At 46.1% G+C, this 111,473-nt stretch overlaps 3 protein-coding genes across 4 annotated transcripts; 2 read left to right on the top strand and 1 right to left on the bottom strand.

Annotated features, from left to right (window-relative positions):
• The first annotated feature begins 20,605 nt into the window (after positions 1-20,605).
• On the top strand, positions 20,606-47,324 carry FAM20B (FAM20B glycosaminoglycan xylosylkinase). Of its 2 annotated transcripts, none has more exons than XM_077181989.1 (8): positions 20,606-20,671; positions 27,162-27,591; positions 30,900-30,986; positions 32,876-32,985; positions 35,049-35,220; positions 39,241-39,432; positions 41,767-41,826; positions 43,878-47,324. In XM_077181989.1, the coding sequence occupies exons 2-8, from the start codon at positions 27,215-27,217 to the stop codon at positions 44,107-44,109; spliced, it is 1,230 nt and encodes a 409-aa protein (XP_077038104.1). In that variant the 5' UTR covers positions 20,606-20,671; positions 27,162-27,214; the 3' UTR covers positions 44,110-47,324. The 2 variants fall into 2 exon arrangements, with proteins under 2 accessions (XP_077038104.1, XP_054494439.1); XM_054638464.2 differs by having other exon boundaries at positions 20,607-20,671; positions 27,061-27,591.
• A 2,256-nt stretch (positions 47,325-49,580) lies between these two features.
• Positions 49,581-57,743, top strand: TOR3A (torsin family 3 member A). Its single transcript, XM_077181990.1, has 7 exons — positions 49,581-51,087; positions 51,412-51,525; positions 52,162-52,427; positions 52,974-53,143; positions 55,041-55,165; positions 55,615-57,229; positions 57,272-57,743. The coding sequence occupies exons 1-6, from the start codon at positions 50,787-50,789 to the stop codon at positions 55,863-55,865; spliced, it is 1,227 nt and encodes a 408-aa protein (XP_077038105.1). The 5' UTR covers positions 49,581-50,786; the 3' UTR covers positions 55,866-57,229; positions 57,272-57,743.
• Positions 57,744-57,874: 131 nt separating this feature from the next.
• ABL2 (ABL proto-oncogene 2, non-receptor tyrosine kinase) lies at positions 57,875-107,552 on the bottom strand. The gene is made up of 11 exons (XM_054638238.2): positions 107,142-107,552; positions 73,284-73,454; positions 72,291-72,586; positions 70,758-71,030; positions 69,953-70,037; positions 68,181-68,358; positions 67,400-67,584; positions 66,958-67,110; positions 66,052-66,141; positions 64,697-64,870; positions 57,875-64,179 (listed from the first exon to the last, which is right to left on the bottom strand). The coding sequence occupies exons 1-11, from the start codon at positions 107,314-107,316 to the stop codon at positions 62,483-62,485; spliced, it is 3,477 nt and encodes a 1,158-aa protein (XP_054494213.2). The 5' UTR covers positions 107,317-107,552; the 3' UTR covers positions 57,875-62,482.
• Positions 107,553-111,473: the final 3,921 nt, after the last annotated feature.

Raw genomic sequence — 111,473 nt, 5'->3', positions numbered from 1 at the left:
TGCCAAGCAAGAACTTCCAAGGGAGGCTTTTGGGATGCATCAGACTGGTTCACCTTGAGCCCATCCAGTGCTTTAGTTAAGCAAGAGTTCTTTAATATATTGTTTTGCCTGTCACTTCTAGTTAGATGATGACATCGAATGCTCTGATAATATCAACCCAGCATTTTTTCCTTCAGTGTCAAGGATATGCAATGGAAATGTAATAGGCAGTAAGATTAAAGTAAAAATCTGCTGCTGGCAAGGAAATAACAAATTGGATTAGGTCAATGCTGTTTTGAATGTTGGTAACTAGATGAATTTTAATTTCTTATGGTTCTTTAAAAGAGCAGTTTAGGCAAACACAACACTTCATATTTTAAGGTTATGTTACTGTTTTAAATCTACTTCCTAATTCACTTTAGTGTTTCAAAAATGTATTATTCCCACATTGTGAAACTCGAAGCTGCTCCTTACGCATATCCTGGAACACAAGAATGGAAAAGAAACATCTAAAATAAGAGAATATTGTCACATGAGCAGCAAATCTGTATAATCTGGCTATAGATTAAAAATAGGTTTCACACCAGCAAGGAGGGCAAGTTTCTGTTACAGCTCCTCAAAGGAGCAGTGGGGAGCAAACCCATGAGTGTGGGGGTTTTTGTGGGGTTTAATCAGGTCATGAGAGAAATGCCACTCTTGGTGAGGTGTCTGCAGTGCCACGAGGCACAGCTTGGCAATGTGAGAAGGCTGCTCTGGGCTCTGGGTTCTTATGAACAGTCTCAGACTGTTAAATATCAAAAGCAAAACCAATCTTCTAAAAGTTCTTTTTAAAATAATTTATTAGTGCAAAATACTGAGTGCAATTGTACTGCAGGGCCAAAATGGTGCGACTCTGAAACCTGCCATTTAGTGAGAGTAGCCCAGAGTTTCCTTTGGTTACACCTTCTATCAAAATCTGAGTTTGCAAGATAAGAATTCAGATTAGAATATCTGAACATGAAAGAATCTGAGATTTCAAATACCTCTGAGCCTTTGTTTATCCTAATTTAAATCATGGGGGTCTCAGCTGTGCTGAAAATAAATTTTAACTGATACAGTTTCTCCAAAGCTGGACTCCAGTTCCTTTGTTGGTATTAAAGATTAATCAGAACAGATTATTAAAGATTATATTGAAGATGAATGGAAAACAGATATTTTGTACTATTAACTTTGTATAATTACTTACAAGCCACAGAAAAATGGTCTTTTAATTTCCCCTAAAAGATCAGGCTGAAGATTTGAAGTCATGACACATTTCTTGTGGTAGCTCAAATTGAAGTCATGTGAATCGAGAACTGTAAGGGTTCCATTAGCACACATGGAAAGTGGGATTGGATCTGGAAAAGTATTGACAGAATGTCCTGTTCCTGTATTATTTTTTAAATTAAAAATTAAACAAAGCTTTCAAGTGGTTTACAGTAAGTTGACAGTGCCAACACACTTTAATTTCCATTAAACTGGAGCTGCCACGCTCTTCATTTAAATGGAAATAGTATTTTGCTGGTGTGACTGGTGAGCTTTTTTTCCTTCTGCCACTAAAATATGTTTGTCTTAGAGTGATTTTTGAAAGGAAATCCCTGTGAATATGTTTGTCCTGGTAATCTGCTGCTGCTTTAGATGAAAATTGCTATAGCAGTCAACTTGTGGGAGGATAAAACTTCTTTATTTCTGTCAACTTAAATCCAATGTATGCTGCTAGATATTGGAATAAACGTGGTTAGTTTCTGCTGGGAAGCCTGGTTTAGGAAGAGGTGTCTCATCCCAATGCACAAAGGCTGTTTCTCATTTTATTGTGGTTTTTTTTAAGGCAATGTCTGTCTTTTCTGCTGAAAAGTGTCCAATAATAGATGTGCATAAACAAATTTGGGAAATTCTCACTAGTACCTCAGACTTGTGCTTCTCTCTCTCTTTCCCCAGCCCTCAAGGAAGTGCCTGGCTGTACCAGGCTTCCCTCAGGGCTGCTTTTGGGGATCCTTCTGCTCCTTGTCTTCCAGCCTGCTTCAAAACCTGCCCTTTCCATCTGCTCCATAGCAGCTTTTTAGGCAGAACCTGTCCAAGCAGCCAGGGAACAGAATAAACACCAGAGTTAACAGTTTCATCAGCCTGCAGCAGGCCTCAGTAGGACCATTGTTACCTGTGTTTTCCAGCATTGTAAGAAATGTTACTGGTCCTAAAAGAAAAAACAAAATCAAGTTTAGCACTTGGTTGATCTTAGCACTCTCAGACTCCTGAGTCTGGTACTTGAGTACAGAATGATTTTTTTTTTTTCCTTGATACAGCTTTCATCCAGAAGAGATTCCCAAATGCTTTCTGGATCACACAGAAAAAGAGAAATTGTTTCTGGCACCTACTGGATCAGCCAACAATAAGCAACCTGTTTACCCAACTCATAAATTGCAGAACCTTATTTTCTTAGGACAACATCAACAAAAAACCCTATCCAGTTCCACCTGCTGCTTACCAAGTTTGCTTCTCTTCTACAAAAATGGCAGGTGGGTTTTTAGTTCTTTCAGTGGGCATGACTGAATCATTTGTGCTTCTAGTGGAAGGTGGTGGTGCCTGGGGTGTGTTTCCACACTCACTCTGTGTCAGTGATTTAGGAGGCACCTCACTTAGCAAAGTGTTTGGAGAAGCAGGACATCTGTGAGAAAGGAAGGGCTGGAAAGAACAGACTCCAGAAATGCATTTTCATGAAAGCCACTTGGGGTGTGTGTCTAAATTGGTGTAGGATTAAAACTCACACACACTCTTTTTCTAGAGCTGTGCTTCTGTGGCAGATGGCAAAATTACCTCCTTTCCTTTTAATTGGAACCCTAGGAAAAAGCAGTGACGTACTTCCAAGTGGGGCTGGTGCCAGTGAGGCACAGCTTCTGTGGGATGTGCTAGCTCTTCTCCAGGGAGGGTTTTCTCTTTGCCTCCTGTTTGAGCACCATTTCTGTCCCCCTGGGAGTCCCTGGTGCCCGAGCACAATTTGCCACATGTGGGGGTGCAGCTGGGGCAGGGCAGTTGCACAGGGTGGGCTGTGATAGTGAGGAGTCTGAAAGCCCAGCCCAAGCACACTTCTGTTTTGTTATCTTTTCCTAGCTTCCTTCCCGCTCTTTTCCTTCTCGTCTTTTTTTTTTCTTTTTTTGTTTTTTTGAGGCTGGTCTAATGTTGTAATCATTTCAGATTGACACAATTAAGCAAAATTCCACTTCAGATTGCTGGTGATCCCCCCTCTGTTTTATATTAACACTGAGAATTTGTCTGGTTGAGAGACTTTTTGGGTTTTTTCCTCCCTCCCCTGCCTGAGATTGTTGAAGAAATGTTGAACAGAGTGCTTAATGATTTCCAGGGCTTTCTCTTGACGTTTCAGTTTTGGAGAATGAGCGATGCCTCCACTGGGGACTTCCCTGGCAGATCCATGTCTGAACAGCCAGGGCTGGCTTCCAAGAACATTAAATTCCAGCTGCTTTTCCATCCAAGGCAAGGTTAGTTTAGTATCCCCCTTCCTCCTGTGTCTTTACAGCGGGAGATATTCTAGCCAACGTATTCGTCATGTTTCTGAGCCTCCCTGCTGCTTGATTTATGCAGAGAGGGCTGAGGAGAGAGATTCCAGAGCTGTGGGCTGAGTGTGGAGTCCCTGCAGGTGTGTGGTGGGCTGGGATGGCCTGGCCTGGGCTGCTCCATCCCACACAGACACAGAGCTGGGCTTGTGCCCTGCACGCTCAGACACAGCAAACACGGCCCTGCCCGTGCCATCCCACATGGGGGGAATGCCGTGGGATCCAGGAGGCCTGGAGAGGCTGAGATGGGGTGAGAGGTGCTGAGACAGGGTTGGGTCTCCAATCTGGGGTCATTCTCCTCGTTTATGAACAGCAGTGTAGGGAGGTACTGAGTTACAGGTAGATAACAGGATGTAAAGCTTTAAGAAAATTCACATGTTCAGTTCTGTAATGAGTTCTTTAGGTCTCTCTTGTCAGCTGGGAGTTTGAGTATGTGGCACATTTGGAATTTCGGCCCATGCTGACCTAACAATTGACAAAGCTGAAATCCCAACTGCTCAGTTGTTGTTTACACCTGAGATTTGTGCTTGCCTGTGTCGCACCTGAGCAGGGTAAGGTGTGTGATCTCTCAGAGCTGCTTTTACACGTGCAGCTGTCTGATAAAAGGCACTGCAGCAAACCCCAAATGCAGCCAGTCTCCAGCTGGTAAAATTGTCATCATCCACAGCCTAATTGAGCTGGAAATTTACCCAAGTGGAGGATCAGGTCCAGTGTACACAGCTGGGAACCAAGCTGAGCTCAATAACTATCTGTGCTCAGTCCTCAGCCCAAGCCAACTGGGCTGCACACAGATATTTCTCCTAGGCAGCAGCACATGGATCAATGTCCTCTTGTTTGCTTGTATCCTTGTTGTCCCCTGCTCTCCTTACCCTTCTAACTCAGCAGTCCTCACACCAAAAGGAAAAGGCATTGTTGGTGAAAACTGATCACCTTTTCCTGATGATTCAGAGGAAAACTTTACTGCCTTTACACATTAACTTCTCCAACAGTGCTCATCATTTGCTGCAGACCTTTTCACAGAATCCCAGAAAGGTTTGTGTTGGAAGGGACCTTAGAGCTCATCTCCTTCCAACCCCCTGCTATGGGCAGAGACACCTTCTACTATCCCAGCTTGCTCCAAGCCCCATCCAACATTTCCAGGGATGGGGCAGCCACAGCTTCTCTGGACAACCTGTGGCAGGGTCTCCCCACCCTCACAGAGAAGAATTTCTTCCCAATATCCCATGTAACCCTGCTCTCTGTCAGTGTGGAGCATTCCCCCTTGTCCTGTCACTCTGTGCTCTTGTAAACAGTCCCTCTTTTCCTTGTTTCAGAAAGAAGTGTGAGTTAAGCTTGATGTGAGTTGGGGAGAGAACAACAGCAGTAGATATTCAGGGGGGGTTATTCATCATTGCTTCATAGACAGCACCATTACAGGCCAGAAAACTTTAGAGAAGGTTTTGCTTAGTTCTGTTTTTTCTCTGTGACTTTATGGTCGTAATTTTTCCCCGCACTTCTCTGCAGATCTGTATTAGGACCCAGACCACTAAAATGCTTTCATTTTGGTCCTTTTCTCCCCCTGTGTATTCAGGTAGTATGGCAAAATGTTTTGTTTTTCTTTTTTTTTTTTTTCCAGAGTCTATGAGATCATTCAAGTATGGAGACTTGGCAGCTTCTCCATATGTACAAAGACGGCTGTTTGAATGTCTGAGTGTCTTTCTGGCTAAGGATGAATTATTTGGTGTGTTAAATTAGGATTTGTTGCTTTATCTGGCATGAATAAGGTTCGTTTATTATCAGTGTTTCATCATGATTTACGCTGGACTGCATCTTTGGGGTTTTGCTTTTTCACATTTTATTACATAAAAACATAGGTATTTCTTTTAAACAATTTGCTCATAGAAAGGACTGCAGGAGCAAGTTAATGTGGTTGTAAGGCCAAGAAAAGGCATTGCAAGACAGCAGATAAACAAGAGTAAATGCAAAAGTAGTGGTGGGATTGGAAAAACAAGGTGGATGTTTACCCAGGCTTAACTGGTCATTTACATAGTGGTCTGTGTAGAATTTAATTGTCACTATAAACAGTGTAATCCATGGAAAAGATGTATGGGCAGTTTTGTAAACATGAAGAATTCTTGGTGGAGGTACAATTCACAAAGAGAAGAAAAAAAGAAGAAAAATTGTTAACACTTAAAAGATTCCATTCTGGTTCCCAAAATGCCTTGTATAACTCTCTGTTGAGAGGAAAAAAATGTATTTGGTTCAAAAAATATATACCTTACTGTACATCTTTTGTACACTGGTGTACAAAAGTACTTGTGGCTGTTGTCAGCTTAGAAATTGGGTGCATTTTACACCCACCAGTGACTCTTGGTCTGGAAGGCTCAGTCTTGGCTGCAGGAGCCATTTGCAGGGAGCCACTGCTGGAACTGTGTTCCCTTGCCAGAGTCAAGTATGCCATGTGAAGTCCTTGCTCAGGGTGGGTGCTCTGCCCTGCTGAACTGCTTGGAATGCTGAAGGGATGGAAAAAATGCTTTTTTTGAAAATATCTTCAATAAGCATTACAGCTTGATTTACACCATCTGGGTTTAACTTGAAATAGTGTTACAAAAAGTAAAACATCTGTACTTACAAGCTAGAAAAGATTAATAGGGCTTTATTTGCTTCTAAATCCTCCAGTATAGATTAACAGCATAGACCACTCTCTCTCCCCATTTTTGTTTAAGTTACACAGGCAGCCAGTCCATCTCTACTGATGCTGCAGCACATAACTGCCCTGGCCTGGGCCTCTTTATTTTCACCCAGGGCAAACAAGTGTCAGTCAATATTCGCTTACATTTCTTCATCTTTTGTCTCCCACAGTGATTGTACAAGTGTCAATCACAGTACAAGTCTGAACTTCTATTTTGGGCAGTATTTGAAAACTGCTAAAAGCAGAAGGATATGGTAAATATACACAGTTTCCAACACTGTTTGGTCTTCGTGTCAGAAGAATCAAGAAACTCAGACATTACTGTTAATCACAAGGTGGGGCATGTCATTAAAGCCCTGTGCTTACCAAAGGAAAATCATCCATGTTCATCCTTTGGCCATGTTTCAAACCAGAAAATAGGAATGTCAAAATCTGTGCAAAAAAGCTCTTCTTAAAAAAGCCTTTACTGGTTACTCATTTAAAAGAACTCAAGAACTTGTCTTCTGTTTGCACAACCAGTGTTGTGATAAAGTGCTGGAGTAGCATCCTGGCCTCTGTGTGTCTCTAATTTATCCTGTCCTCTGTGTGTGTCAGGTACTTGACCTGCTGCCTTTATTCTTTTCTATTTTTCTTTTTTAGCAGCTGAACTTCTTTAGCATTTGTGCAGATTAATTTCCAACGTGAAATTGAGTTAATATTGGAGACTGGAAGATGAAAGATAAGTGAGTGGGAGGGGGAAAGAAAAATAGAGCAATAGTATAGAGGGTTGCCAATAAGAACTAAAGGAGTAACACCAAACAGTTGGCAAAGTAGCCTGTGGCTTCTTTGATAGTCCCTCATCACAAGTAATAAAACACCTTTGGAGTTGTTCTTTACCTACTGGTTGTAAATCCTGGTGTAAAGCTGCCTGTGTTTCCAGGAGTCCTGGGGACCTCACAAAAGCTTCTGCTCTCCCGCAGTCCGGCCTGCCCTGCACATGGAGAAGCAGAAATATCAAGGTGGGGAAGGTGGGAATCACTGAATTTCTCACTCTCTCCTTCAGGTTTTGGTGTTGCAGAGATCTCTCTGAATGTGAAGGCCATATTTTAAAACAAAACACTAGCACATTCAACTTTCCTTACTTTTGCTGCGAGTCACTGCAGCTGTGGTATGTATGAAGCTGGTACTGTCCTGTCCTTTTTAATGTGTTTTAAAATGTGCCTGGAGGCTTGGGGAATTTCTCATTTCTTTTATTTGTATTTTTTTAATTCCGGCTGAAATGCTCTGCTGTTTATATTTAAGCAAAACCTCCAGCAGGAATGAATAAAATCAAAGAGCATCATAATGTTGAAAGGCAGGTCAGAGGCTGACAGATAGGTCTGCCTGAAGGGGCCTTTTCACGAGGGATGGGGCAGGCAGTGGGCTGGGAACAAGGCAGCCCCTTTCCCCTCCTATCTCTCTCCGTGCTCTTTTTCCCTGTCATCTCTCCTGCCCCACATCTATCTCCTCTGCCTGAAGCTCCTGTCAAAGCCAGGGTTTCACCAACAGTGAAAGTCTCAGCAGCATGCAGAGAAGTGAGTCTTGTTCAGCAGGGCCTGCCCAGCCCCTTGGCTCTGGCTGCCTCGGGCGCTCCAAGAGCAGCAGCGCTGCCTCGTGCCTGGAGAAGCTGCTCCTTCTGTTTTCCACTGGAACATCTGATGAGATTTCAGTTTCCACACCACAATGCCCTTTAATTCCAGTGTGGTTTTTAGCAGCCTGTTTTCAGCCAAGAGCAGGAGTAAACTCAGAGGGCTTTTTCCCTTTGTTAAGCTCCCTGTGTCAAGTGACCTGGTGTCACATCCTTGGCTAGGGGAACCTTCTGGCCACAAACACTGGGGTTTGCTAGGAACTCCTGCCTTTATCCAGGAAAGAATCCAACAAAGCAAGGCTCACTTTTCACTGTGCCTTCTCTTATGCCACTTGCTTCCAAAAAAAATGCAATCCAAGCTGGGCAACAGTGCTGCAGCAGGCCAGTCTCACAGCACATCTGTGATGGAAACATGACAGGAAGTTTCATTGCAAGGAAAAGCAGCTGGCAAAGGGGAAATAATGAATTTGTGTTTCATTTTGCTTTCCATGTTGTGCACTGAATACCCATGAGAATTTTGCAGAGAGTAGAATAAAGGAAATTATAAGGGCTTTTTTTACCATATAAGATGCCAGGCTTCCTTGCCTTTTTAATCCTGGAGAACTAGACCCTTAGCTGCCCAAGGGAATTTTGGAAAACTTTCCAGCCCATGTTACCCCAGGTTAGGTACCAGCAGCAGCAGGGAGTCTGTGCTTAGATGAGACCATCAGTTTCTGGCATGTATTTACCATCTTGGCAAGTAGTTTTAACTGATTGTAGAAAAACCTCTTGGGAGCTGCTGGGGCCTTGTGTAAGGTCATCTGCTGGTGCTGTCCACCAAGTGATTTTTTTCAATAGGTATTTTCTCAAATTAGGTCTGGTAAATGAGACCTGTGGTGATTTAATAACCTAGTATATAATTCAGGGACTGGAAAGATGCTCCTTCACTTTCTCAATTGCAAAACAAAAAATAAAAAAAAGAGCCTTGCAAGGTTGCAAGGACAGTGGAGGAGGAAAGAAGTGTTGATAATCCTGTGCCATGGGTATGGATAGGGAGATGGGAAAATGCAGCATGAGGAAAGGGAACACTGTTTCTACCATCAGCCTGCCTGTGGTCTCTGCTCCTGTCCCTGGCCAAGCTAAAAGTATCCATCTGAAATCCCTCCTGGTGGAGATTTTCATCCATGCCTCTTTTGGCCCAAGATGAAGGTGTTTCCCAAAAGCCTCTGTTGCAGGCATGGCTTAGTGCTGGCTTTAGGCAGGTGTACAGACAGCAGACACTGCTGATTTACACCATCATTGTGCCATGCCCACAAAACAGTGTTCAGCTGCATTTGGAACATCTCTTGCTGCCAGGAGATGACCACAGTTGCAGTTGGATCTTTGAGTCTTCTCCATGGTCTTTACCTCTGATAATTTCAGCTGATGTAGTGCTAATTATAAACTGCTGAGGGTCTGTACAGAAATACATCCCCACCTGCAGAGCTGCCTCCAGCCCTGGGGAAGGACAAGGACCTGATGGAGTATCCAGAGGAGGCACCAGGATGATCAGGGGGATGGGGCAGCTCTGCTGTGAGGAAAGGCTGAGGGAATTGGGATTGTTCAGCCTGGAAAAGAGGTTTTGGGGTGACCTCATGGTGGCCTTTCTGTGCCTGAAGGAAACCTGCAGGAAAGATGGGGAGACTATTTACAAGGGTGTGGAGTGTCAGGGTAATGGGAAATGGTTTCAAACTAACAGAGTAGATTTTAACTGGATGTTAGGAAGAAATTCTTCCCTGTGAGAGTGGGGAGGTCCTGGCACAGGGTGCCCAGAGAAGCAGTGGATGCCCCATCCCTGGAAGGGTCCAAGGCCAGGCTGGACAGGGCTTGGACCAACCTGGTCTAGTGGAAGGTGCCCACTAGGATTGGGATGGCTTAGATTAGATCTTTAAGGTACCTTCCAACCCAAACCATTCCATGATTCTATGTCAGAATGCCTTTTCTCTAAGTGCTCTTTGCTCTGGCCATTAGATTAAGCAAGATGTGTCCATTATGCCTCTAGTTTTTTCATTGATTTTGAAGTTTAAGTATTTCTATGAACAGCTGGTTTTATTGGCCTGGAGTTCTAAGCCACTGAGGAGCTTTTCTACTGATTTTAACTCTTGCAAGCATTAGTTATTTCATATATTAGTTACTAAATATTTAGTATTTATTAATACTAACCATAGTTATTTATGGTTGGGCTTCTTGGCTTTTTTCAGATAAGAAAAAAAAAAAAAGGAAAAAGCCTCCAAAACTGTGGGCCTGCCTTATCCCTTCTTGCTCAAGCAGTAATGGAAATGTGTGGGTTATTTCTGAACTCCACTGATGTGGCCCTCCTCCATGAAAGCAGCAGGAAGATGTCACATTCAGCAGTTCAGGAGAGGATCAGTGCATGCTGCATCCAGCTCAGCACACCCCAGAGGTAACACCATGGGCTGATGCCCCAGAATAAGGCAAAGAGCTACCTGCTGTTTGCTTTTTTTTTTGTATTTAAAAATGTATGTATGTGTTTGGGGAACTGCCTTTACAGGCTCTGAGAAGAAGAGGATTTTTGAAAGGAGTTTTGGTTCCTTGGGAATTTCTTTTTTAATCTTTAACGAATTTTTCCTTCATGTTTTGCTGCAGAAGGTGAGGCTTTGGCCACAGGCTTGTTCAGAAGCTTCATACTTTGCTTTACTTGGTATTTCCACTGTTTCAGTAGATGAAAAAAACAAAAAAGGCCAAAACTAATATTTGACCTTTTAAATCTGGTAATGTCTTTTTTTGTTGTTGTTTTTCCTTCATGGTGAAGAAATAGTGTAAAAAGTTCAACATTTGTTTCCAGGTGATCTGTTCTTTTTCATCCCTCTCCTTCTCTCCCTGGAGATGGAGGCCCCTGCCATCCTTTGAGATGTCAGGAGTTTTAGGAGATGATTTATGCAGCAGCATAAAATGGCATTGGACCATGTAGTGAGGGTCAGACATATGGTAGCAATGATCATATCCAATATATACATGCCCAGTAAAGCAGCTTCCCTGCCTGTATTTGAACATGTTATGATATCCTTTCCTGGGCAGCAAAATGCTTACAATTTCATTGTGTATTCTGATCTTATTCAGGTTTGTACCATGCAAAACAGGAGCGGGAACAAACAAATAACTGTTTTCCTTGAGCAAAATAAATTATGTACATTTTGGTGTGAAAATGAGATTACAGTCCTTATTTTCTTTTTGACTTGACTGGAGCTGTTGAGAATAGCAGCCCCTCAGGTCTCTGGTAATGTAGTCTTCAGCTCAAATAGGGATTTTAAAATATTTAAGCATCTCTCTCATGAGGCTTCTTGTTTCCTATTTGTTTTGTGTTGCTAAGCAATGCATTTAAACCCCCAAAGTTAAAATTTACAACTCTCAAATTGTCCCTCAGCCTTATTCTCCAAACCTCACATCTGTAATGGGTTTTCCATCTGCCAGTTTTCCCAGGTCGCCCCATCCATCCTCAAGTCTGCAGAGGAAAAAGCCTTGTGGTGGTGGGGAGGGGTGGGAGGGGGTTCCCCTTTTTTTTTATTTAGCCTCCATCTGTAATTAATTTCTTGCAAAGCCACATCTGTCCATTTGGGGCAGGGGAAGTGGGGAAGGGGAGGTAAAGAGTGAAGTCACTCTCTCCCAGTAAAATGCAGGTTTGGCATGTGTGACTGTAGTTCCTCAGGGCATTTTAGCCTCTCCCTTCCACCCTGCAGCCCTGCCACCCCCAGCTCCAGTGCATGCCTTGCAGAGGGCAGAGTGCTGGAACTTCTCCTGCCTCTGTGGAGCTTGCTTGTGCTGCTGCCCACATCTGACACCGCAGTGTTTCGACTGCTGGGGTTCCTGCAAAAGCTGCTGGCATCCTTTGGAAAACTTCCTTCTGTCAATATTTGAATTTTCAAAAGCCATGCTAAATAGCTGCCATGATGTTTCGTTTTTAAAGACTTAAGAAACAGCCGCAGCGGTCCCAGTCAATATTCCTTCTCTGCCATCATCCAGGGCAGCTGTTCCAAAATATTTTTATGTTCTGCAGACCACCAGGTAGCTTTGAGCAGGAGCTGGGCTTGCTGTGAGGCTGGTCCCCTGCCTGGTGCCCTGCTCTCTGTGGTGGGGGAAAGCAAAAAGAAGCAGCTGTCTTAGAGTCATGGAATTGCTAAGGTTGGAAAAGACCTCTAAGATCATCAAGTCCAACTGTTCCCCCAACACCACCACAGTGCTCACCTCTGAACTGTGTCCTCAAGTGCCACATGCAGGGTTTTTGAACAGTTTTTGAACAGTTTCAGGGATGGTGATTCTGCCACTCCCCTGGGCAGCCTGGCCCATGGCTTGACAACAGTTTCCATGAGGAAATATTTCCTAATAGCCAATGGAAACCTCCCCTAGTGCAACATTTCCTCTTGTCCCATCACTTGTTAACCTGGGAGAAGAGTCTGACCCCCACATGGCTATAACTGCCTATCAGGGGGTTGTAGAGAGTACCAGGGTGTCCCCTGAGCCTCCTTTTCTCCAGACATAACAGCCCCAGCTCCCTCATGCTCCAGCTCCTTCCCCAGCTCTGTTCCCCTCCTCTGAACATGGTGCTGTTTGTTGCCCTTCTTTACTTATGGAGGACATAAACACAAAAAATGTTAGAACAAGAAAATCCTGAAATCTGGGAAGAAATTATTCCCTGTGAGGGTGGGGAGGCCCTGGCACAGGGTGCCCAGAGCAGCTGTGGCTGCCCCATCCCTGGAAGTGTCCAAGGCCAGGCTGGATGGGGCTTGGTGCAGCCTGGGACAGTGGAAGGTATCTCTGCCCATGTCAGGGGGATGGAATGAGAGGGTCTTTAAGGTCCCTTCCAACCCAAACCATTTTGTAGTCTATGGAAAGTTGAATTTTTAGGCATTTTTGGAGATCTGGGGGGTCATCTCTTTGTTACTTTAAGGCAAGTCAGACTCCAGGGGTATAAATTGCACTGCTCTGATTTAAAGGTCCAGCACCTCCTTCCCACCCAGTGCTCCTCCCAAACTTGGTCCTGGTGGCACAACGACTGGGCAGTTGATGAATTGGATGGGATCATTAACCTGGGTTAAAAATATATACTGATTTTGATGCCAGATTATTTTTAATTTAGGTCAGTTCTGCAATTCAACTTATTGCCCATCCTCACAGGCCATGGTTGAAAGGCTGGCAGAGGGTTGGGAGGATAAATGGCAAGGAGTGTGGCAGGAGCAGCTAAAATTGATGTTCCTGCTGAAAAACACCCCTGTTTGTCCAACTGCTGCCTGATATCTGAGGCAGAACATGTTCTGTGCAGGGCTAACACAATGTGCTGCCTGTTTGCTGCCTCTTACAGGCACCTTCCTGAGCATTGCTTTCAGGAGAAGTTCTTTGGGATGATGTCCCTTACACTGATAAGAAATGGCAAATTTTAGAAAAATATGATAAAGAACTGAAATGCTGAGTAGAAAATAGTTGTAGAAACTTCCTGATTTGGGCTTCATCCCTGTTGGACATCCAGCAGTGCTTCCAGTAACTCTCATAATTCCAGATTAGAAGAGGAGCAGTTATAGGAATGTTGTAGAAAGCTGGGCCACTGGAAGATGAAGAAAGCTGCTGGGAAGAGGAGAGTTGGATCAGAACCAAGGATCAGTGAGAGCCCAGGGTGTCCCAGCAGAGCCCTGCAGAGGCACTGGAGCTGGCTGTGCTGTCACTCGGGGCACCCACGGCAGTGGGGGACACTGTGTGTCACAGACACAGCTGCCACAGCTGCCAGAGCACAGTGGGACCTTGTTCCAGCACAGCCATGGTAGTAACATGTCTGGAAAATAATTTTTGGCAAGGGTCAACTTAAACAGCTTTGTTCTGCCTCAGAGTCAGCTCTCAAACAGCTCTCAAACGCTGAATGAGTCGTGGCAGGCTCTTGTGGTGGTCATGTCAGTAAAAGGACATGGAATCCTGGGCTGGTGCCTCTGGAAGGGCTCTGGATCAGCTGCTGGAAGTTCCTTGCCCAGCAGCAATTGAGAATCCCACCAGCAAACTGGGAGCAGATTTACAATGGTAATCCCATTGCAGATCCTTCTGAAATCTCCTGTTGTCCCCAGACCACGATGAGTGTGTGTTTCCATCTCCCTGTTTTAAGACGTTTTGTTTTAATTAAATGAATTTAATTTAAATAGAATGAAAAACATGGGCAAAATTCTGTGCTGGCAGCTGCTCTCTGAGGAACAGGCTCATAAAAATAATGTGGTGAGAAATTAGTGTGATTCCAGCATAAAATGACCCAAATTTGAAATAACACTGACACCCTGTGGAGATGTTTGGAGGGACCTTCTCTAGGTCTTGCTGATTTTTGTTTCTGATACTATAGGGCAGTGATTAGATTCATTCATGTCATCTTTTAGAGAAACTTTTATTTTTTCCAGTGGAGGTTTTGTTGTCTACAAAGTCAGATTAAAAAGTGAAAATCCTTTGTATCTTTTCTATTAGAAATATTTCTTTAGTCCTGTGGCTAAACCACAAAAGCTCATTTACCAAAAAGAGAATGATGAGGAATATTCTAACAAGATCTGAAGAATGTGCCTGCAGTGGGTTGAGTTTCCTGAAGGACTTTCTTCTGCACAGCTGGAAGCATTGGAGGGAGCTCTTCATGGCAAGGTGAAGTCAGGGTGGTAATCATTTCCTTTCCAGTCTGGACTCTTGTTTAAAAATGCAAGAGCTGCAAAGTTTGATGGTAAATGTGCACTGTGAATATGCAGAGCAGCAGCTTTGTGTTTGTTCTTGCTGCAGGTCACTCACAGGATGGTCTGGCTCTTTGGAACATGTCCTGGATGCCTTCTGTGCTTGTGTTCTGGACTGACTCTGGGCAGAGAGCATCCCAGTTAGAAAGGGGTGAGTTTCCCTTCTCACTGCAGATTGAGCACAGGATTAAAGGTCAGGAAGAGGAGGGGGGTGTTTGAGGAGGCTCCTGGTGATGTGAGAGCAGCCAGCACTGCAGGGGAAGGCATGGCAGCCTGGGAGCTGTCCCATTCCTCACCTGCTGTCTGGAGCACCTGAGTGCTGCAAGTGCCCTCTTCACCTTGAGAGTTGCCCGGTCTAATTGGTTTCCTCCAAGGGTGATAGGATGTTTAATTCCCAGATATGTACATTGTCTGCAGAAGGGGAAACTGAAACAAACTGGGCTGAGCAGAGCCAGAATGTGCAGTAGAAATGGGTTGTCACATAAACTCAGTTTGCTGGAGCTGGAGCTGTTGATCTTTGTGGGTGAGCAAGGTTGGATATCATTAGTCTTACACTTCAGGAACCATTTCCCCACTGAAGGAATGGTGCTGGTTGATCAGTCTCAGTTCTAGACCCTCACTCCATCCTAGAGGAAGTTCAAGCTCCAGTGTATCAATGACTATAAAGATACCATCTCCCATCTCAAAATCACAGCAGTTTCAGACTGTGGTACGGTTTTCCTTCACCTCCAGCCATATCACTCCTCCCTGAGCTCTGTGCTCTCATCCTGCTGAGATCAGTGAGCAGAGCTGCAGCCCTGGGAGCAGTATCCCCTGTAGATCCCATCCCAGTGAACAAGGAAGGGATTTCTGCACAGAGCCAGTGTGTCCATCCAGAAAAACCTTTGAGATTAAAAGTATAGACACTGAAAAAATTCTTACTGAAAGATCCAGCTTCCAAGACATGGAAATAGAATTAGACTTGACATGTGAATAGCTTAGCTCTAAAAAGGCTGGGCTTGCCTCTCTCCTTGTCCTTACCCCACTGAAAGCTCTCCTGGTTGTGCTCCAGATGCAATATCCACAGCTGTGCATGGGGGTCACACAGGCTGCCCCTCTCACAAACCACCTTTGGTCCTGAGGACTGCTGTTCACAGAGGAGCATTTCCTTCCTGTTGTCTCTGGAATTTGCTGCCACTGAACAACACCACAACCTTCTGAACAAAAGGGAAATTCACCCTGCATTCAGCAGCAGTTGCCTACAGCCCTGAAGGGAAACCATCAAGGGGGTTATCTGCAAGGAAGTGTCAGCTGGGTAGCCATGGAGGACACTCAGCATCAATTACTCCTTTAGTAAGGTTGGGTAAATTTGAGTGATGTCTTGAATCACCAGGAGAGGAATTAGAAGCCTTTTTCATGAAAGCAGTTCTCATTCTGTAGCTGTTGTATTAGCAGCCAAGTTGGGGTCCAGGTTAAATGACTTAGAAGTTCTCCAGGTCAGTTCTCAAGGCTGTGTTCAGGATCCTGGCTGTGACCCCTCTCTTTCACGAGGCTCACAAGAAGAAGGAAGGACTTTCATACCAGGAATCTGATAAAGGCCATACATTAAAAATAAATCCCCATGTTCTGGTGACAGCCTGAGAAAGTGACAGGAAGAACCATCAGAGTCTCTGCATAGCTTACTTGGTTTGCTCTGAAGTCAGCTAGTTGTGATTTAAATATCTTGAGTTATTTTGGGCTAATACCCACGTACAAGAGGAGATGCACAACAGCCTGGCTGGCATGTTGTCACAGCACAGTGACTTGTTTCAACCCCCCAGCTAGATTTGTTGTGAGAAGCTTGAGAATTGCTTTAATCCAGTATCTCCAACACTTCTCTAGAGAGAAAGAAAGGTAAAATCTTGGTTCTATGGGTACTGCCCTTTTTCCTTGGCAGCATCTGTCTCTGGAGTTTGGTTTCCAAGCAAGGCAGTCTCTCTTCTCCCTTTCTTTACCCAGGCTTTGCTGAACCCTAATATTTTAGAGAAGGCTCAGAACAACTGCCCACTGCTTTTAGAATCATAGAATCCCAGAATGGTTTTAGTTGGAAAAGGACTTAAAGGATCCTCTAGTTCCAACTCCTTGCTATGGGCAGGGATTCTACTTTCCAAAAGTTGATTTTGGGCACTGATGCTTCATGAAATTGCCAAACTAGTCTTGCATTTTAGCTTAAAATTAGTCTGAATTCTAAAAAGAGATTTTTAAATTTATTTATTATTTAATCCAATTTCAGTCAATTTGAAATGGCCACTCCAGTGCCCTTGTCAGGTTTGCAGTATGTGCAGCTGTGATGAGATGTTAATAATCCCCAAATTCTCTGTCTTCTCCTGGCACAGTCTCTGGTGAAAGGATGCAGAGGGGAGTTAGTTGTCCTCCAGGGGACCCCAACAAACATCTGGGCTTTGTTTAACTGCTCTTGGTTTTCTTCTCCCAAAGGACCAGGACTCTTCCTCCTCTCTATGAGGAGACTTGCTCTGTAGTGAGCTGGTGGCTGCTCCTCCAGTGAATCAAACTGGGATTATCAGCTCCCATGCAGGAGAACAGGCACAGGGCCATCAAAGGTACACAGAGGTGCTGATGAGGAGGGAGGGAGAATAAAATCAGTTTTGTGCAATGCAAATGTGCATTGCTGTTCCCTTAAAGCCTTTGTGCTCAGGTGGAGAGGTGATGTCTTGTGGTGCTGTCAATTAAACTGAGAATAAACACTGTTTAATTTGTGGTGACATTTAAAAGCAATTAAGGAAGTTTAAATGTTAAATGTGTGTTTTTGTCTTTCCAGTTAAACACAGTTTTGGAGGGACAAAACCTCCCAAATATTTAATTACACACTTACAACTATGTAAATAAGCCTGACAGTTTTAAAAAGATTTTTAATGCCTCACATAACTGCTTTAACTTCACGTTCAGGGTGTGGTGCTCTGTTAAAATACTGACACATGTAGTTTCTTATTGTAACTCCTGTATCCAGCATTGTCTGGGAGCAACTGGGGTGTGCATTTCCTAATCTGCTCCAGGCAAAATCACCCAGGTGGCTCAAAGCACCTATGCAAACAGACCCAGATTTTTCCCTGAAACAGATTAAGGAGTCATGAGGCAGAAATGCTGAGCAGCAGACATTTGGTGCTAGGGCCTTCATCTGCTCACTGATGAAGTGATGGAGCTCCAGCAGCTGGATCTGCAGAGGGAAGTCTCTTGCTGTCCTTCTCTCTGGTCAGGTCCAGGAGAGAGGAGCCAGCCCAAGGTGCCCTGTCTGCTCCTCAGGTGCAGGCAGAGCTGCTCTCAGCCGATTTTGAGGTCACCTGGACTCAGACAGCACAGCCACACTTGGGGTTTTGTGCTTGGGGCACTCCTGAGGGTTTACACATTGTCCAAACCTGGTTCCATCCATCTAACCCCAGTGATAAGGATCTGGCCTTTTTGGCAATGCGCTCAGGGACCTCTTTGCCACTCTGTAGTCCCAGTGAAAGTTTTCCTGTGGCACCTTTCCACTGAGCAATGTCCTTGTGGCCCTTCCTTCTCCCCACAGGTCACACTGCAGGGAAGGCAGGGGAAGGTGGGCACTGAGTTGGGTTCTGAGCTGAGTGAACTTCTCACACTGGTGTGAGAAGTCTTGGTGCACATTAAATGCTCCTCAGCTCACCTGCCCTGTCCTTCCCTGCTGTCTGTCTCATGTCTCTTATGCTCTTTCCCATTTCACAGGACCCAAGGACTCCTCCTCCTGGGTGAGTCAAGGCAGTGACTCCTGTTTGTCTCTCCACTACCTGGCAGGAGCAGAGAGTTGGAGGTGGCACCATTTCAGCTGAAGATTTTCCATCCAAGAGTCAGTGCTTGATACCTGACCTCAGAGGCACTCTGCCTCAAATTATTTCTGTGCCTTCAGCTTATTGACACGTGGCTTTATTTTGTACAGGTATCTTCTGCAAAGCCACGCTTAACATGCTTTGCTAGGTCTAAGTGCCACCCTTGACTCAGGAATTTCTTTTGTATTCCATTAATCTGATTTCAGCCTGCTGCCAGGATCACACAGCTCTTTGAACAGGAAGATCTGTGCAGTATCTGGTGAGAGTGTATGTTGATTTAAAGCTTTCTTCTTTTGAGCATGGAGAGGTTTTCCTGGAGCAGATAGAATTATTTCACAGCCTCTATGGCTTCCTTCCCACACCAGCCCCAGCTTTTGAGATGGCCCTTTGGCTGCTGTTCTTCCCCAGCCTGACCTTGTTCTCCAGCCTGAGACAGTCCTTATTGCCTTATTCCAGCTCTTTCTCCTGATCTTCCTGGGCTCTGCTCTTGGCAAGGGATAACAAAGCTCTTCTGCCTGTCACCTTTGGAAGATGATGGCCCTTCATGACCACCCTGTGTCCTGCTGGTCCCCTGGCCATCCAACACCTCAGCCCCTTGCCTTGTCTGCAACCTGATACACTTGGCCACTGCTTAGCCCTTAATGTTTCTATAGCTGTAGACAATTGCTCGGCACTTAAATATTAATGTGCTAATTAATAATGAAAGCTGAGATTGTAGTTAGGTTTAAAACTTTAATTGGGTGAGGAGCTGGCAGAGGAGCAGTCTGTAACAATGAAACTATGTTTTTATATATATATATATAGATAGATATATAGATATAGATATATAAATATTATATCTATATATATCTATGTATACCTATAGATCTATATATCTATATCTATATGTTTCAATATCTTTCCTTCTAGCAATAGCATTGCACAAGAGAAGTAGCCTGAGTGTGGATGTCTGCAAAGATGTTTCCTTGAGGCACTTGGAACCTTGCAGCAGGAAGTCATAAAGCACTAGGTATGATTTTTATTTTTTTTTTCAAAGGGGTTTTTAAAAGTCCTATTAAAAGTTTTCGTTCCCAGTCCTAAAAATGGAGGAGGGAAAGGGAAAATTCCTGGAAAGAAATACATTTATTTTCCACTTCAGGCCAGTCTGCAAGTGTGCTATTTGTTGCAGTGTTAAAGTAGCCGAAGATACTGCGTTGGATGCAATGATCTGAGAGCTCTTTTCCAAACTAAATGATTCTGTGGGGACCAAAAAAGGATGAGGAACAGCAAGTGGAGCAGAAACAATTGAGAAAACGTCCTGGACAGTAAGGAGCTGTGGAGGAAGGGGATGCAGGGGCTGTAGCTGTGGTGGGATGTGCAGGACTGGAATATCCGTGAGCCCTGCTCGGCTCTGCCGTCCTTGCCCTGAGTTTCTGCGAGCACATTTCGGTGCTGCTGGGTGGTGGCTCCTGCTGAGCCAGGCTGGCATTGCACCAGCGGCGCCTTCCCAGCCAAACTTCCAGCGCTGCGTGCCAGATGGAATTGACACTGGAGCGTTATTTCATATTGGGAGTGTGTGAGCGTAGAGGGGAAATTTAAATTAATATGTTATTTGTAGTTGAACGGGGGAAATTTTAAAATTAATATGTTATTTGTAGTTGAACGGGGAGAGATAAAATTCTATGGATGTTATGGTTGAATAGCATCCAATTTATTGGTGCTAGATTATAAAAGGAGGTGTATTGCTCAGGACTGCACATAGTCATAATGTGTAGTATAATAGGGCTATATAGTATAATAATACTGTTTAAGAGGGCTGTAATTCTAAACTATAATTCTGTAATTCCAAAGTCCGAGGAGCCGAGCGCCTCTGAGGGCGGCGCGCGTTGTTACAGGACCCGTTGCCACAGCATCCTGCTCCTGCTGCGCGCAGCCCCGGCTCAGTATTTTCCATATGCACTAGACAAAAGTGTGTGACAAAAGTGTGTGACAAACGTGTATTCGCTGGCTTTCCCCCTAAAGCCGGGGATCCTCCCCGCAGCCGAGCACCGGCACCGGCCGAACCGGGGTTAACCCCGCCGCCGCTGCCGCCGCCCCATTGGCGGGCGCCCCCCCCGCCGTTCCCATTGGAGGCGCCCGGCCGCGTCTCCCCGGCCAGGGCAGCGCTGGCGGCTGATTGGCGGGCGGGCGGCGCGCGGCGGGCGGGGCGGGCGCCCATTGGCTGGGGGGCGGGAGCGGGGCGCTGGGCGGCACCATGTTGTGGGGCTGGCGGGGGCCGGCGGTGGCCGGGCCATGGCGGGCGGGCGGCGGGCGCGGTGAGTGCGGCGGGCGCGGGTGGTGGGGCCGGGCCGGCGGCGCCTGAGGGACGGGAGCGAGACGGGACGCGACGCGACGCGGCGCTGCTGCGGCCCGGGGCGGGTACAGCAGGGGCTCCCGGGCCTGGCGGCGGGAGGGAGGGGGCGGAGGGGCGGCTGCGCCCCGCGGAGCGCCGGAGGGGCCCCTGCGGCCGGAGCGGCGGTGGGAGAATCGCAGGATCCGGGAGTCAGTGAGGCTGGAAAAGATCTCCGAGATCGTCGAGCCCAGGCGGTGACCCAGCAGCACCTTGTCAAGCAGCCCATGGCACCAAGTGCCACGTCCAGGCTTTCCTTACCCACCTCCGGGGACGGTGACTCCGCCGCCTCCCTGGGCAGCCCATTCCAATGTCTAATCGCCCTTACCGTGAAAAAATTCCTCCCTGTGTCCAACCCGAACCTCCTCTGGCGCAGCTTGAGGCTCCGTGCTCTTGTTCTGTCGCTTTTTACCTGAGGGTAGAACCCACCCTCACCTGGCCGCATCCTCCTGTCAGGGAGTTGAGGAGAGCAGTAAGGTCCCCTGAGCCTCCTTTTCTCCAGGCTGTGCCCCCCCAGCTCCCTCAGCACCAGAGTGGTGCTCCAGAGCCTTCCCCAGCTCTGTTCCCTTCTCTGGACTCGCTCCAGCCCCTCCACGTCCTTCCTGACAGGTCCGGCCTGAGCCGCGGCTCCGGACACCCCCGGTCGGCGGGGGCTGCACGGACGCGGCTTTCGCAGATGGGATTTGTATCTGCACTCCTGAGGTTCATTCCTCTTCTGGATGCTCGCTTTGAGCTGGGGACGGAGCCCCGTCCAGCTGTGAAGCCTCTCTGGCCATCTGCTAACCCTTGGGAACAGCCGTCTGCACCATGGGCTCTCACCCAGTGCCAGTCGCAGCTTAGCGAAGGTCATTGTCCACTGGTGGAAAAATACAATGTGTGTGTCCACAGAAGAGTGCTGACTGTGGTTGTCAAAGGCATGGGTTTAACCCTTTTTTTAAGGATGTCTCTCTTTGGATCTTTTCTGGATACAGATGTGCATAAGCACTGCAGCTGTTTCATTGTACCTTCTGAGGCCCTACAACATCCATAGTGCTTTAGGGGCTGAGCAAACAGAGTAAACTGTAAAATGTAGATCCTAGGTTTGCAGTGGATTCATTGTGAGTGGATCCCACCTTGTATTTATTACAGGACAGATGTTCTTGTATCTTGTTTTAATTTGCAAATGACTCCACGCACCCGTCGTGTCCTTAAGTCTGACCTACATAGTCACTACAAGATTTGCCTCCATTTGAGGTAAAAAGTTTATTTCGCTTCATGGTACAAAGTTGTCAGCTTGGTTCTGACACCAGAATCCCACTGCCTCTCCTCAGGAGTGGAGGAGGCTGATTGGCACCATCCTACAGCAGAGACAGGCTCAGCACTGCTAAAATCCAGATGGGTACATGGACCCTCGCTAAATTTTTAATGTCAGTCATATGTAGGAGATGAATAAACATGTGAAGTGGAGAAGGGAAACTGCAGAATTTTCTTACTGCCTTGGCTTCATTTCCAAGTGGAACAAGGCTCCCTAAAGCATTTCCAGCTGGCTTTATTGACCTGTAGTGGTCAGGGGGAATGTCAGTAACGGGGATGGGAACAAGGGAGGGTTGTTCCGGCCGTCTTCGGACCAGGTCCCAGCACCCTCTGTATCAGTGCCTTTGGCTCCAGCCCCTGTCTGTTGCATTCCCCATTTCAGTGTTCCCAATCCCTCCCTGCCCACGTGGCATTCCCAGCTCCCTGCCCCTGGGTTGCCCACATGGCCAAGGCAAGCAGACAACTGTTGAGCCAACGCTGGGGCCCTTCCTGCAGCACCCCTGGCTGCCAGCTTCCAGTAAACACATAAACCCTGTCTTCAAAACATCTACTGTCCTCTCAGATGCGTTTGGAATTAGCTGGTGGATCTAAGTGAAAAGTGTGATTATATAAACTTTGTTTCCATAGGAAACGGTGCTTGGTGGAAAGTCATTCTGCAAGGAGGATTCATGCAGCCTGGTTTCCTGAGGAGTTGTTTGCCACATCCTACCCCAGCAGCTCCTGCCTGGCTCCCAGGGGGCTCAGTGCCTGGTGGCTTCCCCTTCCCCAGGGCTGCACCCAGGAGCTGCCTGGATCCCAACCCACCCTGTCCTTATTTGTGCAGCCAGCTGAGTCAGGTGTTCCTGTTTGCTGTGCCGGCAGCTGGGAAAGATTCAGGATATTTACCCAGTTGTCCTTGGCTTCTCAAGGCTTCTGTCCTCTATCTGGCCTGTGGTTTTTGTAAAGCTCATGCAAATAGTCCTCTGACAAATTTGGCAGAAACGCAGGTGACAGATTCTTAAGTTACTAAGGATTATAACAGGCCAAGGTGGGCAGACAGATGGACAAAATGATTTTGTTTCTTTCCAAAGCTGTGTGAGAATATTTCAGGCGGTTACTGATTGTTGCAGCTGCAGGCAGAGATGTTGCAGTGGTTAAAGTGCTCGTGGTCTTTCACATTTATCAGTATTGTAGCTCTCAACCAGGGGTGCAGTTGTGTTTGTGGAAAGTTTGAGTGTAGACTGTCACAGATTTTGCCTGTAGATAACGAAGGTTTTAAGAGGAAAGGAGATGGAGAAACAGCAGAGAAGTAAATACGTGGGAAGCCTTGAGCACTAGATGACTAAACTTGTACACAAGGCAGGCAGCACGCAGAGAGTGGAAGTGACAGAATGAGTCTGAGAAATCCAAGGAAAGGTCTGTGGGAGCCTGCCTGTGGAAACTGGAATAACAAGGCTCACACAGAGAAGGGAGGCATGAGCCACCAAGGAGCTGGCCAGGGAGGGGGGAGGATGGGAAGGAAGATTGATCTGGTGAGACTGAGGGATGTTTTGGGAAGAGGAAAATGTCACTACTGTGTACGATGTTTCTTCAAGGCATTTTCCAGGATTTACTGGAGAACTTCTAAAGGCCTTTTGATAGGTGATCCCAAAAGGTATAGTGTATATAAGAAAAACCCCTTGCATTAAACAGGAATTAGACTCTACTTTCACCATATCCATTTCAGATCAGTGTCTGTTTGAGCTATGATTTTTTGTGTACTTATGCTGCCAAACTAAACCTTTGCCTGCCCCCGGACCTGATTTGTGACTTGGAGCATAATGAAATCCTGGCAAATTGTACACACAAGTATTTTTGACATAGCAGCTAAAAAGCTTTATGATATCAAAATAAGATTGTGATATGAGACACGCCATTGATTTTGTGACTTCAATAAAAAATGTCCTGTGGGATTTTTCTGGTAACTTTGCAGCCTGCTTATCGTAGCTGTAATTTTTGTAACAGGCAAATTGCATGTTGTTTTTTGAACTGGGAGTGAAGTGGTCTGATGTTGGTATTTAATGCCAGCAGATATGATTTAATTCGTGTGTTTGTGTGCACAGTGACCCCACCATGATACTGAGGAGATGCTGTTATTTGTATATTGAGTTAGGGGACTCATACTTGCTGAGAATACAGAGCTGGTTGTAATAAGAGAAGGAATTGATCAGGAAATTTCCCAAAGAGGTAGTGAAAAACAAGAAACATTTCTTATGCAAACCTTTCAGTTGACTACAGCATTAAAAAGCTGCTGGGGCTGTTTATTTCTGGCTGTTTTCTCTTTTTGGCTGGGTTTACTTTTGTCATTGTCCAAGACCCTTTTGCTGTTCATTCCAGAGTTCTGCTCACGCTCACCTTATTTTTTCCCTTTTAAAATTTTGATGGTGTATTGTTATTTCAATTTTCTCATCTCTGACCTCATTCCAGGGCCAGCTTGACACTTCTGGAGTTCTCATAATCTTCCTTTCCAATCCAAGACTTTGCCAAAGACATGTCTTTTTCAAATTACTTTCTTCCAAAACGGCATAAATATTTTCTTACATTGCCTTGACGCTGTCACCCTTGCCATCTTCAATTTAGAACAGTAAACTCAAGTTCTTGCTGTCCGTGGTAAACTTGTTCATAAAAGGATTCAATTCCCTTGGCTTGCAGAGCAGAGAGTGTAATGTTGGCACCAAGGAGCAAAGTGCAGGCTGTGCTTGGAGCACTGGGAAATTGATTACATGGCAACCTCGGGGGTGCTTTGGTGTTTCTTGGAGGAAAGCAGCCAATGACTCATGTCCTCAGATGTCACTAAAAAGTGAGAGCCAACTCACCAGCAAATAGTTAAATATTGAATTTTATTTATTTTTGTAAATTCTGTTTACCTCATTGGAGGGTTTCAGCCAAAATTAGTTTCAAAGCCATCACAAAAGATTAACTAAATAAATTACCTTTCATTTAAGTGACTGTAGTTGTATTCTCCCTCCAATGTCCCAGGAAGAATATCCCTAGAGAAACTCAGCATTCCTGGAAATCAATGTAGAAAAGTGAGTGCTCACCTTGAGCTCCAGAGGTGTGGAACATCCTGCCCTGAGCTTTAGTGCTTTAGTCAGGCAGCACTGCACTGTGAGGCTTTCTTTAAATGTGAGTGTACACATACACATATCCCACAGCCAGCAGTAACTGTTCTGAAATGACCTCTGTTCTTCTGCCTAACTCCTTACAAACGCTAATGGATTTTAAAAATGAATTTAAGCAGTGCTCAAAGTGATTCAGAATTAGTAGTTTTAAAGAGGTGAATTATGGAGTTAAAATGAGAGGGTGCAGGTGCAGCCAATCCGCTTTGCTTGTCTGCTTAAATTTAAGAATAATGTGATTATTATTTAAGGATCTCTTCCTGGGTGAGTGTATCTGCAGGAGTGAGAGCTTTTGGGTCAGGTGCATCTTCCTTGTCTGTGCTTCACATTCTTGTGCTTGCAGTGGGTAATGTGCAGGTGGCAGTGCTGTCTGGAGAAGAACAGCCTGCCAAAACAAAACTAGATGAAGAATAATAATATGCTCTAATTTCCATATAAACATGTGATTTGTTCTCTTTCAGTATGAGCACAAGCACTTATTTTCCAGCAGATTAAAATCAGTATTACACAGTTAACAGCAGACTGTGGCTCTAGTTTGAAGCATCCCAGAGGCTTCTACTCCCTGCCCTTGGTGGGGTCTCTGTCCTGCTGTGAGTGCTAACAGGGAGAGCCATGGATGGCTCTGCTCTAGACCTCATGTAAATTTGTTCTGGGTGCTGTGGAGTCCTCTGTGCCTTTGCATCTCCTTTTATACTCTTATACTATACTCTTACACCATGCCAGCCTGATTCTGCACTGAGAGCTGTGACCTGTGTGTGCCTCACCAGGCATGGCCTGGCTGTCCTGTGGTGGCTGCTGGTGAAGGAGCCTGTGGCAGCTCATTTTTTCCAGAGCCATGATTATTTATGGCTGATTTATACTCTTACTGTTAAATTGCATGAGAAGGCTTTCTGTGTCAGTCCTCCCCCAGCTCTGGGTGCTCTTTGGGGTTTACATGATCAGTGTGCCTGGTGAAGAGAAATTCCTGCTGGCTCCAGTGCCCCTCAGAGGTGTGCCTCATGTCCCCTTTCTCTTTGGCATTTGACTGCATTCAGCTAATACTAGGAAGGTAATTCTGTCTTTATAACCCAATACAGTTGATGGTGCATTCTCTGATCCTTACATGCAAACACTGCCCTTGCCAAGGCTTCTTGAGGGGCCAGATGTGTCTTGGAGCCCACTGTAAATATAGAAACAGATGTGGTTTTAACTGCTGTAGGTGAGGATGTGAGAACAGGCACGTGTTCTAGGGTATTTTTTCTAGTTAATTTGGTTGAGATTGCAGACACTTTGTATATTTTCTGTGGTTATGGGTTTCACAGTTGAGCGCAGAAGGAACTTGGTTAGCTGTGAGGAAGTAAAGATGTCATCCCCCCCCCCCCAGCTCATATTTTTTTAAGAATGGAAAAAAAGCTGAGTAAATTATAATGGCAGCAAATGAAAGGCAATAAACAATTGAGTCTATTCTGTCCTTATGTCTTGTACCTTCAAGAAAGAAGGCTGAGCAGCTGTTCTCACTGTTGTGAGCTGTCTTAAAACCTACCTGGGAGCTTTTCTGAGGGATAGCTCTTTAGGACACCAGCAATCATGGGATCTTGCACTAATGGAAGAGTGCATGTGAAATTGCAGCAATCATATTAAACTACAGTTCCCTGCAAAAGTCTTGCCTGTGGTGGTTGCAGCTGCTATGATTTCAGCTGTGCAGAGATGCTATCTGGCAATTTCCCCTTCTGTGCAGATCACAGACAGGCTGCAGGAAGGCAGCAAAGCCAGTGTGTTTTAACAGAAGTGTTCAGGCTTTAGGATACAGGTTTCCCTGAGTCCAGGCTTATGCTCCAAGCATAAACTTGGTTTTGAGGTTGGTGGGATCTGCGGGATTGTAAGTTTGTGTTTTGTTTATTTTTAGGGGTACCAGGAGACGCTTCAGTGCTGAGACATCTTTTACAATGCAAGTTAGGCATGAAATTCATCAACTAACACCCCCTTCCTCACCCTGATCTCCAACAGACTTCCCGTAGCGCTCGGAAGAAAGAGTCAGGGGAGAAGGGCTGAAAGGCACCATGAAGCTGAAGCAGCGAGTCGTGCTCTTGGCCATCCTCCTCGTCATCTTCATCTTCACCAAGGTTTTCCTCATCGACAACCTGGACACGTCGGCCGCCCACCGCGAGGACCAGCGCGCGTTCCAGCGGATGCTGTCGGGGCTGCGCGTGGCGCTGGAGCCGCGCCTGGAGCACACGCTGCAGTCGCCCTGGGAGATCGCTGCGCAGTGGGTGGTGCCCCGCGAGGTGTACCCCGAGGACACCCCCGAGCTGGGCGCCGTCATGCACGCCATGAGCACCAAGAAGATCATCAAAGCTGATGTGGGCTACAAAGGGACGCAGCTGAAAGCTTTGCTGATACTTGAAGGAGGACAGAAGGTTGTCTTCAAGCCCAAGAGGTAAGTGCTGCTTTCAATGTCTGCGTTAACAACTGCTTCATTTACATATACTATTTTTCTCCATGCTGTCACGTTAGTGTTGAAGTTAGGAATTTTGAAAGACCATCCTGTTATTTTTGAGACAGAATAGTGTCACTCATGTGCCGGGGTCGGGGCAGGAACAGGCGAGAGGCAGGATCGTAGCAAAGGCAAAGAAGGCTTTATCCAAAAGAACTGTGTGGTTTTTATACAGTGGTATGATAGATTCTATTCTATTGGCTGACTAACTGAAACATCTTTCTCATGCACTGTCCTTGAGAGGAACAGAAAAATAAAGTAGAAAAACAGCACCTGCAAATTCTTTATAGTCAACAGGTTATCACATCTTTCCAACTCCCTAAAATTCCTCACAAGCCACTGTGAGAAACGCTTGCCATTTCTCTCTCTCTGTCCCATGGCATCCACAGAATAGAACCTTGCTGGTGCTCTAGCAGCATTGTACAGCCTTGATACAGCCTGTCTTTAGATTAAAAGAATAATCGCTGTGTTCAGTCCTGAGAGAGGATGTTGGTTACACTTGGTGTTTCTGAGCAGTATCTTCCTGACTCTGGAAGTGCAGCTTCTGGCAGTTTGGAGACAAGCTTTGACTCCTTGTTGTGTCAGACTGTCAGGAGAGGGTGCAGTTCAGGAGCAGGGAACGAAGGAACCTTGGCAGTGGTCTCAAAAGTACATCTCTTTGTCTGGTGTACTTGAATGTAGACTGTAAAATGGTTTGGGTAGGTCAGAGTGAGAGCCACTGAGCCTCCTGTCTGCCAGCAGTGAGTACTGGGGAATGGAGGGTGATGGAAGTGATACTTCCTTGGTATAGCCTCAGTGTACAGTGATCCTCAGAAAAAACTGATATGGTTGAATTTTCTGAAGAGTCTTGGCTGTAAAGCTTTTTGAACTGTGTGTCCTTGGGGAAAAAGAGAAGAAAGATGTTAAAAAGTAGCGCCAGCTGTGTTTTAGGAGATTTCACTGGAAATGAGAGGTGTAATCACAGAAAAAGATTTTAGGCTAAGCAGGCATTAAAGTTTCCTGTCCTGTTAATGAGCGAGTGCAGAGGCCACAAAGATGCTCTGAGGGTGGGAGCACCTCTGCTTGGAATCAGGCTGAGAGAGCTAGAGCTGTTCACCTGGAAAACAGAAGACTCCAGGGAGACTTTAGAGCCCCTTCCTGTGCCTGAAGGGGCTCAAGGGAGCTGGAGAGGGACTTGGGACAGGGGCCTGCAGTGACAAGACCAAGGGGAATGGCTTCACACTGACAGAGGGCAGGGATAGATAGGATAGTGGGAAGAAATTCTTCCCTCTGAGGGTGGTAAGGCCCTGGCACAGGTTGTCCAGAAGAAGATCCCTGGAAGTGTCCAAAGGCCAGGTTGGACAGGGCTTGGAACAGCCTGGTCTAGTGGAAGGTGTCCCTGCCCATGGCAGCAGGATTGGAATGAAATGTTTTTCCAGCCCAAACCAGTCTGTGATTGTATGATTAGAAAATGAGAAAAAAGTCTCTGTACAGCCAATTCCTGCCCTGGGTGGAGCTCCCCTGCAGGCCTAGGCAGTGTCAGCCTTGCACAAAAACTCCTGGTGGTACAAGAGGGATCTCCTCCAGTGAAAGAACTGGGGATTCACAGCATTCCCATAGGGCTTTCTGTGTCAGGGAGTGCAGTCAAGCATTAACTGAGAGTTAAACTGCATTCTGTAATGCCCTGTCTGTGCAGGCAGACACAGGCACTGAGCTCCAGCAAGGACATATGCAGCTGGGAATGTTTATAGGAGCACTGGAGAGGGTGGCCTTGGCCATCTTGGTAGACCCATGTTTTGTTTGTGACTGCTGAATAGCCAGGCTGGTGAGCACGGTCCTGTTCTGGCACTGCAAGAGAGTCTATTTAACCAGCTTTGGACCTGAAAGCTCTGCCAAAGTTACTGCTAAAAACTGTTCTGAGCAAACTTACCAGCAGGAGAAGAAGGAATTCCATGATTACTTTTGCTCTGGAATGGACTGGATGCCTACTGTGCATGGAAACAAAGAGTTTGGTCAGGATTTCCTAATAAATTTTAGCTCTGCAGCTTTCAAAATGTGACCCTGTTGCCAAAAGCCAGCTGTAAGTACCTACCAAAGACCTGCCTTGAAGGACATGTTCTGAGGATTAGCTCACTTCAAATTTATTTGAAATCCAGCCTAATTTACTAACAAATAATACTTGCTGTCATCACATCTGGTGGTATATGGGGCAGAAGATGCTGGTTTGGTGAAAGCTCCCATTTGGCAGGAATCCTGCACTGGTGAATTCTCTTTTAAGCTGCCTTGCAGAGAAGCTGGAGCATTGCTCAGGCTGGGGAAGTGGGCTGTCTTCTCACCCCACTTCCTCCCTGAGCAGGGCTAAAACATTGAGGTCCAGCTCTTGTGCCTCCTCTTACACTGCTGTTGCTACTGCTTGAACACAAATTCTGCTGGAAATAATCCAGTTTACACAATTTGATACGTAGATGGAAGTAAGAAAATAGATTACCTAATTTGGCCTTATTTTATTTGAAAACATGTTGCATTTCACCAGTTTGCTCGGTAGTGATTGTGGTGTTTCACACTCAGCTGCAGTGTGGTGTTAGAGCAATATCTACACTGATCCAAATGGCAGGCAGCTGAGAAATTGGTGTTTGCCTTGACTGAGTACCATCTACTAAAAGATAAAAAGGGGAGCAAAAAGCCTTGCACTCACCAAAATACACCATTGTTGTTGCAATGAGTGTGTAATTTCTGTTTTTTGCTGTTCATGATATCTTTTCTCTGCCAGATTAAAGGCTCTCTCTGTTTATACCCATTATTGTCCTCAGGTTCACACTTGCTGATTTTCTTTCTATTAAAGATTGCATTTGACATCTCTTCCACAATATAAGATTGTATTTGAGAATTGTTAATGTACAATTCTTTGTAACCCCAAAATCATCTGTGGAATTGCAGCTTTCCAGGATAAATAGCCCCCTGTTCCATAGCAGGGTCTGTGCTCTTTGTTCTAAGATGTGATTTGGCATATGGTTGGATTAAAATTTATTAGTTGGGATGTGAGCTGCTTCACAGGCTCTGGACACCACTGTACATCACTGACCTTTCCTCCTTATTTACCACTTCAACAGTCTGGACACTTTAATATCATTGATGTTTTTCCACTCTCCCATTGGCAGTCACTTGCAAAGTGACCCAGAGACTCTTTAACTATTATTAAATTGTTCCTCTGAACAGCAGAATTGACAGGGATTCTACATAGACTCACTTCATGTGACTTATTTCAATTCCAGATATGCCAGGGATTATATAGTGGAAGGAGAGCCCTACGCTGGCTACGACCGACACAACGCAGAAGTGGCAGCCTTTCACTTGGATAGGTATGGAATTACTGCTTTCTCTGGTTTTATTGTCTTTGTAAAGCACCAGAAAAATGGGGTTCTTTGAAGAATGCACCTCAGATGGGAGCTACCTCTAACCTGCCAATTTACCACATTGAAGCCAAAATAAGAATCAGCTTATTCTGTGAAACTTCGTTTTTAAGATCTGGTCAAGAGTGTAACATTTTAGATACTTGTAAAAAGTTTGGGAAGGAGAATGAGCCCTGCAACCACTCTAGTTAATATTACAGGGGAGAAAGATCTTAGCTAAATGCTGTGGAAGAGTCTGAAATACTAAATGTGTGTGCTAAGTTCATGTCCAGTTCAGTAAAAAGTCAAGAGTGATGTCTAGACTAACAATTTAGTCTAGAGTAAATATGAATCAGTGCATCCTAGAGGAAATCCAGTTATTCATATCCTAATTGTGCTTGGGGTACCCAGGTGGTTTTGTGGACCTGTGCTGGAGGTGCAATTACAGGAAAAAATGAAAATTATAGGATGTTCAAAGAATGGGACAGAAAACACCAGACACTGAATGTCAATAGTTATGAAATGCTGTTAGAGCTGCAATTTCACATAACATAGATGAGCACAGTCTCTGTTTCCTCATAGGAAGATTTGGAGGTGAAAACACATAAAATCTTGAGAAAAGGAATAAGGAGGGACAAATATAACAAAGGATAGAAAAACTGAAACTGAGGTTTCTCAGTACATAGATAAGAGCCTTATCACTGTGACTAAAGTCATAGGTGGTGACAGTGATGTCTGTTAGTCCTGATTCACCTGTGGAACTCATTGCACAGGCAGTAGAAATCAGTAATTCTAGGAAGAATTAGAAAATCTAGGATGGTAACTAGTTGAGTAACACCCATTGCTGCTACAGCCAGCTTGTGCTGGTGGACCAAAATCAGAGTATATTAAGAAGATAAAAAGATAATGGAGCCAGATGTCAGTCCATTAGTGCTTTCAAGGAGCATACAGGCTTCAGGTTCCCTGAAAAAGTAATGATTGAACATTCAATCAGAGCCTCTTTCAAGTGTCCAAATCTCACTTAACTCTTCTTTGCTGTCCATTTGGTCATGATTTTGTGCTTCTTTTCTCTGGTCTTTGTCTATGGCTCTGCACCTCTTTATTCTTCAGGAATACCTTTTCAGAATCTTTTTCTGAGATGCAAAGACTATCCAGAGGGTGTCAAAAGTGCATTAAGAGAGTTGGGGCTGACACTCCTTTGATGTTTGTACTTTAAGCACTTTTGAAATTCCATTACAAACACCCAAGTCATTTGTGGTCACAGAGCAAAGGCTGTGGCAGGCATGGGAGTGGAACCTGGATCTTGTAACTGCAAGTTTTATGGTTGTTCTTCCCACCTCTGCTTTTCCAGGCCCTTCTCAGGCATTCACTTTTGTTCTACCATTCTCTCTTCCCTTCTCCTTCTTTGTGCCAAACAAAACAACTCTTGGATTGGTTGCTTTCAAGTGTAATTGAATTTGGCTTAAGCATAACATTTTAATAGTGGTTCCCACAAATTAGAAATGATCTTTCCAGATGACCAGTTACTGCTTCAGCCTGCTTCAGACACATGATGGATATTTCTGGTGTGAGGTCTGAGTTCTGAGAGTTGGAGCATGGTGCATCCTCTGTTGCTCTGCTGCAAATGCTTTAATAAAGGAGTGTCACTGATGGCCTATAAAGTAAGTTTCACATCCAGGCACATAAGAAAAATGAGTTTCCTTACTTTGCCTCAGAGAAGAGAGGAGGTTGCTGCAGGGCTTCAGCTTTACTCTTTGGTCTCTATCATCTCTGACAGAGACTGTGAGGATGTTTTGGTTTACTTTTGAACTGCTGCCTACGTTGCAGATTCTCAGGCTGTGCTTTTTCACCCCAATCAGAATCCTGGGTTTCCGCCGGGCCCCGCTGGTGGTCGGCAGGTTCGTGAATCTGCGCACCGAGATCAAACCCGTGGCCACGGAGCAGCTCCTGGGCACCTTCATGACTGTGGGTAAGTGCATTCCATGGGCTGTGCTGCCCAGGGAAGGGAAAATCCTTCATGGCAGAAAGGAGCTGTGGGAGCCTGACACAGCTACAGAGCAGTTAACCATGATACAGGAAGCTCTTTCTGTGCCAGGAGAGCTCTTGGATAACCCAAGGAGGACTTGGTTTTCTTCAAATAGTGTTCCCTCATGCTGCTGCTACAGATGGGATTTTTATTTTTTGGGTAAGAGTTTTCTCTCTGCTGTCAAAAATGGTTAGAAAAGTCTGTGATTAGACCTGAAAAGAAAAGAATAAAGTTGTATTTAATGTGAAGAGAGTGGTGATTTGGGATAATTTATAGAGCTGACACACTGGTTGGTATTAGATGTTGTTTGTGCTGCATCAGAGCCTGCAGAGCATTTACAACCAATGGCAGAACTTCCCTGTGTTGTTTACAGTAATAATGCTGTGAAGGACACATAATGGAAGCTATTAATGTGAACTCCTACCAGGTGGTCATTAAGTACCAAGAAATTACTTATGCTGCAGCCTTAACTCCCTGAGGCTTCCATAAACCATCCAATTATTACTCTTTTGTTTGTTTGTTTCATTTCCTAATCAGAAGGCTCCAGAGATGATTGTTCCTTGCTGCTGGTAATGTTCCTATTAGCAGTACTGCTGGCAGTCTCAACTGCTGCCTGACACTGCCACTTACAAGGTACAACTTCCAGATGAGTTTCAGCTCAGCCTCATCAGCCTCTCCTGGCATTCACATGGGCTTCCTGCCTCAGGCAGGCTTTACATTTTCCAATTTCAGCCAAGATAACCAAGCTGTTTGCTAGCAGCAGTGCTGACTTGAGAAGTCAGGCTCCAGAAATGTTCATTGCTGCTCCTTAGGTTCCTTGGAACTGCTGTTCTGCAAAGCAGGAGCTAAAGAAATGAGTGGATCTATGGAGGAGGTTATGATATTTTGTTAGGCCAAATTTGACCAAGTTCCTGAGGTTTTGAAGAAGAGAGAATTCATTCATACTCAGTGCAGGTTTACTGGAGTTACAGCTAGAATCTCAAAGAATTCTGTCTCTTGCTGCAGCCCCTGGATGGGAAGAGAGACTTGCAGGCTTTCCATACAAACAAGAGATCTGGTCTGCAAGCTCTGTGTTGGTGATGATCTGTGACATCCTCAGCTTGTCTGACAGGATACTGGGAGCACAGGCTCTGGATGGAGGGCTGAGAGGCAGGGATGTGTGAGGTTGGAAAGGGAAGAATATGGCATTTGGAGAGCTGAGCCTGCTCTGGGGAGGATATGGCATGTAGAAGCAAAGGAAGAAATGACAGAGTAATGACAACCAAGTGAGACATACCTGAAGAATATTCTGGAAGAACATCTATGAGCATGGACCTGGATTTAACTTGGCGAGGTTCAAGCGAAGGTGGGTTAAGAAGGGGAAGATAGAAAATGTTAAACTAAAACTACTTATGCAGGCTGCTGCAGATTACTTGATGCTCCAGGATGCATCAGTGTTAGTGGACTAAAGGCTGCAGTGTTTTGTTGCTCCTCTCCTGTCAGAAGACCCTGATGAAGCTTTGACAGATCTGCATTGCTGGCTCATGTGAGAATGATACTTGGTTCTGTCTCCTCTGCTGAGGCAGCTCAAGTAGCTGAGATGTGTGGCAGGTCTCAGGGCACCAAATCCCTTTGAGTTCTGCTGTGTCTCTGTGGGAAATCTGACACATGAAGTATGAAATGTGAAAAACGAGCAGTGTTAACATTGCAAAGTCAGGGTCCTCAGGACTAGGAAAGGATCACAAAAACTTGTTGAGATTCTAATGTATTAATTCTCAGAGTGATAAAGTCATTAGAAAATATAATTGCTCTCTCCTTTTCATATTATTCTTTAATTGCTCTGAAGGAATGGATGTCTGTGTAGTCTCTTTTGAGCCTCTCCCTCTCAGAGACAGGAACCACAAAGACAAGTGCAGTAAAATCCTGTAATGGGGAAACCTCTGCTGTAACAACATGCTCCTGAATTTCAGTTGGATTCCTTGGATTAATGCCTCTTCATTTGATACCTCTAAATTTTTCTTTTTAAGGCAATAACACCTGCTTCTATGGGAAGTGCTACTACTGTCGGGAGACAGAGCCAGCCTGTGCAGATGGGGACATCATGGAGGGCTCAGTGACCCTGTGGCTGCCGGACGTTTGGCCCCTCCAGAAGCACCGGCACCCCTGGGGCAGGACCTACCGTGAGGGAAAACTTGCCAGGTATGAGAGAGAACATGGCAGACTTATTCCTTATAGATGATCATTAGCACTAAAATGGCCCTTGGTTAATTAAAGAGCTCTAAGTGGTTTCAAAACCTACACAACACAAAACTAATTGTGTTGACAGCTTTCTTAGCACAACCGTAGGAGCCGAGAAGTCCAGAATAAAATTTAAATTAAAATGAGGAAGAAAAAAAAAAATCTTCATTGTTTTCCACATACTAAGCACTGTCCTTTTCCTGTACCTTGGCTGGAACAGAACTCCACAATGCAGTCACTCCAAGCTCTGAAAATCTTGTCTGTGGGCAAGCTAAGATTCTTCTCTTGTGCCACTGGACCTCATGTTGATGCTGTGGCCCCTGAAATGTGGCAGCACTGTCACATACCTAATTTCACTGTATCATACCTAATTTCATGATCCTTGTAGTTCGTTTTCAGAATTGTGGAACTGGTTTAACTTAAGCTAGGCCCTGTGTTGTGGTTTGACACTGGCCAAACACCAGGCACTCACAAAAGTTGTTCATTTACCCTCTTCTGTTACAGTTGGGCAGAGGAGAGGGAAGAAAATTAACAAAGGGCTCATGAGCTGAGATAACAACTAGGACCAAAAAAAAAACACTCTAAGGGCAAAACAGGTCCAAATTTATAAAGTAGATTTGTTATTAACAGAGTCAGAGGAGGATAATGAGAAGTAGAATAAGCCTTTAAAACACCTTTTTTCCCCCAACCCCTCCTTCCTTCCCACCAACAGCACAGGAAGGCAGGGTGTGGGAGTTTTGGTCAGTTCATCATTGGAGATCTTTTCCTGCTCACTCAGGGAGAGGAGTCTTTTCTCTGCTATGCCATGGGATCCCTGCCACAGGCAAACAGTTGTCATAAAGCCCTTGTGGCGTGGGTCACTTGTCCATGAGGGTAGGCTGCTCCAGTCTGGGAGCAGGGAGAGAGCAAGCAAGCTCTTTCTTTCTTTCTCTGGAAGCAGGGGCCCTGTTTCTCTCTTCAGGTCTCTCACAGTACCACAGCTTTCTCTGGCACCACCCACTCTGCCATGAGCACTTTTCCCATGGGCTGTGCATGGATCTCTGCATCCCCCATGGACTTCATGCATTACAAGGGGCCAGTTTGTTTTATCAAAGTCCTCACCACAGCCTGCAGAGGAATCTTAGCTCTGATGCCTGGAGCACCTCCTCCCCTTCTTTCTTTTCCACTGACCTTGGTGTCTCCATGTTGTTTTCCCTCACATGTCCTCACTTCCTCCTCTTCTCCAACTAGAAGAAAAACTGCTGCTTGTAGGTACCATTGTCAGCTTGCACCAATTCAAAGACTGTTGCAAGATCCCACAGTGCCCAGAGGTCAATCCCATCCAGGTTCTGTGCTGGGGAGTCACTTGTCTTACTTCCACTGCTGGCCCTCAGAGATTGGCTCTGTCAGACATGGTGGAAGCTTCCAGCAGCTTCTCACAGAAGCCAAACCTGTGGCCTTCCCCTGTTACCAAAAATCAGGCAGTGCCACATCAACACACCCTGGAAATTCCTTTACTTTGAATGCCAGCAGTATTGGGTGACCATGCTCAGCATGTAAAGAATGCTAAATCCCACATTTGTCCTTCTGTAAGCAGCATTCTATAATAGATGTAACACATCTGAGTTCCTGAGGTGGGGATGTTTTTGCCATGACCCAAACAAATGAATTTGAGCTTAGTAAATTTTTCTGACTCTGTCTTGAACTTGAAAGTGATTAGAAGAGATTTTCAGTCCTTTATCTAAAGTATCCATTGATTTCCAGTGTGATGGTTCTCAGAAGGAATCTCATCCAAAAGCTCTGTTGGATTGTTTTAGGGTATAAAATGCACAGATTGAATTTTGAGCAGCAGATGTTTTTTCTTTCCCAGCAGGTGAAAATCAGCTGTGTTCAGTACATGATACATTGCAGTGAGGAACAGGATGAATTTCTTGGAGGTGTTCCTCCTGTTGAGAGGCTCCTTTTCATCACACCCTGCCTGCTTACACTGGGGTTTACCTTGATTCCTGTGCTGATTTGATATTTGGTGTATTTAAACTCCCACTTGCCTCCTGCAGATGAGGTTACAAGGTTCTGGTGTTTTTCACCATGTCATGCTGCACATTTCACTTTGAGAGATCAGAATTAAAGGTTCTTGGTGTCATGCTCTCCTTTTTCTGTGCCTGGTAATTGTGAAAAAATAACTCTCTAAGAATTTTTTCCTGCTCTAGCTGCTGTTTTGAGTTGACCTTTTGAACATAATTCACACAGGCACATTAGTGTCTGTAATTTTTAATGGAGGTGTAATAGACAAAATCCCTGACCTTCCAAGGCCTGTGCTAATACAATGTAAATTATCAGAAATGAGTGTTGGATGAAAGTGTCTCTTGAAAGACTGCATGGCAAATGAGAGAGAGCATAGCATATCTGAAAAATTGTGGCAAGGAGATTAAGTACTGCTCTGAAGTAAAATGAGAGAAAAAGAAACACTTGAGGGAGAGTGGGATGCAGCATAAGAAATGTATCCAGAACAAGGAGAAGAGGTTCTGAGACTGTTGTTGTGTGGATTCGTGCTACACCTTGAGTGTGAGTTGGACCTTGGTGCAAAGATCCTTCTTCCTAGGGGGATTTAGGCACAGTGTTTGAGGAACATGGTGATCTGTTATTAAGCACATTGAGAAGATAAATTTTTAAGCTCTCTGATTTGGATGCCTGGAAGAAAGGTGGGATATTGGGATCTCTGGTTCCAGACCACTAAAAGATGAAGTGGGATATGTGGCTTTTGTAGTCAGTAAATTCTGATCTTCCTACTTTTATGAATATCTGCAGTTTTGAGCATGTCAGAAAGTCTCTCCAGCTTGTGTTTCTTCCATCTCTGTTTCCAAATCACAGATGGTTTAAGGCATTTCCAATTTAACTGCTATTTTGTGAAGGATTGTTTTAGTCCTTACATAGAAGATGTCCTTGTTATTTAGGTGGACAGATGGAAAGGATATACACCAGAGATTTGGCTCTTTTGGTGGTGGTGTTGAATAGCTTTGAAAGCTGTAAAGAAGAAAATGAGGAAATTTAAAATCCTAGCTTTGGAGAATTGAGACATGACATCCATGTTACGAGATGAGTGGAGAAGGAGATAAGAGGGAAGCTTGAAATCATGTCAGTGGAGAAGAAGGTGAGAGGAGGGGAGGAAAGAGACAGCTGTGAGTGAGGGACAGTGACCACTGTGAAGCCCTTCTGGGGGCAGAGGGGCCCATTAAAAAGAAAAAAGGAAGAGGATGGAAACAGCTCAAGGCAGTGGAAAGTGACACAGAACTGAAGTGTTCCTTGGGAAGCTGAGGAAGGCAAGGCATGCAGTAATCTTCCCCTAACATAGCCCAGTCACTGTGGAGGTGTGAGGAAGCAAACCCTGACTTTGTTTTCCATTGGAAGATGATCTTTGTGTATCTTTGAACTGAAGTTTGCTGTGACCGTGGTCACAAGGGTTTTCAGGATGAAGAAGATGAGAATGTTGACTCTATGATCAGAAGGCTTGATTTATTATTTTATGATATATGTTACATTAAGACTATACTAAAAAGAAATAGAAAAGGTTTCTTCAGAAGCTAGCTAAGCTAAGAATAGACAAGAATGAATAACAAAGATCTGTGTCTCAGACAGAGAGCAAGAGCCAGCTCTGCCATGAGTGGTCAGGAAATCCAAACATCCATGGGAGACCAATCACAGGGTCTACCTGTTGCATTCCACAGCAGCAGATAACCAATGTTTACTTTTGGTTGCTGAAACTGCAGCTTCTCACAAGGAAAGATCCTAAGAAAGGATTTTTCATGAAAAATGTCTGCAACAGTTTGGTCCATAGGCTGGGATGTCAATGCAGGCTTTACTCCTCTCCTAAACACTTCTGTCCAGCTCTCCCTTCTTGGTCCAGCCTGGGCTGCTGCCCTTTCTTGGTGCACTCAAAGTGCCCCAGGGGCTGTTGCTGTGCAGGGCGGTTCCCTAAGGCTGCTTGGTTCCCTCTGGCTGCAGGTGGGAGTATGACGAGAGCTACTGCGACGCCGTGAAGAAAACGTCCCCGTACGACTCGGGCCCGCGCCTGCTGGACATCATCGACACGGCCATCTTTGACTACCTGATCGGCAACGCCGACCGGCACCACTACGAGAGCTTCCAGGACGATGAGGGCGCCAGCATGCTCATCCTGCTGGACAATGCCAAAAGGTGAGCCTGCCCTCACCCCTGCTGGCCTGCAGTGCTGCCTGCAGTGCTGCCTGCAGGGGCACACACTGATCTGCTCTGCCTCCCTCTCTGTTTTCTCTCTCTCGCTGATTTGTTCTTTAGTATTGTTTGTAATAGTCTATCTCCTTTTTATCAGAAATTAATCGCTAAATCTTAGGGTCCTTCAAAGGCTGTGTGCTGACAGGACAAGGGGGAATGGATCCAAACTGAAAGAAAGTGGATTTAGATCAGATAGTAGGAAGAAATTCTTCCCTCTGAGGGTGGGGAGGCCCTGGCACAGGTTGCCCCATCCCTGGAAATGTCCAAGGCCAGGTTGGACAGGGCTTGGAGCACCTTGGTCTAGTGGGAAGTGTCCCTTCCCATGGCAGGGGGATGGAACAAGATGAGCTTTAGCCCAACTCTTCCAACTCAAACCATTTCAGGACTCTCTGATTCTACTCTGTGCTCTAGAGACCCTTCTGTCTTGCCAAAGTCCTACTCAATCTACAGAAACTCCCCAGTTAACACAGTATTTCCCAAAGCAACTTTCAAAGGTTTGCTCAAGTCTCTCCTCCTATCCCCAGAAATGCCCTTTCCTTTTAGGCTTTTAATTAATGGAAGATTGGAAATTTTGGCTTTTTTATTTATCACCAGTCAGTATGAGTGAGTGCTGTAATAAAAGCAGATCTTTCTAAAATGTGTTTCTGAATAATTTGGCATTCCCTGCCTTCTGGATATGCCTACTCTGGCTTTGAAAGGTTAGAAGTTTAGAATGGAGGTAGAAGTGATACCAAACACAAAAATGATCATGTTCTATATATGGACATTAACTCTTACCCGAACAAAAATGTTTTAAAAATATGTTTAGAATGTGAGTTCTTCTGTCCTTGCTATAGGTTTTTTGTATATTGTCCACTATAGTTTAGGTTAAAAATCATACTGAAGACACAGCCTTGTTTAAATCATAAATAACAATTTGATTAATTTTTCTTAAAAACATAAAGGTCATCTACTTGCCTTTCTCATCATTTAGTCTAGCAATTCTGGATTGTTTATTTTTCTGGTGGGCCCTCCCATGTGCAGTGGCAGTGAGTTTCCCTTCTGTGAAGGACCAGCAGTTCCTGTGGCAGGCTCTGCTCTGCCTTTGCACACCACTTGAGACCTTGGAGATCCTTGCAAGGCTTGGAGTTACCTTTCCTTTCCCATTTATCTTTTGTATAGTGGATTCCTTCCACCTTTCCATCCATCCTTCCTGTCATCAGCCTGTTCAGTAATACTGCAGTATGACAGCAGGATGCATTCCACCTTGGGACTGCTTCATTACTGCTGCTTTAGGAGAATTTGGCAAAAATGCTCTTTCTGTTCCTCACTGACAATGTGCTGGAGGAAGGAAGGTGATGGATTAGTCACTGGAAGTGAATATGGGGTTTGAAGGTCAAGTCCTTTTGTTATGGTCATTTCCTATGGCATTATGAAAATATTTTTGGTGGGGCTTTGCAGGCTGACAGTAAATTGTTTTCTTGAAAATTTAAGTGATTTATTTATAATAAAATTTTAAATTACTTTCAGCTCCTTTGAAATAATGGGTAGGGGACAGTTTTTCATAGAACCATGGTAGATCTCAATTTGGAAAGGACCCATAAGGATCATTGACCCCAACTCCTTGTTTCTTACAGGGCTCCCTAAAACTAAACCATGTGAATAAGAGCAGATGCTCCTTGGTGCCATGACCACTTCCCTGGGAGCTTATGGAGTTTTAAAGCTATGAATAACAGAATTATTTGGGCAGCATAAGGCCAGGCCCCTGCAGCAACTTATCTTTATTGAAGGGAAAGTTCTTAGTTGAAAACAGTATTATGAGGAAGGTGAAACTATGAAAAATAAATCCAGCATGTGTTTGGATGAAGCTTGAAATTCTATGGAATTTGGCTTGAAATATTTAAGTTGATCACCTTGTCAGTGAACTGTTGCTGCTGTTGGGTTCCTTCCCTGACCAGCTGTGTCAGACAGGCAAGGCTCCCATTCTGCATGCCCAGAATAGCAGTTATTCCTTACCCCTGCACCATTTCTGAACTTCTCTGAAATGCCTTCCTAAGGGGCCTTGCTCTGATAAAGAACTGGGTATGCTGGTGCTGCTTCTGTTTACCTGCTTAACTGATGCTGATGAAAGTTTTATCAGTGACTGGTCTTGGACTGTTTATATTTTAATTTAAATTATTTGATCTCTTGGAGCATGAAATTGCCTAATATTGATTTCTCTGAATTCTTTACAAAGCCCTTTATGTTGAGAACCTTAGGAGTTCAGCTGGTTCACTTGGTTTTCATTTTGCTTTTCAGCTTTGGAAACCCTGCCCTGGATGAAAGAAGCATCCTGGCTCCTCTCTATCAGTGCTGCATGTAAGTGAAACACAGAGGTGCTGTTCACTTATGTAATTCTGTCCTTAGGTTTGCAATTTCATTAACTTGGGAGCCTTCTGGCAACCTGAAAAGGTTTGCTTGGGTCCACAGTGCTGTACTTTTTGAGATATTGTCTGTTTGATGGATGGGCACTGCCCAAGAAGCTGAGGAATCCATTTTCATGAAGGCAGAGGGTTGGCTGCAGAAAGTGCTCTCACCTCCAGGTCACAGCTGTGTCCACAGTCAGTGTGACAGGCACTTTGCATCTGCAGCTGTCCCACCCAGCTCCTGGCAAATCAGCATTCACATCCCTGCTTGAGTTCTCCCTGACAGTAGGGGAGGGTGGCAATTTAATAAAGGCAATTTAATAATTTCAAATATGGTTTCCAAAAAAAGCCTGCAGCCTTGCTCAGGGGCTTCTTCTCAAGTAAAATGTGTAGTTTCTTTGCAGAGTTTTGTTTCTGCTTTGGCCTTGTGAGCTGTGGTTTTATTTTCAGAGTCTGTGGCTTTCTGATTTCTGTTCTGTCTCCAGTCTCTTACCAGGCCATTGCTATTTCTCATTAGGAATTAGATGCTCCAAGGGCTGGAGTAGCTCTCCTCTGGAACAGCCTGAGAGAGCTGGGGTGTTCAACCTGGAGAAGAGAAGGCCCTGAGGAGACCTCAGAGCTCCTGCCAGTGCCTAAAGGGGTTCCAAGAGAGCTGGAGAGGGACTTGGGACAAGGGACTGCAGTGACAGGACCAGGGGGAATGGCTTCACACTGACAGAGGGCAGAGTTAGATGGGACATTGGGATGGAATTCTGCCTCTGAGGAGGCCCTGGCACAGGGTGCCCAGAGAAGCTGTGGCTGCCCCATCCCTGGAAATGTTCAAGGCCAGGTAGGACAGGGCTTGAAACAACCTGATCTAGTGGAGGGTGTCCCTGCCCTTGGCAGGGGGGTGGAATGAGATGTTCTTTAAGGGCCCTTCCAGTCCAAGCCATTCTGGGCTTCTGTGAAAATTTCCAGGAAGAAAAATACTGAGATACAAATTTCCCAACTCTGATACTTCAGCATGAACTCCTTTAGGCCTTCCAAATGGAGATTGTCTGTGAAACTTGTCCTTGAAAGGTTCTGTCTTCCAAATTCTCTGGGGCCTGAGCTCTCATCTTGCTTGCACTAAGCACAGCTCCCTGCAGTACACCTGGCCCATGTTCTGCAGGATCCTTTTAAAAGTCACATGCAGAACAGTTAAAGAACTTTTAAATTCTTTCGTTTTCCTGCATTAGTTGTAGATGTATGTTTAATTTTGTGCCTTATTGAGATTCTTCTGGAGTCTTTGTCATCTTGATTCCCCCAAATGCAACCAGAGGAGAAGTTTATCTCTGTAAGAGACTTGGCAATTTCCTGCTTTTCAGATTTTCCTTTTTTCTGGTACTGGGCAAATGCCACATGATAAATTAATTTGCATAATTGTTTTAACTATAGGTTTGTTACAACACTTTCTTATTTTGCTGGTTTTATTGGAAGCCATCAAACCCAGGAGTTTAGACCAGGGATGCTAAAGATTTGGATGCTAAAGGTTTGGGGGAGAATCCCAAGAGACTTCACAGAACATGAGAGTTGAGATGGGCTGACACAAACAAGCTCAGTGGCCAGTGAAGAGGAAAAGTCACTGCTGTGTTCTCTTTCTTGAAGTTTGGCCAACTGCCTTTTGTCCTTTGTGATTCATTATTGGTCAGTGATGCTCTTCCTGTGGTGACCTTTGTTGAATTTGTTGATTTTCCTTCCTTTTCTTTCCTTTCCAAACTGTGTCTGGGAGGCCGCAGGACTGAAGACTTTCTGTGCTCTCAGCTGGAAGCGTTCCTGTGTAACATCAGAGTTTTGTCACACCAGATTGATTCTTCATCACCTTGAATTTTCAAATTTCATTAGATCCTGTCTGAGATGCAGTTCCACCTGGACCCTGCCATCCCAAACCCACTTCTGCACGGAGTCTCCATTCTTGGTGAGCCGGTATTCCCGTGGGATGCAGCAGGAGCCTGGTGTGGTGATGTGTGTTTGTTTCTTTTGCAGTATCCGGGTTTCTACCTGGAACAGGCTGAATTACCTGAAGAACGGAGTCCTGAAGTCTGCCTTAAAAACTGCCATGTCTCATGACCCCATCTCACCTGTGCTCTCCACCCCTCACCTGGACGCCCTGGACCAGCGGCTCCTCAGCATCCTGGCTACAGTGAAGCAGTGCACAGACCAGTTTGGGCCAGATGTTGTGCTGGTGGAAGACAGGATGACTCTGTCTCACTTGTAATCCCAGCAGAACACGAGATGAAACTCCTTTTTTAAAAAACAAACAAACAAACAAGCGATAGAAAAACAGCACAATCAGTTCAGAAGGGCTGTGGCCACGATGGACTGACATGAACAGGACAGCTCCCGAGCCAGAGGAAGGGAGGTGACACTGGCTGTTTCCTTGGGCTGGCAGCAGTGAGAGGTGGCAAGGAGCCTGGGATGGCTCAGCCCCGTGGTGGCCACTGTGCCGTGGCCATTGCCGGCAGTGGGCACCGCTCTGGGTGCTGTGCAGAGTCTGGATACTGAGCTCCTCTGTGGACTGGATTGCAGGGGACCCTCAGAGATGAACAGAACAGTCCCCTCCCCTTCTCTTCCCCCTTTACTCTGGCGAGTTTGTTCATTCAGGGTTGTACACAATCAGCTCTGAGCTGGTTGGGCATTTTACTGCTTCTCTAGAGAACGAGCAGGGGTGAATAAAATAACTGTTGGACTGAAGAGTTGTGCCACCCCCCGGGGTGGGATGTTCTTCTGGTTGTCTGAGGGGTGGGAGAGGGGACCTCTGCTGCTCACTTGGCTTTTCCTTGATAAAAGGCTGGGAAAGGGGGCTGCCTCATATGTGTAATGCTTCAGTGTTTTTGCTGAAGTCCTATCAAAGGTTTATCCACAAGGTTGGAGATTTAGGAGAGGACAGGGTGGTTATACAGCACTTGATAATTAAGGGGTTATAGTAAGTTTCCATGTGTCTTGTCCCTCTTTTTTTTTTAAATAATCTGGCAAGGTCTGAGTAGAGAAATTATCCTTGCAGTCCTGTGTCCATTATAAACAAATGTTCATTTTCTTGTAGCTGAGGAGGACAGAATCTGTCCTTGGCAGCAGTTCTGTGTAGCAGGGTCAGGCTGCTTTACTGTGAGCCCTGAGAGCTGTGGAGCCTCTGGGCATGTGGGACTGGGGGAAGAGGTGTTTGCTGGACTTCCCCAGTCACCAGCAGTCACCTGAAGTGTGCAGACATCCCTGAGCTGTGGTCTGTCTTCTCTCCTGAGAGAGCTTCCTGCTGCTCCCTTGTGAGCACAGCTCAGCACTTCTGTTCTGGGCACACCAGTGTTGGGGTCCCACGTTCACCTGCTTTGGCTGTGGCTGAGCTCAGAAGCTGTGACTACTTCCAGGAGGTTTTCTGCCTTCCCCAGTTGCTTCCTGCAACCCCCACTGCAATGTTCTGCCTGGGATGGTCATACAGGAGTCCTCACTAATGGACTATGGCCATAGATAGAGAAAAGTTGGCTTTTCAGGACAGGCCTGCAACACTCACCTTGTGCTAGTCCTGTTGTCCTTCAGCACTGTGCTGAGTTTGTGTCATAAAGCTGATCACCTTGGCGCTGATCAGCTTGGCACAGGTCTCAGTTTGTGTCTCCAGAAGAGAAGCAGCTTCATCATTGTTTCCAAATTGAACAGCTTTGCATCAGTGTTCAGCCAGCATGGTCCTTAGTGTAAGGAAGGAGCTCCTTCCCCAAGTGATTACAGATTACTGAACTTGAGAGCAAGAGCACCAAAATGTCAGTTTGAGCCCTTTTCCTTGATTTTCTTGTCAGGAAAATCTAACTTCTTCTCTAACTGTAGTGTGGCAGGCAGGTAAAGAGCTGTTTTGTTCTTGCACCTTGGCCACACCTGATCCAGGAGGTGTCAGGGAGAGAGTTTATCTGAAAAATGCAGGCATTGGTTTGTTTTGTTGAAGTCTTTTTCTCATTGCATGAGCAGAGTATCTTGAAAGTAGAATGTGGCTGTTTACCTGGGATTGAATTCTCTGTTCTTTTTGCTCTCTTCTGGACTTGGCCACACTCATAGATGCCATAGAGCAATGAGGTGATGGGATGGGATCTGGAGTTATTTACTGGAGTTCTTAGTCAGGATGGTGACACACAGCCAGCTCTGAGGACACTGTGAAGCTCTTGCCTCTATCACCTGATAACAGAACACACTTTGGGTGGTGCCTGTGTGGCAGGAGCAAGTGCTGGTTTAAGCTGTCTCCCAGGAAATTTCAGATGATTTACCCAAAGGGGAGATAGTGAAGCACATGATTGGTGGCTTGTAGTATTTCTAAAAGCATATTCTTCTTTTTGAGCTCTTAATATTTTGGGAGGGATCTACCAAAATTTAATTTTTGATTTCTATATGATCACTCTTGATATTTACATTTTATTTAATAATGGGCTCAAAAAAAGGCCTTTCAGTCGTTGAAATTAAATTAATGTTGAGGATTTACATATTGCTCTAAGCTAAAGCTTTTGCTGTCAGATGGAACCTGGGGATGAGTTTTTTCCCAGTATAAATGTCAAAGATTTAAAGCAGGGTATTGGTTTATTTTGGTTTACTTGTGGACAAAGGGCATGAAGTCCAGCATTATCAGTAGAAGGAAGCAAGAAATGGTTGTTTTTTGGGATTGGTTTTTTATTTGTGATATTGATGCTTCTTGTTGCTGTAAACACTACTGGAGGTTGGTGTTCTGCAGCAGGAAAGAAAAATAAATTCCTCTCTTAAACCGAAATCAGGAAGATCTGGTTTTGGCCTTGTGACAATTTCTGCCCCTTTGGCAGTGATGGTCGTTTTGCTCAAATACAGAACCCTGGGAGATTTTAAATTGTAACCATTGCAAAGGAAATGAGGAGCAGCATCCACGTGCCAACAGGGTCTGCTTGAATCTCTGAAAAATAGCATTGTTTGCAAGGCAGGTGCTCTGGGGAGGAGCAGACACCTTCTGATGCTTGTTCACTGTGCACGTGTCACCCACTGGCCCCAGATGTTACACACTGGTTGTGTCATGGCTATCAATGATATCAGAGCACTGGAAGCACAGAAATCAAGAACTAATTAAAGAGTCTCATCAGCCATCTGCTATTTCCCTCCTCCTCCTCCTTCCCAAGTCAGCCATCAGGGGGAGGAGACACTCGAGTCAGCTCTCCTTCAGCAGCTGATGAACTGGAGTGTGTCTTGCCAAACAAACTTCAACTCAAAAGTACTAATTTATTAAGAAGGTAATTTATTTAGTGCAGCAGCTGGAGCAGGATGCTGGAAACAGACCCCCCTCTTGGATGTGCCAGAGGAGGCCCCTGGGAGCTGCTGCACAAATGGAGTTGCTAATAAGCAAACAGAATGCAATTATGACTTTCTACTCCTATCCCCCGGGGTCAGATCCCACATAAAGCAACATTGTGTGAATAAAGATTTTAATAAAGCAACGTTGATGGATTGCCTGAGTGTCTCTCTCCCTCCCCTGTCTGTCTGTCTGGAGTTCCAACATGTGGTGGGCTGAATGTGTGAAGTGTTTTGCTGCTGCTGACTCCCAGTTCCTCCTCTGCTGATTTCTGTCAATGGCATTTACTCCAGTCATGTATATCCAAAAATGCAGCGTGTTTGCCAGAGCCTTGTTAGTAAGGAAGAAGAGTGATCCCAAAGGGATACAGAAATAAAACACACACCTAGACTGAGGTGTGGTTCTGCTATGCATCCCATGGCCCTGCATCTGCTGGGCATGGAACCAGGAGCTGGTTCCAGGAGCCAGGGATGAATGCTGGGTTGTCAGGGGTGTCTGGAGAGCTGGCAGGTGCTCGTGGCTGCCTCTGCTGAGCTTTTATTGGGATGGGCAGGTCAGTGCTCCCCCAGGAGCAGGGCTGTACTCAGGCTGCAGAGGTTTTTCTTAGTGCCCCAACAGGGAGTGTGTCAGAGGCAGGAGAGGAGGTACCTCTGAATTCAGGCATCTTTCACCTGCTCTGTAGCATCAACTGGCGGTGTGAAACCTGTTTGGCTTTAAACTAGAGTTTCTCACTCAAACTTCAGATTTCAGCATTGTTGCATTTTATAAGAACTGCTTTCTGGGGTTTATTTTGAGGGTTTTGTGGGGGAGGATGTTCTGGGGTTGGTTGTTTTTTTTTTTGTTTCCTAGCATTGTGTGCTGCCAGTAACTTTTCCTTTCCTCCATCTCTATTTTTGAGGTGCCAATTTGCTCAGGGAGCAGGACAGGATTCTTGCTTGTGTATGAACAGTTCAACAGCTACAGATGCTTTTAAGTTCTGACAGGCAGAAACTGGCAGTTGAGAGCTGTTGTTCCAAGCACTTTGTTGTGCTGCTGCTCTGAATTTTTGCAGTGGTTTGCCATAGTAACAGAGTGAGAATTTGTATAACTGAGAGATTTTAGTGTTTCTGATTATGTAATGAATGTACTTTTACAAAAGAATGAACACAAACAACTTTGAGCCAATGGAGAACCAAAGGGTGTTGAAAATAAGCACTTTCCCTGAAGTCTTCAAATCCTTTCCCTACAATTTTTTAAATTGAATCTAAAAAATAGGAAAAGAAGTCCTTAGTTCATATATCCCTAGTGTGGAACTGGTGATTTGTTCTTTGTAGAATCTCAGTATTTTTAAGAGACTGGGGATAGATAGGACTTTGTGGGGGGAAAATGAAGGAGGGAAAAGGACTCCTCTCATACTCTTTATTCTAGATCTTTCTTTTATTTAGTAATCTAATCCATAACTGTGTTATACTGAGCTCTGGAGAGAGGCTCTTCTCCTCCTGCCTTCTGTCAGAGTGCAGAGATGGGTGTGCAGAAGAAATTGCTGTATGGAAATGGGGAAAAACCTAAAAGATGGGTGCATGGCATTTCCCTGGAGAGCCTGTAAATGAAATTCTGGACTGTGAGGTTCCCTCTGAGTGTTTGCTTGTCCCAGGCTGCATTGGGGTGTGGAATAAGCCAGGCATAACCATTTCTTGTGGTGCTGTTTTCTCTTCAGATGGCAGCTGAGCTGAGCCAAGCCAAGGTGGTGGAGCCTTAATCAGGAGCTTGCTGCTCACCAGGACTGACTGCCTGGAATAACCAGCTGTGAATGACAAGCTGACATCCTCCCATCAGCTCTAGGGCTCTGCAGGTCCCTGCAGCTGCCTCCAGCCTCACCTCAGGATCAGCAAACTGCACTTGGGGTTTCAGCAGAGCAAGGGAAAAACCCATGGGCATCCTATGCCCCTTCAGAGAATCCCAGAATGACTGGGGCTGGAAGGGACCTTAAAGATCCCTCTGTTCCAAGCCCCTGCCATGGGCAGGGACATCTTCCACCAGACCAGGCTGCTCCAAGCCCCATCCAGCTGGTCTTGGATACTTCCAGGGCTGCTGCAGCCACAGCTTCTCTGGGCACCCTGTGCCAGGGCCTCCTAAAGAGCTGTTTTTCCTTCTGGCTCTGACAGTGTGCTGCACTTGGGCAGGGCTGACATCCCAGGAATTATACCCTGAGCTGGTGCAGTGTTGGACAGTCAGTTTATCCTTCAAAATTTTCTTTTTTCCTTTGGAACACAAAACCATCTATAGTAGAGGAAATGTATTTGAATATCTGTATGGAGGCTTTGCCCCAGAGGTCCCGGTTGCCCTCGATGGGCTGCAGCTGCCATGTCCTTAACTGGGCTGCAGCTGTGACCAATGAAGATAACTGGGATAAAAGGGGGTGGGTTGGCCAGTCAGGGAGAGCCTTAGAGGAGCTCTGACCCGAGAGAGAACAGCATGCAGCAGAAGGAGTCAGTGAAGATCTGCAGCCATGAGAATACACTGAAGAGGTATGGACTCTAGAAGTCTGATAATATCATTGAATAACAGCAACCATCTATTTTTTACAGCATCTGTCCCTTTTAATAAGCCCTTTTCAGCTGGAGCAGTTATCCTGGGTGGGCAAAGTTTGAATGTTCCAGCTATGAATTTTTTTATAATTCTGTATAAATGCTTGAGGTACCTCAACTAGTTTTTAAAGGCTGACAGCAGGGTTTTTTTGCTATGGCTACATCAAGTTTGATTTTATTTCCTTAATGCACTATTTTTAGCTCTGTTTAAGTTGTTGCAAGTGGTGTTCAGGTTTCGGCCTCGCTGCTTTTGTAGCTGAAGGGGCCGTTTTGTTGGTCTCAGTAAGTGAAATGTTGCTGTGTAATATTTGCAGGCACCTGTAGATGGGGATGCACTCTCCTCCACGCCTGCATCCCCCCTCCCATCCACCTGGACCAGGCAACTCCAGGCTGGATTAATTCTATTTATGATCCTCCTTACTTTTATTTTTCTGAGCGTGCGTGATAACCTTGAAATCCTTTCCAATTCCAAAATATTTTTTCCTTGGGCTCAGTCAGGATATCAGGACAGCAGGCAGCCAACGCAGCCTGGACAGCCCTGCCGCTCCCCCGCTGCTCCCTTGTTTTTATTTCCTCACCTGTTATTTTTGTGTCCCCTTTGAAAGGACACTGAGGAACAGCTGCCATTTGCTCTTGTGCCTGCGGCTGCAAAACCTCAGCCGAGCCGCTGGGTTCCTTAAAACCCAGGTTATTTGCTTCCCCCGGCGCTCGTTGCCGCTGCCGCAGCTCTGTGGGAACCGGTGGCCGGGAGCCTCCCCGGGCCCCTCCCCAGCCCTTCCCCTCCCAGCCGGGGCTGGCCGGGCCCGGGGCGGGGCCGCAGCCGCCGCTGGGCCCGGGCTTGGCTTTTGTCGCGTCCCCGTGGCTGCGACGGCGACAGGGAATCCACGTCTGGCCGGGGCCGGCGCTGCCCGCGGCTGCTCCCAGCAACGCCTCAGGAAGTGAGAGCGGCTCGGGCCGGGCCGGCCGCGGGGCCCAGCGGGGCTGGGCCGGGCCCGCTCCGTTCCCGGGCCGAGCCCGCTCCGTTCCCGATCCCGCATCGCTGCCATGGGCCCGGCCAGGCTCCCGGGCCCCCGCGGGCTCGGCTGCTTTGTGCTGGTGCTGCTGCTGCTCCTGGGCGGCTCGGGCAGCCCCGGGACAACGCCACCGCCCCGGCCGCCCTGGGCAGAGGAGCAGGGAGCCGTCCCGGAGGGGGCACCGTGGGGCAGGGTGAGGTACGAAGCCGTGAAGAAGCATTTGGGAGCTCTGTCCAAGCACTACTGGCAGTACCTGGCGTGCAAAGTGTGGCAGGAGGGCTGCGAGGAGGAGGAGAAGCAGCAAGGAGAACGAGAGGCCAGTCCCATCCCAGGTAAGCGCCTTGCTCTGTTCCCTCCCGTGCCCAGGAGGGAGCAGCAGGTCCGGACCCTGCTGGGGCCCCGGCTCTGGGGCGCTGCCCTTCCTTCCCGAGGTGGCTGCCCCGGGCATCTCCCTCCTTGGCACACCCCGGGATGAGGCTCTTGCACTTCTTGGGCACTCGGCTGCTGCCAGTTCCGAGCTCACTGTCCCTCCCCGTAGCCAGGGTTGCCCGCAGGCACATGGCTGAGTCCGTGCACCTGGGAGAGGATTGCCGTGAGCCCAAAGTGTAAAAAAGCCTTTCCTGTAACTTCTCTGCTCATTTCGCTCCCGTTTCCAGGCTGGGGCTTTCCTCTGGTGGGCCAGGATTACCTGGAGATCCTCTCTGCCTGGTACTGCAGCTTCAGCAAGTGCTGTGAGACAGGAGACTGCAGGATCATCAACAACATCACAGGTAGGGACTGTACTGCTTTGTGGCTCGTTTTGAGGCTTTTTTCCTGTTAAAGTGTATTTTAGAAAGTGATGTTAGTAAAGGTCTTTTCTGACTGGGGTGCTGAGCTGTGGGAGGGTGAGAGGCTGAGCTCAGTCCTGTGTCCCATTTGAAGTTCTGAGACCAAAGAGTTTGTTCCTTACTGCATAAGTGTATCTGCTCCAGCTTGCTACAAGCCCTGCCTGCATCCCATAGCTTCCAGGCACATATAGCAGGACCCAAACTGGCCCATGACCCTGCCCTAGGTCAGGAGGGCACACTGAGACCTGTGTGTAAGCCATGAGCAGGTGTCTTTGTGTTTGCTGTCCCTGAGACTCCTGGTATGCAAACCCTGTGCTGGGAGCTTGAGAGGGCCTTGGGGCACTGGTGCTCTCTGCAGCTGCCAAGCATATCTGCCTTTTCCTAAAGGAAAAAAGGAGTCAGTGGAAGATTTTGTGTCCTTCTGGGGCCAGAGGCTGATGTAGGCAGGCACAGGCAGCCTGTGGCTTTAATGCCACTTCACAGTCCTCTTGGCCAGGCAGCCCTGCAGATTTTCCCCTCTTACCCCCATGTGCAGTAGCTGTGCTGGCAGGTGGAGCTGAGCTCGTGCTTTCTGTGCAGGGCTGGAGGCAGAGCTCAATGGGCAGCTGCACGGGCAGCACCTGGCCAAGGACGTGGTGCTGCGGGCGGTGCAGGGCTTCCTGCAGAGCCCACGGCCCCCCAAGGCTCTGGTGCTGTCCTTCCATGGCTGGTCTGGCACGGGGAAGAACTTTGTGGCTCGGATGGTGGCCACTCACCTGTACCGGGACGGGCTGAGGAGTGACTGTGTCAGGGTGTTCGTGTCCCTGCTCCACTTCCCACACCACAACTACGTGGACTCCTACAAGGTGAGAGCCAACAACAGGGGATGGTCCTGTGGGCTGGGCTGGAGTTCATGTCCTTCCCAGCAGCCCCTGTGGGGCTGTGCCTTGGGTTTGTGAGGGAAACTGGGTCCCACAGCACTGGCTAGTTGCTGCTGAGCAGTGCCTGCACAGCCTCAGGCTTCCCCCCTCTCCCACTCAGTCCCTGAGGTCAGTACAAGAAGTTTGGGACACACCAAAGAGGTGAGTCCTAGTGCCAAAGGGATATTCCATGTCATTTACTGCCATGCTCAGGAATAAAAGCTACAGGGAAGGGGGTTTGGGGGCAGGAAGCCATTGCTCAGAGATGGACTTGGCATCTGTTTGTGGCAGGGTGGGCAGCTGCCTTTGCACCACTTGATGTCTTTCTTTCCTCTTTCCTTCACTTATTAAACTAATGTATCTCACCTCACTCGTTTTCCTGCCTTTGCTCTTCCTGTTGTCTGCCCTGTCCTGCTGGGTGGGAGGGGATGGAGCAGCTGTGGTGCTTGGCTGGGTGGTCCCAGGGGCTCCTGACTGCCCTCCCTGCTGCAGGCCCAGCTGCAGAGGCAGATCAGCGAGACCCTGCAGCGCTGCAGGCAGGCCCTGCTCATCTTCGACGAGGCCGAGAAGCTGCACTCCAACCTCCTGGATGCCATCACACCCTTCATGGCTCAACACACCAACAAGGCAGATCAGCAGAGATCCATCTTCCTCTTCCTCAGGTGATTTCTGGTCCCCAAGTAATGGTGTTTGTCCCCAGAGGTGTGATACAAGGGGCTGAGGCAGCAGGGGAGGGTACAGGTACCTCATTCCCTCATGGTGGTTGCCTCCATGTTCAGTTTTACCTGTGGATGCTGGGCATCCTCCCTGGGAACATCTGCAGGAGGAGCTGAGGTCCAGCCAGGTTGGGACACCTGAGCCTGAGTCTAGATTTGGAGGCAAGGAAGTACAGTCAGTTAACATAGGGTCACCCTGCCCAGCTGGGCAGATGTCACACTCCAGGGAGCAGAGCTGGGGCTGAAGGTCTTGGTGGGAAGTTCCCATGCATTGTTAGGAGCGGGGGAGTTCCCACTGCCTGGCTGTGGCTGCAGACTGAGGTGCTGTGAGGCTGATCCTGGCATCAGCAGAGCCTGGTTTAGTTGGTACCTTTCCCAGGAAGTGCACCCCAGCACTGTCTCTGTGTGGGATGTAGCTGGAGGGAGAAATGGGACATCTCAGAACCAGGATGTGAGGCAGGCACCTGACTGAAGTGCCCCTGAAGAGTCAGAGATCAGCATCTTGGGCTCCCTTCAGTTTGGGAATTGCAGCTTTGGGCTTGGCTCTGGCAGGAGCTGTTCCTCGTGGTTGGAGGTGAGCAGAGCATTCCTCCTCCACTTCCACCATCCAGGCAAGGGTTCCAACCTCCAAGCTTGGTGTTTCCCTCAGAGAGGTTTCCCTGTGTGAGTGCCCAGTGCCTGTGGAACTCCCCTCACTCTGGTCCCACCTGTGTGCAGGGGGCTGTGGTGGAAGGGGCAGGTCCTGCCCTGTTGCTCAGCAGGGTGGACGTGCTGCCAGCTGCACAGGGCCTGGTGTCCTGCTTGGCAGCCATGCAGCTCAGGAATGGACACAGCGTCAGCGGGCAGAGGGGAGCAGGGTGCCTTGAACTGCAGCAGTGTCACCCCAGGGGTTTCATCACTCCTGGTGGCAGTGTGACACTGACCTGCTTTAGGAGGGATGGCTCTGCCCCAGGGCTGCTGTGGACACTGGCAGGGTGCTGCAGATGGGCTGGGGCTGCCTGCCTGTCCAGCCTAAAGGGGCTCTGGGTTGGGAGCAGGAGCAGTACAAGCTGTTTGCTCCCTGACAGTGGGTGTGGGCATGGTGAGAAACAGTGGTGGCTTTTCAATATTCTCTGCCTCCAGTTTGGGGTCCAGAGCCTCTGACATGAGGGTGGGGTGCAAGATCTGTGCCTCCCACTGCCTCTGCCTCCCACCCACACAAGTTCTGCATCCAGCTGGTTCCCAGTTCACTGGGGCATTCAGGGCTGGGGACAAGCCCCTCACCAGCACCTGGGGAGGGGGGACACCTTTCCTAGCCCTGCTTTCCAGGCTGAAGGGCTGTCCTGGGACCCTCAAGAGCTGCAGGACCTTGCAAACCCCACCCCAGAGCTGCCCCCATGGGCGTCCAGAGGAGCCCTTAGGTGGGAGCTGTGTTGCTGCTTTGTCCCATGGGCAGAGGATGCTGTGCCAAGTCCTGGGCTGCCTCTTGAATCCCTGCCCTGGACCTTTACTTCCAGTGGGACTCCTGCCACGTGCTCTGCCCTTTAACCTGGACTTTGTGGTGGCTTGTTCAGCGTTTGGTGTGGAGCCAAGTGTCACCTGCAAGGTTGGTGGCTTCCCAAAACAGGACAGGGGACTGAGGGAGATGGAGGATCCTGCTGCCCCTGGGTCTGAGCTGGCAGGAGGGCAGAAGCTGCAGGGATGCCTGTGGAAAGGGGCTCTTTGGGAAGAAGGCTGGCTCTCCATGTGCTGATCCTAGACAGCAAATCCTCTGTTGCCAACAGAACTGCTGGGGTCTGTCTGCAGGGAAGGTGCTGGCAGCTCTCTGGGGGAAATCTTCAGTGACCTCCCTCTGTGTCCACAGCAATCTTGGTGGCAACACCATCAATGAGGTGGCCCTGGACTTCTGGCGAGCCGGCCGGGCACGGGAGGAGATCCCCCTGGAGCTGCTGGAGCAGCGGCTGCGGCTGGAGCTGCTGGAGGCTGCAGGTAAGGGCTGGCCTTGCCTGGGGGCTGTGGGCTGCAGGTAAGGGCTGGGCTTGCCTGGGGGCTGTGGGCAGGCTGCTGCCCCTCTGCAGTGTCCAACCAGTGTGTGCCACACAGGGCTGTGCTGGGGGAACAGGTCCTCACTCTGGGGGTTGTTGATAATGAGAGCCCCATCCTTGGTCCCTGTGATCCAAGAGGCCTTCAGGCACCTTCAGCCCTGAAAATGGCTGGGGCAAGAGGCAGCTGAACCTCACAGGGCAGTGCTGAGGCTTCTCTGGGGCTCCAGGCATCTCTTGGTGTGACTCCTAGAGATGCTCTGTGCTCACAGTGCTGAGCAGCTGTGCACAAGTGGGTCCCCCTGGATGAGCCCCTCGGAGCCCAGCCTGGCCTCGCAGAGGGATGATGCTCTCAGGTGAAGTTTCTGAGTTTGCCTTTCTTGTGCTGTGCTCCAGAGAACAGTTATGCCCACAGCCAGCTCCTCAGGGAGAACCTGATTGATTTCGTGGTGCCGTTCCTGCCCCTGGAGTACCAGCACGTGAAGCTCTGTGCACGGGACGCCTTCCTGGCCCGGGGCCTTCCCTACACCGAGGCAATGCTCGACCAAGTGGCCCAGATGATGGTGTTTGTCCCCAAAGAGGAGAAGCTTTTCTCTGCACAGGGCTGCAAATCCGTGCCCCAGCGCATCAATTACTTCCTTCCTTGAACACCAGGGGGACCAGAGCGGCCGAGGTTCTTGTGCTGAAGGTGGTTCTGCACTCCGGGAGCTGCTGCTCTCTTTGCACAGGGTCAGAGGCAGATGACCCAGCCCAGGCACTTGCACAGGGACTTAACAGAGACTTAAGCCCCCCAGAGCTGTTGCAGGCAAGGAGGTGCATCCCTTACTCCTGGGACGTGGGGACAGCCTTTGGAGCCTGTCTGGTGTTCTAAGTCCCTTCTTTTAGCTGGAGGGATGATGTGGTTCTGCTGATGGATGCTGTTCCACATGAGTGGGGACTGGGAATGTCCAAGTCCTTGTTTTGTTGCTGTGTGTTGAAGGGAGGACTTGGACAGGCTGGTCCTGTTGAGATAGTGTGGCCAAAGCCATGTCCCCGTCCCCACTTTTCTCTGTCATTTTCCAACATCACACAGAACTGCTTTGCTGGAGAAGAGTTTTTCCCCTCTGTTGCTCTCATGCCTTTCTAAGGTGTCTGGTGCTCAGGGACATGTGCCAGGATTGTAGTCTGTGCAGGGAAAAAAGGACTGAATAATCTCCTCTGGAGATGCCAAATCCATAGCTCTCACCTTGGAGTGTCCACCTCTCACTGGAGCCTTCCGTTGTATGGAAGCAGCTGCCGGGGTGAGGGGAACCTGTGCTGCAATTCCTTTACTAAGCAGGTTGGTGAAGAGCCCATTTCCTTCACTGCAGAACCAAAAAGGGGACAGAACTCCTCTGCCCAAGGGCAAAGGGCAGGTGAGGAGGATGGTGGCTGAAGCATCAGGCTGCAGCTGAATGTGAGTTTTCATGGATGCAGTAAAAGCTTGGGTTTTTTTCCTTCCTTTTTTCATTTTTGTCTTTAGTACATTTCATGCTGTGGCTTTTTGGCTGCTAATTATTATTATTATTATTACTACTACAAGGGGCTGTTTGCTGTCTGGGTACTGGCCAGGTGATAAGTGTGTTGCAGCAGCTCCAAAACATTTCATCAGTGTTACGGGAATCGCTCTGTGACCTCTGGGTCAAAACTCCCTTCCAACAGGGCTGTGCTGGCCAGGAGTGACACAGCCCCTGCCAAGGACAGGGCTTGGCTTCCCAGCCACCCCCACGGGGGACCTTTGGTCTATTTTAAGCTCTGACCCATTTTGTGGTGACAGTGATGAGCAGTGTGGCCTCCGGGGGAGATTGACCAGACAGACACATCCAGGCCCTGCAGGCTTTGAGTCCTGCTTCCCTCGGGTGCACTGGCTCTGTTACCTGAGGAGGTGTCACAGTCCCAGGCAGAGATGAGCCAGCTGCTCTCCCACTGCTCAGCCAGTGCAGGTGCCTTAAACCAGCTGTGTGGAACAGACCTTGGGGCTGTGCCAGTGGGGGTGATCAGGCATTTCTGAGACTGGGTTTAGGGTTAATCTCAGGTGTCAGAAACCTGGGAACCATTGGGGTGATGCTCCAGCTGGGGCAGGGAGGCTGCTGCCTCACAGGACACAGCTCAGCTTGTGTTTGGTCACCTGGGCAGAAGTTTAGCAAGCTGTGTGCTGAAGGTCAGTAGCCTAAAGGTTGTGTGTGCAAGCCAGGATAACCCAGGATTTTTCCTGAATGTCAGCAAGTGTTCAGCTGGGTTAGGCTGCCTCAGGCTGGGTGGCAGGAGGTCAGTGGGGGACTGGTTTGAGGTGGGCATGGAGCAGCTCTGGCTGTGGCTGCTGAGGGAGGTGGTGGTGACATTGACGAGGGCGAGGCCAGAGCTGCGCTCTGCTGGGTCACCAGTGTGTGTGTGTCACAGCCGGGTGAGCTCTGGTCAGCCCCACAACAGCAACAGCTGCTCTCTGACAGGGCAACGGTTTGGTTCTAAATAGATACCACATAAATAAAGATACTGCTTTTCCTGCAGCCTGGTGGAATTAAATTATTTCTCCTTTTAACAATTTTTTCTACCCAAAGAAAGAGCTTCTGGTTAGGACTGAGCAGTTTCAAATAGTCACTGAGGGGGAAAAAAAAACCCCTCAGCATCTACTTGAGTAGTTTTTGCCAATAAAATATTGCAACCTTTATTTAAAACAAAATGCAAATTGGCAAAACTTTGTGGAACGACAGGCAAAGAGGCCCTTCCAAGGCCTTATTTACATCAAGTTTAACACTGTTCGCAGTTCACAGTCAGACGATAGTGAGAGAATTAAATTAGAAAAACAACCAAAATATATTACAATAACAATTAAAAAACAAAAACAGTTGACAACACTGCTAAGAGTGATTGGTGATTAACGTGATTCATTTCAATCCATTCCTGCCCTCAAGGAGTTCACTACCAATACAAACAGTGCCATGTGAGCCCAGCAGGCTCCACCTCCCGTGCACAACAGACACATGGGGAAGAACGACCTCCTTTGGTACAGACATTGCTTAGCCTGGAGCTGGGAGAAACAAGACAGTGTCCCAGAACCTCCTGGGACCTGCTACCAGAGAATGAGCTGAGGGCTTTGTTCCACTCCAGGGATGTGCAGCACCACCCCAGCAGCCTCCACACATGCTGCAGTTCCCTTTAAGTCTCCCTGCCAGCTCCTGGTGAGCAGCAGGGCTGAGCTGAGTGTGTCCCACAGAAGGCAGCAGCCTGATGGCTTTGGAACCACCATCCTGTGGAGTCACTGGTGCCTCCAGTCACCCTTTCCACTGTGGAAAAGCCTGCCTCAGGTAAGTGGTAGGACACGAGCATTGGGATTGCTCTGTGGCTGCAGTGTGACCCACCCACACCTCAGCCTGGTGGGGAGGGGCTGCTCCGTCTCCACTGTGGGGTTTGGCTCCCTGGGCCCCACAACTCCCCCAAAGCACCCTGACAGATGTCAGCCCTCGTGTTTGGCTGTGTCTCACAGACACAAGGCCAGTGGCACCCAGGAGAAAGTCCTGAGGAGGACAAGCACAGCCCTCCTCTCTCCCTCCCTGCTGTTCAATTCCCCTTTCCCACTGGCTGAATTCGGTGCAGTCCCAAGACCCAGACTCCTAGCTCAGCCTCAGCCCTGCCCACAGTAATGAAGAACATGACTAAATCAAGTGCACCACTTTGGGGTAAGAAGGGTGTGGAGTGCAGGAAGAAGAGAGAATTGCACCTGTGAGTCACTATTCCCACAGTGGCAAGAAGAGAAAGTGCCCCCCTGAGCTCACTCTGTGCTTTGTGCTTGGCAGGACCAGGCCCGTGGGTGCCTTCCCCATGGCAAAGACAAATTTAAATTCTGGCCCACAGCAGTGCAAGAGAGCCCAGCTCCAGCTGTGCCCCCACAGCTGTCTGACAGTGCTGAGGAGAAACAACAGCACTTCTGCCTTGTCCCCTGCCCCAAACCATGGAGCAGGAAGTCACTGGGACAAACAATGGGGTGTCAGCACCCACATTTGTTCCTTTGCACATCTGGTGCCAGGCTGAAAACAGAGAATTGGCCACAGTGGAGACCTTTAAGGCTGAAGAGAAAGGCAGACCTAGCTAAAGGGAGAGGGAATGGTACAAGTTTTAGAAGCAGCAGTGGAAGGAAAGACAACTGGATGGTAATTTACAGCAGAAGCAGCTTTCCCAGATTCCTTTTGCTATCCTGCCAGAGGACAGGGGAGCATTGCAGTTTGGGAATAAAACACTCTAGGGCAGCAGAAGTCCCAGCAATTCCACAGCCTTCAGTTTAGGGGGGAAAAAACCTGTCAAATCAGCACTACCTCTGCCACAATCTGCCTACCTGATGTTAGAGGATAGGTAAGGGCAGGGAAAACACTTCCCATGAGAGTGACAATCCCCAGATTCCACCAGCTTTTGATTTTGACCCAGAGGAGGGGTGAGAACTAAACACTCCTGTGTTGGGCACAGGGCTTGTAGTCTCTTGCTTGGAGATGCCCAAAAGCTGCCTGGACATGGTCCTCACAGGTGACTCTTGGTGGCCCTGCTTGGGGAGAGTGCTTGGACCAGGTGATCTCCAAAGTTCCCTCCAACCTCAGCCATTCTGTGACTCTGGAAAAGCAGCTGGATGCTGCCCTGTCCCACTGCCCATCTCTGCTGCAGGGGCAAGGAGAAAATGGGGCACCTGAAAGGAAGTGGGGATGGCCCACAGTGTTCATTGGGACACAGCTGCTTTCTTCAGCAAGAGGGGAGTTCTAGTAGTTAGAAATTCCATATTGCTATTCTACCACTTTTACTGTAGCTTTTCTGGAAGACTGGCATTTAGGGGAAAAAAAAAAAGAAAAAAAAAAACCAAAACCACTTCTTTCAAAATGCTCATCAGAATTGGGCTAAACTTTAAAATGTTCTGGTTAAAATTCCTTTCCCCTGGAATCCCTTCAGTTCCAGCCCTTTTGTCCCAGCAGTACAATCATGGAACCATATGATGGTCTGCCAGAGTAAGCAAGACCTGCCCTTCTGCCCCCAAGAAAAGAGAGTCCCCCCCTTTCTAAATCCTTCTGATTGTTTGACAGGCCCTGTGAAGCAATGCCACAAGCCACCTTCCCTTTGCAGGTCACCTTTCCAAAGGCAGTCAGTTTGGATGCACACCTTCCATGAAGATGACTGAAAGAGATAAGGTAAACCACACAAGCCCTCAGTAAAGTCTGGGAGATAAGGGGTTGGTTCTCTGCCTGTGGAGGCCCTTGGGACATCCCCAGGGGTTGCCTGGTTCTTTTCCCCCCCAGCACTTCACTTACTGAGCCAGAAGCTCACTGGTCCATTGTACCTCACATGCTGCTCCTCTGCTGTGCCTCCACACACCCTGGAACAACTTTGCTTAGCTCAGACCAGAAATGAAATGAGGATTCTCAGCCCATTTCTAAAGATTTTTCCAGGCCTGTCTCACTATGCTCTGTGGAAAAAACAGGGACACTTGCTGAGACACCCAGCCTGCTTCCAAGCACCACCATGTGCTTCTAGACAGAAAGAAAGTGCCCATCTTCTAAAGTCACACCTGTGCCACAGCTCCATTCTAAATGCTCAGACTAAAAGCAGCACAGCCACACTTCAAAAGCAAGTTTAGAAAGCGTTTTAGCCAAAAAAATAAAGGCTTAAGGTGCAAAGCAAGCAAGATCCTCTATCACCAGCAGTGTGCAGTGAGCAGCAGCATGCAGGTAAGGTGTATTTGGAGCCAGGTTTCAGGCCTGTTTCCTTTCCTCTCACAAAACAGCAACTGAGCTCTTCTACTTGCCAGTACATTTCACACCTTGGGGAGCTGTGCATAGACACAGACCAGCTTTTTGACGCCACAACAGTCTGCAAACAGCACCACGACCAAGGATGACAACACCAACCGTTCAGCTGCTCTCATTCTGGGGTTGGTAGAAGGCATCAGAGACCCACTGGGAGCCCTTCAAGGCAGAGCCACAGCTTTTGTTGCCACGCCTCAGGCACAGCAGGGCACAGGTTCTGTACACATTCCCTACACCACAGTGTAGGATTCTGGTCTAGCCTTTAAAATATGGGAACAAATCCATGGAGATACCTGTGGGGTTTCCTGTGTGCTGCCATACTTTATCACCTTGGGATGCTGAGAAGCTTGTGAGACAGGTAAACAGCAGAACAAATCCCAGGAATCTGGCAGTGTGAAGGGTAAGGGACAGGTGCAGGGAATCCTGCAGCAGTAAGGACACATGGTGGGCAGGCTGGGCTGTACTTTCTGGTTCTCCAGCTGGCCCTGCAGTGCTGTGACTGCTAAAGGAATGTGGACAACAGCCAGGGAGGCAGAGGCTCTGCCTTACCTACCATGGGTCCTCACTGAACTGGGGGGTTAACGTGGGAACAAGTTAAAAACAATCTAGAACTTCAAAAAAGGAACAACCCACCCACCCCAACAACAACACTGGCAAGTTGTGCAAGAGCCCCAAACTACTCAAAAATGACCATCAAGCAGCACCTGTGCTCGACCACTAGAAATAGGTATCAGCTGAGTGAAGGCTGTGTGGTGGGAAGGGGGAATTCCAGTGGTAAGTCTGCCCATCATCCCTGACACTTGCAATACAATGACGATGAGAAGGTGGTGGATGAGGTGGACAGGAGGGAAAAGGGACAGTTCCATATATTAACTAATCTTGCAGTTCTCATTACAGCAGCAACAGTGCTGTGGAAGTTAAGCCATCCAGACCAGTGCATCCACCTCCAGCAGCTCTGAATACTGTCAGTGCATTAGACCTTTCCCCCAGCTGTACATGACCCCCCTCCGGAGCTGCTCTGCCCTTGGTACCAGCAGAGCCCCAGTGCCTTTCCTAGGCCTTGTCAGGACAGCAAAGCACAGGTGAGAGCAGCCAGGGTGGGATCTGTGCAGCCAGGCAGCTGCAGCCAGCCCAGGGCTCTGGCTGTCACCACCGTCCTGCCCAGAGGGAGAACCTGCCATAGGTTCTCCTGCCTCTCCAGGGGAGGAGAAGGAACTTTCTTTCCTCGCCATACCAAGCAGATCAGCCTGATTAGGTAGGGACAGATCCTTGATGTTCTGCCCCTTACAGCTTTAATCTACCCTCTCCATCCCCAATTTTTGAGATGAACCTGTAAACGTGAGGAGAACTCAGTGATCTGAGGTACTTCACATACTCAAGTATCAGTCTTTCCTTTTGAAAGCATCAGTACAGAAAAACAGTCCCGCCCTCCCCGTGTGTGTTTCTCTTACCCAGATTGACAGTAGCTACCTTTGCACCACATCACTGATTTCTTGGACACATGACAATAAGTTATTAAGGACGGGGTTCGCCCCGTGGACGCCAGCAGCCGTCGAGGACACCTGCAGCTCCTGCAGGCTGAGTTCCAGTTTGCTCACGGCTTCCCGGAAGGCGAATTTGTTGCGCGTGTGGGGGATGCAGTCCACGTAGCCTGAGCAGTAATCCAGCAGCTGGTGCCCCGTGTCCACCAGCTGGCTGTTGGGCGTGGGCTCGGCGATGGCGCTGGAGAGGAGATCCGCGCACTCCAGCAGCGCCTCCTTGCTGATCTTGTCTGCGGGGATTTTCTCAGCCGCCTGTTTGGTCTTTCTCAGCGCCACCTTGGCGCCGGCCGTGCCGTTGGCCATTTTCACTGGGGAGGTGGAAGACGTTGACAGAGGCACTTGGGGCGGAGGCATCGCGGGCCTCCCGGATTTTCCACCAACAGGTGCTGCTGCTGCTGCTGCCTTCTTACTCCCTTCGTTGGGTTCCAGTCCGTGCTGCGCTCCCGCCGCGCTGCTCAGCTCTTCTGCTGCGTCCGAGCAGGCAGCCGGCTGCTGGAGGAGCCGCATCACCGGTGGTGGAGGTGGAGCACACTTTGGTTTTACCCGTCTGGGCCGGTCCCTGTCGCCGGAAGAAGTGACCTGATGCTCAGATAAGAGCTTAAATTTATTACCCTGAGAGTCTGTGCCAATGAGCTGCACGTCTGCTGGAGTGTGTTTTAGAGTGGGTGAGATTAGGACTGGCACTTTGTGGTTATGAGTGGTTGGAAGTATTGCTGCAGCCTTTACCGGAGATGACCACCCCGGCCTCTCGCCATCCTCAAGGGCCCCTTGTCGTGGGCCGCTGTTTTTCTCCTTGCCCTTAGGAGCTGCCACTAGCCCCGGACCCTCCTTTTCTTCTGCCGCGGAGGGAGTTCGAAAAGGGAGTGCTGTGGCACCCCTTGGCAAGAGTTTTGCTTTTGGTCTCTCTCTGGTCAAAGCAGGGCCTTCTTCAAACCTTTTGGGAATCAGGTCACTGGCCCTCTCTGTGCTCTCATCGGGCTGGGAGGAGGTGGACACAGTCCGTTCCAGCTGAATTTTTGACCTCTGGGAATTTCTGGGAAGGGTCATTGCCATCCTATCCTGCTCTGGAAGCCCTGAGGACATGGAAGATGTAGAGTTTGACCTTGGAAAAGGCTTTGAAGCTTCTTCATTGCCAGTGGGTTTTCCCGCTCGTAAACCCAGCGTCTTTTTAATCAAGCGTGGCGTGAAGAAGCCAGTGATGCCCGACCACCCTCCACCAGTGCTCACACCCCCAGCACTGCTGGGCCCAGTGCCCTCCTCGCCGTAGAAGGTCCTCTGCACAAAGCCCCCTCCGTAGCACTTGGGGGGTGCCAGGCTGGTGTCCTGCTGCGCGGGAGCGAAGGAGAACCCGTCCACGTGCTGCAGGGAAGCCACAGAGGAAAAGTTACCCGTCAGCTCGTATTTCTTGTGGGGCTGGTTCTCCATCTCCCGGAAGGAGCTGCTGCGCTTGGGAGGCGTGGGAGCGTTCCTCTTCTTCATGAAGGAGCTGAAGAAGCCCCCTTTCCTGTCCCTGGTGAACGTGGTCTCTTTGGCATCCTCCAGGAGGCTGCTGGGGGACTTGTCCCTCTGCTTGCGGGGCAGCGCGGGGGACCCGCCTGTTGGCTGTGTGCTTCTGATGAAACCTGGCCAGGAGAGACACGTGTCAATCTGGACATTCTATTTCTATTTCCACCTCCCTGTCCTGCACTGGGTTTTATAGGCCTGGTGTATTTACCTGCCCAGGTGCTGCAGAGATAGAGTGAGGGAAGAAGCAAGCACTTGTATTTTATTTTTTCTTCACCTTTTTTCATTTCTCTATGTGACTTATCTGTTGTGTATACTGAGACAGCCACTTTGAGGAGAGATCAGAAAAGAGTTGCTCTTTTCTTTCAGTTTATTACTCCCTTCTCATAATTTTCTGCTCCTTTCCAAACACGCTAAGTATAGGAGAAAATCTCTTGCTGCATTTTTGAAGCTGTCACTTAAAAAAGAGCAGCAAAACTGAATTTGAAAGAAAAAATACAATGGGATTTACTAAAAGGACATTGAAAAAACCACAGTGTTTTCTATTTGCTAGTAAATAATTGACACAGCAGCACAAAACATGCCCATGTCAGGCTGTTCTTTTCTTGTCTGGGAATTTACACCCTGTGCCCACACCTGGTGCTGAGCTGGATGCTGAGTGCTCCACAGTGTCCTGTGTTCCCTCAATGTTCTCCTTGTTCTCTGCCTGCTTCTTCAGGGTTCTTGTCTTGGAGGGAAGCATGGGTAAGCGGGGCAGGTAAGGAACTATGGATGAGGATGAGGCTGTTCTTCCAAGCTCCTCTGCTACCTCTGTAAGGAAAAAAGGGAATAGTCAAAACAGACCAGCAAAGAAAGAGGAAAAAGAACAACCTGGGTCTTTCCTGCAAACACAGACTGGCAGGAAGAGATCCGTGACTGAGAAATACATAATTTATGGATTTAGTCTTTGTACAAGTCTAGAAGTATTTAGGGTCAGATGTTTTTCCTAATGATTTCAAACTCATTTACACCTTTATAAATTCAGGAAAAAAAAAACCCCAACAGTGGTAGGATCTGCACAAGGGATCTATTAAAGGCTACTCAAGAGCTAAAGGCAGCACTGGATGCATTTGCCTGTCTTTAATCAAGGTGCCTCCTACTGATGCACCCCCAAAGTTGTGTCCTCCCTGGATCTGGACCTAAGTTGCTTTGCTTGTGGCAAATCACTGCATGCCCCTAGGTGAAGAAATGAAGATTGCATGTCAACAACAGGTCAACAAAAAGAAAACAAACACAGAAAAAACCCCACAACCTCCTGGCCACAGCCAGCTTGGCATTTGTGCGGCCACTGGATGTGTCTATTATAGATCCTCACTGGTAAAATTCCATCTGGTGTCTTTTTTCTGTGGTAGGGAAGTTGATGGATCAGTTGCATATTTAATTTAAAAATTGAGAAGAATGCTCTGACATTTCTGCTTGTCTGCTGAACAGTATCACATTCCTCACCAGTATTTACCTCCTGGTAGATTATATTTCAGACTTGAGCTGCACAGATTTGCTCCTAGAAGTAGCTAAGCAGAAAATCCAGAGATTAAAGCACACTTTGCTAAAAGTGGAGGCTGGTAGAATAATATTTTGTGACCTAATTGCTGCAGTCAGCAAGGGACTGTGATATGCATACATCTTTCTTCATCACTTACTATTCCTCAATGTTCAGCCTGAAAAACAAGAGATTTCCTCTGCTAGAGGAGACAATATCTTTAAATCAGCTCTTTGGCATTTACTGGCCAAATGAAATTACACTGTTCCCTGCACAGATGGAATGTGTCTGAACTTTATTCAGTATTTGTGAAACAAGTTATTTATCCCAATTATGGCTAAAAGAATAAGGGATGTAGATCCATTTTACCCCCACTGCCAGCAGATGAGCCTTAAGGGCCCATCCATGAGACACAGCACTCTGGGGATAACCTCCAGTGCTGTTTCAGGAAGAAAACAACAGCAGCTCTCACCCTCTGAGATGCTCGAGTCATGGAACATGGTTTCAAAAGCCTGGTGGGTCTCAGCAAAGGAAGGTCGGTCTGGTGGGTTCCACTTCCAGCCTGCAATGCCACAAAGCAAAGTCTCAGAGCCTGAAACAGGGAGATGAATTTTTCCTCTGTCCAAGCAGACAGAAAGTAGTCACACTCTGACCCACTGTTAAACAGGCTTTAGAGTCATTCACAGGTGCTGACTCCTGGCAGCAGTTAGCACCCTACTGAATCCTCACAAACAAATCAGGAGAAGGAAGAACCAAGTCCAGAAATCCCAGCTCTCTGCCACCTCTGCAGGTTTTTCTGATCTCCCTATCCCCCTTTCTGAATTGTTTGGGCAAAGGACAATTCTGTATTTGCTACCCTGGCTGCTTGGACAGAACACATCTAGCCCAGTCACAGGTAACTGAGTGTGTAAAGCTTCAGGCACCATCCTGCTCCCATGCTCTTAATACTGAATTTCAGGCAGACCCTTCCAAAAGAAGGATGTGTGGACCCTCTGGGGGAAAGAGGAGGAGAGTGCCTGGATGGAGCTTGGGAAGTTACAGAAGAGTATCATGATGAAAGTGTAATTTCTGAATTAGAAATCTGCACTAGAAGGATGTTTTCTGGAAGCACTGTCTGCTGGTATCACCATAAGGTCTGGAAAGTGACTGGCATTCTGCTTGTTTTGCATTATGATCATATCAATTCCCAGCTTTTGGGATTTTGTCAGCTTCCTTAAGGTTTTTGAAGCAGTAATATCCTTCATCATTCCCCACCTTCTTTGTTTCATAACTGAAGCCCACCCTAACTCTGACATGCTGAGGATCAGGTATTGCTGTTAATTGCAGATTGCTCCCACCTTCCCAGGCTTTGTCCCCACAATTGGAAGAAGATACTCACATGCCCTCATCAGTTCATACACCTTGGGAGGGCACCCCTCTGGCTGCTCCATCCGATAGCCCTTTTCCAGCAGATCATACACCTGAGAGAGGTCAATGCCTGGGTATGGTGACATCCCATAGGTAGCAATTTCCCATAACAGCACCCCAAAGGCTGCAAAAGGAGGAAAACAAAATTCCTTGTCATAAGTCTGCCCTTTTGTTGTTCATTACTCTGTGGCCTTCATTGCAGCTTGAGGCAGCATTGTTTCCTTGCAAGTATTTCAGGCCAGTCTATGTGGAGACATCATATGCTAAAAATATTATTAATTCATGAAGTTCTAGCCTGGCCTGTGACTGTCTTCACAAGGGTTTCTGCCCAGGCCAGAAAGCAAGTTATTGTCTGGGCTGGCAGAAAAAAGCAAAATGAACAAGAAAAGGACACTGAAGGTGAGTTTTCTTACCCCACACATCTGATTTGATTGAAAAGGTGTTGTAGGCCAGGCTCTCAGGAGCTGTCCATTTGATGGGGAACTTGGCCCCAGCATGGGCTGTGTAGGTATCACCAGTCATGAGTCGACTTAAGCCAAAGTCAGCCACCTTCACCACGTGGTTTTCTCCAACTAAGCAGTTCCGTGCTGCCAGGTCCCTGTACAAAGGAACAAAGGACACCACTGCAGCAGGAGCAGGGCTTTTGAATGCAGTTTTGGGGCCCTGCTCCCCTGGATCAGGAAGTGCTCTCTGTATGCAGCAGGCAGAGGCAAGGTGAGCTTTGCCCTGAACAGTGTCAGAAACTGAGTGGATTTATTCTTAGGAGCAATGAGGTAAATCTGGATTAGGATTAACTTTTTAAATTCTATTAAGTTTTCAGTAATGGTGGCTGTTAGGGTGTCGAGGATAGGATGGGACAGGATGGGACAGGATGGGACAGGATGGGATCAGCAGCTCATCACACAGTGGTAACAGGTTTATGGCATGGCTTTATCTGCATTTCAACAGGACTTTGGGTGGGCACTGTCTGCAACACAGGTGTTACCAGGCAGTTGGGCACAAGATTGCTGTGAAAGTCCTGGGGAAAAGCTATTGCAAAACAGTACTGAAGCCACCAGAGCCAATGGATAAGCCAGTGTGAATCCCAGCTGTGGAAGAAACCTTCCCAAAAGCTGGAATTCCTGGCCCATCATTCTGGTGGCCTGTTTACCACTGCAATCTGAAACTGTACCAGCTCAACATGACCTCCCCCACCTGTGGATGAAGTTCTTCTTCTCCAGGTACTCCATGGCAGAGGAGATCTGGGTGGCCATGTAGAGCAGCACGACAGCGCTGACCTCCTCGCGGTTGCACTCGCGCAGGTAGTCCAGCAGGTTCCCGTAGGGCATGTACTCTGTCACGATGTAGAACGGGGGCTCCAGGGTGCACACACCTGCCAGGGAGCAGCAGGTGAATAAAGCTTCCCTTCCTCACCACTGCTCCTGATTTAACACTGCATTTTGTACCACTGAGTGCTCCTCTGGGAAAGTGAAGACTTCCATGTACAACACCCAGGTCAGTGCAGCCCAAACTCAGGGCTTCTGTCTGTTTTTCTCTCCATCCACTTTATGGATAGAGAGAAACATGTCTATGAAAGCACCATTATTCCTATCTAATATTCATGAAGCAGTAGTTCTGTTCTTTGAAAGGTTACAGCATGAAAAAAGAGGAATTATAAACACACAGTTTGCTTTTCTTCCCTTCTCTGCCTTCATAAAGCTGAAGAGTGGCCAACTGGAAGCAGGTACCTGTCAGCTGGCAAGATTTCTGGACTGAAATGTCACTGCAGAGTAATGTGAGGCACTCCCATGTGCTGGGCAGGGAATCAGCACGGTGGGACCTGCTCCTAGAGCAGCATTCTCACACATTCCTGGGATGACTCCTTGCTACAGTCACTGTACAAAGCATGTCAAGGCAGAGGAGGAGGGCAACAGGATACTCTTGTCACAGCTCTGGGATCCCCCTGCAGCTCTTTACACATTCAGGAGTAAAGCACTGTGCACCAGAAAGAGCAAAAGTGCACCTCTCTGATGACAAATCTCTGAATTGCTGCTCCTGGAACCAGACAGGGCTGGCACACACTTCATCTGTGCCCTTTTTTTAAAGTAGGTACAGAACAGTTGCCATTAGTAAAAGCCTTCACATTCTTCACATTTCTCCTTTCATCCTAGGCTTGGCTTGACAGCTCTACTTCTGAAAGTGCCAGAAATCCAGAGGCAATTAAACACTAGTAAAGGTTTAGGGTGTCTCCTTAAGAACCTTTGTGCATGTGGATTTAACAGCTATGCAAGCTATTTAATAATGATCATCATATCATGCATCTGCCAGTGAGACAACAGGGCACAGTCACCATGTAAAGCCTGTGGATTTTTTCCAGTCCTAAGTTGTTTGATCTCATGTACTTATTTGGTGATACACAGAGTTCCTCACAGCAGCAGGAATCTGGTGTCTTCTGCCTAATTATGGACTAATTTGTTCTTTTCAATGCAGCTTTTTCTGTAAATGCCTCTGATTTAAGAAGTATGGAGAATAGTATTTGTTGTGCTTCCAATAGAATTTTTCCTTTCACTTTGAATTTTCTTCCTATTTTTTCCTGTTCTCTCAGAAAAATAAGCCACAGAAAATTATTCTGTAAATCTGATTTAACACAGCAGAGAAGGAATCTGTACCTGATCACTGAACCCTGGAGCATGTTAAGGGCAAGGACACAAACCAGCAGGAGGCTGATATTACAAACTTTTATATAACAGTCATGCCTCAACAGCAAAATTGTCTACTAATGTAAGTGACTGTATTTGATGTTTTATTTAAAATTAGTGTCTCTTAGCTCCAGTATTACATAAAGCTGTCAAAAATACCACCCGATAACCTGACCTGATTCATAAAGTTATATAAATACAGAAAAGCTGCCACTGCATTTAAACCAGGCAAGTTTCTGCCCAAATGAAGACTAAGTAAGAACACAAAGAGCAAGGCATTTCACTCACCTAACAACTGCACTAGATTTGGGTGCTTGATCTCCTTCATCACAGCAGCTTCTTTCAAGAACTCTTCCACCTCCATGGTATCTTCCTAGATAGACAGAGAGGCAAAAGAAGGGAACATTTATTTTCATGACCAAGGTCTGGTTAACACCACACATCCTGGCTGAATATAAATGATGGCATCTTTGTCTCCATTCTGCTGTTTTGGCTTTTACCAAAGCAAACTGTACCATCCCTGAACAGCTGCCTGGCTGATCTGCAGTACCCTGGCAGGGCCAGGCTTGCCCATTTGGTGTTGTGGTTGGTGAGAGGAAGACTCTCAGGATCACTGACTTTGTTTCCCTGTATAGCTATAAAAATTAACTTATTCAGGGGCCACTTAGAATTGCAGTTGTTAATGTTGGAACAAAGGTTTTGAAAAGGAAGAGATATGGAGAAGCTGAATTTTTTCAGGAGTGGAGGAAGGACAGCTTATAGAAGGTATTTTCTACATCTCTGATTTCTTAAAGCCTCCATAGCTCCTCTGGAGGAAGGGAAGTTGGGTTTGTAACCATTTTATTGGTCTGACTTGGACATGCTGCTCCTGCTGGGCCAAAATTCCAATTTGTTTCTAAGCCATGTGCACTGGTGTAAGTTTGCTGGGGTCACTTTGATTTGCAAAGCTACTCCCAAGCAGGGATTTAATGCAGAGCAGCACACTCTATTCTCTGATGTTGGTATCACGAGGTGTAGTTGAGAACATTACAATTTCCTTACTCATGTCATAAACAGTGACCAAATGAACGGTGCCCAAAATCTGAAAACTCACCTTTAACGTTTTCACAGCCACTGTGAGATTGTATTTCTTCCAGACCCCCACGTAGACCTCTCCATACTGCCCTCCCCCCAGCTTGTGCTTCATGGTGATGTCGGTGCGCTCCATCTCCCACTTGTCGTGGATGGGGGACACTCCGTACACGGTGGGCTTATTGCACTTGGGGGCTGGGTAATGCAGGGTTGTCACCAGGCCATCTGCCACCGTGGAGTGATGGTGCACCAGCTCTGCCAGGGTGCTGAAACGGCTTTCTGCTGTCACATAGACCTGCAAAGCAACAAAGAGGAATCTGCTTAAATAAAGGCAGCTGCAAGTTTTCAGTAACGATGGAAAACAGGTACAAACATTCTGATTTTTTTTTTAATCAGAAAACCAGGACTTTAAAATATTTCTTCTCTTCCTGTTGGGCAAATAACTATTAATCTATGGGATTTTTACCTGCAGAAGGCAACTACATGTAAGCCATCACTAAAGAGCTGTGTCAGTTCTTGTGACAATTAAATGTCTCCTGCCTCGTGCTTTACAGGACTAGAAGCTGGAATTCTTAGGTCTCTGAACACAACATGCCTCTACTTCATTTTGGTTAAAAATCCTGACTTACTGTCCTAGGGTGATGTTATGATGCTTGTACCCCCATTCATGTGTTCTGTTTATGTTGGATATTATGTTCTTATTATGTGCCTTCAAGACTGGCTCTGAAGAGTGAAAGTTTAGTTTTGGTTTTGCTATCAGCCTCTCCCCCACGGCTGGCAAGACACAGACAGGGCAGTGCATGGTGCTGCTTTTGCTTTTTGCTTGGCTTTTTGCTTTGTTCTTGCTCTTGCTTCTGCTTTGCTCCTGCTTTGCTCTTGCTTTTTGCTTCCTGCTCATTAGTTAGTTTAGCTAAACAGTCAAAATTTTTCCTGGACTGTTTCTCCTTTCCCTTTTTTGGAACTACTCGAACCTGCTCTGGACTGGGACCTGGGAACACTGAGAGTTTGCACCTTGTGGCTGCAGCAGCTGCCCCAGCACCCGAGGGACTGATAACAGAGTGACCAGTCCCAGGAGAGACTTTCTGAATTTGTCATCTTTTTGAGAGCAGTGACAAAGTGGTGTCACCTGGTATTGTTCCTTTTGTGTGCTGGGGGTGCTGTGCCTGTTAAATAAACAGGTTCTTTCCACTTCTCTTCAAGGAATCCTTCCTGAACCGGTTGGAAGGAGGGGCCATGCGGGTTTGCTTTCTGGAGGGGCCCCCTTTGGAGGTTTTCTCCCAAATTTGCCCTAAACCAGAACACTTACCAAAACTTTGCTGCTTCTAAGGGGATCAGTGGAAGGCTACCCCCACCTCCAACCACAGCTGCCTTGCTACCCAGCTACTTTCAGCCGAGACAAGAATTGTCTGCACTTCTTCCAAAGTTATTTTTGGGACGTCACTACCAAACCCTCGGCACACGTGCTCTTTTATATTAATACTGGATCTCCAACTTGAGATTCTGCAAGATGCTATCTCCATCTCCTCTCCCCACAGCACTGTGCAGAGGTGCTTACCTTGCCATCTGAGGTGGTGTTGATCCTGTAGTGGTAAACACGTCCTTCGTACCTGAGCGAGATGGACAGCTGCCCCGGGCTGCTCTCGCTCTCCCGGACCAGGAAGCTGCCATTGATGAGGCTGCTGAGCAGATACTCGGCTGCGCTGCGGGACACGGGCCCGTGGTACCACGAGTGCTTCTCCAGGCTGTTCACTGGGGTGATGTAATTGCTTGGTACCCAGCCCTGCCCATTCTTTGAACGTACCTCACTCCATTCACCATTCTGGTTGTAACCCAGGACTCGCAACTTCTCACCTGGGACCAGAAAGGAAAAACCAAAATAAGCACAGTGCAAGCTACTGGGCCTTCTTGAGGGAGGAACTCAGCACAAGTTGAGCCTAGGTTTATAGCTTAACAAAAGAAATCATCTTCTAAATAAACTGCTACATACAAGGTATTTATGAAGCAAAGGCTCAGACAGCATACCTAGGATACTGTTCACTGGTTTAGTGCAGTGAGATGAACTCAAAAAGCTTCTCATATCCAGCTTATTAGAATAGGAAGACTTTATTTTCTTGGAGGGCTCAGGTTTGTTTTCTTGAAGCTTTAAATGCCATATGATTTAACACTTCTGACACATGTACTGACCAGAATCAGAAGGTGTCTGAGCAAGCTCAATTCTTGATCCTACCCCCAGTTGAAATTGCCGAGTTCTGTTACCATCTATGATGTACCCATTTCCCCCGGCCCTCCCTACAGCAGGTACCTCACAGGGCCAGTGATGTGGGGAGTCTGGCACAGGAGAGGGCTGGACTGTGCCTGTCCCAGCAGAACTGCCCAGCAGGTGTCCCTCCAGCACCATGAGAGATGGGCTGTCTGCTTCCCACCATTGCTGTAGGGAATCACCTTCTCTAAGTGCACTATTCCCATTCCTATCCAGGCAGGGATTCCATTTCCTGATTTCTGTTGCTAAGTTTTCAAGCCCACAGGTGCTCCACACTCCCAGCGTTACCTTTGGTGATGCTGAGTGTGTTGTCACCACTTGCTACAAAATCGTAAAGTGCAACAAAGAGATTGGGGTCGCTCTCAGTGGCTCCAAGCAGGTTCTCCTTGGAGCTCCACCTGATGGCTTCGTTCAGTGCCTGGGGCTCGACGTCGCAGCCGTAGGGGCGGTGCAGGGCCTCTGAGGAAAGGACAGGAGAGGCAATCACTTTGTGTACAGCTCTAATCATTTCCCTTCCTAAGCTGGAAGGGAGCCACAGGGATCATCCAGGCCAACTCCTGGAGAAGGTGCTTTAACTGCTATAAGCCAAAGAGCAAGCTATGTATATAAAATTTCTATTTAATATTTATTATATATCTACACCTGTAGGTGCACAACTAAAAGCACTTTTTAAAATTACATGAAGTAGTGAAGAAATCTTTCAATCACAAAATGTTATTGTTTCTGTGGTGGACACAGCCTGGATCTGAAACCAACATTACAAATACAAGTAAGAGTGAATTATGGCACAAATGAGATGTATAAGCTGGGACAGTAACTGGTTCAATATTAACAGGAATGACAGTGATTTGTAATACATTTCAAGACTGTGCAAACAGAGGTGGAAAACTGACAGGAGCAGGGACAGAAGGCAGTACAGGTGATGCTGGGTATTTCACAGCAGCATTTCTGTTTTGCTGTTTCAATGGACAACTGGTGTAAACTTGTCACTACAAGGGAGCGGGGGGAGGAATCAGACATGTTTTAGCAACAAAAGAAAAAAGTCCCTACAGTTCTTGTGATGATTAACACTAATCTAAATCTACAGGGGTTTAGGAAGAACTGTAGTAAGAAGCAAAACTGTGAACACTTCATGCTAATGCTATGTCAAGACCATCACTGGCTTTTCAGCTCATGGAGAGGTTTTCCAGGAACATGTAGTAGAGTAAATGCCAATATTAAGAAAAGAAAGAGTGATGGTGTGGTTTCATACATGAGGGCTGCTCAAGAGAACAACAACATATGGAGGTGTAAAGGTATATACTTATTAAAGTTATATATTTTTTCTCTGACAGCAAAGATCTAAGTCCCTGTCCCAATATCTATTTCTGAATTCTCTAGTTGAAACTTACTTAGATAAATGTATACTGCAAAGAGATTTCATTAAATGCACTAAACATAAAATGTTCTCTCTAAAATAATCTGAGGCTTTCTTTGCTCTACAGTCATTGGTCTGGCCCATTTCTGATGGGCTGAGAAGTCAGGCTTGGGATGTTTTTAAACAGACACTGCCAGAGAATGTGTGTGGCTACACCTACCCCCTTCTCCACAAGCCCCTGAGATCTACACTCCTGAGCAAGAGCTGCTCTGTAAGGCACTTGAAAAAGGAACAAAGAGTGCAAATGCAGCACAGGATAGGAAAACTGGGAAGTCAGTGAGACACAAAACAGGAAGAAGCCTGTGCCATGTAACAGGAACAGTAATATGCCAAATCTGTGTCACAGGACAGAGCTCAAGCCTGGAAAATGAGGACTATGGGGGGCTTCCAGCCTATAATGTAATTTTTTAACTGTATTGTAGGTATATGAGAAAGTAAGTGGTTGAGCTTTGCTCTGTTTCCATTTTTAACTTAGCTAAGTGGCTTCTGACTGTATTTCTGGCAATTATTCAGAGTTCTATTTCTTGCATAACCTGCTCATCTTGCAATTACTTAATAACCTAAAAGTAGCCTTCTGTCAAGGTTCTCCCAGCACACAAAGAAGAGCCTACAGACTAAGGCACCAAAATGTCAGTTCCTTGATTGCACTGCCTGCAGATGCAATATTTACATACCCTTCTTATTCCTAACTTTCAACTGCAATTAGTTTTACAAGATGTTAACCCATCAGGCTGGAAGCTATCATGGAAAATAAGAAATCCCAATGCTCAGCCACCTACATTACAGCATGGCTGCCAACATCCCACTGTATTTTCTTGGGGCTGGATGTGTGCATACTCAGCTCCACGAAAGAACACCAGCTCCTAAATCCAGCTCTCTTTATGGAGTAAAAATACTATTTAATTAAATAATACATTCTTTATGCTCCTACAGTGACTTCTGTTCTGAGTGTTTCAATGCTTTAAGCAAAGTCAAATGTGCTGTATGAGACTTACACATCTCTGCTAGAGAGCAAACACAAAAGTAGGCAGTTTCCAAAAAATACCCAACCTTTCAGCTCCAAAACCCCTTAATGGTGTTAATTACCTTCTTACTTTCAATTATGTATCTGCCAGCCAGTGAAAGGCTTTAAACAAAAACATAGCATTTATTCTAAGTCAAAGCATCCTTTAAGTTTCTTTCTCCAGCCAGACAAGCTCACACACTGAGCAGCCAAGCCCTGCTCACAGACACAAAGTTAGGTGTTCATCCATGCACCCATGGATAGCCTGAAGCAGCCCAGGGCCAGCCCAGCTCCAGAGGTGCTGCAGCAAGCCCTGTGCCCAGCTGAGCCCACTGCAGGCAAGGTGAAGCCAGCAGAAATGCCACCTGCTCAGCATCAAGAGTTCTGCCCACATGGAAACCTGTGGGGCTGTGCTGGACTGGAAGTGGGAAGTCAAAGCAGATGTGGGACTCCTAGCATTTTCTTGGGAATGCCTGGGAGGCTGGCACAGGTTGTTAACACCCACTTGATGGACAAAAAAGCCAGCAGAAGTTAATGTTTGATGAGAAGCTTCAATCACTTAGCTACAGTGCTTACCTAAAAATCTTATTACCTAAAAATCAAATGCTTTTAAGAGTTCACGTCTCACTAACTTCCTTTACTTGTTAAAGTGACCTGAATGCTTAAATAACTGGAAAGGTTACCCAAACACCTAAAGGGGTTTTTACCAGGACACAAAAGTATTTCTTGCAGGTTATAATTCCATACCAGCCCACCCTGTTCCATACAGTGTGGTATCTACACCATCCATCACAAAATAGAAATATGATCACCACAGAGATAACCAAAGCATGTCACCAATGCTGCCCCTCCAGCTGAACAGTTTGTGAGCTCAGTCCACACCAAAAGTCAGGAAATGAGCTGGGAAATTCCGTTTTATATCAGCTCCTTTTCAAGGCCAACCATAAATCTTACATTATCACTTTCATTTCCTATGCAATGGAAAACTGACATCATCACCTAGAGAACAAGTAATACACAGTCACACAAGGAGGTTATGCTTCATCCATCTCCTTCCTTTTCTTTATTCCCACAATACAATTTGCTTCTCTCCGGATATGAAAGCTTTCCTATCCAGCCACCATGTAAGGGGTGCTTTGTCCCCCACCTTTGCTGCAAACACTCCAATTACCAATCTCTTTGGTCTCAAACACTATAATTACCAATCTCTTTGGTCTCAGAGCAGGAGGTAGAATATGCTAAATTTTAAATTTCAGAGTCATATTAAGTGCTGAAGCGGTCTCTATTTCTGAAATATTGTGTAACTGCTTGTAGAAAATAAGCATTTCACTAATCCTAAAATCCCAATAAAAGCTGGCAATCTCACACCTGCCTGTGGCTGGCCTCATACTACAAGACAAACACAAACTTGAAAGGACCTCATCCTCCTTGAAGCACTTGGAAAAACACAGGAAAGGGACAGGACAGGATTCCACCCCGAGCATCCTACCTGTGAAGCTCACAGCGGGTTCAGAGGTGCCCTCGCTGAGGCAGCAGAGCAGCCTTCCCTCCTTGCCATAGCTGCTGGACTGGAAGAGGACTGTCCCCACACTCATTTGCTGTGCTTCCCAGAGAGGCTGCTTGGCACCACGAGGCTGAGCACAGGGGCTCCACACACAGCAGTCACTGCCTGTGAGGCTGGGGCCAAGGGGAAAGGAAGCGCTGCCGGGCAGGCAGAGCAGAGACTGGAAATGTCAGACCCTGGGCTAACTGGTTATTAACTGGATGGGAGGGTGGAGCTTTCCAGGGACTGCTGAACACACAGAGGATGTGGGGAATGGACTGCAAGTTGAAACAACTTTGAGATGAGCTGGAGAGACAGTTTTGTTCCACTACGAGTTAGGTAACAAAGTGTTTGGGAAGAAAGCAAACAGTTTCCTTGGAGAAATTCCTTTGCACAAATTACAAAACAGATCACCCATTAAGGGGACCGCCCAGATTGATTCACTTTTCCACTCCACATACCACTGCTGGAGCACTACTTACAGGAATCAACAGCAAAGGATGCTGGTGAAAATCCACATCTTGGAGAGGGACAAACACTGAGCACATGACTGCTCTTGGACGTGTCAGGAATTCAGAAAGACACAGAAAGCAAGGCCAGCACAGTGCATCCAGTCTGAGCTGCACATTTGCTGATTTAATAATATGGGACAGTTTCCACAAGGGCTCCGTCAAATTACCTCTCAAAACCCCCAGATTTGTTGATAAATTCTTTAAAAGCCCTGGTTTTCCAGTAGAGCTGCCTTGTGGCACAACAGGCTCCTTCCTGGTCATGGAAGGGTTAACAAACCAGCACTCACCATGGCAGCCTCACACCTGGGAGGGTGGTGGGCCTGCAGAGGGGTATAAAAGGGAGCAGGGAAAGGGCAGTCTGTGCTTTGGGCTTTGGTAGGGGGAGAGGAGTTACTGCAGTCCAGAGAGGCAAGAAAGCAGCACTTCCATGATCTGTGAGCTTCACCTTCTGTGATGGGGCAGCTGCACCGTGTGATGATGATTCAAACCAGACTAAAGGTAAGCAAGCAGGCTTATTCCAAATGTCTGTGTTCTGTAAGGCTGTGAATGTAGAAAAGGTGTATATAGAACTGTGGAGATGCTGTGATGATGAGGAGGTGCCTTTCCCATATTGCTTCTGACAAGAGTCATTTCCCCTGCAACCAATACCTGACATTTGTGGGAAAGTAACTAGGTAAAGAATTAACTTAGGACACCTGAATACTGCTGTTCCTAAAGTTCTGACTTTAGGAAGGGTTGAGCTCTTTTCTTTCTCTTCCAAAACCAAGCTCAGTGAATCCTGCAGGGTTCTACCCAGTGGTCAGAGGTTGAGACACCTTTACTTGAGAGCTGCTAGGCTTTCTCTCTTTTCCTCTTTGTTTTGCTTCTTGCAGTTTATTGTTTTCTCAGTTTGCATTTGCTCTAAGTACTCTGAATTACACTGGCATTTATACTAAGCTTAGCATATCTGTTAACACACAAAGAATAATCAGAATTTGTGGAGAAAGCCAGCAGAGTTTCAGAAAGACATGGATGAGCTTTGTGACAATCACCCTTACCTAAAATGGTACCAGGAAAGGGCAAGCTATGTATGGATTTGTGGCTAGATTAGCCTCAGCTGTAACAGTTGCTAACCTTAGCTAAAATAACACATTTACTTCTTAGTTAAAGTACAAGGGATGAGTAATTGGTATTTCAAACAAAGGAGGATTAGCAGGAAGTTAAATTGGATTAATAATGTATTTTGCACATATCCCTACTTACCCCATCAATTTTAGCCCCTGTCAGAAGAGGCTGTAGCCAAAGCCTAATGGCTGGCTGGTGTGTTAAGAGCTCCTGATGGGATCCATGTAGTTGCCAGCAGTGGCATTATTGGTGAGAAACATTTTGTCTGTAAGTCTCCTGCAGCAGAGTAATTTTGAGCCTACACTCTTTCCAGGCACCCTCCTGAAGGTGCTCTCCAGTAGAAAGGACACAGAGTACAAAGCAGTTCATAAGGTCCTGTCCAATGCACCCAGCCAGAATAAAATCAAGCATCTTTCTGGCTTCTAGATGGGCATTCTCTCTCTCTTAAAACTGATTTTCCTAGATAGATATTTTACACAACAGGCCATCACTTTGACACCTGCATCCACCACATCTGCATCCTTTTCCTGTGCTCTTCATAGTAAGTGCATGACATAAAATCTTAATTCTGGCACACTCAACTTCCTCAGTGGAAGAATCCACCTTTCAGGCACAGCAGTTCTTCCCAGCTCTTTACCCTATTCCCTGTGGTGCTCTTCAAAGCTGTTTCCTGAGAGTGGTTACCCTTCCTGTACAACTTAAGTCATCCATTTAAAGCATTTTTCTAGTTCTTCCAGCAGTGGGGAAAAGTTGAATAAAAGGAAATCTTGCTGACTATGCTACTTGGTAATGTATAGTTCAGAGAGCTTCTAAAAAACTTGCTATACTCTGAATTTCATCGTCTCTTAATCAAAGAAAAGAATGTGTTAATGAAAATACAGCCCCAAACTTGATTTGGTGTTGTTTGCCATAGGCCAAAGTGACTGGTTTGTCAATGGAAGGAAAGAGACAAGGTTTATAGGGTAAAGAGACAAGGTTTATAGGGTAAATACTGGTTATTGCATACAGTCTTAATCTGATATACTATCCAACAAAACCCACAGGGTGTAGACTTGTGTGTATTTCTTCACTCAGGGACAACTCAAGCACAAAGCCACCAAGATCCCTGCATATGCCACATATCTCATTTTATTTTCACTCTTGAGTCCTTAAACTAAACACCAATAAATTATGTAGGATGCAGTTTCACAGACAGACTCATTTTATTTGCTTGCTTTTAAGACCACCAAAGAACAGGCATTGGTCATCAACTCATGGAAAGTAGACCATCAAGTACCTAATAAGGGCTGGTATAATTGTTATTTTCCACTGCACCTTCAAAACATACATCACATACAAAACATTGCACCACTGGACCTTCAGATCTTTAACTGGCTTCTTAGTGGGAGGATTTCTGCCTTAATGAATACAAGGAAACAAAACTGATAACACAGCAGCAAGTGGGTTTCCTATTTTGCTGACATGATTGGAACGGTATCAAGTTCTACAGCAGCTTTGTTTCTGAAGCCAAGTCTCAGTGCTTCCTGCTAACCAAAAATACTCAAGACAAGTTACACACTGAAAAGCAACCAGTGCTGAACAGGCCAAGTTTCTGCTGTCTAATAATGTGGTAGTATTGAAGCAGACCTGTGAACTTCCTTTAGCCTGTAACAGACTGCAGCCTTTACCTAAATGGACCACCTAGACTTTCTGCTGACATCCATGTGGCCAGGCAAAACACTGGTTTGAAGGGGTCAGACAGCTCACATATGGCCTTGGTAAAATGCAGGCACTACCTAAATGCCATTCCTAGGTGTTCCTCTCCTGCAAGCAACCAGACTCTTAATAATGTGGTTTGCTAGAGCCAAGCACAGACCCATAGTTAGTCCTTGGGCCTCCCACAGAGTGGGGCAAGGTTTAAGTGTTGTAAACAACCCACTGAGGAAAGCCAAGAAATACAGCTCCAAGCCAAGAACTTGGGATGGGCAAGGAGTAGGTTTCTATTTATGGTACCAGGCTGGGAGAGACAGAAAGGGAGGAGATTTTAGAGTCAGTGACAAAATTGCATCATGAACAGCTCACATCATATAAAAGGAAATATTTCAAGTTGGCAGCACTGTCATGCCTCAATTATCAAAATATATCTGACATAGAATAAAAGTGATCTTTGGTTTCAGGTGAAAAATACATGGAGAAAGAGTTCTCTATATGCTTCATCCCTTGCAAACAGATTAATTTTGCAACATGAGGAAGTCCTGATATGAAACAGGGGTTAAAGTGGTAGGTCTTTGCCTAGGAGAGGGGCTTCTTGGCTAGCTTAATACAAAAATCCAAGGGAAGACAAGGTTTTGGCATTTGGTGTTAGTGAATCTAATTGGTAAAAGGAGAGAGAGATATTGATCTCAATTGATTTAGTTCCACCAATGTATGAAGAATTCAAGACATTGTTTGTCTACCTGAACATTACAAGGGGTTAGCTGTGTTAAGATTTTAGAAAAACTGCCCGTCTTTTGTTTCCCTGGTCCTAGTTATCCCCTCCCTTTGTTATTAATGCAATCAGAGGTGTCCCTCAGCCCATTTCTTTGCTTAGATGTCAGTGAAACATTTCTCCCATTACCAACATAATGCAGCGCTTCCCTGTGGGATCTCAGCACATCGTTCCCGATGTCCAGAGATGCCAGGAGAACCCTTGGGGGTCTCGAAAACCCTGGAATGTTGCCAAGAGTGCTTGGTGGCTTGATTTTGATCCATCCACAGAAGTAACAAGAGTCTGAGGACAAGAGAATCACTTTAGAGTAAAAGGTGTAAAAGAGACACATTTAGAGGGTGAGATATAGATTTTAAGGTTTTTGGTACAGGGGGGTTATGGAGACAAGATGGAGGGATCAGGGCGTGTCTTGTCCTTCTTCTTTCTTCTTCTTGTCCTCCATCTCCTGTGATGATGTTGGCACTTAGAGATTGGTTTCTAGTGAAGGTGCACTTGCCAACATGGGCGAAAAGCATTGGGAAATAAAGGTAAATATTGTATACGTAGGTTTTAGTATAAAAAGACATGACCGCCCCGTGGGTGGTCAGAGAGTGCCTGTGACTGCCTGCAGATCAGACCTCTGTTGGGCAGACAGAAAAATTTTTGTAGATAAGAAATAATAAACAACCTGAAGACCGAAAGCTGAAGAGTCCGGACTCGTCCTTTGCATCGTGCCCACCAAAGAACCACTCTACCCGTGTCGGGGCAGAGACAGACAGCCGGACCCGACATTTGGCGTCCCTGGGTGGGCACCCCGTGGGCACCGGCACCGGTGGGCACCCGGCGGCGACCCGGGGGCAGCTCGGCAGCAACCGGCGATCCAGCAGCATCCAGCAGCCTTCGCTGAGCCACGGTGAGCTCTGCTGTGCACCTCTTGCACAGGGGCAGCCTTGAAGCACCGAGTGGGCAGCTCCCGAGTTGGACTCATTCCCAGGAGAGCCTGATAACTCCTTGGGAAAACAGCCAGAAAGCAGCCAGGAGACTCTGAAAACACAGCAGCCACAGAAAACATCGCACTCCACCTCAGCCGAAGAAAGTTCGTAGCAGGACAGCCCGGATCGGATCGGAAAGGCGCCTCCGGATCCATCTCCTGTGACCTGCAGGCCAGAGACCAGGAGCCTCCGGACTGCTCTGACGACAGGAATTCGGTGAGAAGGTCAAGAATTAAGAACATGGGGGGTACACTTTCCCAGGAACAAATAGAAATTCTGTCCGACCTACAAGGCGTGGCAGACACACACACTAAGGGGATCCCAAAGAAAAAGCTTAGAGAATTATTGCTATGGGTGCGGTGTAATTACCCGTACTCCGAAACAAGGTTGTTATTTGAAGTAGGCTTTTGGCAAGAAGTTAACAGACACCTATATTTTCTAGCCATCAATGAGGATAAAACAGCCTTAAAATTGCTGTCCTCAGCAAGAATTATGTTAGAGGCGACCTCAACTCAATTTAGGGGGTCAGCCAGGCAACAAGTTGTTGCAGGTCCCAGAGGGGCGGAGGGAGCAGAGCAAGGTTCCAAGCAGAAATTGGCTCTGATCTCAATTAGCCCGGGGGAAAAGGTGCCCGAGAAAAGGGTACAAGGGAAAATGTCATTGCCCTCAGTCCCACCATCCCGAAAACCCAAGGGAACCCTAAAGCACCCTGAAACCACAGAGAATACAGGGATTTCAGACTCCGACTCAGACACTGATGATACCATTCCTCTTCCTGATGAAATAAAGTTTTCTCCCAGCGACATCGAGGAGACAGGCCACCCTTCCGGAGTGTACTGTCCCGATTCGCAGGAATCAGGGGGGGAGGAGGTGGAAAACGTGGCGGAGTCGGGGAGGGGGGTTCAAAGGGAACAAGCGGGGAGGGGGGATGCGCTCTCTCGCGGCAGGCGCGGCGGTGCGGAAGCGGCGGCGGCCGGCGGGGGGGGCGGGGAGGCAATGGGAGACACGGGTTTCCATGCGACTCTTGCGAGCGCAACGCCGAAAGCGACAGTCGCCTTTGGAGCGGTGCCAAAGACGCGCGGGTCGAGCAAGGCTCAGGAGACAGCCGGGGAGACCTCTCAAACCGGCGCGGGAGCGTCAGACACGGGCGGCAAGGGCGGAGCAGCTGCAGAGCTCCGGAGAGCTGCTGTGAAGGGACGCAGGAGACGCGCGGTGGTGACGTCAGACCCGGAAGTCTGGACCCGGAGATCGGCTCGAATCGCAGCGAGAAAGGGGGCACCCGCGGGGAGGGGGCTGTGCACTTCGGCGGGGGGTGTGGATACAGCGTCAGAGGAGGAGGAGAGAGGGGCAGGAACAGACGATAGGGAGGAGACTTCGGAGGTGGAGCGGGACGGAGACAGTGACGTCAGTACAGGGGAGGCAGAGGGCGTCCCGGAAGGCACGCATGCGCGGGAAGTGCCGGCGGAGCGAGGTCGGGGGCGGGTCCGATCCTCTGTGACGTCTGGGGCGAAAAGAAGGGGCCACACTCGGGGTTCGGCATCCCGGGGCTCCACCCCCTCTCCGAGACCGATGCCTTTAGCCTCAAACCCTATGGTTCAAACCCCTTCCACTCAAAAGAAACGCTCAAGTACTCAACCCTCAATGCCAGCTCAGTCAGTCAGCCGAAACAAAATGTTTGGGAAACGTTAGCCCAGGCAGCAAATTTAGAAAGTATCTGCCTGACACATTCGAAACCAGGGAAACCATTCACGGCATGCATGGTTGGGTTGCCAGTGGGAGAATGGCCAATTCCAGGACATCCTCCAATGGAGATTTCGCAGGTCATCAAAGATCCTGTGAATGAATGGTGTGCGTGGACACATCTTTTACCTGTAGTTTCTACTGAACCACAGGAATTGGAGATTTTTGGGTCCACAACAATGGAGCTATGCATGAAATTTGAAAATTCGAATGTGTCAAGGACAAACAATAGCATTGATGTCACACCAAATCATGAATATTATAGAAATGCATCAGCTTGGTGCAATCACACTGTGACGACAGCCAAAGGATCAATCCAGGTCCCAGTGCAATTGCCACGTGGGTTGTTTTTAATTTGTGGGGACAGAATTTGGCACGGCATTCCTGCAAATGCCAAGGGAGGTCCATGCAGCATTGGGAGGATTTTAATGTTGTCACCAGATTTAAAAGTGTTGAGAGAACAAAAACACAAAGAGAAAAGGTCCTTGCAACATTACAGTGCAGACTGTGATGATGAAGTGTACACCTGGGACAAGGCAAGGAGAATTGCGACAGCAATTTTCTCACCTCAGACAGCATCGGGGGTGGCCTTGACTCAACTGGACCACATGGGTTGTTGGTTGAGCAAGCATGCTCAATCAGTTTCTCTCGCTTTGAGTGACATGTTGAAAGATGTAAGCAGTGTGAGAGAGGCAACTCTTCAAAATAGGGCAGCAATCGATTATCTATTGCTCGCTCATGGACATGGGTGTGAAGAGTTTGAGGGGATGTGCTGCATGAATCTCTCAGATCATTCGAGATCAATTCATGAAAGCATTCAAAATATAAAAGACAGTATAAAGAAATTAGGCGAAATCACTGGGTCATGGATTGATGATGTGGCGGGATTTTTTGATCTTTCTCCCTTATGGAGAGGGTTTTTAAAAATGGGATTTTACATTTTAATAATACTCTTAGTCCTCATGCTCATCGTCCCATGCATCTTTATGTGTGTGAGACGTGTCATGAGTCAAGTTGCCAAAGAAGTCTTCTTGGTGCAAACAGAAGGGGGAGATGTGGGATCTCAGCACATCGTTCCCGATGTCCAGAGATGCCAGGAGAACCCTTGGGGGTCTCGAAAACCCTGGAATGTTGCCAAGAGTGCTTGGTGGCTTGATTTTGATCCATCCACAGAAGTAACAAGAGTCTGAGGACAAGAGAATCACTTTAGAGTAAAAGGTGTAAAAGAGACACATTTAGAGGGTGAGATATAGATTTTAAGGTTTTTGGTACAGGGGGGTTATGGAGACAAGATGGAGGGATCAGGGCGTGTCTTGTCCTTCTTCTTTCTTCTTCTTGTCCTCCATCTCCTGTGATGATGTTGGCACTTAGAGATTGGTTTCTAGTGAAGGTGCACTTGCCAACATGGGCGAAAAGCATTGGGAAATAAAGGTAAATATTGTATACGTAGGTTTTAGTATAAAAAGACATGACCGCCCCGTGGGTGGTCAGAGAGTGCCTGTGACTGCCTGCAGATCAGACCTCTGTTGGGCAGACAGAAAAATTTTTGTAGATAAGAAATAATAAACAACCTGAAGACCGAAAGCTGAAGAGTCCGGACTCGTCCTTTGCATCGTGCCCACCAAAGAACCACTCTACCCGTGTCGGGGCAGAGACAGACAGCCGGACCCGACACTTCCCTATTTCTTCCCCAGCTAATTTCTGGTGAAGTAGCTTTTTTTGCAGAATCCAGTATGAAATAAATCAAGCTTAAATTCCCAAGCCTTCAGTTGAAAATCTTTATTCCTTGAAACCAAGATGCATCAATTTCTTCATAGATCAAAGTATAGGCTGTGACTGAACCATCTACAGCAGCATTTGGTAGCTCTGCTGTTTTAAGAGAGAATTTTGAAGTAGATGAAGTATTGATCATGTTCAGTACAATACTGTTAACCAAATAGTCTGGCTCTCATCACCTCTATGATTTTCACAGAACTCTGTCAGGAAAGCAATTCTGGTAAGTGCAGCCAGGAAAATGATGCAAGGGTTTAGAAGCATTTACAAAGCACCTTAGGGTGAGGTACCCATGTGAGCACAAGAGAGCTGGACCTAACAGATGTTAGAAGGTAGAACAGATGTATCTTGGCAGAGGTACTGGGAATGGTCAGAAGCACCAGACCAGACACAGTTCAAGTCTGACTTCTTTAAATGGGTCTCTGGGTGAGGAATCAAAACCCAACAGCACAGCAGATAAGGAAAGAACATTTTCCTTTCCTGAAGAGAGATTTTAATGTAATTAAAATGAAATCTAAAGAGGTTCTTAGAACAAAAAACTACAAATGTAACCCTTTTGCAAAATTGTGAATACTGTATCCAAGTGTTTGTTCCCTTAACTCCCAAGGATTTGCTCAGCTTCTATAGAGGCAGTCAGCTTTGCTACTGCAAGAGTCTAGAAACAAGCAGAGAGCAGCCAGTGCAAATGCTCTGTATCACATACCTCCTTCCATTGAGTACTGAAGCTCCAGTCTCTCTTCCTCTCAATGCTGCCCACAGCAGACAGCAACTACTGCCACAATGTCAGATTTAGGGAAAGGACTGCTATGAAGGGACACAGATTTCAAAGGTAACTGGGAAACTGTAGATCAAAAGTGTGTCTGACATTCTTCCTCTGTCCTGGCAAGTTCCAGTAAACCTCTCCAGTGTGAAGGGTGAGGAGGATTAGGTCACCCAGTCCTGCTCCAGGAAAGGTGGGATGGCCAAATACACGACAGTTTACAGCAAGTCATGTAGCACTTCTTTAAATCACTACCTTGAGAGAGAAGTTGCTTAATGGGGATTATACTTCACTGCAACAGAATTCCTGGGGAGTTGCTACTACTGGCCACATCAAAGCCAGATATTATCTACTTCTAAGCAAATCAAATGGGTACTTATTTACTCGCAGTGTAACACAAACACTTTAAGTAAGAGCTCTTCTGCAAAAAGGCTACTTGAGAAATCACAGTTCAGCTGATCCCTGAATAAACCAGAAATACCCACACTCACAAAGTCTAGCTGGAGAGAGGTTTATTTTGCAGCTGGAAAGCACTAACTGATCAGACCTTGGAGCTAACATGATATAAATGTCCAAGCTGCTTTCCCAGTGACATAATTACATCTTATTGGATACCTTACAGTATTAGGTACTCTCCTTAGACTCAGCACTTGGATCAACGACCACATTAAACTGTTTCTCAGCTGCCTTTTTGAAATTTATTTTTAGCCTTTTTAGTTAGAAGGAAAACTTGGAAGGAAAGGGTAGAGATTAACTCATTGACCTGGAATCTCAGGAGAGAAAGAAAATGTCAATCTAATAGCCCAAATCTGAGTTGATGTCACATCTTGAGGCCCAAGTATTTTTGCAAGTGCCTTGGGCAGGCAGCACTGCTTACCTTGTGGAGGATATTCGGAGGGCAGAGCTCCCCAGGTGAGCTGGTACAGCTTCAGTTTCCAGTACATGAGTTTAATTTTTTAATGGAATCCCAAAACGCTTGTTTAGCACAGATGCGATCTCTCAGTTCCATCCACCCACACCGAATATGCAGCAACTGCCAAGGCTACACAGTGCTTCTGTTTTAAAAAAAAAATTCTCCAGCTAAAAATAAATCACAGAACTCTCAACCTCATTTGTCAGCAACCAATATGCTGTTCAAACCATCGTCCATAGCCATTTTCTTCTCTTCAACAAAGAAGGGGGTTCCTTTTTAGAATATTTACTTCATTTGACTAAAATACCCTTGTGATCTTGCTTCCTTTGAAATACATTTTAGAAAACAGACAAGTGTTTCCTTTCCTCCCAGAAAAGCTGAGCTTTAGCGTGAATACTTGCCCAAAAATTGCATGCCGTGTTGTGAACTTCAGAACCAGGGAAAACTCCTAAGTTGGAAAGCCCCTGACATCCAGCTGAGCCCTGGCTGAGGGAGGTTTAGTTATCCTGCTCCTCCTCAGCCCTCTGGGCTGATTTCCTTTGGGGGGGGGGCAGCGGGAATGTGAAGTCAGAGGAACAAATCCATGGCACTAAACTTAGCTCAGGCTGCGGAACCGCTTCCCCTTGGTGAAAGCCAGACACTTGTTATTGGCTCCACCAAGGAGACAAGGGGCTCCATTGACCAGCACCAGCCCAGCAGCTGCTCAGGGACCAGGGTAACACGAGCCCCAGCCTCTCCAGAGGGAGAATTCCAAGCCCAGCCTCTCCAGAGGGTGAATTCCGAGCCCAGCGCTGCCACAGCTTTGTAGTTTCAGACTATGTCACCACGTTTGCTTTTCCAACTCTAACTGCAGTGTTTGACCCCCACGTATCTGAATTCAGTATTAAGTCAAGAATGTACTCACTGAAATAATGTCTTTGGAAAATCTTTCCTGGGTTATAGAAGAATTAATACAGCTTTGAAGGAAAAGAAGTCACTGTAAGACTGAGCAGGTTCAGTACTCCTAAAAGTACTCAAAACTACAAAAGGTTTGACTTGCTGATGTAGAAATGAAATCATGAAAGTGAAAGTTCATAAAAATGAAAGTTTTATTACAAAGAAAGATAACAGCAAGTGAATAGACAAAATTGTGCATAAGCTAAGTAGAGCTGGGTTGAAAATGTTGATATAATTTAGTATGTTTGTAATGGATATTATAAAGTAGGTCAGATATTTTAAGACAGAATAATGGAAGAAACAATATTTTTTAAAATTAATTCAAGAGAGGTAAGACTAGCCAATGTATTAAACTTGATGGAACTTTATTCAGTTAAGATGCAAACACATTTTATCTGTCTGCTACTAAAGATGTGGATTATCAAGTTGTGGATTATCTTTTAGGGAGTACAGCATTTCTTGACTGTTAACATCAAAACTATCGAACATTTAAAGGAAGTTATGATAGGAAAAACAAGTCCTGCCCCTCATTTTTAGCAGAACACTTAAAAATGTCAAAAGCAAGTCAGCCAGCTGACAACTGGGATTCTTCAAGCACACAACAACCACTGTCCTGGGTCACTTACAGCCCAGCATCCTGCCTGGCAAAAGGGTAATCATATTATTCCAGAATACTTTCCAAGCCTCCAACATGTTGTACTCGAGGTGTTTCTGAGCCAGAGTTTGTGTTGTTGCAGTTCAACTTCCTGACAGGCCTTATTTTGTCCAGTTGCTGTCTGAAGTATTGCAAACTACCCTCACACATAAACAAAATTCTGCTGCCACAGTAGCAAGAGCTCACAGCACCTTGTAGAACAAAGAACAGGCTCTGACTGTTCAGGACATCTCATTTCATTTGATGATCCTCAGTCTCTACAAGTCAAATCCCAAATAACAGTACCCATAGGTACTTTCTCTGCCACTCATGATTTTTATAAGCCCTTATCTCATTCTACCTCAGCCACCTCTCCTCCAGGCTGAAGACAGCCTATAAATGTTGTCATGATATGTGTAATTACAGCTCAGAAACAGATTCCTGTTGTTACAGGGGCAGCTCAGAACTTAATACCTCACATGCAAAGGCAGAATCATTTTCCTCTGGGTCCCACCTTCTACATGATCACATTGAATCCTGTTCTGCTTCTTCAACCTCCTGCAAACAAGTTTAGCACTTTCCATTTGCTTTCTTCTTCACATCATTTGTCTGCTTTTAATTTAAAAAACCCAACAAAGAGTTGAATTTAAGGGAAGTTAGAAAGCTGAGTAAAAGACTTTATTTCTGTTTGAGAGTTTCTTCGTTTCTAGACCCTATTCACTAAAAAAAATTGAGGTCTTCTAACAAGTAATATACTCCAAGCAGTGGTTAGTAGTGTATGGCAGATATTGCTATCCTAAGGTGAGGAGCACTTTAAAAAAAAAAGATAAAAATTACCTTGCAAAGGAAACTAGAAGACTGGTTAAAGAAAGCACGATTTACTCTAGGGAGAAATAACCCAGGAGGAGGAAAACTTGGCTGTCCCTAGATGCCAACAGAGCAAAACCATCCTGCAGATGATGTTTTTTCTATTAATTTGTTTTCAGAGCAGTAAAGAAAAGCAAACAAAGTACAACAGTGTGGAAATGAGTGACTTAATTCCCCAGACACATTAAGCCACATCTTTTGCCTGGGTTCATGACTGCCATTTCAAAAAGCAGAAATTGCATGGAAAATGCTTAGATTAACCTTCAATTTGGCTAGCAAGGACAGAATCTGGTCTACAGACAAACAAACATCACAAGGGAGCTAGTTACAATTTCAGATTTATCTAACAATTTGTCAAAAGACAAATCCCCTAAAGAGCTGAGATCTGTTGCCAATTTACAATGCTAACCTGAATACTAATGGTTTGTTTTTCTATACCTCTGCCAACATCCCCTCCTGGTGCTGGGCAAATATGAAAGAGGAAAATAGTTGCTTGGCATTATCTAGGATTGTAACGGGCTGTGAGACAATGCTAATTAAATGAAATCCTATTGTATTGATTTGGCACCACAACAACACTTGCTATTCACCTGGAATAAGAAGCAGCAGACAGTGTAAGGTATATTAAAAGTAAGGCTTTTCAAAAATGGATTATGAACTGTAATCTAACCACATGCAAAGATGAACTATGATGGGGAATGCACCAATGCTGCCTTACCCCCTCAAAATGCAGACATTCCAAACCCAAAACCTAGATAAGTGTTCTTTTGGAGCAGTCAGTGATAAGGTCCAATAGAATGCTACTCTCCTGATTTTACCCAAATCTATTCCTCTTCTGTTCTGGTTTTCATCCACTGTTTGGAGGTTTTTGAATAGAAATGCAAAATGACAAGGAAAGTATCTGCAGTGTGCTAAAACAGATCCAGCAGCTAGAAAAAGCAAAAAAAAAACATTATTTCATTTCTGTCACTTGCTTGCCACACAATGACTTGACTAATTTTTCCTGTTCAGAGAATAAAACAACAACTTAGTGTTGACACACTGAGGGAACAGGAGCCACTGGTGGTTATTTAAGGAGCTTTCCTCCCACTCAATACCAGCATAGCTGTCTGAGACATCTCCCCTGCTGCCAGGACGGGTGGTATGACTGGGATGCTCTCAGGATTGGCCATGGTATTGTCAGCTACTTTTAACTGGGGCCACTCAGCCTCTGCTACAGCTCCTGCCTTTGGGTGCCACCTCCCCCAGTGCTGAATTTAGTGTATTTACTATATATACTCTGAGGGAGGAAGGAAGAGGGAAAGGGCTGGAAATTCCCAGTGGGAGGTGTAACATGGTGGCTCACTCAGCACTTGGTTTCCTCTTGCTCTGGAAAGCACTGGTTAGCTCCTAAACTGCATCCATCCACAACAGCAGCTTGGGTGGATTTTACTGGGCATAGCAAGATGCTTTTCCACAGAGCCAATAAAAGGCTCTGACAGAAGGACATTGCTACATTCATGCCCAGACTTTTGCCAGTTGTGCCATACAGCTGGCTCCAGGGAGCTGCTTCATTTGGGATTGTTGTTTTATGAAATGTCCATTTAAAACTGAAATTGAGACCAAAGTCTGGCTGTGCTAACTTGCAGCATCCCCACATCTTCTGGTCTGAAAGGCCAAGGTCGGTCCCTTTCTCTTGCTCAATTGAGATATTTTCTTTTTTCTAAGTCGACAGAGTTCCACCTCATTCCTTCTTCCTCCCACTCCACAGAAAAACATTCCCAGTTGTTGCTGGCCTGTACTGGCTGTCAGACAGCTGACTGCTTGGATTACACAGGGCTGTATTGTATCCCTGCAGGACCCAGCCACACAAAGTGGGATCAGGGCTCACTGCTGGGCTCTACCAGCACACCAGGTGCTGTCTTGAAGTTGGAAATCCCAAGACAACAGGCAGTCCTCCATATGCTCCTCTCAAAGCATTCTCTCTTGAGCCTCTCAAAGTACAAACCTACTCCAAATCAGCTACTCAAGCTACCAAAACTCATGGTGAACTTGTACTCACTCTGACTCAGCCTCTTAGAGCAAAGGGATCCTGTCTTCCGTCTTTTGTCCAGGTACTGGAAATTAAAGCCACTCCAAAGCTTTTGGCAGCTTGGGAGATCTTTCAGTTTCATTTCTACTATTTACAGCAGTTACCTATGACAATGCTGGATTTTGAAGCTATTTAAATGACCACAGCTCTCCTCAGTACAGTAGTTAGGAAGCAGAACATTTACCATCCCATGCAGATCCTGTTAGCAGCCAAGGGCTTCTCTACCCCACCCTTATGGACACCCCTTATTTACTACAAGCCAGTCAGTCACTGCCAGCTTCTGGAGATGCCACTAAACCTGCCCTTCAGGGCAGCTCTCTTTTGCAATTCCAAGCTGCTGTGACTGTTACTTAATTTGCAAATTTCTTTGGAAAAAGTACCCTTGAGGCAAACTCCAAGTCATGCCTCAGCCCAGGAGCTAGCTGCTCCTTGGCAAGCCATGGAGCATCCAGAGGCAGATCCCATTAACTCCTGACTGAAAGCTGAGGTGCTTCAGGTTTAAAATGGGTTTTCAGCTTAGAAGAATAAGGAGCTAATTAATATTTGAAAGTTATTTGAAGGGTCTTCAGAATTAATGACATGTTTCCTGTTCATCTACATCACTGCCAGAAACTGTCTTCTCACTATTTTCAAGCTACTTGAAGCACTTAAAAGTCACTGTAACAGAGCTGCTGCTGCTTAGAAGTAACCTGGATAGGTAATAGAGCTGAGCAAGTGCCAAAACTGTCAAAAACAGCGAGGCAAGGAAATATGGACTTATTATTGCTTTGGGAGTGAAGTCTTTAAGTCTAAAATAAACCACACATGCAGAACCATGTTAAATTCTTTAAAAGCCTGTATGATCAGTCCCTGAAAAACTGAGCCAAGAGCTGTAAATTGGAAGCACCCAGCACACTAAGTTCCTCCAACAAGGATGCTGAAGTTCCAGCACGATGCATCAGCAGAGGCTGTGGCACCAACACCCCTTAAGGTCATGCTTTCATCATGAATGGTGCCCCAAAAAAGGGAAAGCCTCTGAACAGCACCCAAATCAATGACTGATAGACAAAAAATGAGAGCCTGGAGAATATCCAGCAGGGACCTGCATAGAGCAAGATTATGATTTTTTTTTTTTCCTCTAGAAAGATCAGTGACTTAAACACACAGGGTCACACCTTGTGCTCTGACGCCAGAGACTGAGTAATGGCAAACATCAAATAGTTGTGAGCAAATCCAGCAAGTGGAATCAGCCCTCAGAAGGACTGACTAATCTGGGATGGTGTCTCCTCTTCCCAGCAACATCATCAAACGTGCCTGCTCAGTAAAACTTCCACTTCTGAATTGGGTCTGATGAAAATGCACTGAAAGATTACCAGGGTAAGAACTTCATTCCTAATTACTACAAAACTAGACTAACAGATTCATTGGCAGAACCAGACTCTTTGGGCACAAATATTGGTCTCTTCTGACAAGTTTCCATCCATTCAGCCTTATCACGTTGTCATTCAGATGACCAGGATACAAGTAGGCTATATCCTGTAAAACTTTACTTTGAGATTAGCTACTCCCTAGATCAACTTATAACTCCTCCCTATCACAGGGGAAAAAAACCTAACCAACCAACCAAAAAAACCCCAAAAAACTCCAAACTACTCCTCTTATGTTGAAAATTCCTAGTAAATGTTTTAGAAATTATATGTGGGGAATATTACAGGCAGATTATTTATAACAGACTTCATACATGACATACATGCTGTAGAAGCAGGTTGAAACTAAGTTACTCAAAATATATGGAGTCTAATGATTCTGTTTCTAAAGCAAGGGGAAGGCATCCTACATGGTAACAGGTAAAATAGAAAAACAGGGAAACTGCCAGTCTTTGCTTTGTTTTTAGTGCATGAAGGTGGCTGCTGTAATCTAAGACAAATACATAAAATACAGGTTTTTCCTTTAAACTGATGAGGGAAAATAACCAGGTCTGGGTGTGGAGGACTCAAACCAGTTTTTGTGGGAGCTTTGCCAATGTCATAAGAGCTGCAAGGGTGGTACCCTCCTCTCAAAGAAAAAACACAACTGGAAAAATGAGGCTGTGCAAAAACATGTGTAACTTGGGCAGGGGAAAAGAGGAAGGAGAACTAAGAGCACCCTGGTAGGGCACAGAAAAACCCTATGGTCCATAAAAGCATTCTGTATTTTTAGAGGGATGTGGCACTCACACAGGCTCAGAACTCCTCCCCTGTGAAGACACAGCATTACCCAGACAACCTGAACTGGGATTTGGAGCCCTTCCAACCATCACTAGACAATTATGAAAAGAAACACCTCCACCAACTCCTAACCCTAATTAAGATTCATAAACTGAACCTTCTGCAGCTGTTGAGATTCCTCTCCTGGTTTTGTCTGGAGCTTTGTGGTGGGGATCATGGTGCAGACACATGTGCTAGCTGTGCAGCTGTCTCTGGAAGCAAGGACCAGGCATTCCTCCTTGCAATGAGGTGTGCAGGCACATTTTTTTCAGATTTAAAGTTGCATGAGGGCTACCATACAAAGTTGAGAGGGCTCACCTGCCACCCACTGATTTTCTTTTAGCCAAGAGGCAGTCAGGAAACAGCAGCATGAGTATTTCATCCCAAACTGTGAGGTTTTTCTAAATCTGGATCATTGCTTTCTAGATTTGTCACAAGAGGCAATGATGTTTTTCCATTGAGGATATGAATTCTAGTAAGATTTATTTCTAAACCTCCTAGTAGGTAACAATCTCCCCTGCTCAGGTAACTAAACAGTAAGATCCACAATTGTTGCTGAAATGTTTTATGAGCAATTAAAGGATGGAAGAGCAAGAGGATGTGTTAAATCCCAGACTTCTGCTGGGGCTGTACCTGCTTTGTGGGTGACTCCTCTCACTGCTGCTAACCATGCTCTACCCAGCAGTAAATGCCTATTCTCAGACACATTAAATTCACAGCCTACACAACATTCTCAGTCAGGGCATGCTAATATTGTGGCTTGATACTATACAGGATATTTTTGTAGCACTCGATATATTGAGTGTCTTGCAGTTTTGGTATTTTATTCTTTTGACAGCCCTACAGAGTAGTAGGATAAATTTATACTATGAAGGAGGTCTAAAGCAAAGCAAAAGTAATTTCCTAAATATCTGGAAGCTATGGCAGAGCAGGACTCAAGTTGGTGTTGATCAGTGATCCTTCCTAAAGTGCAATACTCAGAGTTTTTATTACAAAACCTTCACACTATGTAATTAATAACTAACACTTTCAAAGTCATAAAAGACTCTGAAAACAGTTACTGTCCCAACTCCTGATGTTGTCTAAACAAAAACTCCTACTCTTACTCACACTCATGAAGTAGGATTAAAATAAACAGCTTTGAGTTCAAGCATCAAAAAAGGTTAAAAAACCTGCCATGGGGCAAAGCATAATAGAAAACCTCTACAGTCAAACTTGGAAAAAAGGCTTGTGGAAAGGGTATTGCATCCATAGTCCTGCTAGAGATGTGCTGCATAAACCATTTTGTGTGCTCATGCCTCACTTTATCTGCGTGACAAAACAGTCTTCCTTTTATAAACTGACTACCCTGTCAGTGCAGAAAAAAAATTAAATAGCTACTATGGAAAATAGTTTTTCTAACTGCAGAGATTTTTACTCATGCTAGTATCTTTAGATATGTATATAATATATATATACAGAGAGGGAGAGAGAGAGATGGTACCTTCATAGGGAGAAGCTATTTTCTCCAGCTCCTGCACATCTGTATTCCTGGTTCTAGAGCTGACATCCTTTGTCAATAAGCCAAAGAATTTGGGAACAAACTAGGAGCACACAGTCAGAGAGAAAGAGATTGTGCATCACCTGTCTCATTTTCAGAATAGATATGGCTCCAAGTAAGACACCAGCTGAGTAAGAATGCTAAATGCTCTGAGGAAAGGGAATTTTTCTTCCTACTTAGTCACCAGCATCAATTCCTGGACATTCAATTCTGTTTCCCCTTAAACCTCAACCATCCTCATTTCACACAGTATTGTCCATGGAATGACACTTGTTCCCAACACAGGGCCACCATCTCATTTCTAAAAGCACAAGAGCAATCCTTGGAGTCGCAGCCTTCACTTTGCTGTATGAAAACAGTAAATTCTATGTACTAGAGTCTACTTCTCTACTAACTGTGAACAGAGGTGTTCTTTGCCTAATGGCTTTAATTGGGTTTCAAAAATTACAAGCCCACCTCCCTGCAGCTCAGGGGGTAACTGTGTGATGAAAAGTATTTTTCTGTGAGAGGAAGAATTGATGGGAGGAAGCAACAAACCAGATGCCAAGGCCTGAAATGCACCCAAGATCTCAACTTTGTAGCAAGTTAGGAGAGTTTGTGGGAGAATAAAAGGGCATCTCCAGCATGCCAGAAGTCATGCCTTTGCTTTTGCATGACAGTATGCAGACAGGAAGTCTCCCTTGGTTGTATTTTAAACAGGTTTCCATATCTCCTTGGTAGGAGTCTGGTTCAGGACTCATTAATGTGTTTCTTTCAGCATGGCCTTTCACTGGCTACTATTAATACATGACTTTTAGAAAAACACAAATGCATCCCAGTTTAGTGTAACAACACAGCAGTCAATGGTGTTATCTATGCTAACACCACTGCTGTGTCAGATTTTATTTTTTGGTAATTACCTGCCCTTAACACCAGGTTTGGGATGTCCTTGCAGAGATCCTGTTTCCCACACCAGCCCAAGTGCATGAATGCTTTACTGCAATTCCCTTTGCATTTCCCTACTGCTGGGCAGCCAAAGCCATTACTCTACAGTTCTGTCTCTGTTTTAATTCACTGGAGCTTCAGTCTCTTTATGGATATTTGAGAGATAACACTGAGCAAAGTGCAGTGCTTTGGGATTCCTTTTCAAGTCCAACAATTAACACAAACATTACCCTTCCCTTGGACCTATTACCACGCCACAAATGTTTTGAAATACAGGCTAGAGCCACAACAAACACATTTCTCCAAAGCCTACAGGATGAGACAAGAGTGTATGACTGAACATTTAATTTAGCCTGCAGACAGCTTTCCTGGGTTTGTTTGTGCCAAAATTAAGTCTAAACAGCTCCATAAACCAAGCAAGCATAATTGTGATTTTACAGATGAGAAGTGCACAGAAGCAATGAGAAGTGATTCTTAATTTGAGTGCTCAGATTACCTAGCAAAAGTATCAGATTTAATGTCCTTCCATGCACGAAAGCTGTCTGCATACTTGCACATAAACAAGTTGGGAAACTTCCCTTGCTGGCAGATGAAGTGAACTTAGGATAAAGCCCAACAGAAACAAAAACAACTGAAAGGGAAACAGCCCAGCTCTTAATGGCAAAACCAAAATAAACATGTATTGTTACATCTTAATACGGCCACATCTGCCTTTTGCCGTGGGGATCCTGCCTGCTTTCATAACCAACACTTACTTAAAGCACTGCACTGTAACACAGTCATGTTAAATAACACACCCCACTTTTCTTACTGGAAAAAACCTTTTAGCAAAGGATAAATGAAGGCATTGGAGCACCCTCTCGTGGCAGGCTGGAAATAGCGTTTGGCACGAGCAGCTGTGATCAATCCTTTTCCCATGTAATTTGAAAATTTCAGAGTTGAAACTGAGTCCCCACCTGGGGCAGAGCAGGCACTGGGAGCCCAGCTGAGCTTTATTCCAGAGTCAGGCTGCACCTAGGAGCAGTTCCAGGCTTTGCCATCGAGCAGGAAATGAGAACCAAGGGGTTTTATTGAGCAGAAATGCTGCCATGGCACACAGAAAATGTCCCTGTGCTGCTGTCACAGTGCAAGCTTGTGTGTGGATGGAAAGAAAGACACATGCCAAGTGTCTGATCCAAATTTAGCTCAACCCTTTGACAACAAAGTAGATGGAAGCTATACAGGCATATTCAAAATAAGAATTTGAATTTCTGCACAAAACTACAGCCAACCTCAGCTTTGACAGACATAAGCCCTGTGGTCTAATTCAATTTTTTTTAAGCACATCTATATTTCTAACTAAGTGCAAGAATTACCACATAAACAATTAGTCTGATAGGATAGTGCCTTCTTTAAGTACATTTTACCCCTAAAAAACTCAAATATATTTCTTTATGATGACCTAAAAGTGAAAACATTTTCTAACAAAGCAGATGTAGTAAGGGTTCAACCTGCTGGACTTCTCTCTCCTAGGATAGCTATGGCAGGCCAAGCCACTCCAACCAGCATTTGGGCACCTACTGAGTAAGCAAAGCAATCCTAAGGCATCTACAGCACCTCTGGAAGAAAAAAAAAATATGAAAAATGGGCTTGTTGTTCTTCTGTAGTTCATATCAGACTCAAATTTATTAGATTAGTAAAAAAAAAATTTAATTATAGTTTCTTCTAACATGAAAAACCAGCTTCTTCCCAACATCTATGTTGCAAACCTTATATCCACAGGGTTAAGATCTTGAATTTAAAAAAAGGTTAAATACAACTTGAAACACTAACACTACAAAACCTTACCATTTTCCTATTTATTCTAAGGATCTTCTGTAGATAAAGCCTTTTTAATCTCATGAAGTACCTCTGCTTTCTCTATTTCTTTCAACATAAAATTATGCAAACCCAACAAACATAACCCTGAATAATGAGCATACAATTGATGACTAGTGAAAAACTATTTTGCTGTGCTTCAGTGAGCAATCAGGCCAGAGCACAGGTTTCACAGTGTATTGATCACACAAGCTCTGCTCAGCTCCCTGCCTCAGAAAGAGATGCCAGAACCTCCCCAAACCCTACTCATCTTCCCAGGCAGGAGAGGAGAGCACAGGAAGCCTGCAGAGAGGTGGCTCTCACTATTTTATTTTTAATTGATATTTTACTGCCACAAATGATAAAGCTCATCAGGCTTGCTTGATGCCATCCATGTCAGTGAAAAGCAGGTTTGAAAACAAACCAGAATTGAGTGATATCATCACAAAATGATCAAAGAAAGCACTTTCAGAGCACCTGTTCAAGGTCTCACCTCCACCCCAGCCTTTCTGCCTTGATCAAGGTGCCACTGGGAGAGCAACTTTACCAACACTCTGCTTATTAAAAACAACAATATTCCAAAGAGCACACAAAGGACACTCAGCAATTCACAGTTCAAGTTGTAAAAACTCCCTATTTTAACTTTAGTATCTAGGAACTGAGCCTGAGAGCTGCCACTGATTAGACTGAAATTTTTATTTGTCAGTTTATAGATGAAAAAACTAAATTTACAAGAGAAAATGAACCACAAATCAGCTCTCAGACAATGGACGCTGTTTCTTTTTCACTTGTACTGAAGGGAATGGTGAACATAGAAAAAGCCTTGTAATTTAAACTTGTCTTTTAACAAAAAAATTGCATTAAACACAAGCATTAAGTCCATGTTTATGCAAATCAGTCAGGCCTGTATAACCTTGAGTTCTGCTGCACCCAGTGACCTAATGGAAGAAGGAAGCTAGGTCACTATTCAAAACATCTTCAAGGTTATTCAGATTTCTTAGAGTGCATTTCCTTCTTCCTAGATGACCCAGTTTGTACCAATTTTTAAAAGACTGGCGTAAAAAGGCTTTTTTTACTGCTAAACAGCAGTACACTTTCATTAATTGGCCAGTTTTGACAGATTGCTGGGTGGGAAATAACACTTGAAAATTTCTTTTTTTAAAAACCCTTTAAGGCTAATCTAAATAATCTCTCCAGTTTCCTTCTATTATTAAGCAATTTTCAGAAATACCATTACAGCTGTACCTTAGCTCAACTTCTGCTCTTGGCTTTCCTAAGCAGCAGCCCAAAATTGATATTCTCATCAGTCGTGCAGCCTCCCACGGGTTTTTGAATAGCAGCAGTAAAACTGAACAGTCCTGGTAACTCTGTGACACTGCTGGTTAGCAAAACCAACCCTGAGCAGCAAAGGCTTGCAAATCAGCTTGAGAAACTGAGCTGACCTTGCAGGCTAAGGAAGGCCTCATTATATTCATTTACACTCCAGCTTGGGTTTGAAGGGTTATCTTCACAGTCCAGGGGATATGAAATTCAAATGTACAGATATTTTGGGGTTTTATCTAGAAAACAGATCTGTGCTCTGTAAGCACCTTTTAGATCTCTGATATTTAGGGTTAATATAGGAGGTAATACCAATCTACTTGGATATGATAATATTTAAACAAGCTCCTGCCCCAGGCCATGCTGGAGTGTACACAGATTTGTGATGGGGAATATCCCTTCACTTTGCAGTTCCTGTAGGTTTTGGTGTGTATTTGCTGAAGAACACCACTCTCTGCAGTTAACTTTTTGAAAACAAATTAGTCCAACTGAAAACACAATCTGAAAAACAGGAGCACTTCATGATCTGTGCTACATGCTCCAAAATGTATAATATTCATATAATTAAGCCAATATTCCCACAATTTCTTTCAACCAGAGGCAAGCCTGAAACCTGTTTCAAAATTAGCCACGTTGCTGATCTCAGCTGAGATGACAACAAATAGGAATAGCCAAGACATGCTTGATGCTTTGTTGTTGGGATTATCACTAGAGAAACAAAGGAGAAATGGACATGGAGGTGCACAGGGTCACAAATCCAGAATGTTCTCATCCTCTTATCCTATAATTCAATTGCTAACTTGACCCAAAAGCAGCAGGAGATGGTTCCTATGCCTTTGCCATTTATAGCTTATAACAAGAAGCAGCTACTTCCATTTCACTTATAATAAATAATAAAACCAAGAAAACATCAAATAAACCAGGAAAGAGGCCAAGATCCAACCCAGCAGCATTATAAATTAAAGGATGAGGCATGCTGTCCTATAGAAAAAGGAGTGTTCCTTCATTTAAGAGCTACTTTTCTTACATAACTGTAATCCCAATTCTTGCATCACTATTGTCACAGAAAACTTTCAAATTAATATAAGTGAAGCTCCAAGTTTATTAATACATGTAGTTATTTTTAATTGAAGTCTCTTAGTAAGATTAAGATTATAAGGTTAATGGTAGAAGAGGAAGGGAAATTCTTGAAAAAGAAGTAAAGAAGTATGTTTAACAGACCTCTAAAGAGCACCAGAAGATTGAAACAAAACTAATTTAATTTTTTTGTGAAATACTTCTGTATATCTTTGTCTCCTCTTCAAAAAAGGCAAAGTTATTTCAGGGCTGGTTTTTTTTGTAATTGTTCTGCTGAATTAACTGGTACTGAAAGCCACCTATTAAGAAGTTAATTTACACCCAGCTGCAGACAAGTAATCATAGTGAGAGATGCTCATGTCTCTATAGAGAGCCCACAAAGCACAGGCAACTTCCTAAGCAGATATGGGTAATAGAAAAAAGCTTTGTTGTTGTGGTTTGCAGCGTTACCAACAGGAAGCCTCAATGGTTTTGTAAGTGTCACTTACTCCAGAGAGAACAATCTCTATGGGTAATACCAAGAAATACTTTAAAATAAAGTATTTCATAACCACAAAGCCAGAGAAATGTGAAGGATGATGCAGTAAGGTGAGAAAACCACGACCTCAGACCCAGCAAGTCAATGCTGCTGCCCCTCAGTACAAGTTTTCTTTCCTGCTGTGGGGAGGGAAAGAGGCTGCCAGTGGCCCAAACAACTGAGAGAAGTATTTCTTTACCAGTCCATACTGTGCTGAAGGCTGTTAAGGAGGAAACTCATGCCTACATTGCAGATTCACCTGCAGAGCCAGTCCTGGGGCCATTTGCACTGCAAGCCTTGTGTAATTACAGGCTGCTGAAAGCACTGCTAACGGATTGGGGATTTGGGAGATCAGGCTGAAAACAGGATGTACCTGAGGCTTTGGCCTGTGGTCACCCATCCATCCATCCCTCCCTGGCTTTCTGAAACACAACCAGGTGAAAACGAGCTCTGCAAGCCACCACACAAAACCCAGCTGTGTTACTTTTAACAACTTCCCCACTCCTCCCTACTGGAGTGAGTACAAAGTGCTGGTTCCTCGTTTGTCTTAGCTGGATTTTGATAGTTGCTTATGGCTGTAAATTAGCCAGCTGTCAGCAGTACTTAGAAGGCAGTTTATGGATAGTAAGTATCCTGGAAACATTAAGTTGTGACGACTAAGAGAAATGAGCTAGAATAAATCATGCTAAGGATCCTCTGGCTTTAGCTGTAAAACAAAGATCTACCAAGTACAGTTTGACTTGGGCGAGGACTGGCCTGCTTTAGGAACAAACAAACATGATCTATGCTGAAGTGGGTCACAGAGCAGGTCACTCCTCCTGAACACCAGAGAAAACATGGTTTCAGGCTTACTGTGCCAGAATCTGTAATAAGTACCAGCCATGAAATATTCCTGAAGCCAAGCCTGCTAGAGCATCTCCAGGAGACAGTCCAACTCTCCCCACCCTCATTATGTGAGCTGGTGATGCCACTAGATTAAAAAAGGATGGTTTAAGACACTTGCAGTAATTTGCTTGTAGTGTCCCTGTTCATTTCCCACCGATTTGTTCACTTGGCCATGTCCTTAATTCCAAAAAAAATCCCACAAATTTTTTTTGCAAAACATTTCACTTGCAAGCAATAGCAAGTTTGTGAAATATTGCTAGAACAACTTGTACCACACCATCTGCTACATGGGGAGAACTGAGAAGTTAGAGATGTGTCTGGGCTTTGAAATTTGATTTTTAAGTTGGTTCTGAGTAAAAACCTTTTGAGGTAACTTCATTTCAGTCTTACCTTCTTCAGACTGTGTTCACTATCTGTGTGAAAAGAATTAGATCGGTAGTCAGTATTATATTGTCCCTTCCATAGAGTTGGTAGCCTCCTCTCTTTTGCAAAATTCATTATACAAAAATCCCAGCTTAACACAAGGTATAAAAATCAATATTTAATGCAATGGATCTGCAGGAATAATTTAGATATCATGGAGAAGGATGCAATAGAGAACACGCCTACAAATTCATGTTCTACAAGGGATGTTCCCCTAGACACTCAGCTGAACTGTCCTTTATTCCCCAAATAATTAGTTATGAGTTATTTATATATTGTGGTCCCACAAGATTTCTGATTTACAGTACAAAAAGCCAGGCACTGAATACAGTGATTATATTCCATCTGCACAGGGCATTTACTGACAGGAAAGTCTGTGGGCAAGTAGCTCTGGCCTGAGCTTGCTGCATTTCACTGGGATGAAGAATAAAGAACATTTTAGGCAGCCCACAAAGTGCAGTTGTTAAACTGACCCTATTTTCTCTCCTTCTTTCCATTTTCCTGCATCCAGCATTTCAGTTTCAGAATTTCAAAGGGACAGTGTTATTTATGCTTCTTCCTATTTTAGAATGTTTTTATCATGTGTCATAGCACTCTGACTGCCTTAGGGGAGCTTTAATGATAATTTTATTGTTAAAAGTATAGGCTTATCTAGCCTGACCTTGATGCACATAATAAAAGGTTGCTAAACTCCTCCTCTAGAAAACAAAACAGGGAACAAATGTCCTGTGCCTGCTGGATCAAAAGCTCAAGTGTGGCAGAGCCTTCCACTACCCCAAAATATATCACCAAGGCAACTGTGGCAGTATTGCAAACAGGTATTGCAAAGGCTTCCCAGCCAGGATTTAAATAATCTGATTTTCCTGCAGTATGTGCTCTACAACACTCAGCAAGTCTTTTTGGAGATGAAAAGCATGCTAACACCATTCCAAAGAGTATCTTGGTACAGTAGGCTGTTATCAGTGCTCTTCTGAAAGAAAATTACAAGTGTCACTGTTCAAAGGTCAAACCAGCTCAGTAGAGTCCGTGCAGCTTGGAAGTTGTTGGTTGTTGTTGCTTGTTCCCCTTTCCTCAAACAAATTTCTGAAAGGATAAGGAGATTACTGGCTTCCCTCCTCACTCTCCTGTTCCTTCTCCGGAAGGGAAAGCTCATCCTGTAATGCAAGCACTTCTTGTCTTTGCTGGTAGCAGTGATCTGTAAGAATTTGCTTGTAAGTACTGCTCACTGCAGCTCTTCCCTCTTGAGCTGTGGGACTCCTGAATTCCAGTGGAGTGCACGTGGGAACACCACTGTTTGAACAGTCCTCATGTTCACACTCGTCCTTTCTACTACACCAACAGCAACCAGCCTGCTTACAATCCATAGCCTGCCTCTGTTAGGCACTGACAACATGGCAGCAATGCTCACAAAGGGGTGCTCTGAAGGGCTAATTGCAGAAGGCTGCAAATTCCATTATTATCTCCTTGCATCCTGGAGAACTCTGCTCCATAACTAATGGAATCACATGAGGGTATCAGCTTGTTTAGGACTTTTCTGCTCAATGTCACACACAGAACTCAATACCACAGTGAGCTGAAAGCCCCAGCAGTCCAGGTGTCTGTTCTCATGATGGAATAGTGGGGTGCCACATTGCAGATCCCTTGCTCTTTCCATAAAACATCTTCAAATTCTTTGTTCCAAGTGCCTCTCCTGTAGAGCTTCTGCCACACAAACTGTAACCCAGCAAATAATCATGGGACAGACTGGCTCTACTCAATCTCTTGATTTTCAAGGACATCTATGGTTCAAGTAAGCTGGGTGAAAAGGTTTGTCTCAGATTTCCAGTAGCTTAGCAAAAAGGGTTTTACACTTCATCCATTTGAGTCAAACTGCTCTTCAAAATCCTGTAGCAAAACAGGTCTGAGGCTGAAAACATTGTTTATTTCCACTCTTTTCATAAACAATCCAGAAGAAGCAACCCCTCAAAATGAACTTTGGCAGGAGTACTCAGCAAGGTTTGCTGCTGGCACAATGTGGTAAGAAAGCTGCCAACACCAGGTAGGGATTTATAAACAGGTTGTCTTCTTCACATCCATGGCTGCATCAAGGAAAGCCAAGGAAGGGAGATAATCCAGCCCCATCCTGGGACTGGCTGCTTTAGCCACTGGTCCAAGAGTGCTAACCCACAATCCTGTGCTTTTGCCATCTCTTTCCATACCCTGTGAATACATGTCCCAGAAACAGGATGGAAGGTGGAGTTCAGAAGGAAATTACTAGAATAGAGGCATCTGGATCAAGTAACACCACCAGCAACCAGAGCATCTCAGCAGCAGAAGCATATGACTCACTTAAAGAAAACCTGGCTTGCTGCTGGCTAAGGAAAACAGGAGAAGAAGGTCATTAAATGAAAAATAAGAACACAAGTTGATGATAAAAAATTCCCTTGGACAAGGAGAGTCAGGATCACAGGAAGGAGTTCACTTTCTCTGACAAAGGAAGTGAACTCCAGATTTAGGAACACTACATGCATTTTAGGTTTTGCCCAAGACAAGTATTTAGAAAGGTACCCAACTTTACTAGCATTTGCTACAGATTATTAATACTGACTTGTTAACTCATTCCTAGTAAAATGTGAATGGAATCAGGGAACAATTTAACATAGCTGAGGCATTCACCAAGATGGAAGAGAAGTTTGAAACCTGCTCTGAAACTCTCAGAAGCTGGGTTGCCAAAAAGTCCCACCCCTTCTTCATAATCTAACAGAATAAAAAGCTGTTTCTTGTTTTTAAGGCACACCTTCCGTTACAGTCTACAAGGAAAATAACAAAAACAATCCTAAGTAAAGACCCTAAGTAAAACTACATCCATTACCTTACCACTGAAGCAGATAACCAAAGCAATATAAATAGTAGAGAAATTATTTTGATAGATACCATCATTCTTATCCAAGAGCAATGTTCTCTTTATGTGGCACTGAACAGTTTTATTCAGTGTGTTGGCCTTCCAGGCTCATTCTTGTTTCTCATTCTATGGAAGACAGAGCAGAAGGGCTGGCAGGGCACATAATTTGTCTTCTTGGTGTGCATGCATGCTTCAGAAAGCTTTTCCTCTCCATTTCCCTGCCACTACATGTAAATAATTCTCCCTACCATCTACCTTTGAAATTTAGTAGGGTGTGGGGAGGAGTTAGAAGGAATTGTTCAGGACGCTGAAGTAAATTTCTACTAAAACATGCAGCAATAACAAAAAGAAGTGCTTGAGTCAGTGTCAAATGTGTTATTGGGAAGTCACTACACATCCCCATATGCTGTAATGCACTTCCCCAAACGCCCTTTCTGTCCTTGCCTTGTAAGAGCAGGAACCAAAGAGTCATCCTGGTACCAAAGCATGGGGAGACAGTTTGACATCAGCAGGAGTGTACACAGCAGTCTCTACAGCATTCTTGCCCTGCTACTAAAAACTTAGACACACCCCACTGAAAGAAGTGGGGTATGTGCATAACTTCTGAGATGTCCTTAACACTGTGAGTGTGCAGCCTGTGACAGCAATGTTTTAGCCAAAGTGCCTTTTAACAAAAACTGGTACAAAAATAGGTCTCTTTTACAAAGAGTAAAACGTGAAGTAGCAATCAAATAACAACTCTTAGTTTAACTGTGGGTCAGGCACTCGGCAAGCATGTGCTGTTTTGGTTTTAAAGCTGATACTGCTCCCTGAACTCAGAAGCTGTGATAACACTGAGATTTTTAAGAACCAGATTTAGTGCAGTGCTCTTGTTTTGATAGATACTTACATGTCAGCAGTCACAGAAGATGATATTTACTTTTAGACTGCTGGTTGCACGTTCCTTAATCTTTTTGCTTGAGCTCATTCTATTGAGCAAAAGAAAACGTGTATTGTCAGAAGCAGCCTTGCTTTATAAACACTGACAACTCTCTTTCCACTTAAAGCCAAGCCAGCCAAGCTCTCCAGAGCTGATTCGGGTCTTTAAAATTTGAGATGCATCCACATATCTACTCTCAATATGCTTGTCAAGGCAGACAGGTTTCAGTTGATCTTACATTCCAAAACTTGGCAACATCTTAACATAATGCACAAATAAGTATATATTTAAAAAAAAAAGAAACATGGTTACAAAGGAGATTTGAAGGTGTGTGGGTCCGTCTAGGAGAGGTTACAGAGACGTATACATGAAACATTTCCGGTCTCGATTTACAGCAATAAGAATAGAAGTGGACAGGCAAAAACTTCAACCTAGAATCAGATGGCAGCTGTAATACCCCAGTCAAAACGAAATTGTTCGCTCTGTCAGGACCGAGACAGTCACACACATCTACAACGGCAAGTCACAAACGCCTCGGCAAACAGTCGGACAAGGCACATGTTACCTTTACCTTTGTAAACAAAACCAGAGCTCGGAATCGCCGCGGTGACAGCCACGGAACCCCGCAGGTCCCGATTCCCGGCGGTGCCACCTCGCTCCCGCTGGGGCTGGCGGGCAGTCCCGATCCCCAACTCCAGCGGGTGGGGGGGGAGCTCCTCCGAAGGCGAGCATCCCCCGGGACGTGGCGGCCGGGGCGAGCATCCCCCGGGACGTGGCTGCCCCGCTCCCCCCGCCTGCCTCTCCCCTCCCCCAGTAAACCCACCACAACAAAAGAGGGAGGGGAGGAAGGCCGATCGCGCCCCTTTCCCCCTCGCCCCGGCCGCTCACCGTGCTGGGTGAAGACATTGAATCCTCCCTCTGCGGAGCGCCCGGCCGCCTCCCGCCGGCGGCCCGCCGGCCTGGCCGCGCTGCTCCCCCGCAGACCCCGCGGCTGCTGCTGCGGCGGCGGCTGGTGCTGGAGCCCCGCGCCCGGCTCCCCGACGCGGCCCACCTGCTGCCCCATGGCGGGCCGCGCTCACATCCCGCCGCTCCCGCCGCTGCCGGCCCGGCAGGCGCGTCCCGGTTCTCCCGAGGCCGGTCCCGGCGGCTCCCGCGGAGCTCCGGGCTGGGGCTCACGGGCTCGCCCCCGCAGCCCCCGCCGCCATCTTAAACCACAGAGCGCCGGCGGAGCGGGGACAGAGCGGCTCCCACAGCCGCCTCCGGTCCGCCCAGGGAGGGGAGGGAGCGAGGGAGGAAAGGAGGGAGGGAGGAAGGGAAGCTGGGATAGAGGGAGGGCGGCTGCCCCCCCCAGCCCAGACCGCCCTCCCGTGGCACGCAGAATCCCAGGATTGTTTGGGTTGGAAGGGACCTCTGCGGATCAGCCAGGCCCAAGGCAGGGTCACCTGGAGCAGGTGACAGGAAGGCGTGCAGGAGGGTTTTGAATTTCTCCGCAGAGGGAGACTCCATGCCCTCCCTGGGTAGTCTGTTCCAATGCTCTGCCACCCTCAACATAAAGGAGTTCTTACTCGTGCTGAGGTGGAATTTCTTGTGCTTTGGTTTATGGCCATTGCTCCTTCTCCTGTCTCTGGGCACCACTGAAGAGTCTGGCACCATCCTCTTGGCACTGCCACAGGCAGGCACATCAGTGGGGACGGGCACACGAGGGAATGCAGATGGGCACGGGCTGAGGGGCAAGAGCCACCCGGGTGACTCACCAGGTCACACCTCAGGAGAGGCCTCCTATCTCGGCCGTGAGGGCAGCCCAGGAGAATCACAGAATCTCCTGAGATGGAAGGGACCCATCAAGTCCATCTCTTGGTCCTGCACAGGACTGCCCCAGGAACCAAAACCTGACACTGTCGTCCAAAATACTTCTTGAACTTTGTCAAGCAATGGCTGTGGCCTCAAGGCTGCCCCAGCCCGAGCAACACTGTCCCTTTAGGGTACAGCCAGGCTGGTTTGCCTACAAAACTGAGCAGGCATGAGGGTAAAGCCAGGGCTGTGTGCCCAGCTGTGGAAGGGAGCCACGATGGGCTTGTCATCCTTGTGCACAAGGAGGTTTTTGTAGCCAAGTGAGGGTCAACCTCTTCTCCCCAGCAACCAGGGTCAGGGCAAGAATTTAAGCTGTGCCAAGTTGGACATTGGGATGAATTTCTTCACAGAAAGGATGATTAGACATTGGAATGGACTGCCCAAGGAGGTGGTGGAGTCAGTGTCAGGAGGTGTTTATGGAAAGACTGGATGTGGCACTCACCAGCCACTGGTTGATGTGGTGTTGTCAGGTCACAGGTCGAACTCGATGAGCTCAGGGGTCTTTTTCCACCTAATTGATTCTGTGATCTCCATGGGTTGCCAGGCTCTGGGTTGATTCCTTGGGCTCCCATCTAGACTTGTCCTGGCCAAGGGCATGGAGAAGGAGGAGATGTGATGTTATTCACACACTGCTGTGTGAGTAACATCTGGAGTGGTTGGCAGCAGCAGCATCTTGTTGTTGAGTGAACATACAATTCTGTAACTAATTAGTAAACCAACTTCTTTCACCTTCTGTAATATTAGCATGAGGTGCTCCAATCAAAGCAGAAGGCAGGAGGTTTTGTCCTGAAAGATAATGGTGCTCGTCACAGTTCAGAGGAGCTGGGCAGTTGGAAGTATTTCTCTCTCCATGCTAGCAACTATTTCAGCAATGTCTTGGTAATGTTGCTTCATCCTGGATGAGCCACAGTGCCGCTCCCCTCAGATGCCTTTACTGCTGAGAATTGATGTGACAGTGCCAAATTGGCTTGGTAACACTCAGAGGCAACCAGCTTCCAACCTCTGTCGCTGTCCTATGGTGGGAAGGTGAGGAGACATTTCTCTCAGAGCTTTGTGAAAGCCAGCTTTCAGTGACAGGAATCTAAACTCATGTTCTACCTTCCAGGGAGTTCATACTGGTGTATGTACTCAAACTGAGCCCTGCTGCAATAATAATTCTGCCTAAAATAGGGGTGGCTCATTCCACTGGATTGATGTGTACTCTGACAAGCTGGATGGAGTAAATGGGAATGAGGAGTACGAGGAGCCAGAAATGCCTTAACTCGCTAAATTAATGGACTAAGAACATTTGGGAGATCAGGACTTCCAAACAGACCTGCTAATAACACACAACAAAACAGTTCTTAAAATAGTGCTGGGAACATCCAGGGTGCAGCATGGGGCACATGGTGCCAAGTCAGGACCTTGTACAGACATGGTTATGTGGATATGAGCAGAGGGTGTTCCTACAGAATGGGCAGTCTCGGGCAGAACCAGCCCATGGTAAACTCTGCAGTGGAGCTATTTCCTGGTCTCATTCCAGCTAGAATTTGCAGGATTTGGCATTTATAAATGGTTTGCCTTGTAAACAAAATATATGTTCTCTGGAGACTGTAGAGACAACAAACACAGAACTCCCTCGTGCCATTTGCAGTTGCCACGTAGCATAGAGCCACTCTTTAAAAATCAACAGAAATGCTGTTTTTCTTTCCTAATGCTTTTTACTTGCTGATCATGAAGAACTATCCAGAGGAAGGCTATTAGTATTTTAAAAGAAGATACAAGTGTCAAGAGACTGTGATATGCAAGTGCACCAAGGAGAATTGGATTTAAGCAGTGTTCTTATTCCTCAGATCTCATGAAATCTCTCATTTTCTCTCCCAGCACCTTCTGCCCATAGAACAGCTTGCTGTGGGTTACATTAATGTCCAGCTGCAGGAAACTTGTCTGACACACAAAACCATCTTCCCTGGGGATGGGGTCAGGCAGGGCCTTTTTAAGAAGGCCTGTTGCAAGGAGAAGAGGGCAGCAGCATGGGGGTTTTGCTGTTGTATAATAGTTTTTAAAGATCATGCTGTACCCTGTAGAAAGAGAAAACCCAGAGCTCCAGCCAATTTTTGATGTGTGCTAAACAAGCTAGACCCTCAGACTGTGCCCCACTTGGTCCCCTTGGTCCACTGATCCCCTCATCAACTTTGTTTTTATGGTGTCATATAAACAGGGGATGCCCTGGTTGGTGACAGCTCTTCTGGCCCCTGCTAGAAGAGCAATGGGGATATAAACAAGAAACTCCCCAAACTGAAAAGGACTCCGTGCTGCTGAGTTACTGATGACACTGAGCCACACCATTCCTTGTTGTTAAAATGGAGGCTAAAATAAGTATTTACTTCACAGAGTGTCATGGTTATTAAGCATGCAAAGCCAAGAGGTAAAACCTGCACCAATGCTATCTATTTTTATCAGCTGTGATGTTATCAGCCTCATGAAGCATCAGGAACAGGTTGTTTTTCAAGGGTAATTTCTTGTGAAGAGGTCTGGCACCATGTGTTAATGAGGCATCAGTAACAGTTACTGTCCTGGTGATTTTGGGTTTCCAGTCAATCTGCCATTCATGAGCTGCTCAAGTAAGGGGTAAAAAGGACCAAGACATCACTGAGGTTATAGTCATGTGCCTGACAAGAAATGTGGTATTTCTAGAAACGCTTCTGAACTGACTTTAAATATTAATGGTATATCCATTTCTTAAAGCTTCTTATAAGCACTGACGATGCATTTGCTCCTCATCCACAGCGTGCTCCAAAAATCACACACTCAAAAAAATTGCTGGCTGAGCAGTCTTACGTCATACTGTGCATGACAGTCTAGCTGTCATCTGCCTGAAGTGTGGGTTCTGTGCCAGAAGGAGCCTGTGGACAAACTGGAGACTCCTGAGCCTGAGCGTTGAATTAACTGGGCAGCTTCTACTTGGAACTTAGGAAAAATTAGATAGAAGGATGCTGGTTGCAGCTTAAAATTTAATTCTAGCAGTAATCTTTGTTCTTCTTCCAGATCATATACCTTCTGTATACCAAAGCTGTACAGATGTATGTGAAATATTGGACTGGTATTTAGGATTTAGTTAAGGTATTTGCTAAGTGAGTAGAACAGCAGAGGCCTGATTGAGGGATACCTGTGTACAGCATGTCGAGATTTTTGTGCCTTTATTCAGTGCCAGAACAAGTTGTGGAGCTCAGGACAGCTGCAGCTCCCCTGGGGTGTCTGCAAGGCAATGGGTACTGCTCACCACACGGCCCAGGGCAGTGCTGCTCTGTGTCCCTCTGCCACTCCAGGCTGCACTCACCTGACTCCAGGCAGCCTCCTGGCTTCTGGGGTTCAGCCACCATGGGGTTC

Source organism: Agelaius phoeniceus, chromosome 8 (assembly GCF_051311805.1).
Source record: "Agelaius phoeniceus isolate bAgePho1 chromosome 8, bAgePho1.hap1, whole genome shotgun sequence".
In the NCBI taxonomy this organism is placed as follows: domain Eukaryota; kingdom Metazoa; phylum Chordata; class Aves; order Passeriformes; family Icteridae; genus Agelaius; species Agelaius phoeniceus.
This window is presented reverse-complemented; position numbering and strand designations above follow the sequence as displayed.

Bases quoted from the DNA above. Each gene is read 5' to 3' on its own strand.
- TOR3A (XM_077181990.1), top strand. From the start codon at position 50,787: ATGGGCCCGGCCAGGCTCCCGGGCCCCCGCGGGCTCGGCTGCTTTGTG. The intron at 51,526-52,161 runs GTAGGGACTGTA...CTTTCTGTGCAG, and splicing joins GATCATCAACAACATCACAG to GGCTGGAGGCAGAGCTCAAT. The intron at 55,166-55,614 runs GTAAGGGCTGGC...GCTGTGCTCCAG, and splicing joins GGAGCTGCTGGAGGCTGCAG to AGAACAGTTATGCCCACAGC.
- ABL2 (XM_054638238.2), bottom strand. From the start codon at position 107,316: ATGGGGCAGCAGGTGGGCCGCGTCGGGGAGCCGGGCGCGGGGCTCCAG. The intron at 70,038-70,757 runs GTGAGTTTTCAG...CTGTCTATCTAG, and splicing joins TGGCTGTGAAAACGTTAAAG to GAAGATACCATGGAGGTGGA. The intron at 64,180-64,696 runs GTGTGGGCACAG...TCTCCTGGCCAG, and splicing joins AGCATCCAGCTCAGCACCAG to GTTTCATCAGAAGCACACAG.
- FAM20B (XM_077181989.1), top strand. From the start codon at position 27,215: ATGAAGCTGAAGCAGCGAGTCGTGCTCTTGGCCATCCTCCTCGTCATC. The intron at 27,592-30,899 runs GTAAGTGCTGCT...TTTCAATTCCAG, and splicing joins GTTGTCTTCAAGCCCAAGAG to ATATGCCAGGGATTATATAG. The intron at 39,433-41,766 runs GTGAGCCTGCCC...TTTGCTTTTCAG, and splicing joins CTGCTGGACAATGCCAAAAG to CTTTGGAAACCCTGCCCTGG.